The sequence below is a fragment of the Indicator indicator genome, chromosome 7 (assembly GCF_027791375.1).
Source record: "Indicator indicator isolate 239-I01 chromosome 7, UM_Iind_1.1, whole genome shotgun sequence".
Taxonomy (NCBI): Eukaryota; Metazoa; Chordata; class Aves; order Piciformes; family Indicatoridae; genus Indicator; species Indicator indicator.
Window position 1 is genome coordinate 32,400,051 of NC_072016.1, and position 135,560 is coordinate 32,535,610.

The following is a 135,560-nucleotide window of genomic DNA, read 5'->3' on the forward strand; positions in this document are numbered from 1 at the left end:
TCTGAATAATGCAAAGCATCAACCCTGCTGAGAGGCTTTTCTGTTTTGGAAGAAGAATACTGAATCACAGAATGGTGGGGGTTGGAACCTCTGTGGATGACCTAGTCTAAAGCCCCTACATCAGGTTGCATAGGAATGTGTCCAGGTGGGCTTTGAAAGTCTCCAAAGGAGACTCCACAACCTCTCTAGGCAGCCTGCTCCAGGGCTCCAGCACTCTCACAGCAAAGAAGTTTTTCCCCTCTCAGTCTTCTCCAGGCTAAACAGCCCAAGGTTTCTCAGATTTTTCTCATCAGAGATACTCCAGTTCCCTCAGCATCTTTGTGCCCCTCTGTTGGACTCTCTCCAGTAATTCCCTGTTCCTCTTGAACTGAGGAGCCCAGAACTCCAGATGTAGTCTTATTAGGGCAGAGTAAAGGGGGAGGAGAACCTTCCTCAACCTGCTGCCCAAACTCTTCTTGATGAACCCCAGAATATGATTTGCTTTCTTGTCCTTGAGGGCACATTGCTGAGTCACAGTGCACTTGTCCACCAGGAGTCCCAGGCCCTTCTTCAGAGAGCTGCTATCCAATGTGTTGGCAAACTTACATAGACTCTGTCTCTTAATGCTCCAAAATCATCTCAAAATCTCACCCCAATCAACACCTGCTGTGAAACACTGGTTTTGAGCATGTTCAAATCAGCAGCAAGGAAAGAGATGGCCCAACAAGGGAGCTGCGGAACAAATGGCAATGCCTATTGCAACAATATTAATTCTTGTCTAGTTGAATCAGTGGGAGAATGTGTCCCTCTTGAAGACAAATGGCATGGGCCAACAGCCAGAGGACCTGAACTCAAACATCATCTAAAAAGACAGAAACTTCCAGTGTTTGACAAGTGTGGGTGATCTCCAGTTAAGGCTGGGGAGTTTTCTGTGTCAAATACAATCTGATGGCAAATGTAATCTTTACTCTGAGATGCCTGAGAGTCCAAAGTGATATTATACCATTTTTTGACCCAGCTCCAAATTTCATTAAGTTGCTCCCTGCTTCTGTAGGGCAAAGCCTGTGAGGCTCATGTTTTCCTGAAGTAACATTTTCCTTTGCAGTCTACTTTCTACTACAAAGACTGGATCATAGAGCTGAAATGAACATCAGAATTGTTTGCTGGATGCATTACCAGATACCTTCTTTTCTGAAGCCCAGAAAATGAGGTTTGCAACAGAGATAATTTCTGGTTTTCTGAAGCAAAGGTTCCATATTGCATAAAACATTCCCAGACACCAATTTGCATGATACATTTTGCTCACCAGGTATACACTCAAGCTTTTTTATACAAGAAAATTTCCACCTCAGAATGCTGGATGGAGTAGGCTAGTGTGGTACCCTGTCTCCACAGATGACCAGCAGCAATGAGAGGAAACCAGGTCAGTTGAGAAGTGTCCTGCCCTAGCTCAGCATGATGATGGGGGTTCCAAGAGGCAGAAACCAGGCTGAACCATGTCATACCAAGCCTGTGATGCTCATCCCAGTTGCAAAATGTGGTTCATTTCCTCACAAAGATCTGGGTGCCATGATTCCTAAGGAGGATCACCTCCTCTCTCCGACATTCCCAGCTAGACAGTGAGAAGCATGTCAAATAGATTTACACACGTTTACACAGGCATCAAAAACTGGGCATGGAGGAGGGATATATTATGGCAGTCAAATTAAACAATCTACCTTTAGTTCTTGGGCATCCTTCAGGATATATGTCCAATTTCCATGTAGAGTACTTGTCTGGTCCCAAAGAGGAAGACTGGCGCTTCCACTCTGCCAGAGAAGCAGCAGGAAAGTTTTAGGGCTCTCCTCTCCTGGTGGCACCAGGTGTCAGTCCCACAGGAGGGGACATCCCTGACACAGGAAGTGGGTACCTTGCTGTGTGCTTCATGGATACCAAATGCCATATGTCTTGTCTCTATACCAAAACATCTTGCTGTAGCTCTAGGGTAAGACCACAACCAGGCTTAAATGTATATAGTAAAGCAGGCTTAAACGTACATTGTATTTCTCTATGGATGTGTGCAGGAAATAACACTCCCAAAGGGTACAAACTTGATGAACAAAAGCTGCATTTCTCTGAAGTCAAGAAACCAGAGACTAGGGAACCAAGGGGAAAATATGCTGGGTTCCTGCTGAAATCAAAGGGGACCTTGGCCCTGACTTCTATTGGAAATGTCTCCAGTTGTTGTAGTGAACTCTACCTGGACAAAAGCTTGCAAGATAATCCTTCAGATTCAGTGTAAGAGACTATGTGTGTGGTTGTGTTTATGGCTATAATTTATCACTCTGTGGTAGATACTGAGAAGTCCACCAGAGAGAGAAAGGCCCTCCTCATTGAGACAGGCCATGTATTTTTTCCTGGAGAGCAGCAAGAAGCATCAATGAACCCCCACAGCAGATCTACCACACAGTGGAGCTGTAAAAAGCTTGAAGGATGCTTGTTCTTGCAGTTCCTTTTTACAAATTTTTCTTAGACCCATTTGTGGTCCAACCCTGACTTAATTTTCCAGTACTGTATTACTTTCTTGGTTAAAAAGTCCCTCGGAACATTCATGGCCATTTTGGATTGGGCTCTGAGCAACCTAATCTAGCTGAAGATGTCTCTGCTTTTTGCACGGGTATTGGACTAGGTGACCTATAAAGGTCTCTTTCATCACAACCCATTTTAGGATTCCATGAAAAAGAGCTTTTCTGGGGAGAACCCTGGTAGTTTCTTTTTCTGTTTCTCACTTCACGTCCTCTTGAAACGTATTGAATTAATTGATGAGTATTTAAAAGTACCTATCCAGAATGCAGAGTTCAATCAATTGTTCAATAAATCTGTCTTCTCTGTGAGCAGAAATTAACACCATTAATCCCACTTTACAAACCAGGAAGCTGAAACACAAAGAAGCAAAGTAATCTAACAGAGAGAGTAAGAGAACAATCTGTAACCAGGTCCCTCGAGTCCAGCACAGGTCACACAGCTGGAGGCTATCGCAGTGGCCAAAGCCCAGCTCACAAACATCCCTCTTCCAAAAAACCTGACCTTACATCTGAGGCCAGATTAGAAAAATAAAGCACAGATATAAAGGACAAATTCCAGCTTCATTTAAATCAGCTCCAGTGAGTGTTTGTGCAACAGAGGTTAAGGCTTGCAATAATTTTTATGGACAATATTTTTTACCATAGGATTTGTGGCACACAAAGGCGTGACTTCTCAAGCAGCTTCAATTCTAGTGTTATATTTAACAGCACCAAATAAAACCATAGCAGTTGAATTAATATTATATTCATATTTTATTCCATAAATAAACTCCATTGGTTTGTAAGCTGGTGGTTTTTACTTCCAAAATGTACAAATAAAGATTTAAATATTTTTGGAGGCAACATTACATATGGTTTTAGTTTTGCAGTTTTGATGCAAACATATTTCTTGGCACCACGTCTTAATATGCCATTTCTATAAATACTTAATGCTTACAGAAAGTAGAGTAAAATATATATACTACAATAAAAAAAAAAACCCAAGAAAAATAGTGTTAGAATCAAATGTTTAAATATTCCTCTTTAACAGGTAAGCTTGTGATGTAGATTCCCTATATAAACAGGAATAAACTCCTTTGCAGAACTCAAATATTGGTCCCTTTTGGTATGTTAAGTAGTAATGTGAAACTGCTGCTGCTATGATTATGTAGTAATCCTATTTCAGCTGGTTTCTAAACACAACAAATAATGATATTCATTTTGCTTTACTTCAAGGATTTAACTCGCAGGAAATCAATAAGAGTATTTCAGAGAAATAAGTTTTCCACACCTTACAAACCCAGCTGTATTGCTATAAAGACTGTGTACTTTTAAACAAATAAGATAAATAATATCATTGTAATTCAGCACTTACATTTAAAAAAAAAAAAAAGTCTTCAAATTATTTCCTCTGGGTAAACTAACCAAAAGGTGATGCTCTAGAACAGTTGTTTCCCCTTTTAGACTGTCTTTGATTACTTAAAAGTTGCCTTAAAATTTCAGTTGAAATATAAATGACCTTTCTTTATATAAAGAGTCAAAGATAAGAAAAATACCTCCAGGTAAGTGAGATAACAGTAAATTTTATGGCTTATCTAGCAGTCAACAGCATTCAAGATCCAATTAGGATGATGGGCAAGAGAATCCTTTGTCACTCTGTGTTTCTTTGAAGGAGCTGGTCCAGTAATTGCTAGGGAAAAAAAAAAAAAAACAATGGAACAAACAGCCTTAAGAAACCTTTCAAGGATGTGAGGTGGATGCAAGTGCAGAAGTCTTCAGTGATACCATAGGTGAGGTAGTATTGGCATGATCAGACTTCACATCTCTTGGATACGCTGCTCAAAACAAAAAAGCACTGAAAGCTTTCCTGTCTTGGACAGGAAGTGTAAAATTAGACAGCGAAGGAGAGCTTTTAAACTAAAACCACTGCTTGTGTGTGAGGTGGAGCAGGATTATCTGGCACTGCCTCAGCTCTGCACCTGGATTAACCATGCTAATGCAGCTTTCTTCCACAACTAATTACTCACTTTTACAACAGAAAGGTCTAGACTGCTGATGCCTGTACAAGGTTTGACTGTTAATTTCAAGTTTAAAGAAGAGCCTGTCCCCAAGGACAAGCTTTAAACCCCATCCTTTGCTCTCAGGGTTCAGCCATGGTCAGCGCAGGCTCTCCAGGCAGGACCCCGTTCACAGGTAACCAAGGGTGACACCACCACACTTGACATTCAAGGTACGTCCTTACCTTTTTAAACATCTCAACACGCAGCCTGTTGCTCTGGATGATGATCCTCTTCTGTTTTTCTTCTTGTTTCTTTTTTACTTCAGGTAAATTGTCATAAATCCTGGAATGAATTTAGAAAGTTAGCCATGCCATCATCCCCACGACTCAACAATAATTTGGTTTTCCTGTAGGAGGCATTTGCCTTCAATGGAATATTTGTAATTTATAAGTAGTCAAATTAGATTTATGACATAGGAATTAGAAATTATTAACAATGATGTTTTTATAGAAAGTTTGCCTTGTTGAAAAGCACTCCTAATTTTGGCCTAAAAAGAGAGAGATGGGATCAGGTTATCTCAACGCAACACCATCATTCTAGAGTAGCTTCCAATCAGCTCAGTGGAATTGGTTTCAATTTACAGCAAAGTAATTCAAACCAGGATCTGGCCAGTACACCATTTTATATTTATGTCACAAAATTAATACCAAGAAATTGTTTGCAAGTAGTTTTCTAAATTACAAGAGAACTATCATTAAACATCTGTAGGCTGTTGATATTTTTTCATTGTCATTAGGAACTCCTTTCACCAATGAACGCATAAAAAGTGAGTTGCTCTCAAAAAGGTGACTTGGTCTGATCTTTTTGCATTGAAATCAATAACAAAATTTCTAAGGATATGAAAAGAAAGCTGGACCTTCCTTTGCAGCAGTCCTGTTCTTTGCATTCATACAAAGTCTGATAAATTCTGATTTTTCCTCGTAATACTTTGCAATATTGAGGTCTTGAAGCAGCCTGTGTTGGCTGGGGACTGTATTTTGGAGAAAAGAAATGTGACACATCTCGAGAACTCCTAAAAATGGAATATAATCTGCATGGTAGCCACATGGAGCTTTCCTTGCTGTAAACAATGACATGAAGTACACTGTAATTTAAGATCAGACACCACATTCCTAACTGCTTGCTATGATTCCCACACTATATCCCATAATCAGGTTGAAAAAAAAGAAAAAACCAACAAAGTGACTGCTTCTATTTTTGAATGTCCAATAGTAAGGTACTTGCCAGGGATCTAGTGTTCATGCCATAGGTATCCCATGCTTTGAGTGCTCAAAGGGCACAGTTGGCTCAGATGCCTCACACAGATACAGTGGAAGAAAACCTTGAGCACAGCACAAAAATGAGGCAAGCAGACTGACAGATCAACACTCCAGCATAGGAAGGTGCCTTAGGTATGAGATGGCAGCAATTCACAACAAGCTCTAAGCAGAAGCAGTTGATACCTTTTTGATCTCATATGCATCTCCTTCTCTGGAATGAATCTTTCCTTTGGTTTGAAGAGGTTATCTAGCAGAAGCAAAACAAAGTTAATGTCAGAGGAATCTACATTTACTGAAATGTTAAATGTCATATTTCATGTAATCATCATACCCCATTTCTGATTCAGTTTCTGATAAGAAGCTCAAGGAAGATGATTGTGCCCCTCTGCTCCTCCCCAGTGAGATGCCACCTGCAGTGCTGCGTCCAGCTCTGGACTCCTCAGTACAGGTGATACATGGACCTACTGGAGTGAGTCCAGCAGCCAGTAAAATGGTCAGAGGGCTGGAAACCTCCTGCTGTGAGAGTTAGGGTTGTTCAGCCTGATGATGAGAAGGCTCCAGGAAGACTTTCATGTGGCCTTTCACAGTACTTTAAGAGGAGGCTATAAGAAAGATTGGGGCATTGAAATAGATGACCTTTAAAGGTCCTTTTCAACCCAAACCAGTCTATGATTCTATAAATTTCTGATGGCTTAAGACCAGATCCAAATCTCCAGAGGTCAATGGAAAGCCTGGAGATGAATTGGTTCCAGAAGCTGTCCAACAGAAAAAGGATGGACAAGACCCATGGCAACCACCTTCCTTGCAGAGTTTGTTTACTTTAATTGCATATCAGTTCTGTCATGGCACATGCAGCTGTGTACACCCTTTATTCAGATCAAGAACCAGCAATGATCTCAGCTTTATCAAGTGACATTGCCCAGAGAGATGGTAGATGCCCCATCCCTGGAGCCATTTCAGGTCAGGTTGTTCGTAGCTCTGGCAGAAGATCTCCCTGCTGACTACAGCAGGGTTGACCTTTAAGGTTCTCTTCCAACTGAAATCATTCTATGATTCTAAGTGATTTATCTTCCCCACCTTTGTGTAGGCAACTACACCCTCGCACACTGGCCACATCCTCAGGTGGTGTGTGTTGGGAACCTGGCCTGGTATGATCATTTCTGACTCAATTTACATCTGTTTTGCAGGGCTGTGAATAATGCATCATGTTAGGAGGAAGAAAATTAAATTACCCTCTCCTGATCAAATATGAAGATCTCTAGAATAATTCCAATCAGCTTTTCCCTGGATACAGGAAAATAATTACTGATCTTAGCAGTCCATGAGTCTCAGAAATGGATGATTCTAACACCTTCCTTTCAAAAATGATCTCTGAATGGGTAGGGATGATGTTTGTACAAGGTGGGAAGTCAGAAATGATGTAAATAGAACTGATTCTTGATGAAGGAGATTGGTCAAGGGGCAACATAACAAAAAACTTCTTTGCTGTAAGGATGTCAGAGCACTGGATCAGGCTGCCCAATAGAGGTTGGAATCTCTGGAGAGATTCCAAAACCCACCTGGATGTGATCCTGAGCAACCTGCTCTGGGTGCCCCTGCTTTAGCAGAGGTACCTTCCAACCCCCCCACCATGCTGGGATTCCTTGAGGTTGTGTAAGTTTATCAGGAAGAGGATGGAGTAGAGAACTGCTGCCTGCCCAGCTGTTATTCAGATTTACACCAAGACAATGAAAGAAAAAGAGGGGAGATGGGATGCAGGATCATCCCTCTCTACAGCAGAACACATCCAGAGGTGGGGAAGGAACACCCCTGGAGTGCACAAGCTGCTACCCTAATGCACACAGGTGACATGGACAGTTTTAACTTGAACTTCTCAGTTCAGGCATACGAAAGAAAGGGGTTTACATTCTGGTCTCTGAATACGAGGAGAACCAGAGCACTGCCTATGCCTGCCCACCCAGGTCCAGCCAGTTTCCCTGGAGCACTGAGGACAGCAGCATGATGCCCTGTCCAGTTACCCGAACATCAAAGGTATTTGCCAGTACATTCACAAAACACATGCATAAGACAAATCTATGTGCAAACTTATAAACCCCTCCACTTTCCAAGTTCAGAAGACATAATATATGTCACAGCAGGCACCACGTCGACCTCTTTCTGCCACCCTACTGAAGAGACAAAACACAATAATCAAGGCAGAGAAGTAAATACAGAGAATAATTTGTTCCAGAACTGCCTAAGGCAAACTCTGGCCCTGAGCAGACCCAGTGACCATTGCCCAAGATAAGACTCTTTCAGCACCAGATCTGCTTCCCTGCAGTTTAACACAGGGAAGGCTATTTAGGGAGATGCATTCACAACCAAACAGCCCTGAGCAGCTCATGGGGCTACACCCAGAGGCAAAGTCTCATTCACATTTACTGCATTTCTCACAGAAATCCTGCATGTTCTGTAAGATCACTGCTTTATCTTGATGTAAAAACAAAAAAGGAGCTTTGCAGCCTTTTCTCCTCTGGACTGGTACAGGTTTCAAAACACAAACTGAGAAAGGAGAGGAGATCCCGAAGCCTCCTCTGTCCAAGGACTAACTTTTCTCCACTTAGTAATTGTCTACACTTAATCATGCATATTAAATCTTCAGTGCACACCAGCATCATGCCCAGTTTGCTAGGAAAACTTAATTTTACTTTTCTTTATTAGTGGGTTTATGCTCATTTACATGTTAATTAGCTTAAGAGGAATAAACACTCTGATGCTATTGCTGTCCAAATAACCATGAAAATTAAGGGGGCAGATTGTCTGTGACCCAAATGGTCCTGGCAAAGGATTTGGGTCCAAGGTCATTGATTTTCTGGGAGCAGCATGGATTCCAGCACACTTCAGAGCAGCCACATAGTCATCTCCTGCAGCTTGAGGTTGTGCTCCTCATTCTGACAGCTCAGAGCTGTAGGATGCATTCCTTCCCACAAAGCACATCCCCTAACCCCAATAGCAGCAAGGGATCAGAGTGAAATTGTATAAACCCATTACTTGGCATTCTCTGTAGCATCAAAAAAAAAAAAAAGTATAAAAAATAGGAGGACTTCAATTTGCACAGTAAATTCAAGCATCTCTTTTGTCTGTGTGGCAATATGGTTCTCAGTACGAGATCCTTGATGTCACAACCAGTTCCTTGTGTGTTCCTCTGTCCTTGGGCACAGAAGAGTAGTTGAGGGCACTACAAATAACACCACAGACACCTGCACTACCTGCACTAAGCCCTCACACAGTAAGTCAAACTGGACCTCACATGAGATGCAATACCATCAGAGAGAATGACTGGCCAGCACAGAGACCAACTTTCATATGGTTTCCTATGTACCATCAGTGACATCTGCTCAAATTCATGAACTTTTATTCCACAAATTGTCAGACATTGGATTTGTGGAACAAAGCTAGTGATCTTAGGAATCCCCTTTTTCCTAAATAAAAGCTGTTAACATTCACATTTCCAGACCCCTGTGCATAGCCACCAGAACATGGGAGGGATGAAAAACCCAGCCAAGGATCTGCAGGATCTGTCTTGCCAACAGCCTCACAAGCTAATCTGTATTTTTAATATGAGTTGCTAAGATGGGCTGGGCTCTGTGTTCAAGGGCTGGGAAGGACTGCAGCGGCCAAGAGCTGTGTGGGTTCCTCCAGAGTAATCCTCTCCTGATGGGTGAGAAAAGCCTTGAAGGGCATATCTGACCCATCACTGCCCACCAAGCAACCTGGAACTATGCATGTGCCTGTTTTGGAGGCTTTGATAAAAAAGATTAAAAAGAGACACTGGGGAAAATCCTCCAAGAAAAAAAAAAAATCTACCTTGGTCATAAAACTACCTTGTATGGAGCAGCTTGGAGTAGTAAGGGTAACACTTAGAAGTACGTATTCAAGGATAAGAAGGATCTGAACCTGCTGGAGCAGGCACAGAGAAAGCCCCAAAAATGATCTGAAAATAGAAGCCCTCTGCTGTGAGGACAGGCTGAGACAGTTGGGGTTGTACAGCTGGAAAAGAAAAGGCTCTGGGGAGATCTTCTTGTAGCCTTCCAGTAGCTAAAGAGGGCTACAAAAAGGATGGAGGCAATCTTTTTGGAAGGGCCTGTTGCAACAGGACAAGGGGTGATGGTTTTACATTAAAAGAGGGAGATTTAGATAAGAGAAGTTTTCACACGGAGGGTGGTGACACCCTGGTGTGGTGAGACACTGGCATGGGTTGGCCAGAGGAGTGCTTAGATGCTCCATCCCTGGAACTCTTCCAGGTCAGGTTGTTTGGGGGCTCTGAGCAACCTGAACTAGATGCAGATGTCCCTGCTCACTGCAGGGGAGAATGGACTAGATGACCTTTAAGGTCTTTTCCAAACTAAACCATTCCATGATTGTATGACTCATGTAGTATATTTTGTGTCACTCTCAGGTTGCTATGTACAAGATAAAAAAAACCAACACATGCAAGCATGGAGCAGAAATAAAGCTAATCCTTGGTGGATTTTAAGATCAGAATTTAAAAAAAAGGGACAATAAATAAAAGTTGGTATTAAATGAGAAAATAAAAATCATATGTGCATTTAAACATTTGTATTCCATACAGAGAAGAAAGCATATTTCAAAGCCGAAGTGCAGCAGACATACAGAGCTGTAATAACCTGCCAAACATATCATGAAGACCTGAATTAACATTCTTTCCTACCAAGAGAAGATCAGAGTAGGGCATAAAGTAGATAATTCCACAAGTTGATAGTCTTCTAAATTGCATTTCATCAACGTTCCTTACCAAATTTCATAGCATTGTATTACTTCTGGAGAAAACTATTCTGAAGGATAGAAAGGAGAAGATTTCAGAGCAGGCATTCAGCATTTCCAGCAATGCATGGCAGTTAAAAAGAAAAAAAAAAAAAAAGGTATAGACAGGTAGGTATGAAACACTTCACTGGTGCTTTATTCAGACCTTGTGAAACTACTGAGCCTCTGGTATTTGCATCAACACTGTGTGCAATTGCTGTCTGGCGTCTCCACAGTGGGAGAATGAAGCCACTTCAAGTTGTAAATGAAGGTAAATGGATCATCACTGTAACGTATTTTAACTAATGTTAAACTGCAGCTCACACAGGATGAATAACATTCCTGCTCAAGAAGTCAGTAAATGTTTAAATGGGGAACAGATAAAATGATTGTGTTGGAACCACCCCAACTTACTATTTACCACTAAAGCACTTAAAAGAGCGGCAAAACTTAACAAAGGCTAAACTCAGCCAAATATATATTTTCTCCTAATCTGAATGCAAATTCTCCTAGTTTGTTAGGAGCTAAAATGTGCCTTTGAGGATGTGTTGCCAGTGCCTGAACAACAGAGCACTTAGAGTGGCAGCTCTCCAATTAAGCTGATTTTTTCTTGAACTGAAGAAAAAGAAATAAAAAAAAATCAGCAAAAGCCCACTTGCCCAGAGAAGTCCTAAGATATAAAGGATTTTAAAAAAACAAAAAAAAATTGCCTTTGTAAAAATCAACAGTTTCCTGAAAAATAAATTAACCTTGAATCTAAGATCATGGAATCATAAAATTGTCCGGGTTGGAAGGGACCTCAAGGATCATCCAGTTCCAACCCCCCTGCCATGGGCAGGGACACCTCACACTAGATCAGGTTGCCCAGAGCCACATCCAGCCTGGCCTTAAAAACCTCCAAGGAGTGGGCTTCCACCACCACCCTGGGCAACCTGTTCCAGTGTCTCACCACCCTCATGATGAAGAGCTTCTTTCTAACATCCAATCTGAATCTACCCATTCCTATTTTTGTTTCATTCCTCCTAGTCCTATCACTACCTGACACCCTAAAAAGTCCATCACCAGCTTTCTTGTAGACCCCCTTCAGATACTGGAAGGCCACAATAAGGTCTCCTCAGACCCTTCTCTTCTCCAGACTGAGTAATCCCAACTCTCTCATAGGAGAGTCTGTCCTCATGCGAGCAGGGAGGTGATTCTCCTGCTCTGCTCCTCTGCTGGCTATGCTTCTCTTGCTGCAGCCCAGGATGTGATTTGCTTTCTGGGCTGCAAGTGCACACTGGTGGCTCATGTTGAACTTCTCATCCACCAGCACAAATATGAAGATGGCATTCAGCTTAGTGTGCCCATAGCACCCCACTGGGAATTCATCCAGAGAGCATAAACTAGTGCCTACACCCAAGGGTGCCACCCAAACATTTGCACATTGTATGTCAATGACTTCATGCAATGAATTACTCCATCTGCAGTCAACAGATGAGGTTTTGGTATTATTTATAAAAAAAAAAAAAATGCAACAACCCTTTGGTGAGAGGTTTGATGGTAAAATTGCCTGGGCTTTGTTCTCACTTCAGAGAAATGCTGAAGCTCAAAAGTAGTCCTTCACCCAAGACTATCCAGAGGAAGATGCTTCATGAATGGTTCAAGTTCTTCAGATCTGTTCTACACTGTGGCTACTGAGATTTCTAATCCTCCTAAACACTTCACTTACTATTTCACCACTCCAAGGGAGTGGTGGAGTCACAATCTCTGAAAGGATTTAAGGCATGTAGATATGGTGTTGAGGGACACAGTCTAGAGGTGACCTGGCAATGTTGGGATACCAGTCAGACTTGATGATCTCGAAGGTTTCTTCCAACCAAAATGATTCTGTGATTCAGTCTTCACAATCACAAGTACCTCTAAAAAAGCTGTTAAATTTACATATTTATGAAAACATGTTCATACTAGATTAAGTTTAAGCCTGATGCAGGACATCTCAATCTCCTTTGTTCAAGTGATACTTGAATATTTCTGGATTTCATCCAGAAAAAAGAAATATTAATTAGCATCTCACATGGCTTTCCAAATAAATTTTGATTAGATCATGAAAAGCATAACATTTATTTAGGGAAAAAAAATATAACAAAGTATGACAGATCTTGGTAAATTCATCAGAAGATTAAATTATTCTTCAATAAAATTCCCAACAGCTAATACTAATTTTTCCAGTTTCTAATCATAGGTGAAATCAGACCTTTTACTCCTGGATTAAAACATCCTTCACCAAAATTACATCTTTTGATTTGTCTTACCTCAAGACTCCAGTGAAATTATCCGCCAGCTTCTTGAGTCACCCATTATAAGGCAGATTGTTTCAACACTGCCATCATCCACACAGAAAACAATTCATATCTGAGGATTTGCCAATTCAGTGCCACCTTCTTTGCACAGAGGCTGCCTATCTCTCTCTCTGCAAGCATGACAGCAAGGAGGGGACATGCTGGTCACCCCATTCACTGCATCACTTCCTCCCCTGTCCAAGCACCAGGCTCCTGAGAGGTTGTGTCACCCATTGCCAGCAACCAGCAGGCGCTGCCATGTTTATCTGACTCAGGCACTGCTCTAATCAATGTGATGACTAATAGTATCATAAAGATAGGTCAGTCCCCTTCCTAATTCAATTACCTGACTGCAGCTTAGTCTTTATTCAGAGCTGTCAGCCTTAACCAAGAGGACATGTGCCAGCAGGAGCAGGGGCACTACTGCTTGCGCTGGGTTTTGACAGGAGAAAGGAACACACAAAATGGCACAACTTGAGCCACACACAAATAGAGACAGGCTGGTGGCTGCAAACATCAAATGCCATTGATGGCTGATGAGAAGACCACAAGGACGCATTTTAATGGCTACAGGATTTGCTGGCTGCACACCTACTGCAAATTCTCTGATTTCTATCTTCTCTTTACAGTTCAAATGAAAACCTCCCTGGCACAGAGATTGTAGAAACAAACCCCTTGAAAGCACAAATAAACAAACTGTAACCCTCACCCTCCTGGGTTTGCAGTTTCAGGAAAGCTCTTTGGAAAGGTTTAGAAGCACAACTGAGGAGGTATGAGCTTGTTTCCAAAATACTACTAAAGATACAGGATTTAGATTCAAATCCAGAGAAACACAGCAGGCACCACAGTAGGGGCCGAATGGTAAACATTCAACTTACATTGCCTTTTCCAATCAACCATCACCCTCTCAAAAGGGAGGAAAATGGAAGGTACGAAAAAACCATACGTGCCCAAGAAATCTTTTGAAACCCCTGAAAGTGCCTGTGTACAGTCAGATCACAAGGCTGTTCATTATGCAGATTTAAAGGCCCATAAACAGCTGGTAGTCCTGTCACTGAAGTAATTACATCATGGTTTTTGAGATTTAAACCCAGTTATTTGAACATTGTTTCTATTCAGTTCATCACAGTGGGATCTCTAATTTGTTCGACATAGTCAACAGCAGAGTAGTCTATCTTGGACTAATTAGTGCTCTCAAAGTGGAGCAGCACACATTACACAGCACAAAGGCCAGCATGAGGGTTGCAGGTTCTCTGCCTTCAAAGCGTTCTTGTGATGATAAAAATCTTCTGCAGGGTAAACATTTTCATTTCGCTAAGATTGCTTCCAGCATTTTGTAAAATCCTGTTTGTGAGTTGGTAAAAAGCTTGGGTTTTTTTGAGGATGAAGAGGCAAGCAGAAACTGCACAGATATTGGTATTAACATAGAAGTGATGTGGAAGAGCAATTATTTTTTTTTCTCCTACAAGAACTAGAGTTGTAACAACACTGGCAAAACACTGGAAAGCTCTACTAGCTAATAACTTGATATTAGCATAGAATGATTTGGGTTGGAAGTGACCTTTATAGGTCATCTAGTCCAATCCCACTGCAGTCAGCAGGGACATCTGCGACTAGATCTGGTTGCTCAGAGCCCCAAACAACTTATGCTGGTATGTTTCCAGGGATGAGGCATCTTCCACCTCTTTGGGCAACCTGTGATAGCGCTTCGCCACCATGTAAAAAAATCCCTTCCTTACCTCTAGTTTAAAACTCCCCTTTTAGTTCAAAACCATCACCCTTTGTCCTGTCACAACATGCCCTGCTAAGAAGTCTGCCCCCATCTTTTCATAGGCCTTTAAGTACTGAAAAAGTACAAGATGGTCTCTCTGCATCCTTCTCTTCTCCAGGCTTATCAATAAAGACACTTTAGTCTGATAGAATAATCTCAGGTGGAGAAAAATCTCTCAAGGTTTTTGCTCTTTTTTTCTTGGTGAAAATTATTTTACTGAAATAAAAGCTGAAAAATGCAGACTGAAGCCCCTGTAACAAGCTTATTTCATAGAGATAATACTGCAGGAAACTTTTCATCATCTTGGGCTGCAGTTAACCCCCATTTACACCCACACAAAAGCAGGTTGTCCCACTTGTCCCCCTCCTGTTATACCTTCCCATGCAGACACAGATGCACTCATGGGGAGCTGGACCAGGGAATGTCCTCTAGGGATGGAAAACTAAATGGATAACTCATGTTATTGGCAATGCTTGCAGCAAATATGCTGCAATGACCTGCTCTGTAAGCTCCTCCAGGGTTGCACAGAGACACTCTACTCCTGCCCAACCACAAATGCACTTATAATCCATCCTTGGGGGTCACCGGGTTGGGCTCAGTGGAAATTAAACTCATCAGCCAACCTGCTCCTACCCTCATACATTTTTCCAATGGTCTTTTTTGTATGTTGGCAATGAGCCCTATGAACCTCAGTCATAAAGACCTCTACCTCCACAAATCTCAAAGACATCAGGAGAGAGAAACAACAAGAAAGGGGGAAATCATCTTACTGAAAAAGCAACCACAAGGTCACCACCCTAAAGCCTAGAGGTGCCATCAATACAACATTGTATACCTAAGCAAGTTTCCAAGCCATCGTTTTACCCTCCTGGGTTCTTAATTTCAAATGTTGTTTCAATGTATGCTGCTGTGAAAGAGCAGCCAGATTCCCAATACCAAGAAACCCAGCAGAGATTTTTCAAGACTAGCAGGAAGAACAAGAAAAGCAGTAGGTACCAGTATCAAATAAAATACCTATGGCTATGTAGCAAAGGAACAGCCCTGCATTGTGCACAAGTGTTTGGTGCCCAGTTCCCTTGACTTCTAATGATGGCTGAACTCTAATATCTCTCTTGGCCTTTATAAGTGACTGCAACAGACACAGGCTTCCAGATGACCACAGGAACGTACATGTGATGTAGGACAGGTCTGTGCACCCCAGGCAGATGGACCACATTCTGGAAAATGTGCTTGCATCCCTACTTGGACTACAGCTGCATTTTCCTTTCATTTTCCTTCTGTTTTCTAAAACATGAGATGAAGTTCTTTGTTGCTTTAAGTGCAGATATTACGTGCTAAAATGGCTTTCTCAGATAACAGAGAATAACAATGACAATAAAAGATCTCTTCCTTTAAGCTTTGGAAGCTGGCAGAAGGAATGAGAAGCTTGTACCAACAGAGGGACAGGGATGTCATCAGCAGAGACAGCAGAAGGATACATGCACCCAGTGCCATTGGTGTGCACCAGGGGGACAGCCTTGTCTCTTCCGCAAGAAGAGTTACAGCTAGGAAACCATCTGTAGGAAACAAAGATCCTCTGCTCTGGGATTCATTAATGGTACTAATCCTTCTGTACAGTAGCATGCACCAGGAGAAGTCCTAAACCACCAATTGTCAGGACTCAGAGCAAATTAAATATGCTCAGTACACTCCTATACAACCCTCTGAACTGCAGCCTAGATGGCTGTGCTTTATCAGGCATCTAGGAGGTCCAATATTAAAGTTATGCTAAATAGCAGACATGGGATGCTTCTGTCATTATAAAAAAAATTGACATCTCACAAACAGAAAATTACATGTAGCTACAAGAAGGCAGATGAGATACAGAAACTAAAGATTCTCTAGTCAAATTCATCTTTAACACTCAGCCACTAATAGAGGAAAATAGTATTTTACTTGAATAATTAATGAATATATTTCAATATTATGCTTTTATTACTCATTAAACAAGCATAAAATTTTAATTTTTAATTATAATTTAAGGAGAACTGGGTTTAACTTCTCAATTCTGTTTCACAACATATTTGCAGATGGGTTTGGGGTGCTTTCAAAGATGATCAAACAAAGCAGAAGATCAGGAGCACTGTGACCAGCAGGGCCAGGAAAGTGATTGTGCATCCATACCCAGCACTGGTGAGGCCACACCATGAGTACTGGGTTTAATTTTGAGGCCCTCACTACACGAAGGACATTGAGGTGCTGGAATGTGTCCAGAGAAGGGCAGCAAAGTTGGTGAAAGGTCTGGAGAACAAGTCTTAAGAATTGAAGCTGAGAGAACTCAGGTTGTTCGGTCTGGAGAGAAAGGAGGGTGAGAGGAGACCTCACTCTCTACAACTACCTGAAAGGAGGTTTGAGCAAGGCAGGGGTTGGTCTCTTCTCCCAGTTAACAAGTGATAGAATGACACTAAATGGCCTCAGGTTGTACCAGAGGAGTTTTAGGTTGGCTATTAGAAGAAACTTCTTCCCTGAATGGGTTCTCAAACACTGGAACAAGCTGCCCAGGGAGGTGGTTGAATCCCTGGAGGTCTTTGAAAGACGCAGAGATGTGATGCTGAGGGGCATGGTTTAGCAGCAGACTAGGTAGAATTAGATAATGGATGGACTCAGCGATCTTAAATGCCTTTTCCAACCAAAATAATTCTGTGATTCTATGATATTTACCACTTTAACTCCTGGTCTGTGTCAGTGCCTGCAGAGAGGGTTGCTGGTGCTGGCACAGACTTCTAGAACCACAGCGCAGTACAGCTCTGAAAGATCTGAACCCAACTACATAAACTTGGGAAACTGAAGTGGGGAATGAATTTCATCAACTTTTAAACCATAATTCATGCTTTGTGATTTGTTTACTTGTGTTTATTCGAGTCTTACTATAAAACCTCATTATGTAGCTGAAGACAGACTCTGTCCTACCACAACAAACAGCACACATGTGCACATCTGTAGCTTCCAATGCAAAGCATTCCAAGAGCCTTGAGACAGGACTGCACCCAGTTTTTCCACACCCAATCACGTTCCATGGAGATCAAAAAATATTTATGTTCCCTAGTGTTGAGAACATCAAAGATTTGTTTTCCTGCTTCTTCCAGGTGACCCACTGAGTTGCTTAAACTTTTCAATTGATTTACTTTTCAGTAGAATAATGGCGCTTCAAAATGCCACTAATTAAAACCCAAAATATAAAGAGGGATGCTAGTCAATTCAATGAATCCTTTTATCAGTCAACTGATTAAGTATCATCCAGATGGCAATTTAAAAAAAAAGTAAAGAAAAAATAAACAAAAGTAATTTGTTTAACATCTTGAGTCTAGAGGTAATATTTGCAGAGGTGTTATTGGGAGGGAGTGTAGGGAGCTTCTCAGAGAATCATTTTACTCACCAGATATTGAATCTGTTTGCCACTAGAGTAATAAACCAGCCTAATCAACTTGAATTAGGAAATCACAGAGTTTAGATACATTGATTTAGCAGTCTTGTATAGAGCTGCTGGGCAGACAAGTGTTGTTTCACAGCTAGCTCAACTGCTGAGGGCTTTATGAGCCAAGCGGCAAGTCCATACCTGCAGTTGCTGAGACCACCAGACTTGGATTCCTACTCTCACATCCCATCTGTCTCTCTACCTGTCACTTTTCTCCCCAAACTGGTCTTTCTGTGAGCCATGACAGGTACGAAATGCCATTTATTTAACAGAGGGATTGAACACCATTCCTATGAGGACAAACAGAGTTGGGATTGTTCAGCCTGGAGAAGAGGCTTCAGGAAGACCTTATTGAGATGTTTCAGTACTTAAAAGAAAGATGAGGACAATACTTTTAGCAGTGCCTGTTGTGACAAGACAAGGGGTGATGGTTTTAAACTAAAAAAGGATTTAGACTACAGAGATTAAGAAAAAAAAAAAAATCAAGCCAAGTATGGTGAGATGCTGGCCCAGGTTGCCCAGACATTCCATCCCTGTAACGATTTCAGGTCAGGTTAGTTGCAGATGTCTCTGCTGACTGCAAGAGGTTGGACTAGATGACTTTTAAAAGGTCCCTTCCAACCCAAACCAGTCTACAACTTCATGATTCTATTACTGCTATCACCTCTAAAACTAGCAGCAACTTGCATCATGCTGAAGAACACAACTGCATGTGACAATGGCAAGTCCCCAAGGAAAACTCCTTCCATTGCCATAGCTACAGACCCACTGCTGGTCACAGTTCCACTTACCACTGAGGGGGTGAGGAACGGTGTACTGCTTTTTTTTGCTTGAAGTAGATGTGGAGGAAAGCTTGCGAGCAAGAAGCCCTCCTTGGTTGCTTGCAGGAGCATTGCTCTGCTGGGCTTTCCTCAGCTGGATCCTATGTTCAAGCCTCTTCAGTCTTTCTTGTGAACGAGAGATGAACTGAGGGTTATGGATTTCAAGTGCTTCCTAAATGAAACAGAGAAATCACTTTGTATTGAAAGCATTAAAAAACCCAACCATGTGATATGCATCGGATGGGGTTCAACAACAGACTATCAGTGAAAAGGATTGCTTGACAACATGGAAATCAGCAAGCTGCTTTTATATCTGTCTTTACTTCCTTTTGCTCTTAGAAAGCTGCCCTGGTGTGAAATTTCCAGGTCAGACAAAGGAGAATTTCTTAAAACAAACAAACAAACAACAACACAACACCAAAAAACAACCACCAAGCCAACAATCCAGCGACTTTCAGAAAACACATCCATATGTTTTCTGAACTACATATTTTTATAAGTTATCCAAATTCAAGTTCTTGATGTTTTGCCTACTTCCTTCTCACACCCCATCGCCGAAGCAGCTTGCCACTGACAGTTCACAAACTTTCCTGTTTATTTAGACTGTCAAGCAAATCTAGTCATGAATGATTCAGAAAGAAAATGCTTTCCAGTCAAAGGCTGCTTCAACATTTAGGAATGTCTCAGGACACAAGACAGGAGCAGAGGCTGGCCTACAACATATGCCAGGGCAGAAAGCAGGAAAGCGTATTGGCTGCTGGACCTTGGTACCAACGTGAGGTCATGTCCTCACCTATGGCTGCCACTCCTGGTATTGGATGTGGTGTACATTTGGGGAAACTGGCATTTTCAAGCTGTAAGTTCAAAAGGGTCTTTAGGAAATTTGTAAATCCACAAACTTTTACCAAGTTCCTCTGCAGGAATGTCAGGTGGGGCTTAGAACAGGGAACTTTTACAACCAGACGGCCAAGCAAGTCTCAGTAGCTGATGCAAGCTACCAAAATGTAATGGCTGGACTTATCATTTATGGTCTTTCCCATTTTTATGAAATGTTTTATGATTCTGTGATCCTAGAACTTCACTGGAATGGAAGAAAATCAAGGAAGCGCGAACTTCTGCCCCCGGTCACTTCCTAGAATGGCTTGGGTTGGAAGGAACCTATAAAGGCCACCTAGTCAGACTCCCCTGCACTGCACATCTGCAACTAAAACAGGTTGCTCAAAGGCCTGTCCAACCTGACTTAGAATGGTTCTGGGGATGGGCCTTCAACCACCTCTCAGGGCAACCAGGGCCAGTGTCTCACCACCCTGCGTAAAAAAATTCTTCCTTCTATGTACCCCTCTCAGTTTAAATTCATTCCCTCTTGTCCTGTCACAACAGGCCCTACTAAAAAGACTGTCCCCATCTTTCTTATTAGCCCCATTAAACAAATACAATGCATTAAAAAAAACAAAAAACCAATAAACAGAGGGGGAGGGAAGACAGAAGTAAAAAGAGAGAGAGAGAGAGGATTGTTAATAATAATTTTTAAAAAAATCAGTCAATCAATCCCCATATTAAACAACAAATTGATGTTTTACCCGCAGAGTGCATGGGGCTGGTGAAGTTTTCTCCAGGAGGTTTCTGGTTTGTGGCTGAATGTATGGGTCATTTTTCTCATTAGGAACATCTAGCAGATAAACTGTAGATAGTGCTACCCCACAGGCTCCGTCCCACTTGTCCTCCTCCATCTCACACTTCTGTACTTTGTCACTTGAAGCACAGAATTCGTAATCACCTTTGAGAGATTTAAAAGTTCGTTAAGAGTGCATGGTGAATTTCTTATTGGGTTCTCCACCTCATTAGACATAGAGGGCAATTCCCGAAATAAGAATGCCAAGGTATTATTAATAGGCCTCATTAAGCAAAATAGATCAAATCTAACCATAGGGGCTACTCAGTGCCCCGTGACACCCAGAACGTCTTTCGCATGAAGCCAGACGTCACATCAAAGCACAATTTAACTGCTCAGATGCTTAGCTCCGTTTGCTGGGATTTGCTTCCCAAAACCCAGAGACTTCAGTGGCACTGTTACATCATGGAAAGCAAAGAATATCACCCTCTGACTTGCAGCTTGAATTCATTTCCATTTACTGCATGTATTGTGGGAAATAGCACATTGTTACAGACCTTAATCACATATCATTTCTCCTGACCATACTGAGGCTTTCACAAACACTATACTTGTTTTTGCCTTTGCTGATAACACAGCTTGTTTTCTATCATTTCTCTCTGTTCATTAGCCAGTACAATGACTCCACAGGAAAAAACCAAAACCAAAACCCACAAAAACACCACACCTAAAGAAACCCACCCCCCAGAACCAACAAAACACAAGAGGTTAGAATCACAGAATTGTTTTGAATGGAAGAGACTTCTAAGATCACTTAGTTCAATTGTTAACCCAGCATAGCCAAGTCCACCACTACACCATGTCCCTCAGCACCATATCTACACAGCTTTGAAATCCCTCCAGGGATGAGGACTCCACCACTGCCCTGGGCAGCATGTTCCAAGGCTTGACAGCCCTTTTGGGACAGAAATTGTTCCTAATGTCCAAACCAAACCTCCCCTGGCACAACTTGAGGAAGTTTTCTCTTGTACTATTCGCTGGTTAATTGGAAAAAGACATCAGTCCCCACCTCACTCCATGTTGCATTCAGATAGTTTTAGAGAGTGAGAAGGTCTCCCCTGAGCCTTTTCTCCAGGCTGAACAACCCCAGTTCCCTCAGCCACACCTTGTAAATGGCTGCACTCCAGACTCTTCACCAGCTTGGTTGCTCTTCATTGGACATACTCCAGCATCTCAATGTCCTTCTTGCAGTGAGAGGCAAATTACATGTGAGAGGCATATTATGAAAGCTGTTGATTCTCAGAGTCCTCTATTGTGAGCAAAGAGACTTTTTTCTGAACTTACAATTTTGCTTTAATATTCTATGACTGATACTCCCTGCATGAATTACAACTAAAAGAGGCTATGTGCTCAAAATCAGAGTTGACAAGATTCTCATTTAAAGGACAGAACTAATCCAAAATAACAAAGGAACTTCGGAAGAGCTCCATATGAGCTATTTGGAAAAGTCACACTGGAGTACTCCTTCCTTGCCAAATAATTTGATTTCTAGAACTAAATATCTGGGAATAAAGCCCATTACTGTTTTATTTCAATTTTTGGTTACAATAAACTTGAAATATTTTCCTCTTTATGACATATTGTACATATTATATTGTATTTACCAAAAAAAAACCCCAATTATTAAAATGGTCTGCGTTTGGTACATTTGCCTTACAAAAGCCTGGACAGTGTCACCTCTCTAACACTGTTCTTGTTAACATTTTGGGGAAAAGAAAACACCTTGAAATCTGTGAACATGAAATTCAATTCCTTGATAAGCCACATTTACAGAGGTGTCAATTAACTCTATCTTTGGCAGGTCTCTGTAGGTGCTTCACTTCTGTAAAACAGAGTCACTTCCTGCTAGTGAAAAGGCATGATTTGACTGCAGGCACTGGAAGCAGAATGCAGGCTTCTCTCCTCCTAAACTGGTGTTTTATTCAGGAGCTTTATAGACAACCCTGAAAAAGTTTTGCCTATTAAAAAATCTGTAAGAAAAAAGGTTTCATGACCATTAGAGTATTTTTAAAGTACTATTGGAGTAAATGCCTCACAAACCCATTGACACTAAAGGTAAGTTAATTATATATATATATATATATATATATATATCATATCTCAGTTGTCTTCTGTACAAATAACTTATTCTTGTGTCATCTCCATTTTATCTTTGTGAATAAATTTATCTTTGTTGGAAGTAAGACATCCCAAACAGTGCTGAGCTGCAAGAAATTGTGGTTTATATGCTGAAAACTTGTTGATAACTTAACTCTTAAACCTCTTACTTTCTTCAGGATCATCTCTGCAAACAGGGTATTCACTCTATGCTTGTCCATCACATACTTCAGGTGGTTGTGTCAAAAAATGAGATGATGAGGGGACTAGAAAGGAAAGACTGAGAGAATTGGGTCTTTTTAGCCTGGAAAAAGAGAAGACTGAGGGGTTCCCTCATAAATGCTTATAAATACTTAAAGGGTGGGTGTCAGGAGCATGGGACCAGGTTTTTTGCCTGGAGTGTCCAGTGACAGGACAGTACACATAGGAAGTTCCACCTAAATACAAGTAGGAACTTCTTTAATTTAAGGGTAATGCAGCACTGGAACAGGCTGCCCAGAGAGGTGGTGGAGATATTCTAAACCCGCCTGGATGTGTTCCTGTGTGACCTTCTTTAGGTAAACCTGCCTTGGCAGGGGAGTTGGTCTCACTGATCTCCAGAGGTCCCCTCCAACCCCTACCACTCTGTGGTTCTGTGAAGCAAAAGGAAGCTATCAGAACATGGTTGTAAAACCAGCCACACTTCTGCTGTTTATTGGTTGGACTGGGACTGCTTGACTCTACAATTTCAATGTTTTTTCAATATTTTCTTGAATCTACTTACAAAGTAAGCCTATCTTTCTCATTTTAATCTTGTTTGCTATTAAACCATAGTAATGTATACATTTAGATTAGCTGATTGATCTCTCACCAGATGACTCATACTCAGCACTTAAAGCTGGACACAAATGGACTAACTTTCCATTATTTCACTTTTTTTCTTTTAGACTGATCTCATCTTATTATTGAAACCATATTCCTAACAACCACAGCAGGATTTGTACCTTACTTTTTAGGAGCTGGTTTTGCTTGTGGACATTTTCTTCTGAGAAGATTCTTGATGAAGCTTTTATATTGCACATATTACTGGAGACAAACGTTTTTGGTTGCAGGATGCCCTGTGCTTGGATCTCTTTGGATCTGGAGGTGCCTTTCGAGGGATCTCTCCTTTTCAATGCGCCATCAGTAGCAGCAGTGACTGACTTTCTGGATGCCGTACCTGAGAGCGAGCTAGAGGTTGTTGTGTTGCTCCTACCCATGGTGCATGGTTGCTTTTCACTTCCTGACAGCATTTGTGTTCCTGGGAAAAACAGAGGAAACAACTCTAAATTCCGTAACATGGGAAACATTTTTCTTCTCAGCCCTATAGCCCTCATCATTTTGATTTCCTGCAAATCTGTCTTCAGTTTTATATTTTTTTTTTTAAGTTGCAACCAATATAAATTTTATCACGGCTCAGTACTGTGGCCAGTTCTCTTGAATATCTTTATCAGTGATCTGGATGAGGGGATTGAGGCACCCTCAGTAAGTTTTCAAATGACACCAAATTGGGTGGGAGTATTGATGTGCTCAAAGGTAGGAAAACTCTACAGAAGGAAATGAACAGGGTGGATTGATGGGCCAAGGCTGATGGGATGAGGTTCAACACAGCCAAGTGTCAGGTGCTGCACTAGGGTCACAACACCACCATGCAATGGTACAAGCTTGATGAAGAGAGGGTGGAAAAGAACCTTGGGATGTTGGTCAACAGATGGCTAAAGCACAGCCAGGGCATGCCTAGGTGGTCAAGATGGCTGATAGCATCCCTGTCAGGAAGAGTGTGACAAGCAGGATTGTCTCCCTGCATTCAGCACTGGTGAGGCTGCACCTTGAATATTGAGTTCAGTTTTAGGCCCCTCGCTTCAGGACACCGAGTGTGTCCAGAGAAGTGCAATGAAGGTGGTGAAGGGTCTAGAGCATAACTCTTGCGATGAGCAGCTGAGGGACCTTGGGTTGCTTAGCTTGGAGAGAAGGAGGCCAAGAGGAGACCTTATCATGCTCTACAACTCCCAGAAAACTTGCAGTCAGGGGGGGTTGGTCTCTTATCCTTGGTAACAAGTGAAAGGACAAGAGGAAATGGCCTCAAGTTTCACCAGGGGAGGTTTAGGTTGGATATTCACAAAGTTTTCTTCCCTGAGAAGGTTGTCATGTCCTAGACCACACTGCCCAGGGCAGCAGTAGAGTCCCCATCTCTGAAAGGACTTAAGAGCTCTGTATATGTGCTACTGAGGGACATAGTTCAGCAGTGGACTTGCCAGTGCTGAGTTAACAAGTGGATTCCAACGATCTTAAAGGTCTCTTCCAACCAAAACAATTCTGTGATTCCATGACTGCCAAGCAGTTGCACTGCAACACTCTGTCACTGATAGAAACAATCACAGAGAATACTCTGTGTACAAGATATGCTTTCTCCTAAAATTGCTGTGATGAGAAGGATGTTACAGAGAAACTACAACTGCAGTACCCTGTCATGTAAAAAAAAAAAAAAAAAAAAAAAAAAAAAAAAAAAAAAAACCAACCTAGAGCTAATCAGGAAAGCTAAGCTCTGTGCTAAACAGACCTTGAAAAATGATTCAGGGTGAACACCACTAGCGACAGCAAAGCCCTGGAAAAATTGAGAGGGTGGAAAACGAAGACAGAAAGGTCTATGTTCCCAGGTGAACTTTAGGCAGCGATTTGAAGGGGGAATGAAATAGAATGAAGGAAAAAGGGGGGGTGGGAGGGGAAAAAAAAAGAAAAAAAATAAAGGGAAAGGGAAAAAAAAAAGATCAGGAAATTAGATCCAAAGAATTAGGGACAGCATGGAAAGGGCATCAGCATGGCAGGGAGAAAGAAGGAGTCAGCTGGAACTATTTTACATCCCTATAAACCACTACGCAGGACAAACTGGGTAGCGAGGCACCCACGCAGCATGAGTCTGCTCTTCCTCAATCAAATGCATCAGCTGCTTATTGGCAGCTCCAGCCACAGGCTGACCCAAGACCTAAGGATTTATGTAGATGGAAATGATCAATAGCTATTAAAGAAACAAACAAACAACAAACAAACAAAACAACAACAAAACCGTGAAAGAAGACAAGTGAGAAATCTGGGAGTTACCTAACCATAAACCCAAACAAAGCAGGCAGGGATCATCCCATTCTATATTGTGGCCATAGTATGAAACAACTGGTGCTTTCATGACAAAGAGTTTTAAAAGTAGGCACATTATTCTTTTCTCATGCTCTGCTGCTGACCCTCTCTGAACACTTCTTGGCAGTGTCTTGGCTGAGGACAGAAGGAAGATCAGATGTGTTTTTCTCCATGAGGAAGGGTCAGATGGCACATCATGTCAGACACTTCCTTATCTCACAGTTGTTAAGTAAATTTAGATCCTGCAGTGCCATGCGGGAAGCTTTCAGTTCACTTTCCCAATCCTTAACTCAACTTGCAATAGATGAGAAATACCCTTTGCTACAAAACGATGGTCTCCCACACACTTCTTTGATCTGAACAGCTCATGTTTCTTTTTGATTATCTTGTAATTCAGAAGAAATCAGAGGCATTAAGGTACAGTATCTCATGTTTTTCTGTCAGCATGCAGATTGGAAAGCCTTTAACACCTGAAGTCCCATTTTGCATCTGCCCATACAGGGAGAAGGAGTTAAGTTCCCAGGGCATCCTCTAGTAAGGGATCTCCTTCAGAGATCAGCATAGACAGAAAGAACCAAACCAAACAAAAAACAAAACAAAACTTTTCTCATTAAATTCATTGATATAAACCCAACCCCAAGCAATTTCATAGCCCTATAGAAAACCTGGTCATAGAAAGAATGAGCTTCCTGATTCTAGTTAGCATCCAAGCTCTCTGCTATAACTTTTCTCCTTCCTTTCTGCTTTATCTTTTATCAAAACTTATCTCTCAGATGAAAATAGTTTTGATGCAAATACTCTTCACAAACTGGATAGACACAGCTCTGTACATACACTCAGCTGAGCTCATGCATATACAGCGATTTATTCCTATATTCCCTGACTGACCTCGTACCTGCCATTACATGCTGCATTTCTACAAATTTTTTATGACATAGAGAGGGAAAAAAACACTGGGGCAGAATAATGGGGTCCTGGGCATCAAAGAGTGTTTGTGGAGGAGGTAGAAAGATGTAGCACAGCATGAGAAGATGAAGAAAGCAGTAGGTAGCATTAAGTAACTGCAGAGCAGCAGAGAAGGAAGTCCCTCCACAAAGCCAAGATACCAGAAGGATAGAATGGGGGGGTGGGGGTGGGAGGGGGAAAGGCATCTAAGCCCCAGCAAGAACTTGAATGGAAAACAGATTATCTCTTTAAATCATCTTTTAAATTAAAATAGTTTGTTGGCCAGCAGAAAGTAGAGATGAGAACCTAGAACAGAGAAAAGAGCTTCTGCTCATCCAAGGCAGTATCACAGCAGGAGATAATTTCCCTTCATATCAAGCAATGTTTTGTGCAATGAATGTGTGTGTTGTGAAGCCAAGCATCTCCTCCACTGAGATTGTCAGACTGCTCAAAGCACTGTTGTGTCCCCAAGAGAGCTATTTGCTATGGCTGGGCATCAGAATTCTGCTGAAAGGTAGCAGAATGAATAAAGCAGTGGAGACCAGAGTGAAGAAGCTGTCTCTAAGTCATATCTCCCTAGCATCTTACCACACGTCATATCTCTCTAATGTCTTAGGATGTGGATCTGAACGAAAGCAGGAAGACTTGCCTGGAGTTTTCATGCTCCATTTACTCCTAACTACCAAACTAGCTATTTGTGACTTCCAAGTGTAACCAAAGTAACCTTCAAGAACTGAGACATAAGCCCCAGAATGATCTTACATATAGTGAGAATGGAGACAGCCTTCTCTTCTGCTCTGCACCCCTTTTGCACTGAAAGAAATGCCACCAGTAGTCTTCTGCCCACAAGGTCTGGGGAATCCCAGGGAAGGGGAACAAGAAAGAGGATCCAAAATTAGAAAAAGGTGATGGATGCTTCTTAGCAGTTTATGACAACAAGAATGTCTAAGAAAGAATTTTATAAAGCCAGATTCCATAGGAAATTCAGGTGTAGCACCACTGTATTCTTTCTGCATGAAAATCATCTTCTTTAGATCTTGTACTAACATTATAATTAGCTCTTAATCCTTATTAGATTCACAATGTGGTGGGGATTTTTTGAGTATAGTTAATTAAGGCAATAAGAAAAGGTGCACCTTGTTCTTGTCTAACATCAAAGGCAATCATAATAATGACTGAGCCAATTTAGTAAATTCTTTCTTCTATCTCCCTCTTGAATTAACCTTTGAATTGAAAAGGTACATCCAGGAGCAGTCAATCCCAAAGAAAACACAGCAAAGCACAACCAGACACAGGCTCCAAAGATCAGCTCCCTCATCCTCAAAGTGGCTGTCAATCACCTTCACTAACCAATGCAGATGCAAATAATGTTTAGTAGGGGGAAAAAAAACAAATAAAAGAAAAGAGAGACAAAAACAAAAGACAAAAGTACTTAAAGGTAAGATCACAGAGTTTCACTCTGCATTCTGGATCTGAATGGGAAATTAGGGCTGTTACTCTCATTAAGACTATCTGGAATTGTATATCTAAATCCCCATGCACCAAACTGGAAATATATATGTCCCTGTGAGAAGAGCTAGAATTGAAACTGGATGACTAGCCATATGTGTTTTTTCTATTATCCCAGCTGAAGAAGGAGTTTAAAGCTAATGAACAGAGACATGCAAGTGCAATGCTTTGGGAGATACAGGAGAACAAAACGAGAAGAAACAGAAAGTTGAATGACTTCATTAATAAAATTCTGCAAATACAGAGCCTGATTGTAAAAGCTCAGCTGCTTATAGGAGAAAAAGTGAAGGAACAAAATTGTAATTACATACAGAGGAAAGTAATTTTTGCCCTATACAAGAAGTAGAGCTACAGCAGGTCATTTTTTGAATAATGGCTTACTGAAAACCATCTGATACTGGAGGAGTTAAAAATATTCTGTAAAACCAGGGGTAGGCTTTCAAAAGGTCTTTTTTCAAAAACCAAGAATCCTTACTCTCTGAGCAAAATAAGTATATTGTTTTACTGTAAAGTATCTTTTTCCACTTCCCTCCCTCTCCCTTCAGGGGGTTTTGCTAACAGGAAGTGACCCTGCATTAACACAGGTTAAACTTGCCTTTCCCTGAAACATGGACAATTCAGGCAAACATTCCCTTCTCCATTGTTAAGGCTTTTCCCCCCCTGCCTTTTCACTTTACAGCAGGATAATGCAGCTTTTCATACTTCTGCCTGACCCTCTTCCCAGCATCTCAATGTGGATTTTTGACAATTCATTACAAAGTGCTTCTTTGAAACTGGCCAAAGCTCATTTTAGCAGATCTACAGCACCACAAATCCTCCACGACCAGCAAGCAAGCCTGACAAGAGCCAGCCAAGGAAGGAGACACGCAGAGTTGATTCACTGTGTGTCATTAATGAGCTCAGACATCACCACTGTAGGTAGGCTTTACATTACAGACCTCTTGCTGGGGTTTTTGTCTTTAATTTAATAAAAGCTCCATGCCCTGGGCTGCTGAGCTCTCCCAGACCTCCGTGATGGGAGCTGACACTGCCAGTACCCCAAGCAGAGAGGAACAGTTATTAATGCTTTTTAAACGCAAGAAACTTTCATCTTCTCCAAGATTTAGACCCAAGCATATGTACGTATGGGTTGTACAGAGGCCACACATAGACCAGTTTTGGTCCCCAGTGTACAAAAAAAGATGAAGACAGGCTGGAAAGCAACCAGAGAAGAGCCACAAGAGCAATCAGAGGACTGAAGACCTGCCACATGAGGAAAGGCTAAGAGAAGTGGCTTTGTTCAGCCTTGAGAAGAGAAGGCTTAGGGGAGACCTTATTATAAATACCTAAAGGGTGGCTACCAGGACAATGGAGACTCCCTTTTTACAAGGATCCTCAGGGAAAAGAGAAGGGATAATAGGTACAAGTTACTCTGGGGAATATTCTGACTGGAACCAGAAGAAAATTTTTCACCATGAGAACAGTCAGACATTGGAATCACCTAAGAGAAGTAGTGGATTGCTCTACATCAGACAGTTTGAAAACTTAGCTTGACAAGGTGCTGAGACATCTCATTTCAACTACACTATCACCTAGAAAGCCTGGACCAGATGATCCTTGGGGTCCCTTCCAACCTGGCATTCTGTGATTCTGAGAGACTTTGAAGATGATCAAGTGAAGAGGACCCTCCCAACCCCTACCCTTCCGTGATTCTGTGATCAAGGCCAACCATTTACCCAGCACTGCCACCTCACCATGGCACCATGTCCCTCAGCATCATCTCTACATGTCTGTCAAGCCTCGAGCAAACAAGCAGCACTCCATTAGCCAAACCAAGACTCCAGCCTGCTGGTGACAAAGACTGATGGCTCAATTCCTATCATGAATCAAGCATTACCACTCCGAAGCCATACAGTCTTAGACATAAGTAAACAGACCACAACATCTCAACAGCCTCCTAACACAGAAAAATGGAAACACTGAGAGCAATGACAATATTATTAGTTATTTCAGTCTTTGTCAAAGGATGGAAGATAGCACGGATAATTTATTGTTCAGATGGCTGCCAAGGAAAAGACATCACTTTCAATCAGCCAACAAAGCTGCACTCAGCAAGGACTACCACAAAATTCTGATGTTTTTACTGAAATTTCTGCTGTCAGCAGTGAGACCTGTGTCCCTAACTGCCTTCTGATGTTTGCCAAATGACTTGTTTGCGGTGTCAGCCACTGTTCAGCATTAGAATCCGTAGAAATGGTCCGAATGGCAAAAAAATCCTGACAGGAATACAGCCCTTCCCATGCTCCCTGATCAAAATGTAATGTTCGTGAGGTCTTGGATTTGCCTCTCAATGAACACCTGACGGCTGGATCCTGAAAAACATGTTCAGGCTAGACCATAGAATGGTGGAGGTTAGAAAGGACTTCTGGGGATCATCTAGTCCAACCCCCCTGCTAAAGCAAAGTCACACACAGCAGGTTGCCCAGGATCACAATGTCCATGTGATTTGGAAACTCTACAGAGAAGTAGACTCCACAACCTCTGTGGACAATCTGCTCCAGAGCTCCAGCAGCCTCACAGCAAAGAATTTTTCCTCACGTTCAGGCAGAACCTCCTTTGTGTTCATTGCCTCTTGTGCTATCACTGGATATCACCGAAGAGTCTGGTCCCATCCTCTTGATGTCTACCCTTTACATACTGAGCAACACTGAGGAGACTCCCCTCTCAGGCTGCTCTTCTCCAGGCTAAACAGCCTCAGGTCTCTCAGCCTGTCCTCCCCACAGAGATGCTGCAGTTGCCTCAGCAAATTTGTGGCCCTCTGTTGCATTCTCTCCAGTAGTTCCCTGTCTCTCTTGAGCTGGGCAGCCCAGAACAAGACACAAAACTCCAGGTGTCCTCACCTCTGTTCCCAAAACTGTGAAGACAAAGTCAAGGCATGTTTGCAAGCTTGAACCTAGAGAATCAGTCAGACTGTTACTCCCAATGAACACATCCTTGTGCCTATCTAATGCTTCTTCAAACAGCCCTGCCTGGTGAGAATAAAGCTTAATTATCTCAGCTATATCAGTAACACCTCGAGCTAAGAGTCTAGATTAAAAAATTATCTTTAAAAAAACAGGTTGGGGTTTTATTTCCTATCTTCTGGGTTGTTTTGGTTTTTTAAGGTGATGTTGACAGCTGTGGACAGAATGAATATGCTTTGTTTTTGCAAAAGCTTTGGTAAATCATTCCAACTTTCTACAGTTAAACATCAGAAGTATTATCTAGTGTACCTAAGAACTATTATCCTTCAAAAGTATAATCAGTCCAAAGCAGGAAGAGCTTCTTGATGTCAAGAAACAGCTTGTTTACAGAAGGGTCTTGGCCAAATTAGCATAGTCCTCACTTGGCTTCAGAGCAAACAATCCCATAACACAGCTAATCAAAAGCACCTAAAGTAAGTCTGTGGTGGCTGCCAATTTATTTTCTCAAAACACTTTGCAAATAATTAATCAGTCTTATCTGTTGCTGTTAAATAAGGGAGCACCACTAATTTCAGAGAGCTAGTGTGTATCAATGTGCTGCTCAGGACAGGATGTGATACACCATTTCCATCTGTCCATGGAGACTCTTAGTAGATCAAGGATATCATCTGTAATGACTGCGTCAGCGAAAAGGAACTGTCCTTCTTGGCACCTGCAGGAGATCATCTTACACTCTGAATCATCAGAGTATATTAGTGCTGCAGAATATTTTTGTGGTCATGAAATAACCCACCCTCATGATTTGATTCAACTGCTTGCACCAGTGAGTTCCCAATACCCAGCTGGTCAACAAGAGCACTTGTATATTTTCCTAACCTTTTCCCCCTTTGCTTCCTATGTGCTGGGACAGGATAAAAGGAAAAATGTTCTCTTCTCATTAAACCTTTCATAATCTGGAGGTTGGTCAAGCACCTGGCAATTATTTTCTCATTGAAGATAATCGTTCTTAGATTTTAGACTCATATCTTGCATCATCATTGTTTTTCTTGTCATGCTATAGCAAAGCTGTGTCTTTAAAAAACTCAGCCCTCTGAAGCAACTGGTCCTTAGACTGAGAAGATCTCTGCTGATATTGAGTCAAAGTGGTTATTGAAAATACTTTGAAATTCGCTGCTGCGCTTTGAGACATAGAATCACAGAATCCCTTCAATTGCAAAAGACCTGAAAAATCGTTGAGTACTCTAACTCTACCAAGGCTGGTACTAAAACATGTCCCCCAGCATCACATCTCTACGTCTTTTAAACACCTCAAATGATGGAGAGGTGATCACCTCCCTAGGAAGCCTATTCCAGAGTTTAATAACTCTTTCAGTGAACAAGGTTCTTCTACTATCCAATCTAAATCTCCCCTTCCCTGTAACATCCACATCAGAAAAATCTCAGCGTTTTAGACACTCATGTTTGCAGTTCAAGGATGTCATGCTAGAAGCTTTCAGGCACTGTTGAGGCGACAGAAGCTAGTGGGCACTCTTGTGATTACACAAGGAGTAATCTGATGCAGTGTGACTTTTAAGAAAAAAAAAAAACAACTACGTTCAGGATGATTCAGAACATTTAAATGGTGATTTGCAAGGTAAGAAATGTATCAACCACTTGGTATTCTCATCATGTCAAAGACACCTAGTTGTTCAGCTCTTTCTGATAATTTACTGCAGCCAGACTGAGCCAAGTCCTCATTTCACAGGCTGCAGAAGAGCTGCTCCTAGTTTAAACCAAGTGTGAAGAAGGGGAAAATGAGGCCCTTCAGTCCCATGGCATAATGCAGTCACTGAATCCACACAGCCCAGCTCTTCATCATCATTATTCTAACGATTCTCATATTCAATTCTCCACTGCTTGCCCTGAGTGCTAACGTGTGACTTGCACCCACCAGAGCCTTTCACTTCAAATTGTCTCACATTCTTGCTAACTGACAGCTCAAGATAAAAATGTCCACCCTCAACAAGATGGGAAACAGTGTTAAAAAAAAAAACGAACCCTTAACGTTCACGTGCCAAAACAAGGAATGCTGAACTTGAGTTCAGATCTTCTGCAGACAATATGGTGCCATCTTGGGGAAAACAATTTACAAGTTTTACTGAAAAATCTTGTCCATTACATCATTAACAGGGCAGACATCGTTATGTGTTCTAGGGAAACAAGGATCTTTCTATCCAACAGGTTCATTGCTATGCCTCAGAGTATAAAACTGAGCCTTTAAGCTAAAAAAAAAAATCCTGAAGGAGCTCTTTCAACCCCAGTTGAAAGATCATGCCCTTAAAGAAGTGAAAAAACAAAACAAAACACAAACAACTCAAACCCTCCACCAAATAGAATATAAACAAAACAAACCCCTAAACCAGGAAAACCCAACCATCATCCATCCCCCCACCCCCTCTGCCATCCATGCTTGCTTGTGAACTAAAAGTGCAGAGAAATTGTTAAACAATAATTAACTCCATAGGAAAATGAGTACTTTGGTCACAGCCAGGGCCACTGTGGCATCACAGTACCATGGGATCACCAGTGCCATCATTGAAAACCAGCCTAGGGGCAGCTCTGGCTTATGTAGCCTTGAGCATCATCTTTTCCTCATGCTTACGTCTGTGACCTACAACCTCCAATGGTAGGTATGGATCCATATGACAAGTAAGAGACCACATCACTCCTGTAGAGTTTGTAAATGAGTAAGAAAGAAGAACATCCCACTACCCTGATCCCTTGCTTCTCCTCTTACAACCCAGTGAGTGTCATCACCCCTTCTTTCATCACATCATATAACAGGAAAACTGACAGCAGGCATTTGAAACAACGAGCAAAACTCAAGAGCTTGATAATCCATAAAAAGGTCCTCCAGAGAAGAGGAGGCATCCCCTTCTTTCTAAAATAATCTCCAAGACAAGGAGAGACAAATGTTATTGTCCATCACACAAACTGGGGTCTGCCTCAAAGGCTAGCAGCACCTTCCAAAGTCATCGGTCACTGATGACTGCCAATTCCTCACAGAGATTCCAACTGAGTCCTCCATTTCTTGGCATCTGATACAGTACATGAAGGTCACATTGCAGTGTGCCACAGACCCAATGACACAAGATGTCTAGACTAAGGAAAATTGACAGCCTGCTCCATTTTAAATTGATACCAGATGAAGTGAAACATCAAAGGAGCTCCTTTTAATGGGCTTTTTGGCATGTGGTCCTTTGTTCTTAACAAGTCAGCACCAGCTGCTATGTCCATAATGCCAAGTCAGTAACGTCCCCAGCCAGATTCTCAGCTGATGTAAATCAGTGTCACTCCTCTGAAGGCAGATCCTTCTATTGGTTGACATCAGCTGAAGATTTGGCTCCTCATGCTTAGCAGGTGCAAGCTAAAGTAAAATCTTCTGTGCCATATTTCACATTTCTCCTGTCCTCACCATCAGTACTGCTGTACATTCTCAGGCTGGAGAGTAAATTGGCATCAGCTGTAGCTACTCAGGTTTCTATACAATAAATTCCATATTGTAAGGAACAGATTTTGTCTAATTATATCTTGTTCATGTGTGTGTGTGTATATATATTTACAGACACCCCCCCATCTTGTACTCAGGGTTATTGCATGGTGACTTTCCACAAAGGGAAGATGAGGTGAGAAGCCACATTCATTCATTGCAGCATTTCAAATACTAATTAATAATTCAAAGCAAATACTATAAATAGTTTTCTGTCTTATCTTCAGGCTTAAGACTGCCTACAGTAGCCCATCCTGATTACTCTAAGTACATATTTGTTTAAAAGGGGCTTACAAAGATTTTTTTCATACAAAAACATCTCAGGCACCAAGGGCTTTTTCAGTGTGTATTTAAAGTGAAAACCTTTTTGTCTTGGCAGGTAGCAGCACACTGACATCACAGAATCATAGAACGGTTTGGGTTGGAATGGACCTTAAAGACCATCTAGTTCTAAACCCCCTGACAGGGAAAGGGACATCTTCCACTAGACCAGATTACTCAAGGTCTTGTCCAACCTGGCCTTGAACACCTCCACAAAGGGGGCATCCACAACCTCCCTGGGCAACCCATTCCAATGTCTCATCACCCTCACTGTAAAGAATTTCCTTCTGATATCCAGTCTAATATCCACAGGTCACTACCTATGATGCCAGACCACAGCACATAAAGCTAAGCCGAAACACTGCTAAAAACGATGCCAAGAAGGATGTAAGGCCACATCCTGCTCCACTGAAGGTGAAGTATAGACTCTCACAGCTAAGCATTTACATCACAGTTTCACTGAAGGTAATGAGATGGCAGACATACAAGAATCCACATCATTTAGAAAATTAGGGCTGATCCTTTAGAAAATTAGGGCTGATCCACATCTCTACATTTCCAGTTAGTCTTGCTTAATCTGCCAGGGCCTGTTGTTCTCATTTTACTCCAGTACACATATATCTATATATATATATACACACACTACATTAAAAAATTAAAATAGCTCTTGAAACACAAAGTCTACTTCTTTACCCCTTGCAAAAGATGCTGCTGTCTTCAGCCCTTGTTAATAAAACTCTAAAGAAGGAAACAAAAGCCTATAATCACCTGGAGCGATTCAACACCCCAAAAGCCCTGATCCCAGCTCAGTTTCCCAGTCTTGGGTTGCTTTAATTAAGTACATTATGCTTTCAAGTCACCTGCTGTTCTCCTTGGGAAAAACATAACCAGATACAGTACCATCTCTCTGATCTGTCTTGTTCACTGTTTTAGATATGTTCTTCCCCTTCTTCCTAGATTTTGCAGAAGAGGGCATCCCAGTAATGCAGTTCCTCCAGACACCCCCTGTGCTGATGCTGGCTCCCATGGTGGCCTGCAGTCACCATAGCGTCACAGCCACCTTTCATTGCTGACTCACACATACCTCACAATCTGATTTCCCTGTCTGGGCAGTTTACATGGGCATGGGATTCATGAGATGCCCTTTTGTCATTGCCCCCCATGCTCCTTCAGCAACCTCCACATCTTCCATACCTCAGCACAGGGCTGTGGAAACCCGCACAGCGCCTACCATCCAAACCACGTTTACATTTCTCTCCACCTCAGCTGTTCTTCTCTGCACAGCAGGTTAGTTTTATTTGGTTGTCTTTCTCCAAAGTTTAGGCATTATAAATGTTGAAGTGTTAACCAGAATTACGTGAGTTTCTAACACAGCTTTGTGAAGGTGCTTGGGCATTGAGACATCTACAATTATCTAAGCTTAAACAGATAAATGTAGAGGTTGGCATTTATAATCTTTCACAGTAAAGTCACATTGTTTAATCAAGAGCTCAAAGTGAATTTACAGGTGTTCCATTTTCTTCTTTTTTATCCCTTTTTATTAATTCAGCACAGAGCCCAGTAGGTAACAGATTGTAAAAGATGGATGGAAAAATAGATATTCATGTGGAATACATTCTTCATGAAAGGGAGGTAAGAAATTAAGATTTAGAATACTCCTGTCTTAGGCAGGAACAGGAATAATCTTTTCATTTTTAACTTACCTTATATTTATGAGACATCAGCTTCAGCCATAAAGGAAATGGAAGCATTCACTTAAAAGCAGTGTTAGCAAGTTCTGACAGCTTGTTAAAAGCCATGACCGAAGGGCAGGGTGATGCACATCGATCACCTCTGACAAGGACCTCATGGAGCTTGGCCCAGGCTTACCTTTGGTCATGTCTCTGAGGTGGGTCGTGTAGCTCTCAGTGAAGCATTTCATATGAACAGGGACACATTCCTGAAGCTGCCCAGGGAATTTAAATACTGACCACTCATTAAAAATAAACCAAATAACATGCTTCAACTCTGTCCTCCTGCAGCTCAAGGCTGACTTCACATGTACCATGGATTTTCCAGCACTTACAGACCAGTTTCTTGCCAGCTAATGGAAGCAAAATACCCAAAGCAAGGGAGACAGTAGAAGACACAATCCACAGTGGTGAAATCACAAAGATCATATTCCATCCTTGGGATGCTATAGCATGAAACATGGCTTTGAACACTGACTGAGTCTGAGAGATTTGGATTTCTTAGTATAATTACTATCTATAAGCATAGCCCAAGATTTACATTTCATTAATATTCCTAAAATATCCTTTTCACATGTGGCACATTGTGGAAATATATACCTCTGGAGATTATCTGGACCAACCTCCTGCTGAAAGCAGGGCCTTAGATTAGGTTATCCAGGTCTGGGTAAAGCCAAGTCTTGAGTACTTGGAGGATTTGAATATGAAATAGAATGAGTAATACTCTAAGTAAATCATGATTTTACTGAAGAAAAAGGACACACCAAAGGGGCAATGACTCAATCAGCCCTACAGGCAACAGCAAAATCTGGCCTCAGTACCTGTAAAGCAAAGAAGTATTTGGGTGCTCCTTTCCTTTCAGATCCTAACAAGGCAGACATCCTGGAAACGACATTCACAGATTTCATATTGAAAAGTGTAGCCTTGAAAGTAATTTTTCTATATTTTTTTTCGCCATGGTGATGTTATTACCACTTGTACGTCTGCTGGCAGGAAGCTATTGCCTACAGCTGCAAACTAATATAAACTTGAGACTTTCTGGGTCACCAGAAACGCGACGGACAAAGCGCTCCCCGCAGTTCCTTAATCCGTCAGATAACTAGGTTAAAGCATTAATGCAGTATCAAAAATGGTTTGCTGCCCCTTTGAGAGTTGTTCTCTCTTTTTAAACATTTCATTTCACAAACATTTCATTGCATAAACATACAGCAGGACAAAGCTTAATGAGAATGGATTTGAGGTAGTAAACACCGGAGAAAAAAATTACCCAAGAGAATTGGGAAGCTGTAAAGGACTTGCTGACGGGGTAGGTGTTCCGCTGCGCTTGTAAAGCAGCATCTTGAAACACAGGTCTTGTAATTTTGAGCTGTACATACAGAAATGCCACAGCAAAAGAGACCTTACTGCACCATTTAAGAATTTAAAGAGGGCCTATGAGAAGGATGGGGACAGACTGTTTAGCAGCACCTGTTGCAGGAGAAGAAGGGGTGATGGCTTTAAAATAAAAAAGGCAGATTTAGGCTAGAGAAGAGGAAGAAAATTCCTACACTTGGAGGCAGTGAAACACTGGCTGAGGATACCCAAAGAGATGGTAGATGCCCCATCCCTGGAAACATCCCAGGTCAGGTCAGACAGGGGCTCTGAGTGACATGATGTAGTTGAAGATGTCCCTGTTGACTGCAGTGAGGTTGGACTAGATAGCCTTTAGAGGTTTCTTCCCACCCACATCATTCTATGACTCTATGAAAGGCAGGAAGCCTTGTCCCATTATACCTTTCTTTAAAACTAGTCTAGGAAAAAAACATAGAGCAGGCTGTAGGACTGTACCATCTTAGCACTATTGGACTGAAGAGACCACTTCTGTCCTTCACTTCACCCATTTTTGGAATACAAGGGAAAGCCACTTTTTCATTTGCTCCCAAGTGAAAACCATACCAACTTTCTTTCCTTTTAATGAGCAGTGCAGATGTCTCACACATTTTACTTGGTTTCTTATGATTTGTCACTTTTCATGGCTGATAGGTATGCAAGAGCTCATTACTTTGGGGAGCCTAGTGAGAAAAACTGTGGTTGTGAAGCATGATTCTGGCTGTTTATAGAAATTTCACACAGGAAAGTTGTAGCAAGCTGATAAACACCTTCTTATATATTACAAAGGGTCTGATCAAGAGAAATATGTATCTTTACATTCTACATTATTGCTTGCACAAAAGGGGGAAGCAGTTAGAAAGGTGACACTTCCCATGTTTATTTACACCTGTATTCTTGTGTACACAAATGGGGGAAGTCATTTTTCAAAACCCCTGTATTTCTCAGCTGGTTACCTCACTTATTTCCTCTTTTCAGTAAAACTGTGGAGCCATGAGCAGAATCCTATTTCACTTTCTAATTACTTCTAGTAAAAGGGATTCTTTCACGATCACCACTGTATCACCAAGCCCTACAAAGGCTCAATATTATTCTCATCCTTGGTATATTACAGAGAGATGGTGTTGAACAAAGCCTTGAATATATAATACTTCCTCTGGAAACTTCAAGAGAACATTGTTATTTGAAATTAAGATGGCATGCCACAATCTTCAAAGCTTAAACAATTTGCTGATAGTGGTCAGCAAAAGGTTCTCACCAATCCTCATCCCTTTACAGTTCTCCTCCCAACTCTTTAGCACCTGTTGGCACATTCTCTCTCCTGCTCCCTGCTCTACCACCTCCCCTTCAACTTCAGACAACTCGGGTTACACTTATAAACACAAAGAAATATCTCAAGCTTTCAGCAGCAGCAGCCTGTCTGAGGGGTGCTTCACCCTACAGACTCACATGGCTTTCATTTAAGGACCTGACTCTGGAATTACTGACACCACTGCTTTCTCTGTGCAAACCCCTGGCTCTGTGGATGATTTTCTTGAAGGTTAAAGCAGGAGGCCTCTGAACCATGCAATGCCTTCTCACTGCTTGCACGTTGATAAGGGCAAGTGCACACCATGGATTTCAAGGACAGGAAGGCAAGGGCAGCAGTAACAGCAAGGTGCAAAGGGATGGTGCAGCCCAGCATTTGTACCTCATCCATCCTATGTGACAGCACAAAGCTTTTCATCTTTCTCACCATTTCCACAGCAGGAAGATGAAGGTACAAATCTTAGGAAGCAGCTGATGTTCATGCAGTGACTCTCAGATCAAAAAGGCCAAATAAGAACAGGGTAATTGCAATTAAACATAGCCCAAGGTCATAGGATACATGGGGGTAAGTTTTAACCTTAGTGCTTTTGGTAAAAACCAGACTCACTCATTGACATTCTTCCCATCCACACTCCCTTCCAGGAGAGTAAATAAACTCAGCTGTGGTTGTTCAACTGCACTGTAAAATAGCTGCTCCAGCCCAGTGCAGCAGAAGCTGTACAATTGGGTGCACAAAGCAATCCCCCTGGCACCCTTCCCTTCCCTTCCCCAGGAGCAACACTGTAAAGAAAATTTTACATTTGAGAAATGCCTGGAAAAATGTTTTAAAGCTTTGCAAACCATTTACCTGGAGTCATTAGTTATGAAAGCCTGGGCTTATTGCTGTAGCCTTCTAAATAGAAGCTGAAAGTAAGAGCATTTTTGATTGCAAGGAGCACAAACCCAAGCTCAGTATAGCCATCTCCTTCCTAATTTCATACCTGAAATTCAGGCCTTATACAAAAACAGACCTGACTATTTTCAGGAGCTAGTAACTTATGGAATCAGAACTATTTTGGTTGGAAAAGACCTCTAAGGTTATGGGAATCCAACTGTCAACCTAAGACCAACATCACCATTAAACCATGTCCTGAAATGCCACATCTACACTTTTTTTTTTTTTTTTAATACCTCTAGGGACAGTGACTCCATCACCTCCCTGGGCAGCCTGTTCCAATACCTGATCACTCTTTCAGTGAAGAATTTGTTTCCTAATATCCAACCTAAACCTCCTCTGGCACAGTGAGAGTTTTTAAAAAACTGTTACAGATATAAATGGTTAAAAAAGGGGTTTAACACAGAAAGTGCAGGTAGAGTTTTCTCTGTCTCCTGCTGAGCAGTGTGTAGCACTAGCATGGCAAACATATTCATTTAGTCCTGGAACAGAAAACATTTGAGCTGTGCTCTGACTCACTGTGCCTCTGCAGCAGCAAGGATTACTGTTATCTGCTCACAGAAAATCATCGTGGTGGGTCTGTTCCAGCCAAAACTTCTGCTCCACCAGACTGAGGTTTTATGGAAATTACTTACCTGCCTCATCACTTGAATTAGGCAGCTGGAGAGAAAATGCAACGTGATAGCTGCCAGACTGCTTAGCATCATGTCTCTTTGTTGCTATCTTTTTAGGTCTTCTGGGTATATCCACAAATGCTGGAAGTTCACAATCAAAGACACTTTGCAAAGGGTATTTAGTAGCCAAGTCGCCTTCATTTGTTTTCTTTTTATTAATTGCATTATTCCCTGTTAAGTCTGCACTCAGCTTTGATCTGAGTGAAGTCTTGTTTTCTCCTAGGAGCTTTGTTTGATGTATCTCCTCTATTGGCTCTCCATTAGCTATGCCATCTACTCCATCTGCTGTTAATCTAGATGAACTGCAGTTCATAGTGAAGGACAAGGCTGATCTATGCGTTTTTTGGCATTTAATTCGAGGTTGGTCAATACAGACATTGAGTGACTTGTCTAAATAATAGATGGTATTTGGACAGTGCTGAGAAACCTGAAAGTGGACACATGAGGTGAAGGAAGGTGGTACTTTTTCTCTGCCATCACTGCTCTGAAGACTCACACTGTTCTCCTGATTTCCAGGGACGAGAAATTGCCTTCGTGCTGCTTGTGAGTGAGATTCAGAAATCTTCAATGAAGAGTCAGGTTGGGGCGCATGGTTTCGTGGAGGACAGTGATGGAGGACAGCAGGGACCTTGCTCAAGCTGGGAGGCATGGTGTTGGGCTCTTGCACAGCCCTGGGTCCATGTGCTGGGTTGCTGGAGCCAGCAGCAACACGCCTGGCCGTAACAGTTATGAAGGCAAACCCTTGCTGCGGATTTTGACACTGTTGTTCCTCTGCAGTAGTAGAGTCCAACTGAGACATGGTGTCATCTAAAGATCCCTGAATTTCTAATCTGCTGGGATTGAATGGTCTGTTGATGTTGACTGAACCATGGCTAGCCAAAGACTGCTTTGTGTGATAAGCACTGAGCTGGGGGATCATGGGCTGCATAGGCAAAGCAGGCCAAATCGGTTCTGACTTCTGCTCATCAACCATCTGTGAAGCGACTACTGGGAAAAGGAGTGTTGTATTTTGTGATGAGAGGGATCCCTGCAAAGGAAACCATTCAAAGTATCAATATACTCTGTTGTAATGCATGGAGCTGTTTCTCTTCTCCCATCAAGCACACTAGGCAGTTTTGTTCAAGATTACTTGTAACCTTTCTATTCATACTATCTTCCTTGTCATTTAAAAGCACGCGCTCTTGAAATCAGCTCTGAATTGTCTGCGAGACTCCAGTGAAGAAACTCATCACTCTGAAAAACTTATATTCTAAACCATTTTTTTTCAGCATTCAACCCATCATTGCAGTTGGGATTTATGGCTGCTGTGTTCATTTAAAAATGTCAAAGGCAACATCCAGTTTCAGACTCTAAACCACTCTTTCACTGTGGTTTGCTGGTATTTAAAATACATTTAAATATATAATGAATCATCAGCCTGAAGGTCTACGTGTGGCATCACATTCTACAGAGGACATCTGGGCACCAGGGTCATGACTGTTCTATAATCTAACCAGTTAAAAGCACGGAAAAACTACCCCATGATCCCTTCCACAAGTGCAATAAAATTATCTAGAAGGGCTCTGGGTGCTATTTTAATTCATTAGTTCCCTCTCATTTATGATTGCTTGGCAGCACCTATCAATAATGAAAAACCACATTATGTCCAAGATTGATGGACAGTGGACCAGATTAATTTTTCCAACCATGGCAGTTAACATCTATCTTGATGGACTGTGCATTATTTCACTCGCTGTGACAAAGGAGATGCTTTTACATTAAAGCTGTCTGAAAAAGAGTAAACCTGAGTTTAAAAATATTCTGCTGTTATTATCTCCAAACAGCTGGTCACCTAAGTCACATGCAGTAAGGCATCTGGCCCATCTCATTGCTGCTGTCAGTTGACTGATTAGACTACTCCTGCCCTGTGTTCCTAGATCTCCAGATCTTAATAGGAAAATAACCCACAGAACTGGCATGCCAAATCTGAGGATTAGCTTCATAATGAAAGCTCATCCAAGCTCATTCGGGGTTTAGGTGTCATTTGCTAGCTGAACTGCTCCTGCTTGATATGAATTGGTTGGACTTGATGATCTTAGGTGTTTTTCCCAACCTTAGTGATTCTATGAATTCATCTTAGTCCTATCTAGACATCTATCATCATGTAATAGGATCACAGAATTGCTTTGATTGAAGAAGCCCCTTAAGATGATCAAGTCCAAGCACTAAACCAGTACTGACAGGTCACCATTAGAACACATCCTTCAGCACCACACCTACATGGCTTTTAAGTCCCACCAGAGATAGCAATGATATCATCTGATAATCAACACCAATACTTGACAAGTGCTCCACAAAACATAATTCTCTTTTTCCTCAAGGAAAACTATGTGAGCAACAGAGTTGTGACCAGCCAGGTGCCATGGTCATCCTTCTCAGATATTGGGTGCAGCTGTGACACTGCACTGAAGACTATGAAAAAAAAATAATTCCTGTGCTCCTGTCCTCCATTCACAGAAACAGCAAAGAAAAATGGACCCTTTGTAACTCTTGGGAAGGTCAATTTGGGAACCCAAATAGGTACAGATAGATCAAGATTAAGGAAGAGAGATGCCAAGTAAATTTTATCAACTTTTTAAACCAGCTGCCTGTGGTTTTGACAATTCAATAATTTCACAGCCCTAGGGAAAGCATTTCCTTCCTCCTTTGTTTCTTTCATGGTTTCTAACAACATTTGCCACATATTTTCTACACTACATTTATTTCTACCTACAGGTTAAGACCTTTGCATGCCTTCCCAAACTGTCCACTTCCCCAAGATTTCTACAGAGCAAAGATGAACTTGCCTTGAAATGTTTTATTTTGGATGTACCTCTCATGCTCCAGTAGTTAAATTGACATTTATTTCATTTGTTAAGGGCTGCACAGATGAAGACATCCTCCAAGAGTCCAAAGGCACATCAAAAATGTTTCTGATTAGCTTCAAACTCCTACATCAATATTTTAAATAATTTACTTCTCTTTTTGCTACTCAAGAATATATATGTTCCCTCTCCTAAACCATTGGCAAAGAAATGGATCTTTAAGTTTGATCAGCTGATCCTATGCTCACTGGGAGCTTTCAAGCTGCACTGCATCTTGTGAATAAAAAAGAACGCACTTACACAAAGTAATTGTGGTAAACTGAAAACCTCAGGCTCTTGAGAACATCTGAGACAGAGGGTACAGATATTTTGATACCACTTGTTTTAGTCTCCTGGGGTGTTTTTAACAACTTCTCCCCACCCCCCAACACATGTGATTTCCTCCTCTCTCCCCCCGACAAAGAGTGTACAGAATCACGACATTTAGCCATCATTTTATTTGGCTTTTCTGCTGCCTAAGCTAAGCCCAGCTAAACACCACCAAGCCCAGCTAAACACCACCAAGCCCAAACACACTGCTCAGCAATCAGCAATTGTTTTGTAAACCTGAAAGCATTCTGCTGACTGCTATCTAAATGCAGCTTATTTATTTTACCTTGGGAGAGCTTGATTTCCTCTCTGCAGCACTCTCCCACTGAAGGCCTGTGCGTGTCCTCTGATCATCAGTGCCCCGTAGCTTTTGGGTCACTCCTGGGAAAAAAAACACAGAGAAAATAACGTTCTTTTCAGTGTTCTGGAGGAAATGAGTTAGAAAATGTGGTTTTAAATGGAGTGTAAGCAGGAGAGAAAGAGCTACTGTAAATCATCTGATTTCCCTGGGATCTGGTTATCCAAGGGACCATCTCCTTCCATCTTCCCAGCAGAGGCATTTGGAACACTCCAGGGATACTGTTACAAAGATGTGTTTGTGGGCAGTCTCGCAATGTGTTCAGAGATCCAAAGCTTGGATATCTCTGCTTTGGATTTCCATGACTTCAGGCAGGAGGGTGGAAGAACCAGGGAGATGGGAAATCTGGTGATAAGGAAGGAGAACAGTCTAAGAACAAGGAGCAGCTGAGGAAAGTGGGGCTGTTCAGCCTGGAGAAAAAGAGGCTGAGGGGTGACCACACTGCTCTCTACAACTCCCTGAGAGAAGGTTGGAGTGATGTGGGGGTTGGTCCCTTCTCCCTAGTCTCAAGTGATAGAATGAGAGCAAAAGGCCTCAAGTTATGCCAGGGGAGGTTCAGATTGGATATTAGGAAAAATTTCTTTCCTGAAAAAGTGGTCAGGCATTGGAACAGGCTGCCTAAGTAAGTGGTGGAGGCCCTGGAGGTGTTCAAAAAACACGTAGATATGGCACTTTAGGGCATGCTTTAGTGAGGCATGGTGGAGTTGGGTTTACAGTTGGACTTCACAGAATCACATAATACATCCAGTTGGAAGAGACCTCAAAGATCATCCAGTCCAATCCTCAACCCAGCACTGAAGGGTTGACACTAAACCATATCCTTAAGTGCCAGGTCCACAAGCTGCTTAAAACACCTCCAAGGATGGTGACTCCTGGGCTACTACCCTGGAGAGACCACTCCAATGTTTGATAACCCTTTGAGTGAAGGAGTATTTCCTAATATCCAGCATGGACCTACCTGGTGCAGCTTGTCTTAAGAGTTGATGGTCTTTGAGGTCTTTTCCAACCTTAATGATTCTGAAACGTGGATTTCAACAGACATTGCTTCTGTGTAGTCTCCAAAACTAGGAGCACCAATGAGAACATTCATGGTCTGCATGTTCTGTGCTGGATTTTAGTCAAACTAAGTCACCTTCTCTTTTAAAGAATTACAGTAATTTTAAAATCATACTGACGAATTCTATTGCATCATAACTTCCCTAGCTCAGAGAGGACTCTCCCATCAGTACATCAGTCTCTGATGTTGTCATCTTTGGTCTTCCATAAGCACCAGCCTGCCTGCAGCTTTTTACACAGAGCTAAATTCCATGTAACACGGAGTCTGGGCTCTTGCAGCAATGCATTATGCCTGCTGTCAACCATTTTGCCAGAAGTGACATTATGTTCTACTTTGTCATAAGCATCCAAAATTGATTTCCAAAGATTCTCCATTTGGACTGAAATCTCTTGATGTTACTGGCTGTTGCTTTACAGCAACAAGTCACGCCACTGCCTGGACCTTTTGTCTCTTTTTTCTTTCCACTTAGGCAGCCTGCCACAGGAGTTGATAATATTTTGCTAAGCAGAATCTCAGTTTACATGTAATATTATATTAACAAGGGAATATAAATCAGCTCCACTTTAAGAAGCACTCATTACAGCATATCCACCACAGAAAGCTTCATGGCTTCTCCTTGAGTAGGAGTAGAAGGACAAGAGGGAGAAGGTATCAGGTCTACCCTCCATCAAGAGATCTCCTTGAGTTCCACTAGGGAAGAGAAACCAGAACACAAAAAGGATGTTTGATGAACCTTCTGCTTTAATAAATTATATTCAAGTATGTTTAAATCCTTGACTGGCACAGTTCCAAGATGTCAGTGTATCCACAGCTGGCACGAAAAAAAGTTGTTCTTTTGTCATTGAGCAACAGAAAGTCCTGAGCAGCATAGAAGACAGCTGGACTCATTAGCCACAGTATTGGGAAGCATGAGGGGAGGAGAGAATCCAAAACGTAGCCAGAGCAGAGCGTCCACTACACATCTTTTTGGCAAAGAAATAACACACAATTGTGGTCAGTGAAAATGCAATGAACCTGACCCAGCACTGCTGCACAGTCATTGCTGGCACAAAACAAGGGCAAGATGCCCTTGGAGCCTGCTCTTCAGCCTTCTGGTACACAGAGAGAAAGAGGTGCTGCACTTCTTGTGCAGGACAAAAATCCAGGAGCAGGGGGATAGGGGAAGCTGCTGGGTAAATCTCCTGGAAAGGTTGTTTTCACGGTGTCAGTACTCTGCTGAACTAGATGTGAATCCTTCACTGCAAATATAAGCTGCCTTATTTACTTTTGAAAACAACTAAATTGGGAATAACTTGCAGAGAAGGATAAAGCAAAAATTCTTGGATTAAGGCAAGAACTCAAACATCCAAAAGTTTGGTATAAAAAAAAAAAGTATGTAATTAAAATGACAACTCCAACTAAGTTATATATATTTTCCTCAAATGCTTTACAGTAAGAGCACCACAGATCAAGCTGGAAAGCTACAACAGGAGAACATCAACTTGTGAATGTCAATGCAAGGAAATCCAGAAGGCTGGCTGGAGATAAATCAGATCCAGACAGGCATGTGTTGCCAGATGGCCTTTCATGAATTTCATTCAAATGTATTTTCAGCACAAAAGACTGAGTACTAGGGAGTCAAATAAGAGCAAGTTGTCAAAGACCACACTGTAGATAATGTACAACATGGAAGTTACTCTTATCAAAGTGGCTTCCTGTGATAAGCAACAATTTGCAGGTAGGACCTTCCAACTTCCCAAAATCTTGGAATAGATTGGTTAATTCCTGCTTGTATAACTTTGAAAAGGATCCGGTGTGGAGCAGGAGAGACAGGAAGAAATAAGGTGGGAAGAAGAGGAGGAAGAATACTTATTTTCTGAGCTAAACCACACAGAGTGGAGTTTTGCATTGCAATTTGTACCATATCCTGTGCAATGACATTCCTTTTATTACTATGGTAATCCTATTGTTGGAAGACACTCAAACTTTTGGCAAGTCATTTAATGTAGTCGCTCGGATAGATTAAATGGCATTGGTGGCAAAAGCTCCAACGATTTTCATGGTATTATTAAATCTATTCTTGGAAGCTTCTCATTTGTTAACTCATGTCAACATAACAGACAGAAAAAACAACCACAAACCTTTAAAAAGAGCTTGAATTTGTGTTTGAAACTAAGATACTTCAAGGAGAAAAAGGGTTTAGCTGAGATGTGTCACAGAGAGGGTTTCTATACCAGTTCTCACTGCTGACAAAACACATTGCACTGCAACTCTTGCTACACAACAAAATGCAAAGTTCAGTTTTTCCCTGGTGTGAAAGCATGAAAGAAATGGCATTTCAAGTACTTTCCATCTCTGTGGGGAGCATAAGAAACTTATTTCTATCCAAGTTGAAATCCTGAGAACTAAACTTCCCCAGACCTTCCCTTCCCACCGTAACCCGCCTCCCCAGCTTACAAATGGGAGGTGCAATGAAGAATAGGGGAGCAATTGCTGGCCTATGAACTTTGTCCTAGTACATCTGTACTCTTTTTTCATTTCTTCCCCCCCCCAGCCTCACAAACACTGTTTGTTGAACCAAACGATACGCTCCTTGGCAAGGCATCTGGACATCCGGCTACAGACCAGGGTTTTCCTAATTACGGAGTGCAGCTGGAAATGATTCTCCCAGTCTCGAGTGCCTGGATGTCTGCCTCAGGCCAACTGGCAGCCGACTCAGATAATGATTCAGAAAAGATGTACTTGTAAATCAGCTTGCTAAAACACAGACAGATTGCAAAGGTGAGGGTGCTGGTGAAAAACAGTGTACCATGAGTGTTTGGCATGCATGGCACAGCCTGGTTTGTAGCCAGCTGAGGTTCTGTTCAGAACTTGAGACACGACAAACGTCCATGGATGATGGTCTTTTGTCAGTGTTTCGTGCCTTTGCTAGGCACACACAGACTGTCACACTGGGAAGGGTTGTCTGATGACACCCAGAGTGACACTGGGCAGAGCTGGAATGACTTTAGACCACTGGTCCTGGCCTCGTCTCCAGTTTTTGTCACGGAATTTGCATATTTCATTCATTTACTATTCACATGCTTTCAAATTACAAATTCCAAATGCATGTCAGCATATTTGATCTCCTCCAAGCCCTGCTTACTCCGTACTGATCAGCTCTGCCATCCCCTCTGAACCACAAGCATCACCTCAAAGTGAACTCACCTGGAGGCTCCAGGAACCTCCAGCACTTCCCTCAAAACACCAAAACCAGCAGCACAGAACAAGTACATCAGTGTGAAACAGGGAAAACTTCTCCACTTTACCAAAAATATTATCATCTTTTGTTGATGCTTAGCTCACCATCTAAGATACCTGTGTAGGGATTTGGGCTCCCTCCCAAGTCCATGGCAGTCAGGGTCCCTATAGCTCCCAGGTCAGTGCTGTTGATGACCCCAAAATGCTCAAATTCCCCACTTGGGAGCTGGGAGTTACAGAACATCAGTGGCTTGGCTGCAGGGTCAAGTATGAGAGCAGTCACTCAGCTAATACAACGTCTTGGGCACCACTTAAAGATTATTTTTAAAATCCTTTTTCTCCTTCTACACATTGTTGCTACTCTAAGTAATCAGGCAATAAACCATACCATTAAAACCAGCTTGGAGGAATTAATTTATACTTTATTCTGCTTAAAACATTAGATTTATTTAAGTTTCCTTCTAACTTTTTTTTAATTATTATTCAAATACCTGAGGAAGCCTTGAGGGGAAAAAAGTGTCATCATTAAAGATTTACCACATTCCCTCTAAGTGAGGGCTGGGAGAGATCATAATTCACTTCTTCAGATCTGAAGTGAGTCATCCAGAAAAACCATACAGACATTACAGATGTATCCAAGATGAAAGTCAAGTCAGAAGGAACACTAGACCAAATTCACATATTCTGGTCTTCTTCATGTGTCATAAAGAAAAAATATCATAAAACTGCAGAGACCATTCTCATCTAAAAAAAAAAAAAAAACTGAACAATGAAGCTAAAGTTCACAGGCCCAGTACTAAAACTAGAGACAGACAAATGCTGCAAATCCCACCACAAAGCCAAGTCCTTGCTGAGATTAAATTGATTTACAGGGAATATACTTGTGAGTGTGGTGTTTGCTTGTTAGTGGAGACAGTGATGCATCTCCAAAAAGCCTTGACACAGGCACAGTTGTGTCATCCCTCAAGGACGTTACCCTGAGCCTTCAGAAGTCAGCTTAAGTTCAAAGAATCACAGAATGGTAGCAGTTGGAAGGGACCTCTGGAGACCATCAAGTTCAAACCCCCTGCCAAGATGGGTTCACCTAGAGAAGGTCACAAAGGAACACATCCAGGCAGATTTTGAATGTCTCCAGAGATGGAAACTCCACCACCTCTCCAGGCAGAAATAGTAAAGGGTTGCATTGATGATGGTCCAAAGGCAGCATCCAAGTGAAGAGGGGGCACAGGCAAAAGGGCAGGAAGGCAGCTCCACAGGCACACATCAGTTTTACTCTTATGATCTCGGCAAAATTCACCTGACTGTCATCCCTGCAGGATTTGACATTTCGCAACCTTCCTTCATGTGAGACTAGACAGTAGTTTTCACTGAGATACTTCAGGAGCACACAATGCCATCCTGATAGCTCAAATGCAGCTAGAAGCTGCACTGTACTTACCCATCAAGAGAGGATGACAGAAGATAGAGTGCATCAGCCCTGGTAAAGCAGTTCTGCTGAACTTCTTGTAAGAAGTAGCCTGCCCCTACTTACAATAGGGGTCAAAAAGAAACACAGGTTTAAAAGGAGGAAAAAGCAGCTGCCAACTCTTTTCCTTGACATCTTTCTTGTCAGGAAAATGAAAAAAAGAAAGCCAAAAGAATGCAAACAAGCACTTTGCCACAGAAGAAGGTACTTGAACACAGTTGCACAAAGATAACAGCATTTTAAGGCAGCTTTTCCAGGAAGATTTTCTAACCAGAGTAAGCAAAACAGCCTGAAATCATTTCAGTCTGAGCAGGATTCATTATGTAAACACAATAGAGAAATATTTTTTTTAAGATGTCAAGATGGATTTTCTTCTATTACAAATAGCACCATGAGATTTGTTAACTGAATTATCTTTCCCTGCTTGCACACCTTGAAGCTGTAGCTGGCTGCCTGAGGAGATGATTACAGGATCTGCCATGGAATGGACAAATGAGTTCTGGTCTGCTATCAAAAAGCCAGAAGTCATAAATCTCTCATTATCCCTGCCACTAGAAGCAAGGTACTCATCAGGGGGCTAGAAATTATATCTTGAAATTCATGCATTAAAAAAAAAAAAAAAATACTGTTTTCATTATGCACTGCTATTATTCTTTATCTTCGCTTAATAAAATAAAATGGGGAATCACCCTCAACATATCCATCACACAGGGACAAAATTGAATATTCTTCCCTTTCTCCTTCTCCTCCAAGTCTTATTTCTTTGTTTTCCGAGTTTTAATTTTCAGTAGTGTGGGAAGAAGCACATTCCTAGGTTTCTCTAGGCAGTATAAGCTTATGTTAACAAATCTCAGTCCCTAGAAGCAGTGACTAATTCACCCAACCTGCCAAAGCCCAACCATGTGGACATAACTCAGGCCAAGGGCTCAACTGGGAGTGCATAGGAAGATTTAACTGACAGAGGTCTGATTTCTCCATGCTCAATAACACGGTCTGTCACTGGAGCTCCCTTGCTGGAGCTCTTCTAAGATCTCTATAACATATAGGAGGAGGGAAGCAGGGAAGCTCAAAACCGAGGTATTAGAGGGAGGATATCTGTAAGTTACAAAGAATAAGAGGAATAGTAGTGTTTAATAGCAAAATCATCCTCTTTCATAACTCCTCTTCAGTTGTTTCACTGCAGACATGGAAGAGGTACCACAAATGTCACAGATTCCTATTCCTGTGGCTGTGAGAGGAAGAACTGGAGACAATGAGCAAGCCACCAAACTCCCAAAAGTTGATGAGCCAAACAGAAGTCTGGAAGCTCCACCATTCCCTCCACTTGGGTGGGACTGAGATTAAACACATCTTTGTGTTGCTAAAAGCAATGCAATATTGTCCATATATCTCATCATCCTGCCAAGATGGTGATACTTCTGGATGGGAGATAGATACTTTTGTATAATTTGTACACATTTTCCTAAGAGGGCTTTGTAAAGCAGTGAGGCATTGTGCATGAGCAGCAAAATCCCAAACTCTCCTTGGAGAGGATGAGTCCCCTCTAGGTAATCCTGGCAGGCTGAATGCTGTATGAGCTGTTCTATATCCACACCAAGGTAAGGAGCAGCACAAAGATGACACTTTTGGTTTCTTGCTGAACTGCCTGTTTGGTGGTCATCTTATTCTTTTGGAAAGCTGCTCACACCAGAAAGTTATTTGGGAATTTTTAAGCAAGTCCTCCTGTGAGGTCTCAGCAGCTCTGCAAGCAGTATCTGTAGAGGAATCACCAGGACCAATTTTGTCACAGAGAGAGTGTTTGGGACCATCTGGGAAAAGATTAATGGCAACCAAAGATAGAGATGAAGGGCTGACAGGATCTGAAAGTCTGTCACTGGCATGGCACAGAAAGCAGGAGAGGAGAAACACCAGAAGCAAGTTTGTCACTGGAGGCTGTTTCATGTAAGAAATACATAGCACTGGCTCTTTGGTTAGACAAATTTCAACAAAACATTTAAATACCAACACCAGGTGCTTCAGAAGTTTGTACAGAATAGAAAGTGGAGGGAAGATAAAGAGACAAGGCCAAGCAACATCAACATTTGCACTTCTCAAGTTCTAATAATTCTTAATTTTAAGGCCTTCTCACTTGAGTTCCTGGTTCAGGTTCACAGACTCACATTACATTGCAAGATGTCCCCCAAAGGTCATCTTGTCCAAGCCCCTGCAGTGAGCAGGGACATCTTCAACTAGAGCAGGCTGTCCAGGGCCACAACTCTGATACTGAAGGTCTCTAGGGACAGAAGACCACATCCCTCAACAACCTGTTCCAGCACTGCACCACCCTCATTGTAGAGAGCTTCCTCCTAATTGCCAACCTAAATCTATCCTGCTGAGGTTTCAAACCATTGCCCCTCACCCTATCACTACAAGCCTGTCTAAACAGTCCTTTTCCCCAGACTTTCTGTAGGTCTCCTTCAGATACTGAATTGTACATATAAGGTCTCCCCAGAGCCTTCTCCTCTCCAGGCTGAACAGCCTCAATTCTTCGAGCCTGTCTTCACAGGAGGTGATCCATCCCTCTGATCATCCTTGTGGTCCTCCTCTGGACTTCCTACAGCAGGCCCATACCCACCTTGTGCTGGGGGCTGCAGATCCGCACACTAAGATTCAGCAGTACCTACTCTAACATTACTTGGCTTATTGACCACTGAGCCCCTAGTGTATCCTCAAAATGAAGATATAACTAAAAAACATTCCATACAGAAAGACATATTGGAAGGGATCCTCCACCTCTCCCAGAGCTCCCTTCACAGCCTGTTATTAAGAGATCCACATTTTAGTGACCACGTCTGTTTCTGAAAGTACAAGAATGTTTGAGATGGCCAGAAATTTCTTCTGGTGACTGTAAACATGACAAATACTGTGGATAAGCAAACAAAGAAAAAAGCAATTCTACAGCCAACAAGTACATTTATGAAGAGTTATTTTAGTGCTGTTAGGTGTATTTATGTAAGGGTTCTGACACGCACAAATGGGGTTTACAAATGAAAATTCCACCCATGGTACTCCAGACTGGTAGCAATTACACAATGTCCACAATTGCCTACAGCTGCTTAGGCATACAAAGAGCTAGAGGTAATTGTATGGCCTCAGCAATCCATTATTTCTTACATTTATCTGCTTTGGTAAGAGCACAATTTCAAGACAAGAAACTGCAAAAAAGACAAGAGGAAAACTGTGCACTGCCTGTTATCCCTGTGGTTTACGGCTGCATAGAATCTCCTGCTGCAGACATTCTGCATCATACTTTTGCTTAAAAATGGTATTTGCTTTATTGATTTATATTTTCTCCCCCTTTTCATACTCTTAACACAGTGGTGGCTGCAGAAAATGATGTGTTCTGTGGGTACAGCTGCTTTTGCCAAGACATCAAAGCAGCAGTTCCAACGCACATCTATATTAAACCAACTTTGTTTCCAAAACAAAGGAACAGGATGTTCACATGAGCCAAATTTGTCACTACAGGATTTCTACCATGGAGTTAAACTCCATGGAGCACCAGACACACCAGATTTAATACAGACTTTTCACGTTGCTATTGAATAACAAAAGCATTCATTTTTGTGTGGTACTTGGAATGTTAATTCTTTCTGGAAAGTCTTTCATGTTAACGGCTGTCACTGTGAGCAGCAGGTCAAGGGAAGGGATTCTGCCCCTCTTCTCTGCTCTGCTGAGACCCTACCTGCAGTGCTGGGTCCAGCTCTGGAGTCCTCAACACAAGGAGAGGGAACTGTTGGAGTGGGGCCAAAGGAGGCGACAACAACGATGGGAGGGCTGGAAAACCTCTGCTGTAAGGCCAGACAGAGAGCTGGAGCTGTTCTGCCTGGAGAAGACTTTGGAGAGACTTTACTGTGGCCTTTCAGTACTTAAAGAAGTACTTAAAGAAGAAAACTGGGGACAGACATTTTAGCAGGACCTGTTGTGACAGAACAAGAGGTGATGGCTTTAAAATAAAAAAAGGAAGATAAAGACTAGAGAGAAATGTTTTACCCTGAGGGTGGTGAGACACTGACCCAAGTTGCCCAGAGAGGTGATAGAAGCCTCATCCCTGGAATCATTGCAGGTCAGGTTGCTTGGGGCTCGAGCAGCCTGCTTTAGTTGCAGACGTCCCTGCTCATCGCAGGGGTGTTGGACTAGATGACCTTAAAGACCCCTTTTCACCCGGACTGATTCTGTGTTTCTCTGATTCCAGGTATCAGAAACCAATGGATAATAAGGATTGCAAAGGCTAAACCCAAGATTAAAAACATCAGTGCTCACAGGATAAAAGCACAATAGCTAAGATTTAAGTAAGTACAAAGCCTAGAAAGTTAAGTTTCTAGTTTGATCATGAAGTAAATACTTTATTTTGCATAATTTCAGAACACCATGAAGCTCCCACTAATTTCAGCTGCCACTGACTTGCCTTGACTCTAAATCTAACAACTTTTTATGGAGCTGAACTCAGTAATTCTACTACATAAAACACTTCAGTTGGTTAAATATTACCTACTTTTGCCTTTTGAAGGGAAAACGAAAGGCAAACTTCTATTCAGAGCACGTTTTTACTATGCGGCCATGATTTGTTTGATCTCGGAATTAGCCCTTTTGAATTCCATTGCAACAGGTTTAGAAACACAGATCATGATAGAGATTAAAACAAAAGAAAAAAAAGCAGTAATACCAACATAAAAGAGGGCATGGTGGATTTTGGTTTTATCACGAGATTCAACAAAAGATAATTGATAATTGCCTTTTTCTTTTTAATCTCTCAGGCTTTCAATCCAGAAATAGAGGGTGCAGAAAAGCTTGGAATTGATGATTAAATGTTTAAGCCCTCAAAACCTTAACTTCTGGATCTTCCAAATACTGTTTGGCAAAGAATGAAATTTGGAGGTCTCAAGCTCTCTTTTGGCTGCGGACACCACCCGAATGAGGAAGAGGAGGGCTGGGAGCTGTCGTCCCTCACCCAGCCCCACCATCCGAGCAGCTCAGCCGGACCAGGCAGCCGTGGCTACTTTTCAAAGAAGCAATAACTTGCTGCCTAGCAACAACCCAAACCTCATGATTGTTTGTCTATTCCATTTCTTGTGCAAAACTAAAAGCTCAAATCCCAAATTACTGCATTCAGCAATATCAGAGCTGCAACAGCTGGATAAGAAAACATATTTTCTTTTACTCACTGCAAGACTTCCTCACTCTACAGTGTGGCATTCATAAAAGATAGACAAACCCACAACACATTTTGATCCAAGTGTTTCAATATGTAAAAATATTTCAATATGTAAAGTTCTCTCAACAGCTGTCCCCTAGGAGCTACTTCTATGCATAAAATCATTCTCATGCCTATACATTTTAATGATGAGGTCGCTAAAGCTCATTTAGGCCCAAACCCAAAGGGTCACCTTCTCTTAGGTACAAGTATGCTGGACAGCACAACACAACTATGCTTGCAGGAAAGTTCTCCCTGTGTTTTAGAAGTCCTGGGGTTTTCCTAATTGTTACTTACCGCATGTGAAACAATTAAAGAAAAAAAAAACCACAACCTTTTGGCTCTCTGTTTGGATCAAATCTTCAGTTTTATTTCCAGAAGAAACTTCATTTATGCCCTATGCTTCTGTCTGTCCAACCTGAGGCTTTTTAGTTTATGGGCTGTTTCAAACAATGTGACAAAAGGGTCAAGAGCTGATCTCTGACCAGCTACCTGCACAAATGAGAGGCTGCCACAGAGAGAACTTCACCAGATCTCTCCTGTTTGATCCATACACATGCTTACCAACTGGGCACAATGTCCATAGTGGCACATCACCCAAGGAGGATAATAATGCCCCTTGTCCGGGAATCACTGAAGAACATGGGACACATTCTAGAGATGATAGGCAAGAAGATGTGAGGAGGAGGAAGGGCTAGCAGGACAGTACTTGGGGCTCAGGGTACCATCTCTGCTACTCGTGAAACGACCTCTTTCTTGTTAGTCTGCATTTTCAATTTCATCTCTTAGTTTTCACTCTAAAAGAACATGGAAATCTCATGCTAAGATTACAGAAATTGAGAGGCTTAAAGAAAAGCACTGCAGGCCAATCTAATGATGACCCCAATATTGCTGTATCTTAGACACAATCATGTGCAGCATCTGTCCTGTTTCAAGTCACACAGCAAACTATCACTCTCCTAAATGTGTCTACTATGATAGACACAACATTGAATACTCAGGTTTTACTACAGAGAAAGAATATCTGAAGTAATGTGAAGTAGTAACTGAAGAGCTCAGTATAACAACATGCTGAAATAACTATCAAAGGCAAGATAAATTGTTACAGATGATTATCACCACTTCTTATTGTTCTCAGGGACATCATCTGATCTAAGGCCAACGCACAAGCCATTTAATAATTTAGCTGCACTCTTCACCCCACACACCTTCACCAGCCCAATTCTGGGCATTCTACATTTCAGCCTTTCCACTGGATGCTTTGGGACAAGGACCAAAGGTCTCTTTGGGTCCACCAGTTACAGAAGATAGACTTTGCTAAATATGCTTTCAAAAACCTCTTTGGTTACTACCGATATTCTCTCTAACACTAACTACCATTAACTCCTCCACCTAGAAGCTGCAGAATACAGCGAGGGGTATGCTATGAGCTCACAACCCTGCACTTGCAACATCAGTGCTCTGGGACCTGACCAGGTAATGATCTGTGTGAAGCAAAAAGCAAAGAACTTTGCATTGGGAGCAGTGAAGATTCATACTTGTGCAGAAAGCCAGTGCAAGTTTGGATGTTTCAGCAAAAACAAAGTTCAGCTGGAAATTTCCTTCAAGAAAGTCTAGACATAAAACTCTGCAAATTATCTACAAATTCCCTCACTACAGGAAGGACACTGAGGTACTGGAGCATGTTGAAAGAGCAGCAACAAACCTGATGAAGGGTCTAGAGAATAAATCTTATGAGGTGTAGCTAAAGTTAACTGGAATTGTTTAGCCTGGAGAAAAGGAGGCTCAGGGGAGACCTCCTTGCTCTCTAAAAATACCCAAAAGGAGGATGCAGCCAGGTGGGGGTCAGTCTCTTCTCCCAAGGAACAGGGGAGAAGACAAGAGGAATAGTCTGAGGTTTCACCAGGGGAGGTTTAGGTTGGACATTAGGAAAAATATATTGCCCCCAAGTGTTGTCAAGCCCTGCAACAGGCAGCCCAGAGCAGTGGTGAAGTCCCTGTCCCTGGAGTGATATAAAAACCATGTAAATGTGGTGCTGAGGGATACGGCTTAGTGGTGACCTGGCAGTGCTGGGTTAATGGTCAGACCTTACAATCTGAAAGGCCTCTTCCAACCAAAACAATTCTATGATTCTATGCTATGACCTTGTGCAAGCTGTATTTTGATGTCTCCACTCTTTTTTTTGGACTGGTTCCCAATTGAACCTTTCATGATGCAACAAGACATTTCCCTCTCACCCTCTCCAACTCAAAAGTACCAAAGAAAACTTCTTTGGAAATAGTTAGCATTTTATGGAATAAGCTGTAATTATTAACCTGACCTTGCAATGGACTTGCACATACACTGGGGGTAGGTTACTCACTGCCAGCTGCATTAGTTGACTTCAGTTAACATGTGTATCCACAAAACAGTACTGAGTTCTTCCTTCTGAATCCTTGTGAAAATAGAGCTGCCACCCTTTTTCACCCCACTCCCATACTCCTGGGATAACCTCAGTTAACTCATGCCATACTAAGCACACACTCTTCTCTGTTGTTCTATTGCTCATCCTACACTTGCAAAATTTCCAGCCAAAAATTCAGTGGGAGAGGTCAGTGAAATACTTTGTTTCCACCAACTATGCTGTCTCCCCTTCCAGAAAAAGAAATGTCAATTCCCCTCTGAGTAGTATGTACCTTCCTTTCTCCTTTCTCATAATAAACCAATTTTATCCTAATTTTCATGGACAAATAAGCTCAAATAGATGTCATCATTGGATTACTTGAAGTTACTTTGGTTAACTTCCAGTGTTTTTTAGGATGGGATGGAAGTTTGACGGCGCTGCTCTCTGCTTTTTGGTTTCTAATGGACATTTCTTACATCCATCAAAAAAAAAAAAAGTTACCTTTGTTGTCCAGAGGTGTAGTGGAGAAGAGCTTGGTCTTTGCTGAGGCACTTTCAAATGCATGCTGAGAACACTCCAAAAACTGCCCCACCATGAAGAGGCAGACAGGGTCACAAGCCAAAGTAAAGCTTTATTTAAAACAGTGGACATGTATTCATCTATGAATTAGAGGGCTGGAAACCCCTCTGCTGTGAAGCCTGGCTGAGAGAGTTGGGGTTGTTCAACCTGGAGAAGAGAAGGCTCCAGAGAGACTTTCTGGTGACCTTTCAGTACTTAAAGGGGTCAATAAGAAAGCTGGGGATAGGTATTTTAGCAGGCCCCATTGAGATAGGACAAGGCATGATGGCTTTAAAATAAGAGGGAGATTTAGACTAGAGAGGAGGAAGAAATTGTTTACACCGGGGGGTGCAAAACATTGGCCCAGGTTGCCCAGAGAGGTGGTAGATGCTTCATCTCTGGAAACATTCCAAATCAGGCTGGACAGGACTCTGAGCAACCTGCTCTAGTAGCAGATGTCCATGTTCAGTGCTGGGGGTGTTGGACTAGATGACCTTTAAAGGTCCCTTCCAGCCCAAACTGTTCTACGATTCCATTCTCTTGTTGGAGCTTAGAAATTCCATCTTTTGTTTCCCATGATACAGAAACACAATCTGGTTAGTGAGAGTGATAAACAGATGTGTCTACACAGGTATTGAATCTATAGAGAGCTGCATTATTCAAGAGCTGAGACTAAAAGGTCGGTTTTCACAACAGAAGTGTTTACTGTAAATTAAATTCCTATCAACTGGAGCCAACTTGAGAGGATTAGCACAAGATTCATGTGCTGCTTTAAAAAACTGAAAAGCTCAAATAATGGTGAGAAAGAAAAAGCAAATTCAAGGCTACTCCTTTGTACATTGATTAAAATATTCTGATAATCCCAATCCTAGAGAACATACTGATGTGACAGATGGACACACACTGCACGTTTCATCTCTGCACTCATTTGGGTTAAGATTATGGGTTGATCAAAACCCAGGATATCAGGATAGTGTTTTTGAAGATGAAATAATTGAAACACGCAGGCATGTTCTTTGGACATTTAGAGGGACAGAAGTCATCTATGAGGTAAAAACAAATTTCAGCAAGTCATTCATCTTATTTTAAATAAAAGAGTACAAATATTTCTCAGTCCTTAAACTAAAAGCATTAATTTGGAAGATCAATCTAGTCTATGCCATAGTGATTTTAGGACCAACTTATTACTCTAAATGTTTTATTAGGATTAATATCTTGGCCAGAATGTCAGTTCTAATACGTATATAAATGCAGGTTTATATACTTCATTCAACATTTAAGGAAAGTTTATTCATCCAGAATTAGGTGGGGGGGTTCTGCTTTCAAAAAAAAAAAAAGTATTGAAATAGTTCACAACTATTTCTTTACCTTGGGTATAAGTCAGTGTTCCTGGCTGCAGTAGCCATAGTGATAAAACCAGGAACTTCCCATGATTTTCAGTGTTCAGAGATTGCAGGGTTTGTTGTCATTTGGAGCTTTGTTTGTATTTTGTATTGGTCTTTTTATTCCCCAGACAGTACTGCTATCTTAGTACCCTGGTGCCCTTAAGTAATATCTAAATCCAGAAGGTGCTATTGACTTCCCTGAAACTAACCAAGGGTAAAAGTCCCCCCTCCAAAATCTATTCTTCCAAACCCATTTTTATATCAAAGCTTTGAGTTGACAGTTACTTATTTTCAGAACTGGATTAAGTCTGGACTACATGAAACAAAAATTATTTTTTCTTCATGCTCAGTTTCCTACAACCACCTCCTCCTTTGGGGAGCCAACCCCATGGTTAGCCCATGGAACTCAGAATCATTTAGGCTGGAAAAGACCTTTAAGATCATCAAGTTCAACCATTAATTCAACACGAAACCATGTCCCTCAGCATCATATCTACACATCTTTTAAATACCTAGTGCCACCAGGCTGGATTGGATTCAATGATCTTAGAGGTCTTTTTCCAACCAAAACAGTTCTATGAAAATTAACAGAGAAAGAAGCAGGGAAGAAAGACTATATGGTATGAAGTAATGCTGTAATAAAATACAGTATTTCCTTGAATGGTTTCCAATACCATTGCCTCCTCCAGCAAGCTATGATAACAGCCACTGCTTTGTATGAAGAAATAAACAGCTTTATGCTACTGACCTCTATCACACAGAGCCATGAAATCAGAGTGCAATTGTGGTATTTGCCACCTTTCAGATATTCATTTCTCATCCCCAGTACTTAAGAGGGCTGGCTGAAGGCAGTTTATACTAGATTAGGCTTCCAACACCTTCATGCATTATAGACTTCCAAATACATCTTCCCCCCCCCCCCCTTCTCTGAAGGTGAAAGTGTCGAGTCATTTCTTTTACCGATCTGATGGAGGTTATTGCTCATAAAAGGAAAAAGCCAGCGGTTCAAGGCAGGGCTAAGTGGAACCCAGCCAGCTGCAGCCCTGCAGAGCAGCTCCCAAGCATCCCCAGGATTCAGGCTCCCCTGCATCATTCTGCTCACCCTTTTCTGGCTTAAATCAACCAGGCACCAGCAGCTTATCCGAGATCATAACACGGATTAACAAAGGCTCATCGGATGGAACCGTGTGCCAGAAATAATTACGGCTTAAAAAGCAAGATCCTGGCAGGAAGGAATTATCATTTGTGAGGCCAGTCCATTTAAATGGAGAAATAACCCACATATTACAGCAGAGGATAATTTGGCAGTTACAGTTTCAGTGGCTCAGAGACATAAAATACAGTCTCATCAATGTGTAAGATTAGAAGTAATTAGCCCCTATATGGTAAAGTCATCAGTTAGAAGCTAGACTCCATCTGGGGACTTTTCGTAATGATGCCTCAGAGACAAGTAAGATGGGACCTTTGACTTACATGATTTGGAAAGGACTGATACATAATTAAATCTGCAAAGATGCAGTAACTGCAGGAAAGGGGATTTTTAAATTTGAAACATATTCCCTTTTTCTAAATAAACCAGGTATATTACACTCTGAAACAGGGAGAGAAGTAATCAAAAGACAGTAAGAAAATAGCTGCTGTGCAGCTGCCAAACAGAAGATGACACAGGATTACACAGAATTGGAGAACATTTAATAAGAATTGAAGAATTCTTAATAATTCTCTTCTGGTTTAAAGAATAAAGTTTTATTTAATTGCAGTGAAAAACAGACAACTCCCATCATAAATCAAAGGGAGCATCCTTTTTTTAAGCCTATTTCTACAAACACCTAAGTTATACTAAACACTGATTGCCTTAAATAAATAAAAGCTATAATTCTCTTGCAGAAATAAAACACAATTTCCTTTCTCACTCGTTACAAAGAATCTGACTAGCAGATTTTCCAAAAAGGATATATAGAGCTATTATATTTTTGCTACTGCATGCCATTAAACACTTACCATCTTCCATTTTCTTAAGAAAGCTTAGAACTTTGTACTGGAGAAACCAAAAAATCTAATGTTGGCTTCTCGGCAATGATTGGTTCATTTACATGATCTATCTTCTTCCAATTAACAAACAAACAAGACTCTATGATATTAGCTTTTTCTACTGTAACTCTGCATTCTGTCACTACAAAGCTGGATCATTAAAGCCTGGAAGCTAAATGGAAAAATATTTTAAGGCCATGAACTAAGAGGAGAGCAACAGAAATATAATGATCTCACAGAAAAGAGTACAAAATAGTACATGTAAGCTTATATGTCTCATCATGCAGCTGAAAAAAAAACAAACAAAAAACTACTGCTCTGACATAGGGAGATCTCATCTGGAGTACTTGGTCCCCTTGGCTTCCCAGTCCAAGAGAGACAGGGAACTACTGAAAAAAGTCCAGTGGAGGGGACAAAGATGCTGAGGGGACTGGAGCATCTCTGTGAGGAGGAAAGGCTGTGAGACCTGGGGTAGTTCAGCCAGGAGCAGAGCAGCTGATCAACAGCTAAAGCATGGGAGGCAAGAGAACGGGGCCAGACATGTTCCTATGGTGCCCAGTGACAGAGCAAAGGACAAGAGACACAACGCAGAACATGGAAAGTTCCATCTGAACATAAGGAAAAACTTATTTCCTATGAGGGTGCTGAAGCAGGCTGCCCAGAGAGGTGCTGGAGAAATTCTAAAGCCACCTGGACATTGTGCTCCTGAGCAGCCTACTCAGGGCGACCCTGCTTTAGCAGGGCATTTGGACAGGGCATTTGGTGATCTCCAGAGGTCCCTACTGACTCTTATCATGCAGTGACTAATCAACCTCACATGGAGGTGGGTCGATGCTGAAAGAAGTTAACATCTAGCCAGAAATTCCCATATTTATTTCCCTCCATTTACAAAAAATGTTTTAGAAGCAAGTTGGTCTTTGCACATATAATGGTGAAGGGGGTTAGATTTAAAGTTCACTTATTTGATAACAGAATCCTCTTCAGCCATTCCTGAGTCAGTTCAGCATTTTTATCTACCGTCAAACATCTGCAAAATTGGACACTATTTGGAATTGCCTGTAGACCTGGGAACTGAATAATCCTTATTTCAGCCAGACTTGGTGAAAGGATATCAAACCAAGCCTCCAGCTACAAATACATTATCCCATATAATACATTCACAGTCAAATGTACAACTACAAAATGCCTTATTAGCATGATGACCAGGACCATTCAATTAAAGTACCCCATATAAACGAGCCACCAACAACAGACAAGACACCACGGCACGAGGGTGGCAAGACACCTGCCCAGGTTGCCCAGAGATGGTAGATGCCCCATCCCTGGCAACATTCTAGGTCAAGTTGGAGAGGGTTGTGAGCAATCTGCTCAAGTTGAAGATGTCCATGCTGATTGCAGGGAATTGGACTAGATGATCTTTAAAGGTCCCTGCCAACCTGAACCATTCTATGGTTCTAGGTATGGAGCAGGGCTCTACATTATTTGTCCAACCCCTATTGTCATTCTTGTGGAATTCATGTCATGTGTTCATACCCACCCATGCACAACAGTTTCACCAGCAGTTACAGCTAAGAAGGTCAGTGGACTTTTTCTCTACAAGAAAATGTAACCACTTACTGGTTTTGGTCGAAGAGCATGATGGGCTTGATGGCTACTCAATCACCATGAGAAAAATCAACAATAATCTAAATACTCAAGTATTTCAAACCTTCAGGTGACCTTTTAAGGGGATTTCAGTTTGAAAATACAATATGAGGAAAAGCTATGGATTTTGGAATTCATCTTCTATCCAAAGCCTTTGCTAAATGTCTCTTCTAGGTTGCCAGAAATGTAAAATAAACAGCAGTGGAGATCAAAGCTAAGGGGAAAAAAGAATTAACGGAGGCTGGTGTCCAGCCAGTGATCTGAGTCAAGCAACATATATAACTATTTGTCTTTGATTACATATGCTAAAAATACCACTCAGCTTTCAGGAGTGCTGTCTCTCTTCAGGTAGTCTAACTGGGAATGACAGAGATGGACACAAGAAAAGAAATCCTCATAGGAAAAAAAACCAAAACAAAACAACAAACCAAACCACAAAAAAATAAAAGAGTGTCTAACAGAGCAGTACCTATGCAGGAAAATGCAATGGAGAGCAGGAAAGAAGAAAGCTTTACTAGGAAAACCCTGGGGACTAAGGAAGACTGCAAAGAAAGCCTGTCTCCATCTACACCATAATAGAACAGCACATTTAATGCTTTTAAAGTGGAGAGCGTTTTCTTGGTTGTTTTGTTTTTTTCCTTTTTGGTGTTTTTCTTTTTGGGGGGGGTGGTGGTGTTATTTTCTTCTTTCTTTTTTTTTCCTCCCTGCCTCCAACTAAAAGCTGAAGAAAAGTTGTTATAAAAGCCTCTGTATCTTTGGAGAGAGTGGAGAGGGAGAGTTTCAGGTTAAAGAAAATAATAATTCCAAAGAACAGCCTAGACAAAGAAGACTGCATTTGCACATGGTGCATAAAAATAGCAACCAAAGCAACACTAACTTTGTGAGTTTGAATAAAAATACATAGCGTGGAGGGGCTGAGTAATGCAGAATGCCTGCTTATTGAAAACAAACAAAAGATTCTGGTATCATAGGCATCTCAACAATACGATGGGATTAAGGTAAATCAGTGGGGACTATGAAAAAAAACCCAATAAATTCTATAAATTATATAGAAATGACAGACTGACAAAGGAACACAGCCAACAACCAAAGAAAATTAACACTAAACAAAGTAAATAAGTATACACATGGCAGCACCTCAAAAATCTCCTTAAAATCAATTTCCATCCTAAACCAGCAGAAATATACTAAGAAGCAATATTTTCCCAGCATGGCCTAGAAAGGTGGACCACTACTGCAAAATACTGACACTAAATAAATCAGGACTTGTCAGCAGAAGTCAAAAGAGGAGCAGTATGGCAGAGATCTACAGAAATCACAAACAGCTCTCAAAAGATGCACAGGAAGAGGTATGAGTGGACATGAAATTGCTGAGTAGATAAGACATGTTAAAAGATATTTTTTCTGCATGACAAGTAATTGAATTGTGAACCTAAATGATCAGAATCAGGACAGTGATGCAATTGGGTCCATGCTCAGCCCCAGTGCTGCTGTTATGGTCCCATCATAAGGCTTCTCTGCGAGACTCTGTATTGAGAAGTATTTAGGAAAATAACTTAAAAAGTAATGCAAAGGTGGTTTGGGGATGGGTTTTGTTGTTCTGGAGGGTTGGGATGGGATTTTATGAGGATTTTTGATATGTGGGGGGTTGGGGATTTTTTAGGGCATGGGGTGTTATTGGTTTTGGCTTTTTGTTGTTTTGGGTTGGTTTTTTCGTTTCGGTTGGGTGGTTTTGCAGGGGTCTTGGCTTGGTCTTTTTTGCAGCTTGTTTATTCAGTAGGTTTGTTTCATGGGGTTTTCTGGGATTTGTTTGGGGGTTGTTTGAAGGGTTTGTAGAGGTTTTGGTGGGTTTTTTGTGTGGCAGGTTGGTTATTTCAGTTGGATTTCGGTGGGGAGAGGTTGGCTGGCTTGGGGAGGGTTGCTGTTATTGAGATTTTCTTGTCGGTTTTGGTGGTCTGTTTGGGGGGTTTTGTTTGTTTTTCTGGTTGATTTGTGGTTTGCTTGGTTTGGGGTTTGGGGTTTTTTTGTTGGTTTTGGTTGGGTTCTTTTGATGGTTTTGTTGATTTGGGTTTTTCTTTTGTGGGGGTATTTTTTGTTTGGTTTTTTTACATACCACTTTTTTTTTTTCTGATATTCAAATCTATAATGACAGTAAACTCCTCTGCACAGTTAAATGCCATTCACAAGTGTGATCAACTGCAGTGTTTTACTGTGCAATGACATATCTAGGAGATTAACCCACCTTTCCCTTCAAAAACAACCTGCAAGAAAATTCTACCCTTTCCAAGGAGTGAATTGGTCAAATAACTCCACCACACAATTATTTTAGCATGTATAAATTACCCAAACTACAACAAACAGAGTTCATAGTGGCTGCTCTCTTTGATGTATATTTACAGAGGAATTCAATAAATTAAGAAAACAGAAGTTCAGAGGTTCCACTTCAAACTTGTTTGTGCCAACACACCGTGTGCTGGGCTGAAGAAGAAACCTCTGTTGTAAAATAAAAACTAAGCTGTTTATTGAAAAACTGAAGAGCACTTTCAAAGCTTTTGCCCATCCCATATTATGAGAGGATACTCTGGAGAAGAAGGTCATACATTTCACAGCTTGGATTGCTGTCAGGAAGCACTGACAAACTTATTGTAAAGATTCGTCAGCTCTAGCAGCGAGGTCACCGTGCCCCAACACACAGAAAATGTTCATCTACCTATAAACCCTATTGAAGTTGCAGGCTTAATAAAACATGTATTTACCTCATAAAGCTGCAATTCCCTATCAGCTTCCACCCAATTGGAGGTTTACTGCCATTAATTTAGATAATATATATTCATCTTACCAAAATAGCTTCTAGAAGCTTCTTCGATTTAACCTTGCTTTTAGCCTTCTTTTTTTTCCACTGTCACACAACCAGCAATTCAGTTGCTCACAAGTGACCTCCTGTGCCCCAATCACACCATAACAATCAATGGTAGAAAAATTCATAAAACAGATTAAATTCTACAGTGTTTGCTTTGATGAATTAGTGGAATTTGTTCCCTTTAGCTTGCTCAGAGTTAATCTTTGATTTTTAGCTGAGTGCACTGCTTCAGAAAGAGCAAACTAGGGACAGATTGGATTTTTGTTACTTACATGGGTGTAGTGGAAATAAAACCACAGAATCCATTGCATTAAAGCTGAGTTTTAAAGATTTTTGCTGTTTAATCTCTGCCATCTTTCTACTTCCAACAACACACAAGGAGGAATTTCCCATGACAAAGCATTTCTGAATAAAATTTGAGATTATTACATTGTACTATAACCATTGTCCCTTCCTACCTGGTATCACAGCATTCCAGAATGATGCAGAGCTGAGGATCATCTTCCCATAAAGCTTTAAAAGTGGCAAATGATCACAGAATGAAAAACAAAACAACTCCATCACTGCAAATCATAATGTGTTTTGTTCAACGTGAAATTATTATTCACCGTTTATATTAAGGATTGCAAAGCAAATTCATTCTGAGCGTTTTCCATTCCCCTCATACACACAATTTGGCTAATGAACCAAGAAACCAATTAGCAAAACATCTCAATTTATAGCAGGTTGAGGTAATTTTTAGCCAGGGCACAGTTAAAACTCCTGCACTGTGAAAAGAAGACTTTTCATCTTCAGAAACAGCACTGTAGAATTAATGAGGCCTCTCAATACATAGCATCAGTGATGGCACTATTTGCCCAGAGACAAACACTTCACCTCTTCCCATCAGCACCTACCAGGAAGCAACAGAATCTGGTTGAAATCTCTGTAAAAACAAAGCATTTCCTTTTTATTGACATTTTATGGACTTAGGCATATTTTGGCACATGGATGTGCAGCCCATGGTGGCACACAGCAAAAGCTGGATGTCTGTGTGGTGCTATGGGTTTGGAGAAGCTTCATTTTCATGTAACAGTTGTCCTCTTGCAGAAGACAGTCCCCCTCTATCACCATGCTTCAGTTTTCCATCCAAGCCATCATGCTTAAGACTTTCTCCCAGTTTTCAGCCCTACTCACTGGGTAGAACTGATCTGGCTGAACCTGAGCTTTGTGAATAGCCAAAGCTCGTGACGTGACTATCATAGAGGACACTTCCCAGCTTCAACATCAAGCCAGTGCTGTTCTCTGATATACCTTAGTCCCATAAATTAATGCAAACAGTCTCATACTTTAGAAACAGGGAAAACAGCAAGTCTGAGAATTCAGAGATGTGAGGAAGGCAGTGCTAGTGACGAAGTTATGCCTCAAATCCCACCTTCTTCCCAGAAACTGGGATCCACAGCTCAAACCAACTCTATGTCTCAGCTAGCTTCTGTAGTTGTAAGCAAATGACTCATTAAAGGACAACAACAAGAAAAAAAAACCCAAAGCCTACCACTGCCCAGGAGATGGACTCTAGACCTGAAATTCAGAAGTGCATTCTCCCAGTTCCCAGAACAAACCCATTAGCCAGGCTGGAGGGTAGGCCAGAAAAAAGAATGTGCTAAACAATGCTTTTTCATGGGATAAAAGGGAGGCAATCTGCTGCTAAAAGGAATTCTTTGCTCAGGGCCTGCTCATACATTTTGCACAACTAAAAGTACTTTAATAAAGTACATTAAAAAATAAAACCCAAGAACTGCAGGCCCAACCTTCCCTTCTATTGCTGCACAACCAGCATGGGTGGCACTAAGCTTTGGAAGACAGAACAGCCCTTTGTTTCCTAAACTATGTTTCTTCCATGAGGTTTCTATCCTACTACCTCCAACCCCCCCTGAACATTGTCATTCTGTGCAACCTGCTCTGTGTGATCCTGCTGTGTCTCCAGCTGTCCCTTCCAATCCCCATCATGCTGGGATTCTGCATGAAGTGGCTGATTTCTAGCATCAAATTCAGCCCAGGCCTCAGAGGAACTCTTGGTTGAACTGGAATTAAATATATCTTCCAACAAAGCCGTGGTTATTGATGCCCTGAATTCACAAAACAAAGCATCCCATATTTATTGACCATTCCCAAATCCTGACTATAAAAGAACCTAGTACATAAATACGAAAAGTAACAGATAAACCTAAACAACTTAAGCCCCCTTAGAATTTTACAGACAGGAATCAATAATAGGCAGAGTACTTTAGTGTACCACTAGATGATGTTTAGTGCTGCCATTCTGTGCCTTAGGCAGCCTAATGTTTTCCTTTTTGCCTATTCTTGCATGTTGAAAACCTGTTTACATTAAGCTGTTCCTGACTCTTGGTCATTTTCCTAAGCAATTAGCTGATTGCAGCTCAATAATATTTGAGTGATTCAAATTGTTTCTTGCACTTCATGTTTGTAGAGACCCGAGCTCTGGCAGGGGGGTTGGACCTGATGATCTCTTGAGGTCCCTTCCAACCTCTGATATGCTGTGATACTGTCAGTCTGTCTAGATAAAACTTCTGACTTGTGTCCAATGCTGGGCTCATTAAATGTGTGTATGTGTGTCAAGCAGGCTCCACTTCCAGTCTAAGTGCCTTCCTTCTCTTACTGCTTTTCCAGCTGGGGTTTCACAGGCTGATTGCAAGGAAGAGTATTAGCAGAGCACCATCTCTGCAAGTGCTCTCTTGCTGAAGTTACTCTAAACCTAGAACTCCCAGTCTGAACTGCACATCATAGTGCTGTGAATATAATGCATGGGTTCCTCCCAAATGCCCTTGTAGAGGTCCTTAACCCAGCTGCATGAGATAAATGCCTCCATACCAAGGCAGTACCTTGGAAAAAAAAATAAAATTAAAATCATCCCTAGCTTGTAGAGGTCACAGAATGGTAAAGGGTGGAAGAAACCTCTGCAGATCATCTAGTTCAATCATCTAGGTCACCTAGAGTAAAATACCCAGGTGGATTTTCAATGCCTCAGAGATGGAGACTCCACATCATCTCTGGGCAGCCTGCTCCAGGGCTCCAGCTCCCTGACACCAAAGTTTTTCCTTAAGGTCACACAAAACCTCCTGTGTTCTAGTTTGTACCTGTTGTTCTTGTCTCATCACTTCCCACCACTGAGAAGAGCCCAGCATCATCCTCATGACCCCATCCTTTAGCTATTGACCTGTATGGATAATACCCCTCTCAGTCTTCTCCCGGCTAAACAGCCCCAGGTCTCTCAGTGTTTCCTCATCAGAGAGATGCTCTGGTCCCCTCAGCATCACTTCACACACACACACACAACCCCCTGCCCTTATAATAGTGAAGAAAAAGAAGAATCAACCTATCAACCTGACTTTATTTACAGAAAAGGTAACATTATAAGAATCATGACCTTGATAATTGAGTCAGCAGTAGAATGGAAGTCTCCTGTGACAGCCTGTAATTGTCAGATCACAGAATCAGTAAGGTTGGAAAAGACCTCAAGAATCATCAAGTCCAACCTGTCAGCCAAGACCTCATGACTACTAAACCATGGCACCTTGTGCCACGTCCAATCCCCTCTTGAACACCTCCAGGGATGGTGACTCCACCACCCCTGGGCAGCCCATTCCAATGGCCAACCACTCTCTCTGTGAAGAACTTTCTCCTCACCTCCAGCCTAAACCTCCCCTGGCGCAGCTTGAGACTGTGTCCTCTTGTTCTGGTGCTGGTTGCCTGGGAGAAGAGACCAAACCCCTCCTGGCTACAACCTCCCTTCAGGTAGTTGTAGACAGCAATGAGGTCTCCCCTGAGCCGCCTCCTCCTCTCCAGGCTAAATTTCCAGTTAAATTCAGCAGACACAGATTCAAGTAATATTTTGAGTGTCTGGATGGTACCAGTATCAAACCTGTACTCTGGACCTCTAGAGATTTGCTTCTCACTGCATTTTGGTCTGTCTATTTTAACACAGCAAATATTAACCAGGGAGTAATGGGTAATTCTCCACTCCAGGATAAAAATATTTCATGTATCAATGCATAAACCAAAATTCTACCTCCTAGCAACTATGAGATTTCTGCTGGAAAAGGTGATTGGGGGAAAAAAAAGAAAAAAAAAAAAAGACAGGACTCCAGGAACATTAGAGCCAAACAAGGGTTCTGTGGGTGGGAAATTGTTGGCAATTACATCTGATCACTTGCTGCAGATGTTTTTTGTAAGTGTGGTCAGGAATTGGTCTGAAGTATTACCAAATTGGGGGAGCCCTGATTAAAATAAACTCTGTTCAAGATACACATACTGTGGAGAGACCAGGGAGTCCAGGGAAAAAGTGTCAGCCACCAGCACAACAACAAATTAAAGGAAGGAATCATCTCAGGAAATATTAATGCTGGTTTCTGAAAACAAGCTCAAAAGCAGTTGCTACCTGAGGAGCACAAGAGGAAAGAGAAGCACCACTAACAGTAATAAAGCAGAGTCAAGATGTAAGAGGCAGAGCAGCTCACTGAAGATCCAGACAGCAAATGAGCAGAGATGATTAAAATGAAGTCATTACACAGCAACCTGCCAGGGTAATCTATCATCTGGAAGGGTTGGAAAGGCAGTCCCAGCACATGGGAAACCCCTCCTTTGCTCTCCGTTTCCTAAGTTGCTTCTCACAGACCAGGAACATGACTTCATTTAGCAGCCTGTGAAATGCAGACAGTAGCAGAAGTTTCCTTGCAGCTCACTGAGCTATTCCTCAGGGTTCTCCTCCCTGGCTTTTTCAGACTTCTTTGCTCCCTGAGCTGGACAAGCTCCTGGAAGCTCTTTAACTCCTCACAAGCTGATCAGCCCCACATTCAGCCCCATTTTGGGCCACAAACGTGATTTGAGAGCTGGAACCCCTCTGCTGTGAGGACAGGCTGAGAGAGTTGGGGTTTTTCAGCCTGGAGAGACCTTATTGTGGTCTTTCAGTACTTAGAGACTATCACAAAGCTAGGAACAGACCTTTTAGCAGTGCCTGTTGTGATGGGACAAGAGGTGATGGTTTAAACTTGAAGAAGGGAAAAGTATTTCACAGTGAGGGTGGTGAAACACTGACCCAAGTTGCCCAGAGAGATGGCAGAAGCCCCATCCCTGGAAATACTCCAGGTCAGATTGTTGGGGCTCTGAGCAACCTACTCTAGCTGCAGATGTCTCTGCTGACTGCAAGGGCTTTAACTAGGTAACTTTTAAAGGTCCTTCCCGACCTAAATTACTCTGTGATTCTGCAGTTCCCTTGGATCCTGCCCATAAGCATTCCTTGTGCAGTCCCCCTCGTTCAGAGAGATGTTTGCCAGACATGACACAATTTCAGAGCTACAGACTTGTCTCAAGCAGGTGCTGCAGGATCTGTGGTCCTGCCTCTTTGTACCCTCTGTCAGCCTCATGGAGTGAAAGCAGCAGAGGCCATGCAAGAGGAGACCCTTCTCACAGACCCCTGATAAGCCCTGAGCAAGAAAGGACCCTCTCATTTTATGGAAAAGAGTTCAGAGACCCATTTACAAGGCTTTTTATCCTTCCACCTGCAAGAGAGAAGGTACCTGCAATGGTGTTTGGCTTGTGTTCCACATTCTCGTCCCACGTACACTAACCAAGTCAGCCCGCATTTCCCGTGGGAGAGGAGCACATGAAAGCCATTGCTACCAGCTCAGCTGCTGGAGGAAGGCTCCATGTGCTGTCAGGGGAGGTTTGGGCTTTGGGCAGCATGGTGGTGTAGGAATTACCACCAACCAAACAAGGATGAATCAAGAGATCAGATATCTGCAGGACAGCAGACATCACACTTGGTCTTCTCCCTCCACAGAGGATGCAAAAAGAAGGTGAAGTCTAATTCAATTATGTCAGGTTGCCATGTGAGTGTGGGTATCAAGTGTGGTTGTATTGGGGATGAGTCCCTGAGCTACATTTGAATTTTGCAGTTCAGCCAAGGCTCCAGCCCTTTGGCTGAGGAACAGAAAGGTCTTCTTCGCAAACACAGAAGTACCTAGAACACAGAAGCATCTTTCTGCTGTCTTACTCAATCTTTAGATTAATTTACTGTTCTAAAATGTTTGCAGATGATACCAGGACTGTTTCCTTTCAGGGAGATTTATTTTACAGCTAGATTGTTGGTTTGTACTCTGAAAAATCAGCTATGAGATTCCACAGATTTTGAGAGGTATTTGGGATTAACCTACTAGATTTCCTCTCAGCCTGTACTATCTGCTTGTTATTTTTTCAGTCATCCTGCTACAAGGCATTTCTCCAAGAAGCTGATTTTCCCTCCTGCTCACTGTATTTTGATTAGAAAAACATTTTAATAACCTGAATACAGTTATATTACACAAATATCAGTAATAAAGTCAGGCAGTAGCATTCTGATCTGCTGTGAGAACAAGTTGCAGTATCCTTCTTATCTGTAATATATCACTGTGATAACAATTTGATGCAGCTGTGCTTTGGATTCTTTGCTTGGCAGTGGCAAAGGTCTGATAAGTCATTTTTAAGAAAGAGGATCCTAACATGATGAAGACAATGATCTCCCTCCACACACTTTCCAAGGATGATGCAAAGCCCAGGGAGCCACAGCCCAGGCAGCATCTCAGCTCCCAGACCTAGCTTTTATCACCCACAGCACCTAACTCAAACATGCCCACATGCTGCTCTTCCCTGGGTTTCTCCCCCCAAAATTTCCATGTTTCCATTGCTTTCCAGTGTGTCCTCAAGCTCTCTGCTTCTCCTTTGGCTCTCCAGAGTAATACTGGACTCTCCTTTTCCTCATTCTACATCGAGTGGTATAATATAAAGACAAGCACTGCTCACATGTGCCCTTGTTTTGGGTAGGACATGCACGTATGCACACCAGAAACTGCTGTTTTTCTCTCCACTTTGCAGTTTCCTTAATATGTACAATTAAATTTCTATGCTGATTGAGTACAAGTGTATCCCAGCATTCTCAGATCTAACCTAAACCAGCTTACGTTTTTTACACATGCTTTTCCACCCCTCCCTCCCCCCTACAAAGCATCCCAGTGCTTTTCAGAAGCTGCAATCGCAAAATGATTAAAATTAAGCCCTTTCTAGAGCAGCCAGTAGAAAGCACATTGATAACTTGCCTTCACTACCCATTTCAGTAGAGCAAAAGAGGGAAATCAGAGCTAAGTAACACAGCTAAATATCAGCTGACAGAGGACTATGTGGAATGCTCAAAATGCAATACATCTAGGCAGTCATGAGTCACAGAACTGTTGAGGTTGGAAGAGACCTTTGATCATCAAGACCAACCACTTGCCTAGAGCTCACAATCCCACCACTACTGCTAAACTACTACCACTAAAAAACATCCATAAGCTCCATATCCACGTGTCTTTTAAATACCTCCAGGGATGCTGACTCAATCACCTCTGGGTAGCCTGTTCCTATGCCTGAGAACCCTTTCTTCATGGCCCACTAATGTCCAAAAATTACCAAAGTCACCAAAAAAGGCCACCAAAAGAAGCAAGTAATATTAAGTATCTACAAGTAGATATGAGCTCCTAAAAATTAGTAGTACTCAAGGTTCACTTGGGCACTGGAGGATGCCAGTACAAGGCTCACATTATCACCATTAATATTTTAAGTTCAAGCTTAAAGATCAGTAAAACAAACTCAGCTGCAAGAGAAAAATATACATTAGCATTTAGATTAATCATTATTATCTCCATTTCCCATCACCAGACAACACTGAAATACGTGATGATGGTTTAAGATTTTTTTTTTTTTAATCCAAAAGGTTAAGGGCTCCCTGAATTCAAAGGGCTGGGAAACACTGGTCTGAAAGATAAATGGCACTGATCCTGACATGCGCAGCATATCCTCAATACATCTGGACTCCAGCTGGAATTAAAATTCATATTGCAGCAGCAATTAAAAGACAGAACTAGGTCATGAGCTGTTGTTCAAGGCAATATGCAGGCAAGGAAAGGAGGGGGGGAGGGGAAAAAAAAAAAAAAAAAAAAAGGTGGAAGCAAGCAGCATTTGCCCTAAAAATTTCAGCATTGAGAACTTCAGAAATATGAGATAGCAAAATTCAAGGGCAAGTGTAGGGTTCTGCACCTGGGGAGGAACAATCCCCTGTACCAGTAGAGGTTAGGGGTTGCTCTGCTGGAAAGCAGCTCTGTGGAGAAGGATGCAGAGCAGTGGTGGAGAGCAAGTTCACTGCGAGCCACCTATGTGCCATCACCACCAACATTCTCCTGGGGTGCATTAAGAGTGTGATCAGCAGATCAAGGGAGGTTTTCCTCCCCCTCTGCTCTGCCCTTTTGAAGTCACATCTGGAGTGTTGTATCCAGGCCTGAGCTCCCCAGTTCAAGAGAGACAGGGAGCTACTAGAGAGAGCCCAGTGGAGGCTACAGAGATGCTGAGGAGACTGGAACATCTCTCTGATGAAAAAAGGCTGAAAGACCTGGGGCTGTTTAGGTTCATGAAGAGCAGACTGAAAGGAGATCTTCTCAATGCTCAGCAACAGCTAAAGGGTGGGGTCCAAGAGGATGGGGCTAGATTCTTTTCAGCCATGCCCAGTAATAGGACAAGTAAACGGGCACAAATGGGAACCCAGGAGGTTTCATCTGAACAGGACGAAAACTTCTTTGCTGTGAAAGTGCCAGAGCCCTGGAGCAGGCTGCCCAGAGAGGCTGTGGAGTCTCCTTCTCCAGAGGAATTCCAAACACTCCTGGACAATGTGACCCTGGGCAACCTGCTGTGGCTCACCCTGCTTTGACAGGGAGGTTGGACTAGATGATATCCAGAGGTCCTTTCAAACCTCTTCATTCAGAGGTTCTGTGAAAATAAGGAGCATACAGTAGGAAAACAACATCTTGTGTGACTTAGCAACATGCTCACCAGTTCCGCAAGCAAGGCTGTCACCATTCGGCAGCTCGCGGTTCTCCTCATTCTGACAATGGGACTGGTTGAACTGTGATGTTCAGCACCTGCTGAGCACTGGCTGGTGTCCTTGGTCCTGCACACATGGGCTGGTGCTGCATGTGAGACGCACTTCCTTACACCTACACACAGCATCGTTTGCAGGAGTCATTTCTGTGCCTGGGAGGTTTTATTAAAAGAAACCATAGCAATCCTCCTAAATCTGTGGCCATGCTGGTGGACAGCTTCTTCCTTCCTCCTGTTAAGTTCTGCATCCCCTTCCAACTCTTTTATTCTATATGGGAAAGACTGTATGAATGATAAATCTACCACATGCGCTACAGCATACCATACTCCATGTGACAATGCACAGGGTACATCCACATCCAACTCTAGATGTGGAAAGCGACTATGAAAGCACATTGCTCCAATTCCTTCCATAAAATAGCACTGAGAAGTTCTCTGCTGATGTCTAAGGGTTAGCATGGAGCCCAAGACATCTTTTTGGTTGTTATATACAGGACCCAACTACTACACCATCAACAAGGCAAGGTACAACATTCAGCGAGTGGTTGTTCATACTTTGCAAAGAGTGGAGGCAAGATCATGCATGTTCAGAATAGATTGTGATCATCACCATATGTCCATATGCTGTATTTTCCCAGTGCTGGTGGACTCAGGTATGCAATGTTACACCATCAGACAACCATGATTAATGCATGTTGCACATACAACCATAGAATTATTTTGGTTGGAAAAGACCTCTAAGATCCTCAAGTCCAGCCACCAACCTAAGGCCCCATGGTGATTAAACCATGTCCTCAAGTGCCATGTCCACACGTTTCTTGAACCCGTCCAGGGATGGTGACTCCATCATCTCCCTGCTGGAGTCACCACCCCTGGAGTCACCAATAGAAGTCACGTCATGAATTGGAGTCACCCTGGAGTCACCACTGGAAATCTAAGACCAGTTTCAACCTGGGACCAGACACATCAGTTTGAGTGTGACTGTCCTCTGCTCACCTCTCCCTCTCTGGATCCAGAGAGACAGAAATGTCACATGAGACAAGAGCAATGTTGCATGAAAAAAAAAAAAAAACACAAAAAAAAACCAACCCTTGAAACATGCTCTGGGAAGTTATCAGCTTGGGTTGGGCTGGACCACAAAGAGAGTAAGCGTGGCTGCTCCACCAGGCCTGGCTGATCTGAGACACAGACCAGAACCTGCAGCAATGGAACACGTGAAGAACAAGTACAAACCTTTATTTTAAAAGGCTCACAAGCACTTCAGTTTTATCTGTGCTGCTGTCATACTTACTATGTATAGTCATACCAGCTCAGCCTTTCCACTTGGACGCCACCAGGCAGCTACTAAGCAGCATATAATTAAGGCAGCTCTATTGCTTTATATTTTTGTTAAGGTTGAAGACCAAACTGAATCCTTCACAATGGAGGTTCCTTTCTGCTAGAGACTTCATAGAGTCATAGAGCATAGAGCAGTCCAGTTTGGAAGAGACCTCAGAAGGTCATCTGGTCCAACCTTTTGTGGGTAGATACCATCCAGCACCCTGCCCAATTAGATGTTGGAAACCTCTACTGGTGGGAATGCTACCACCGCCCTGAGGAGGCTGTTTCAGTGAATGATTGTTCTCACTGTAACTCTCCTGATATTGAGACCATCAGAAAAACATCAGAATCACCAGTGGCTAGGAAGGTTTTACTCTGAAAAACTAAAAGATAAAAGCCCAATGAGAACCTCAGTGATGAAAGGGATTAAGAGAGAACAGAGACATGCATGAGTCATGCACATGGCACTGCCATCCCCTAGGCCCTACACACAAGAAATGTGGCAAGTCCCATCAAAAGGATATGCACAGTGGATGATGGGTCCATGCAGGCTCTGCTCCACAGCCAGTGACCACATAATGCTACATCATCTGGTTTGCTATGTGCTATGGAATTGGTAAAATGGTTGATGTTCAGCCAGTGCTTGGCTTTCCCAGGGCCACACTCCCAAATCCTGCTCAATCCACACACGTGCAGGCTGTACACTGGTTTTTCCAGTCTTTCCAGTCTCTCTGCCACAACCTCCCAGACAGCTACAAAGCAACAATTAGAAAATTTCCACTACCTGTACTTTCAAACTTGCCTTTTGTTCTGTGTACTACTTGGGCATAGAACTGGAGGTTGGTATTGTCTCAAATATTTTAACCCAGTCTAAATTCCATTTCTACAAGCTTTGCAATGGAAGCCCCAGGTAGGAAACATCAGCATGCCTCCACATTGATGCAGCAAAGTCAATCAACCATAGCAACACCCACAGCAATCAGAACAGCCACAATATCCTGCCTTCATGTTACCATCCGCAAAGAGCAGCAAAATACATCCGAGGCAAAGGTGGAATTGCTCCCAAACCATGAAGAATCTGGTCTCGCCATCACTCACAGCATGCACATCCACAGCTTTGCTCTCACAGAGCTTCTAACATGGGGAAACAGCAGAGGCTATGTACCTCCCTGCCCTCTGCCTTGGGTGGAAGGCAAGGAGACATGGGCATCCTCTGGTGAAGAGACATAAGAATGACATGCCAGTGATCACAGAAAACACCTTCTACTGTATATAGTTTGTTTGTACAAAGAAAAAAGACTTGTCCAAATCTCCCACACAGTTTTATTTCATACAGAACGAGCTGAATCATTTTGGAGGACTTTTTTTGGCCAACTTTTAAAGACACTTCAACAAATGTGCATGAGGAGCCACCTCCAAAATTCACAGAAGGTAAAAAAATATTAAGATAGGCAGCTGACTTCTACCCACTACCAGAAGATCCTTAAACAAAAACAACTGCATGTGAATTTCTTCTATAATTCAACAAAGGAGAGCAAAGGTACCAAAATGGATCCTCAAAACTGTAGTTGTAAAGTTTAAGTCAAGGTGCAGTCAGTGCTTTTGAGGTTCTCCAAGGTTTAGGAACTGACCTTATGGGCAGAAATCAGGGAACACAACAGGACACACCTGGGGAGGCTTCATGCTCTTCCTGGAACCCCACAGGGAGTAAGAGAAGAAACTGCTGCCAAGGGCAACTCTCCTGACAACTGCTCTTCAAGCCTCTTGGCACTGGACATTTGATTGCCACCAGCACTCCACCGTCAATAAAAGCCACATAGTCTCAGGACTCAACTCCTTCTATATAGTATCTCTATGCAAACAGATACCAATAATACAGCACAGCTCACCCACAAATGCAAAACACCAAAATCTTAGCCATGTGATAAAGCTGATCAAAGAACAACCAGTTCAGCCTTGATATCTCAATACGACCAACAGAAAACCAACAGGTACTTAGTGACAGCTTCACACAGGTGTCAGTTTTATACACCATCTGGAACCACTATCCACTGCATTCTTTCTTCATCTCTATTTTGGCCCCTTCAGGGTGCACACAAGAGTATTTCCACAGAAACATCATCTTCACACAGCAGTGACTGCAATAGTTGTAGGCTAATGTTCACTCCCACACTACCACTGCTGGCATTCAGCACAAACACAGAGTGAAGGCTTGCAGAGCATTAGTTCATGACTATTTATACTTTTCAACCCCATGGCTCCAAAAGCTTTTAAGTAATTGATTTTCCCTCATTAACAGAGGCACTTGCAGGGGAAGGGCACACAGGTGCTCCCCAAGATGCTCCTGAATTACAGGGCAGCTCTATGTGGTTTTTGGGGTGGGAAGCTCAGAAGTGCCAAGCTGAGCTGATCAGGAGGTCAACACAACCACAACAGTTACACAAATTCTTAAGGCAGAGCTGCAGGTGTTATTTTGGCAAGATCAGAGAACATAACAGCAATAAAAATGATCACAGGACATCACCACAAGCCCCATGTATTTCCATCAGAAAGATAAGCAGTATTTATCAACACCACTTCTCTGGAGACCCAAAGGTACTATATAAGACATCAGGTATCAGGGTGATTTTTTGCTAAAGCTGCATCCTTCCCTAAAAGGAGCAAAGCTTATATACCTCATGTACCAAAAACTAATCAACAAACACAGTCCAGAGGGTGAATAGTGGTATTCCATTGCAAGCACAACTCACATTAAATATGTGGGTTTGTACCTTCTGACACATCCAACACACAATTCCATTTTTCTCTTTTATACCTTTAGAAGCAAAGGAGACATTTGGCAAAGTATAATTTAATATTATTGCTAATGCATTCAAACCCGTCAGTAAAAACTATGCTGCTAAAATTACATTGCAGAAAAACACCTCACCAAAACTAGGTAAACCAGACACTGTTATCTGCTTGAAAAAATATGGGCCTTATGCTCCAGCACCTACTGATGTGAGCCTATGGAAACCAATAGGATTACTTAACATGAATAAGGATTACTCCCACGATTAAGGGGTGTAGGATTACATCCATTGTTAGCATATCTCCTGTTATTTACATATCCCTATTTTCACCTCTTGTTTTTATTCCTCTTAAAACAGAGCATTTAATTACTGTTAGCACTACATATCATTATGCTGTACTTATATCCCTTCAAATTTTGGCTGTCTTACAGATGTCAAATAAAATGCTTTTATGCACAAAACAAAGAAAATAAAGTAGAAGCAGCAGACTTGGGCAATGCAATTAAAAACAAATAGATAAAAAAAGAGGGAAAGCTTGTTATCCACACTCAAAACAGGATTCATTTCACATTCACACTCCTATCCATGGCTTCCACTCTGGAAGGTTTATTATTTATATCAAATTTTTAACTGTGCCAAGTAGTGAATTACTCAAGAGTTTCTCAGGCAAAGCTGATAGTATCACTACAGGAAAATAACAAAACTCAGACAAACAATTGAAACAACTGTTACAGGTGGGCATGCCGATAACAAATAATAAAGCAAAACATTTGGATACTTTTCACCTTAGAAGGAATAAATTCATGCCATAGCTCATCACTGCCATATGTTTTATATACAAAACATAGTTCGTCCATATCCTTGGAAAAAATTAATTCAACTATTTTATGATACAACAGAAGAGTTCATGAATGTTAAGAATGTTGAACAGGTCCCAATTCCAACCCAGAGAGAAAAATATTTTTAGCTGAATAAAGAGCAACAACACAAGTTACAACAGGAATAAAAGCACGGCATAGTATATACCAGGGACAATAGCAACACACATTCTTTCAGATTCTCCAGTTTGACACTAAAGGACATCAATCTCAGATGTGGTTACAAGAAATCAGACCTGGGTTGCAAATATATTATGGTTTAGTAACGTGCTACAGGTACTTGGAAATATAAGTAATACAAATTAATGTAAGGAGGCGTGAACTTGAGTGTGAGTTTTGTAGATACTGTTTACATCTTCTTCAAAACTTAGAAATAAAGATATTGCCTGCCTTATTTAGGCTTCTTTCAGTCATTTTAAGAGCAAAAAGAAAGCAGACTGGTTTTAAGGCTAATGAAACACTGCACCTCGTAGTTACTGCAAACGGAAAGCAACTCAGGATTTAGAAAGCAGCAAAAAGTTGCACAAACTTACCAAAGCAACCTGTTTTCTTCCAGGAAGAGTAGTTTATGGTCAAGTACATCTGAGTCACAAAAGACTGTGTTTCCTGGGTCCATTTTGCATGAGGCTTAACCTGAAAATCCACCCGGCTGTGTCGGGCGTAGGGGAGGCAGGCAGGCTGTCCCTCTCCAGCAGGCATTTCGAAGCTCGCTGGGGACATGCGAGGAGACGTTTGACGGCCTGAGCACAGCCGGGCCAGCCACCACTTGTTGCAATGGTAACAGGGAAAGCCAGGATCTGCCAGCTCAGAGTTGCAAGGGCATGAATAATTCATGCCTTCCACCTCCCCGCATTAGCATGCCGCTCAGGCAGCGCCAATGAAGCAATTCATTTTGTCCTTTGTCTTCAGGAAAAGCTTGCTGGATTAATGAGGGGGATCTGTGATGATAAAACCTGGGTTTGCGGCTTTCTTTTGCCTGATTGGTTGGAGTTTAGGTCCCTAACTGAAGGTTCTACAGCCAGCAATATAAATTCGGTGCATCCAGCACATTAGGCAGGTGTGGGTCAATAGCAGCAGCACATGAATGTTTCATTTTTCTTTGTTTTTGAGGGCTTCTTGGGTAAAGTTAAAAGGAAATCTCCAAGTACATTGCTTGCATTTTTGTAGTGACCTCTTGAGCTACTCGATAACTAACACCTGGCTGCCAAAATGTTTGTGTTACAAATACAATCTATGGGGGAAAAAAATAACACAACAGGAAAAGAACACCAATCTTATAATTTGTTTTTTTAAAAAGTATACATTGCAGAGTTATTTTTTAAAAGAAGGCTTTGAAGGTGATTTTTTTTTTTCAAGGTGTTGGGTTAGTTTTTATTTAAAGCTGTTTAAATCAGTAACAGTAGCATCACTATTTTCCTCAGTTGTTGCTATCTAGAAATCTACAGCTGAAAATAATGATAAAATAATCACAATTCTGATTAATTGATCACAAAACTACTAATTGAACATGAAGAAGGATTTTTTAAAAATCAGTTAAGTATGTAGGTATATAATGCATTATTGGGATTGTATAAATACAGTTTTTTAATCATTTTAATTGATACTGCACTGGAATATTAATTTTGGCCTTAATGTGGTCAAAAGAGGATACTGGCAAATAAGAGAGTGTAGAAATTCACTGCAGAAATTATTTGAACTCACTATGAAAAAGGTCTTAAAAAGATGTGATTCATGCTGTCAAAAAGGATATTGAGAGTCAACAAGACCGCAGCGTACAAAGGGCTTTACAAGGAGAAAATACCTCAGACAGAAGTACGTTTCAGGTACATATTTCTACTGGAGAAGGTGATTACCTACTACAAAAATCTACTGAGTACACTGGTGACTTCTAATTTCCCAGATACCTTTCTAGAAGATAGGCTTTTGCCAAACAACAAAAGGTTTTGGACTCAGAACACGTTTAAGGACTTAAAATGTGGAATACAAAAGAACAAATTCCTTTAAATCCTCTTAGAATTGCATTGTGCTCATGTGCTTTGTTGATGTAAACGTACATACCTTCCTATCAGTTGTGTAGAGTGATTTTGGGTGACCTTTGAGTCAAAGAACTTTGCAATGATCTCAAGATTACATCCATGGAACTGTTACATTGTAATGCAAATTATACTGATGAACATTTCATGGCAAGCTTCATAGTGTTTGCTGTTGAGCCTTTCTGGATCAACCCAGGTGGATGCACTTTTCCTCCCACCATTTTCTCATTATTCCACTTAGGAAAGAAAAACAACTCAAAACACAGGGATACAAAATAATTTGGTTTGCCTGAGAGCTTATAAGTAAAGCTTATTTCTGCCTCTAACATTCTTATTCTAAACTGAGAAAAGCACAATTTTATTCAGTGTTTGATGTAGATGGGATTGAATGACTTTTAAGGCTTTGATCACCAGCTTAAAAATGCATCAGGGACCAATGATTTTATGATAATCATCTGCTAGACTTTGGCACATAGCAGAACTTGCTGTTTCTCCCAGATTGCAGGTGCAGTAGGGTTTCAAGGTGATGATTACAGAGATCACTGCTGAGGTCACCCCCCTCCTATGGTGGACTTCTAACAATGGCCAAAAAATAAGTTTTCATCTGAAACAACACTATTTCTTTACCTGTACTGAATGTTGAAAATGTCCTTTAGGGTATGTGTGACATGAAAGGAAATGTTAGGCAGAAAAGGAGAAGATATCCAGACAGATACTTGCCAGCTCGGTCCTGGGAAACATTTCCCCATGGGATGGGCTGAGACCAAATTTGCTCTTCCTTCTGGGTATACAATGATATCTCTTGCTGCAGCTGTGGAAGGGATTATGCAGGTCGATAATCAGCTTCAGCATGGAAGTTGCCGTGTCTTGCAAGTTCTCTAGAGATCTCCAAGTAGATGGTGAGCAGGAATGAGTGCAAGAGGTACAGAGAAGGGAAAGGGAATAGCTCTCTATTGATGCTCTGTGAGTTTTGCCTGAAAAATTGATTGACAGAGTTGTAACTCAGACTCTATCTATTCAGCCACTGTCATGTATGCAAGTCAGTGACAAATTATGGTTGACTGTGCTTGAAAGCTACAGAAACGTTGAGTAGCATGAGCAGGAAGATGGGGTTCCTATCCATTGCCATCAAAATATCATCTTATAGTGCTGTTGACAGTTTAATAGCTACTTCTGTATGTTGGAGAGCATTGTGAAGTACTGCCACTATATTATTAACCTAGGCTGGAACTTGCCTGCAAATGCAGAGGAAAAAACCAGACAAATGGAGCTTCTGAAACAGTTTAAGATTGAAAGTGTGACATTCATGACATGAATAGTATCTCTCTAATTGCATTTCAGGAGGAGCCAGTAACATTTTAACCCCCAATTCCATTATAATTTATTTTTCCAGATCAAATTGATTCCATGTTGTTTTAAACATCCTGATTTAGTCCAAATGGAGAAGTTTTTATAAGGGCCTGTAGTGATAGGGCAAGCAGCAATGGCTTTAAACTAGAGCAGGGTAGATTTAGATTAGACATTAGGAAGAAGTTACTATGAGGTTGGTGAGACACTGGAACAGGTTGACCAAAAGAGTTGTGGACATTTCATTCCTGGAAGTATTTAAGATTAGGCTGGATGGGGCCTTAAGCAACCTGGTCTAGTGGCAGGTGTTCCTGGCCATGGCAGGAAGGTTGGAACTTGATGATCTTTAAGGTCCCTTCCAACTCAAGCCATTCTATGATTTTTAAATCCATCTGTTTCCTCTAGACAGCTGAGATGGGAGATGGATGGGGGAGCCACTCAGCTTCCCTGTGAAATACAGTGCATCGTGCTCCGGTGGTGACCATCAGAGCTACACTCCTTTAGCAAATCTCTACTGCTCAAAAAAAAAAAAAAAGAAAAAAAAAGCCTTTGTGCAAAGTTGCATCCATGTATTTAATTACTTGAAACCACTCCTAGAATATACCAAATTACATCACACCTTCGAAATGGCCCCAATCTGTGACAGTTCAAAGATGATATACTACATGGATTAAACATACTGCGTGGCTGGGGAGGGACAGGGTGAACGCGTGGCCATGGAAAAGCTTTGGGAATCAGGAGATAGGAGTGTGAGTGCCTATTGATACGTTTAAATTAGCTATCACTGTAGTATCTGGTTTCTGTCAAGGTATTGCAGAAAATCAGTGAGATGCATCAGGGAGGTTAGTGAATCAATTCTCTGCTCTGCCCGTGGGCTGACCCTTCCCTGTTGGCTGTCTTTCAGTGTGTCACCTCAATTATTTGGCTTTTTTGTTGTTGTTGTTCCTTGGCACCATTTGCAGGCCACATGTTTCCTGCTGAGAGGCATGTCTACGGCTGCCACCTATCCAAGGTGGCACCTATCCAAGGTGGCCACACTGACTTTGGGATGAGACACCAAGTGGTGGATTGTCTGGCACATGGCATCAGGAGGGTAATGCTCCAGGACGACCAAGGACAACACTATTAACCAGCCCTGGAGAGCAGTGGTAATGGGGTGGCAGCCTTGCCAAAGTCAGGGTCATGTGTTCTGCTGTGACATTATTCTCCATCTGTTTTTTGGGGGGTTTTGTGGTAGGGGTTTTTTTTGGTGGTTTTTTGGTTTGTTTTTGGATTTTTTGTTTTGGTTTTTTTTGAAGTACCAGAAAAACAAACCATTACAAAAATGTCAAGCTGTGAAAAGAAAAGTCAGAGCCAGAAAATTCAAAATTAATGCTGATTCTTTAACTCAAGTCATTAACTCAGAGGCATGCCTGAAGTCTGGGCAGCAGCCTTAGCTGAACTCTTGCTGGTTTGTGTAACTGGCTGAGGACTTGCACATCTGAGAGGACATGAATTTATATCTGAATATAGGAGGAGAGCAGAGACTGGCTGAGTTAAGAGGCTGCATGCCTCTGGTACAGGGGAAAAGAGGGGCAATCAAGGGAAAAATTTCTTGAGAAATTAGTTACAGGAAGGGAGATGAGAGAAGAGATAAGCTCAACCCAGAGACTGGCAGAAAAAGAAAGATTAAGGACGCTGACAAATGAGAAAAGCAAGAGAGGAGATATGAGTTAAAAGGTGGCCAGGGAAAGAAAGACATTCAGACAGGAAGAACAGGGGGAAACGTAAAATCAAAAATACAGAGAGTGACTTGGATAGGGATCTGGTATTGATCTGGCACAAAGATGAGGTCTGGAAGGAAAATGAAGGAAGGACAAGGATCTCTCAGAGGGGAAGAAATGTAATTAAGATTGTATGAGACTGAAGAGGAAAAATCAAGAGAAAAATAAAGGTGATGTTTGGTGGCAGAGGACAGAAAATTCCGAGGATATTAGATTGTTCTTCTTTGGAAGCTGGGGTGGAACAGGATTCAAGTCTCCATTCCTCTCTCTGCCTGGGACTCTTTACATGTTGATCCAAGTCCTGTGTTTAAATTCTGCTTACTATTTCAAAAATTCAAATTACACGCAAGAAACAGAGGCTAAAACAACCTTTCAGACTGCATATGAAACAACTCAAAGAAAGGCAATTGTAAGAAAACTCAGGAGGGAAGGTTTTTGCAAACCCTGTGATACAAATATATATATATATATACATATATATATATATATATATATATTGGTCTTCTGTTCAAGATCTTAGAGCATTTTGGCTCTTTGAACGTACACACAGCTGGATACTAACATTTCATTAAATAGTTTTTAGGATAATGACTACAGCAGCTTCAGCATAATTCACAATTAAAAGCAATCAAACCCCAAATTCAACACTGCTCTTATTCAAATATCTAGCATCAGTAATAGGCTATCTAGCTCTCAGTGGAGTGGGAATCATAAAGCTACACTCCAGAGGTTACAGTTGTAATAAGCACAGATTTATGGTGAATAAGGAGGTATCATGGCACCTTCTTGTGCCTGTCGGTTATTAGGATAAAGCTGAGACACTCCTCAAAAATGTCATCAATCAGTTTAAGTTCTTAATTTAATAAAACAAGCAGTTGAAACAAACAAGAACTGCTATTCTCCAGCCACTGCATACATGAAACAACCATTATCTCTAGCAAGATTAATAAAGTCACAGGTGATTTTATAACTATCCCAATTAAAGCAGAATTTAAACCTAAAAGCAAAGATTGGTTTGCATCAGCACCGAGTCAAGGGAAAGAAAATATTACCTGTTAATAAGAACCATAATACTGCTTTTGTATCATAACTCTATGTTCATCATACACATAAAGACACTTTAGAAAGCTGCCTTGCTTAGAAAGACATGCAATAAAAGTACTTGTGTCATTTTTCCCTTGGATAAACAAGAACATACTTTCAGTTCCATCGTGTAATCCATGCGTTAAGAAAGAAAAATGCATTGATGAGAAAGTAATTGAAGTTAGAAAGTCAGGGGAAAAAGTACTGAGAAGTGGACCAAGGGGATAGTTTGCTGGCTCACATTTCAGATGCGTTACATAAGGTGGCTAAATAGTGTATGGAATGTAATAAACTTTTTTGTTGTTGTTCCCTGTAGTAGAACATGGTATTAGAAAACATGGAGCACATTCAACTACACTGCAATCAGTGGGAAACAAAGAGATTCAGCATTTTTCTCAATACAAGCCAGAGCCCTTTTGGCTGCAAACCAGAACTGGATCTCTTGTAAGCCTCTGTCATGAGAGGCAGACTCAAGAAGTTTTCAAGAGATGAATGTGGGCTCAGAATTCCCATTAGGGGACCCAACTGGAGAGCTTGAATTCCCACTGAGTTTTGTAGCCATCTCATGAGATGAGGTTTCTTTAGCCTATCAATAGGCAGTGCAAAAACTGGATGGATGTTAAAAGAAGCAGGGAGTGATGGTGTAATTCTGCAAAATCACCAAAGAAATGTGGATAGTAAACATTTCCCTGATAGACATTCACATAGAAAAACCAAGTTGAACTGTGCAGTATTTGTCCTTTGTAATTCTGGAGCAAATGTTCCTGCAATGGTTTCTTCCCATCACTATTCATCAAGTTATTTTTCTAAATTTCATTTAGATATCATTATGTCAATAAAGAATCCCAGAATTCCAGCATGCCACAGGTTGAAAGAGACCTCCAGTACAACCCCCTTGCTAAAGCAGGGTCACCCACAGCAGGTTCCCCAGCATCACAATGTCTAGGCAGGTTTGGAGTCTCTCCAGAGAAGGAGACTCCACAACCTCTCTGGGCAGCTTGCCTCAGGGCTCCAGTACCCTCAAAGTAAAGAATTTTCCTTATGTTAAGGTGGAACTTCCTGAGTACTCTTATTTTAAGAATATAAATAGTAATCGGCAACTTCAAATACCTTTTGCATAGACTTTAAAATTCTAAACATTGATGAAGTATTACATTGCAGTTACTTCCCGAAAGGTCTACTGCAATGCAGGTGAAATCTTGGCTTTTTCAGAGGCAACAGCAGATCTTCTCACAGCTTGGTAGATGACCAGGCTGTACCAGAAGCCTTACTTGCCCCATCCTTTCAGTGCCATCCACTCATTTCTTAGACATAGGGGACGTCTTTCTGTTACAGATTTCCACATTGCCTGTCCCTACGGGCTCTCATTCCTTGTTTAATCCTTATTGAATAAATCACCAATCACCACCACCTCAGCTAAAGAACTTCAGAGCTGGTGGTAGCTAAAAAAACAAGAGAAGTTGCTGTTGCCTCCAGCTGCAGAAGCAGGACCTCAAGATTAGCAGCATGGGAGAGACACACACCCAATGCCTTGTCTGATCCGTCACCAGAGACCCTGATCACAAAATGGAATCACAGAATCACAGATTGGCAGGGGTTGGAAGGGGCCTCTGGAGATCATCTAGTCAAAACCCTGTGCTAACAAGCTCCCCGCTATGTCTAGATCAGGTAGCACAGGGATGCATACAGGTGGGCTGGGAATCTCTCCAGAGGAGACGACTCCACAACCTCTGTGAGCAGCCTACTCCACAGCTCTAGCACCTCACAGCAAAGAAGCTTTTTCTTAACTTTAAATGAAACTTCAGTTTGTGCCTATTGCCCCTTGTCCTATCACTGGCCACCACTGAAAAGAGCCTGGCCTCATCCTCATGATTTCCACCCTCTGGGTATTGTTCAGCACTGATAAGATCACCTCTCAGTCTTCTCTTCTCCAGCCCCAGGTCACACTGGTGGCCAAGGAAGACCCACTGAAAATGCTGGAGTGAGACAAGGCATAATGGAGGGTTTCTGACATTAAATATAGTGTGAATTGTGCTGAAGGATGAAACTGACAGATATGGAAGAGGGAAACAAGAGGCTCTGTTTACAAGAGTCCTTCAAACCTGGAGTGAAAGCTCCTTTCCTTTTTCTTTTTAAAAAACAATGTGCCTAAATTCTTCATTTTCTATTTCTGTGTTACTGCAGCAGAGACTATAATGAAGAACTGTCTGTATGGCACAGCCTGCACTGTAGAAATCAGCTGCACAGAGCAGCTCTTCTGTACAAGAGGCAGAACCTACTGCTTAATGATTCGCTTCATGGGCAATTTGTACAGAGAGGAAACATTTGCTTTTTTTGACTCATTTTAGCATCTCACAATAAATAGAGTAACAAATTGAGGTGCCAAGTATCTAAACTGAGGAAGTGCCGGCATCAGCCTCTATTTCCACAAATATTCATCACCCAAACATTTTAAGAAGTTAAACATACACTACTTAATTGGTAATAAAGCATTCGATATTAATTGTTCAAACAGGGAGATAGAAATGTACTGAGAATGCCTGTGCCATTCGTGGGTCCTGGTTAGCAGTACTGCTGGACTTGGATTTTATGTTCATCATTGGGTCACCACCAGCTTTACAGAATCCTAAACACTGAGAATAAAGAGAGGGAGATGATATTACATTACCGTACATAGATGCAACCATTTGATACGGCTTTTGCTTCCCAGAAGCAGCCAGTATTATCCAGGTTTCTTAAGGGTCACCATTAGATCATATAATTTAGAATTTTTCCATTGGAAAAAGCCTCTTGGATCATTGAGCGCAACCATCAACCTACCACCATGGCCATTAAACCATGTCCTGAAGTGCCATGTCTACACATTTCTTGAACACCTCCAGGGATGATGAGTCAACCACATCCCTCGGCAGCCTGTTTGAGTGCCTGACCACTCTTTCAGTCAAGAATTTTTTCCTAATATCCAACCTAAACCTCCCTGGCGCAATTTCAGGCCATTTCCTCTCATTCTATCACCTTATACTAGGTAGAAGAGACTGGCCTCCATCTGACCTTCATCCAGTACCTGAAAGCAGCCTACAAGAAAGCCAGGAAAGGAATTTTCACAAGGGCTTTTAATGATAGGACAAGAGGGAATGGCCTGCAGCTTGAGGAGGGTAGAATTAGACTGGGTATTAGCAAGAAATTCTTTACAGTGAGACAATGGAACAGGTTTCTCCCAGAAACTGGATGCCCCCTCTCTGAAGGTGTTCAAAATAAGGTTGGATGAGGCCTTGAGCGATCTGTTCTTGTAGAGTGTCCCTGCCAATGCCAGGTGGTTGGAACTAAATGATCTTCAAGGTCCCTTCCATCCTGAACCATTTTATGAATCTATGAATATCACTTCATCCTCCTTTCAGGTAGTTGTAGAGAGTAAGAAGGTCTCTCTTCAGCTTCCTCTTCTCCAAACTAAACAATCTCAGTTGCCTCAGACACTCCTCATAAGACCTATTCTATAGACCCTTCACCAGCTTTGTTGCTTTTCTCTGACCATGCTCCAGCAACTCAATGACTTTCATGTAGTGAGTGGCCCAAAACTGAAGACAATATTTGAGGTACAGCCTCCCCAGTGCTGATTACAGGGACTCGATCACTTCCCATCAGTTTGATGTGAGCTCTACTGGAGTTAGTCAACTTCTGTGATTTTTCCTGCACCACATTGATAAGGTCTTTCTTAGACAGCAAATGTAAGAAGCTTGCTTTTTAACCTCACATTGCAAAGTGCTCATATTGGTCTTGATTAACCTCTGTCTTGGATGATTAGAAATATCTCTCTGACCCTGACAAATCCTGAACCACCTTGCTTAGAGCTATCCTTCTTTGCAGATAATATTTCCAGCTCATTGCTTCAGCCAAATGACTCCTCTGCTCTCAGCCCTCCACTAGCTGCTCTTCCCTCTTGCTTCAAGCACAAGCTATTACAGAGCTGTTGGTCCCTGCCTCTGCTCTGGTTCTGACACAGGCTTGGCTGCTGCTGTGTCATACCTCTCAGCTCTGAATTGCATTTCAAGCCACTCTTAATGGACTGAAAGAATTCTCCTCTCAAAATCTAAAAAGGAGACCTGATTTTCCTCTTTCAAACCCTCCCTCAGTAGCTCCTCACAAGGCTTGTGCTCCAGACCCTTCGCCAGCTTTGTTGCTGTTCTTTGGACTAACTTTAGCACCTCAATGAGCCCCCCAAAACTGAACCCAGTATTAGAGGTGTGGCTCCACCAGTGCACTTTTCCCAGGTTTTTTGGTGAGAGCCACCCATATTTTCTCAGCTTGTCCTTCATCAGTAAATTCTCTGGCACTTTTACCCGGTTTCAGTCCCTGTTAGTGCTGATCCCAAGGAGCTGAGGCGCCTGGCCAGCTCTGCGGTACAGATGGGACCGTGATTCTTAGTTTGGCAATCACACTGCAATAAATAGATCATTTCAGACCACATCAATTTAATGCTTTCCCTTTCATATTTTCATGGGTCCAGTCAGGGCTCCCAAGGGAGGTCAGCAGAAAAAAAAAAAAAGAAAAGAAAAGAAAAGAAAAAAAAAAAAGAAAAAAGTGGTGCCTGAATCATTGATTGGTTGGGGTTGGAAGGGAACTTTAAAGGTCATCCAGTCCAATCCCTCTGCAGTAAGGAAGGATCCCTGGATAATCCCCATGGGAGGGGGTTCAGGAACGCTCATGTCTAGCCTGTGCCCCAGGCAGGATCATCACTGTGGTCAGATACAGCTGCTCAGGGTTTTCAGTACCCCAGCAGGTATTGAAATCTCTGAGGATGGGGATGGCACAGACTCCACAGGGAGCCCAGCCTGATGCCCTTCTGCCCTCAGCCATGATAAATCCAAAAATCTAGCTGATTTGCTCAGAAACTTGCAGATTAGAAGCCTAAGAGGCTGCACAGATCTACATGATTTAAAAAGGCAGAAGGGATAAAAAGTCCTGTTTGCCCACCATAGCTTTGGCACTGCTCAGTGCTATAGCGTTAGATCACAACTCTAGTGTTACCTGTGCCGTTCAGGTCCCTCACTGTAGTTTTAAACCAAAAATGATTCTTTCAAATCGCAGAATTCTGGGATTGTGGAGGTTGGAAAGGACCTCTGGAGATCATCTAGTCCAAACCCTTTGCTAAAGCAGGATCATCCAGAGCAGGATGCCCAGGATCACAATGTCCAGGCAGGTTTGAAATCTCTCCAGAGAAAGAGATTCCACAGCCTCCCTGGGCAGCCTGCTACAGGGCTCCAGCACCCTCAAAGCAAAATTTTGCCTTATGGAAATGCACTTGCCACCAAGAAGCATCAGAGCAAGCCCACACTGATCTACTGGTCACCATTTCATAGAATCACAGACTCATTTCAGTTGGAAAAGACTTTTAAGATTGAGTCCAACCATTCTCTAACTCTACCAAGGCTGGTGCTAAAACCTGTCCCTCAGCACCACATCTCTGCATCTTCTAAACACCTCCAGGAATGGCTCTCCCTGGAGAGCCTGTTCTAGTGTTTGATAACTCTTTCAGTGAATAAGTTTCTTCTCACATCCAATCTAAGCCTCCTCTTTTAGTCAGAAGCTCTTCAAAGCAATCCTGGGTGAAATCTCACTAGAGCAGATGGAAAATTTCCTATCAGCTGCTACAAGGCACAAATCCTGCATCATCTTTGCTTTGCCATGTAAATTACTAAGGCTCCCCAAGGTTTTGATTACTTTGTCCTCTGCAGCAGCTGGGTCACACGTAAAAGAAATTTAGAGTCAGGGTGACCTACTTGACCTGAAACAAGGAGCAACAAGAAGTAATTTCATTGCACAGTGTGAGGGGTTTCACATTTTCCTGTTGACCATAGTGCCACCTCCCAGGTCAGGTAAGTAAATTAATTCCATATACAAACTTAAAAAGGGCTTTCTGCACTTTGCAGTGTCTTGTTGCCTTATTTTCTAAGAAATTCATGACCTTTCTAAATAATTCAAAAGAGAAGAGTGAACCAGGAGATGATAGAAGTTTATCTGGCTGCAACTGTTGCTAGGAAGGATGTTGTTTCTCAAGAGGTCACATTCATGGCAGGCCTCTAGTCAATTAAAACTTAAACAGGTCAGTGAGCGTGGTGGCTATGATTATGGACTGGAACTCAGGAAAACACAACAGTGATTAAGGATAACACAAATATTATTCCCAACTCTAGGTCCTAGGTGACTGCAGTTTTGTTTCTTTTCCCTCATGATGAGACTGAAGCATGTGAAAATATCTTTACAGAAATTAAAGGGAAAGGAATCTCTTAGCTTAAGAAACTATGCTGGGATTCCAGCTTAAAGTTTTGTTACACTTAAAATTATTAAATATCAGGCAAGGAAGGAGTCTATATTTCACAGGTGGTCTGCAGAGTGTGTCCACTCAGACCAATATAGAATCATAGAATCTTAGAACGGTTTGGGTTGGAAGGGACCTCTAAAGGTCATCTAGTCCAACCACCCTGCAGTCAGCAGGGTCATCTGCCACTAGAGATCCAAACAACCTGACCTGGAATGGTTCCAGGGATGGGGCATCTACTGCCTCTCTGGGTAACCTGGTCCAGTGTTTCACCACCTTCACTGCAAAACATTTCTTCCTTCTATCATATCTGAATCTGCCTTCTTTTAGTTTAAAACCATCATCTCTTGTTCTCTCACAACAGGCCCTCTAAAAAGTCTGTCCCAAACCTTCTTATTGACCCCTTTAACTACTGAAAGGGCACCAGGTGGTCTCCCTGGATCCTTCTCTTCTCCAGGCTGAACAACCCTAACTCTCTCAGCCTGGCCTCACAGCAGAGGGATTCCAGCCCTCACATCATTGCTGTGACCTCCTCTGATCCTCCTCCAACAGGTCCACATCTCTCCTGTGCTGAGGACTCCAGAACTGGACTAGGACTGCAGGTGGGGTCTCAGCAGAGGAGAGCAGCAGAATCATCTCCTTTAATGGAAAGACACCATTGTCTTAGAGGTCTGCCATCTCATCCTCATAGGTATGGACATTTTTAATGTCATATCTGGGACAGAGTTCAAGACAACCTATCACGTGGAAAGCTGATAGACCCCTCAAGAGTGAAATATATATTAACAGGTTGAAATGTGAGATTTATAGATGTATTTAACATAGAATTTCTGAAAACTTCAGATTAATTAAATACTATAATTTAATTATATACTGAGAAAATATCTTCCAGCACTGGAAAAAAGAGAGCTGCAAACTTCTGTCTGCAGGATGTGGATACACACAGAGAATTAGAAAGCTCAAGTGGGATCAGATCTGAGATCTGTGACACAGCGGAGTGTCTTCCCTGGAATCATGGAGGGAAATGTATCAGTGTAGAAAATTTTCATTTCCTTATTGCTCTTTAAAACTTTATCTCCATTTCTTACAGAAACTTTACATGCTTCCATTGTCTGCTCTGGTAGCAGTTATTTAATTAAGTGCTTCTCCTTAATGCACTGTTTCAGTTGTTGCTGGTATTGAGCAGGTTCTTCCATGAAGTGCTAGATGGTTTTACTCAGCTGTAGCAATTCTAAGCTGATTTAAGCAGTCTGTCAAAGTTGAGGGAAATTAATTAACTCACTGGAGAGATTTGCTGCCTTCAAACTTCAGTAAGGCGTGATGCAAACTAGCAGTAATCAGACCCACGTTTTTTTGCAGGCAAAGGGATATAAATTATTTTCATAATGCTGGAAAAAACCCACACCACTTTTTCTTTGGTTTGTTGTTGTTTTTTTACTACAGAGGGTCATGTCACTGAGGATAGAATCCCTCTCTCCTGCAAAAATCCAAAGAACAACCTCACTCCTGTTGGAGGCCATAGTGAGGTGGGTGTTGGTCTCTTCTCCCTGGTGTGAAGTGGTAGAACAAGAATAAATGGCCTCAAATTGCACCAGGGGAGGTTTATATTGGGTATTAAGAAAAATTTCTTTACTGAAAGAGCAGTCAGGCATTGGAAGAGGCTGCCTGGGGAGGTGGTGGAGCCACCATCCCTGGAGGTGTTTAAGGAAACGTGTAGGCATGGCACTTCAGGACATAGTTTAATGGCCATGGTGGCACAGGGTTGGCAGTTGAACTCCATCTTAGAGATCTTTTCTAACCAAAACAGTTCTATGATCCTATCACACCGGAAAACATTTCCTCCTCAGTGGTGGATTCTGCATTTTTGAGTGTTTGGTTACTCCATGTAGACTCCATTTAACAGCTAAAAGTGTTATAGGACTGTGAAAGGCATTGCAAATACAGAATAAAAAAAGGATAGTAGCTGGATTACATCCATGTCCAACTGTCAGAGATGCTGAAGTGGACAATTGCCTTCTGGCTCTTACTAATGGTTTTTCAGTTTTTAAGTGCTTCCCTGACAGCTTGGGACACAATTATAGGTGGATTAGAGAGAGTGGTAATAGGGTAATTTTGGCCTAATCTTCTCTCAATTGTTAATATTAATTAAAGGCCTCTCTTTATTATGCAATAAACATGAACCACTTCTTCAAAACAAGCATTTTAGCTAACTTGCTACTTACTGTTGCTTTTCATTTTTTTTCCTTGGCAATTTCTTATTTCTTTTTTGTTCAGAGAACCATGCTGAATACAGGAGACCTGTGAGAACAACCCCAGCAGAAACCATGATAGGAGCACAGCACGTATTCCAGCAGTTGAGGATGACCTCATTGTTGACCTCATTGCATTCAACACCTATCTCCTCGAGCTGCTTTGCTCTTAATACAACTGTCAAACTCGTAGAGCACAAAAACTACAAAGTAATCAAGTCCTTTCAGCCAGAAACTGGGAAGAAGTGAGATACACAGTTATTTTTCTGTCTGAATACCTGAGGAGGTTTTCAATATCTCTGATAGAGCACAGATTCTTGTAAAGTGTGGTCCTACAGCCATGCCAGAGCAGATTTGTCTGGGAGGTGTGAGCAGCTGGCCATTCTTTTTGTAACCATGCAGCACTTCACTGCAATCACTGTGTTGTTCATATTTGTATTATCCTTAGAATTATGGAATTGTTTAGGTTGCAAAAAGACCTTGAAGATCATCAAGTGCCACTGCTAATCCAGCACTGCCCACTCCACCAATAAATCGTGTCCATCAGAACCACATCTACACAGCTTTTAAATCCCTCCATTGGTGGGGACTCCACCATTTCCCTGGGTTTAAACATACCCCTGATGTGAATTATGAGCATTTACCATGGACTGGATGGCTTTAATAGATGGTTGCAGAGGTCAGTTTGCAACCTTTTACTGCAACCTAAACACTAGGCTGACATTTATTAGGTACCCTGCCATGATTTGCAAGAGGGATTTTCCACTTTGCTTGGACAATATCCTACAATACAAGCTAGCTTTCAGAAGACATTTGGTTTTGGCTACTCAGATTGACAGCTGAGAAACTAGAAACAAAGAAAGAAGTAGTAAAACCCTACCTGTAACAAGAGGCAATGGTAGCCAGCTCTAGTCAGGTGTCAAATCAGGCAGATTGTGCTTGTAGCACAAAATCCCAGCATGGTAGGGGTTGAAAGGGACCTCTGGAAATCAGCTAGTCCAATACCCCTGCTAAAACAGGTTCACCCAGAGCAGGTTGCCCAGGATTATGTCCAGATAGGTTTGGAATCTCTCCAGGGAAGGAGACTCCACAATCTCTCTGGGCAGCCTCTTCCAGTGCTTGATCAGCCTTGAAATAAAGAAATGTTTCCTTAAGTCAGACTTTGTATGCTGTAATTTGTACCTGTTGTCCCTTGTCCTCTCACTGGCCACCACTGAAAAGAGCCCAGCCCCATCTCCTTGAGCTCCACTCTAAGTGTTTGTGTGCATTTATCACATCCCCTGGTTGGATTAACTCTGGTTTCACTCAGTAGGTGACTAGCTCCCCCCTCCCCATCTTTTAGGGAATCATTCACACTGTATGTTCTCTCCATAATGCAGGGAAGCTGGAAAGATGTAGGAACAACAGCAGCCACCATGCAAATCGTCACTGTGTGCCAAGCAGGTGCAAAGATTTCTGAGGTGGCTCTGGGATGTTTTGTGCACTGCAGGGAGGGACAGAAAGCAAAAAAAAAAAAAAAAAAAAAAAAAAAAAAAAAAAAAAAAGAGAAACAGCAATAAAAAGCATCAGCAAGGGGGCATCACCCAGCACCACTGAAGAGCTATGGAGCTGCCCAAAGAAAAAGGCAAGAAAACATCACTGGCATTGAACATGCAGCAGAGAGGAATTGGTGTGGTGAGTGAGAAAATGGTCTCCTACAGCTCAAGCTCTGCTGCACTCAGGGAAGCAGGAGTGTGAACATGCCCTGCAACAAACAGTGCCTCATCAAAGGACCACACGACTCCATCATCACTTTCTCTTCCTAATGAAAACAACCTGCAGGACACCAAATATTGGCTCAGTGCTGGGAACAGAAGGGGTAACAGGTATTCAGCAGAGCTATACCTGTAACTCACGGAGTGCATTATCTGTGATTGCTTCTCAGAGAATAACTTTTTTGGTTTCCCATGCCCTAGGTAAGGGGGGAAAAAATGAATGTTATTACAGATTAGAAAATAGCTGGGGTCACTATATACATGAGAAAAGAAAGGGAAAACAAAGCATAAACATATGAAAAGCAACAAAGGCTGAAATGGTAGGGCAGAGCTACCAAAGTATGGGTGATAGTAGAATAATTGATATTTATAAAGTCATATCTATATCTAAGCTACCTATCTATGAATACACACATATAAACTACCTACAGAATAGATTAATATAAATAAAATATATAACACAATAAAAACATTCTTGAAAAGACCTTTGCAAACAGTTTGTGCTTTGGTTCCCAAATAAAGGGGGAAAAAAACGAAGCATTGTGAGCAGAAGGTTGAAGGAGGTTCTTCTCTGCCTCTACTCTGCCCTGGTGAGGCCACATATAGAGTACTGTGTCCAGTTATGGGCTCCCCAGTTCAAGGGAGACAGGGAACTGCTTGAGAGAGTCTGACAAAGCAACACAGGGATGATGAGGGGACTGGAGCATCTCTCTTATGAAGAGAAGCTGAGAGACCTGGGACTGTTTAGCCTGGAGAAGAGTAGCCTGAGAGGGGATCTTCTCAATGCTGATCAACACCTAAAGGGTGGTCATGAGGATGGGGCTGGGCTCTTTTCAGTGGTGGCCAGTAATAGGACAAGGGGCAACAGGTGCAAACTAGAGGCTGCCTAGAGATGTTGTGGAGTCTCTAGAGAGATTCCAAGCCCATCTGGACATTGTGATCCTGGGCAGCCTGCTCTGGGTGACCCTACTTTAGCAGAGGGGCTGGACTTGATGATCAATGGACATCTCCACTAAACCCCACCATGCTGAGATTCTATGATTCTATGGTAAGTGCTTCAAAGGAAATCAGAACAAACTCACTCCATTCCTGCCCTGAATTCAGCTCCAGCTCACCTCACCCAACTTCTGTTTTTCAGAGAAAAACTGTTAATCCCCCAAATTGCCTGGCTTTAGACATAAATCACAATGAAAATCATACACTGAGCATCAGACTGTGTTGACTCCTGGAAGACCCAGCACAGTGCAGCTGCAGATCAAAATCTGAACGTGCTCGGCATCGGCTTACCCAGGTGGGATGCTGTTACAGGAGTTGTGTCAGAGCTCCAGTTTGCTTTTATCTAGTGCTGTATTTCAAGCTCCTTCTCCTGATAACAGTATCTCAAGGATTTGGACTATTAAAGTTATCTGAAAGTGATAATGGTTTTCTCTACAGGGAGTACGTGGTATACTTTCCTTCTCTTCTCTCCTACCATTTACCTCTTTGTTGATACCTCTCCATCTACCTCTGCAGTTTCATGCCATCTCTACCTCCCATAATCTCTTCCTGAACATCTTAATTTTTAAAGGCACCCATCTTTGTCCATTAGTTTGCCTCTATCTGCAGCATGACCTCATTTCACTGTAGGATTGCCATAAAATCATCTCCTATTGTCTGCTTGCTGTCCAAACACCTGCTGTGTGTTCCTAACCCAGTGAATCTGCATTTTTGGTTTGTTTCTCTGCTTCTGTCCCAAGCCTGCTTTCTGTCCTGACAGTTTCTTCCTAATTATTTTATTACTGCATGTACCTTTTCCACTTGGTGCTCTCCTCTTTAACAGTATCTCCATCATAGGTCCACCACTTCCAACTTCACTTTAAATACATTGGTTGGACTTGATGATCTGAAAGGTCTTTTCTGACCAAACTGATTCTATATACAAGATGACTATGAATTTTTGCCTGGTTTCAGATGTAAATAAGTTGGCAGGGTGTGTTACCCAACTCATGTAGGGTGAAGAAGATGAAACCTTTTAAATCCAGTATTACTAATATGAAAGAGACAACTGGTGCAATTACATAGAATCATAGAATGGCTTGATTTGGAAGGGACCTTAAAGATCATCAAGTTCTAAGCCCCCTGCCATGGGCAAGGACACCTCCCACTAGAGCAGGTTGCCCAAAGCCTCATCCAGCCTGGCTTTAAATACTTTCAGAGATAAAGCATCCACAACTTCTCTGGACAACCTGTTCCAATGTCTCACCACCGTCATAGTAAAGAACTTCTTCCTAATATCTAATCTACATCTGCCCTACTCTAGTTTAAAACCATTTCTTCTTGTCCTATCATTACAAGCCCTTGTAAAAAGTCCCTCCCCAGCTTTCCTGTAAGCCCCCTTCAGGTACTGGATGGCTTCTATAAGGTCTCCCTGGAGCCTTCTCTTCTCCAGCCTAAACAGACTCAACTTGCTCAGCCTGTCCTCATAGGAGAGGCACTCCAATCCTTTGATCATCTTTGTGGCCTCCTCTGAACCCTCTCCAACAGATCCATGTCTTTCTTGAGCTGGGGACTCCAGAGCTGGAGACCTGTCAGTTTTGAAAGACACTGAGAAATTAATTGATCCAGAATTATCTGTGCTCATGCTTTGCCATGTGAGGGTGCTGTAGTAGTCAGCTGAGAAGTCTCCAGGTTCAATACTGGACACCTCTGACCAGTCTTTGCTTCTGGTCAGCATCTCTGCTCCCATGACACAGCGTGAAATTAGACTGGTCACAATAGTACTCTGCAGTTCTCAAAGAAAATAACATCTGACACAACAGACATTAAAATCCCCAACCCATCATGTTCTGTCTCACCATGCATATTACAGCCCATTTCTCCTTGCAGGCTGGGGGTCTACATCCATGTTCATTATGGTCCGCAGAAAGCTGAAATCCGTTACAGATCTGCCTCAGTACTGACAGAACATCTCTGCTGGAGAGCAGAGATGCTAACCCTGGGCTTCCCCCTCTACCAGAAGGCTCTTGTAAAGGCCCTGATAAGTAAACTGCTGATGAATTAGCAGGGAATTAATCCTGCAGCAGGTCCCAAGCATGCTGATTCCAGGTGTCCCTCTGTGTCAGGCACAGGTGAAGGGCAGCTCAGTGGGAACTAGGAGAACATGTTCTTGCCATAAGACTGTGTGGCTGGAATGCAGTAGAAAAGTCACTGGAGAAGTATGTGCCTTGAATGTAATTCCAAACTGAGGACTTTCAGCCTTGGTTTATCCGCAGGCCACTCTGATTTAATTAGGCCAGGGAGCCTCACTTCACCTTTCCACCAGCTGCAGGACAGAGGTTGCTGATGTTGCAACACCAGGGTCTGATGCCTGGAACATCTGGTCCCTCACATTTGCAGTACTTGCCTTCACTTAGTCAGGACTTCAGGGCAAATTCTGCACTTCTCCAGTGAAATCCTTTAATTGTGACTTGCAGCCATATGTTTGCTCTCTCTAGATCAAACTCTCCTGCCAGCCCACCTGGGTGTGCTGCTTCTCTCTCTTGCAACCCAGAAGAAGCAAGAGTAGTTGTGGTTTCTTCTGTCCTTGTACCTCTTGAGTGGGAGATAAAATGTCTGAAATTTCCTAAACTCTTTTCCAGACACAAGTCCTCTCTTCATTCTTCAGGTTCATGACTGAGTTTCCTCTGCCCATGTAAAGGAGAAGGCTGTCTGCAAGGCACAAGATCTCTTCTCCAGAGGGAAGCAAGCCTACAGCAGACCTTGGAAGAGTTCTTGGGATTAGAGGATGGTGAGAAACCCAAGGGAGGTGTGAGACAACTGGGAGATAATGTATCACTCCAAACAGCCTTGAGTGCATTGTCTTGATGTGTGTAGAATACCTGAAAAAAAATCTTTCCCCTCCACCTCTCTTCATGGCTCCCATACAGGCTTCCTCCATAGGATGGCTTCAGTAGCCACAGAACAACCTCCACATGGAGTCTGAAAGCCTTAATAGCGGAAGGGACAAACCTCTGAGCAAAAAAACCAAAACCCTAACTCCTACACAGACAGCAACTCAATATATTGAGAAGCTGCTACCTCAGCTCTCCAATTACACCTCTCCACAGAGGTCAATAACCACCAGCTGAACTCTGAGGCCTTTTTCCCCTTTTTTTTTTTTATGTGTTGGCGGATGGGAAGAAAGAGAGTTTATAAAGCAAAAAAGAGAAGGATTGAGAAGAGATAGTTCAGAGGGGCTTAGGTCTTGCATGGCTGATAATGTGTCTTCTCTCTGGGTTACTCTTGGATGTCAAAACAAAGCTCTGAGCCCGAGCTTCATAATTTCCCTTGGAGCACATTTGTCCTGCAGAGATGGTTTGCATACCACCAGCTGCTGTCAAGGGAAAGGCAAGGGAAGAAAACCACTTTGTTTATTGGGTTGGTTGCTGGAGCTCAGCATCACTGGCTGCTTCTTTCAGGTCAGTTCCTGGAATTAGTAGCTCTCCCTTTAGATCTGCGAGCTGGAGTCTCTCTGCTTTTATAACACACTTTTGTCCTGGCTTCAAATACAGCTTCTAACCTGAGAAAGGATTACTCCATCTTTGATACCACAATTAAAATGGATCAGGAGGGGGGAGTAACGATTGATCCTTCAGCCATTGTGCTGATCTGCTGAAAGTGCTGGCTTATGCCCACGAGCAAAAACATTGAATCATGGGGATCAATAAACAGAGCTGTAGCACTGCAACTGCTGTGGCTGCACTGTTAGACTTGTCCTAGCAGTTACCGAAGCTGGGATGGCTTTACAACTTCGACAGATGCTCTAAACCTCTGATTCTTCCCATGCACAAAAAAACCCTAAACCCTTAACTAACTCTCCTTTGAATTACCAAAATCCTTGCCATCCCAAGCACAACTACAGGCTGGGCAGGGAGTGGCTCGAGAGCAGTCTCAAGGAGAAGGATTCAAGAGTGTCAGTTGATGAAAAACTCAACATGAGCCAGCAATGTGCACTTGCATCCCAGAAGGCATCCATGTCCTGGGCTGCATCAACAGAAATCTGACCAGCAGGGCGAGTGAGGTGATTCTCCCCTTCTACTCTGCTCTTCTGAGATACCACCCAGAGTACTGCACTCAGCTCTGGTGTCCCCAGGATAAGAAGGATGTTGAACTGCTGAAGAGGGTCCAGAAGAAGCCACAAAGATGATCAGAGGGTTGGAGCATCTCCCCTATGGGGATAGGGTGGGAAAGTTGGGGCTGTTCAGACTGGGGAAAAGAAGGCTGTGGGAAGACCTTATAGTGGCCTTCCAGTACCTGAAGGGGGCCTGCAAGAAAGCTGAGGAGGGATCATTGGACTTGATGACCCCAGAGGTCCCTTCCAGCCCCTAATATCCTGTGATCCTGTGTGACCTTTTACAAAGGCTGGTAGTGACAGGATGAGGGGGAATGGACTGAAGCTTAAGCAGGGTAGATTTAGGCTGAATAGTAGAAAAAAATTCTTTACAATGAGTATGCCAAGACACTGGGACAGGCTGCACAGGAAAGTTTGGGATGCCCCCTCCCTGGACATGTTCAATACAGGTTGGATGAGGCCTTGAGCAATCTGGTCTAGTGGAAGGTGTCCCTGCACATGGGAGTGGAGTTGGAACTAGATGGTCTTTAAGGTCCCTTCCAACCCAAACCATTCTGTAAACCCATGTGCTCCTTTATGCCTTCTTAAAGCAACAAATACCTGGGTTGTTTGCTAATGCTTATAGCTCCTTGCTATATTCATTTTAAACTGGAATATATTAAGATAGCTGGCCTGAAATCTAGAAAGTTGGATATGCTGTGGAGAGAAGGTTTGTAAAGGAATAAATGGTTCAACTTTTTGCTTTCCAGTGCTGCAGGCAGGCAATTAAATGGGATTAAACTTCATAGGTTAGTAGTTTGAAGGTTCTTAATATAGATGGTCACAACTACAAAATACTTGATGAATTTTAAAAGAGGCCAAGGGACAGATGGCTATAGATTTTATGTCTCTAATGGCACTTAAAAAATGCCTGCAGGAGAAGATACTGTGATCTTAGCTGTGACCTAACTGAAAGGGATCATAAGACTAAAGGATAAAGGCAGGTAAAGGAGGGTCTGTGTTACAGTTTGGGTATGTCATACTCTGGAGAGTGAACACATCCTCAGACTTACTTGGTCGTTGAATATGAGATCAGGGTACATCAAATCACAGAGAAGAATATCTGTTAATCTGATAACCCTCCCCTACTTTGGTTTGATTTGGCTTTTTTCCATTTTTTTTCATCTTTTATTCATCTTGCAAATAGGTTTCATTCATTTACCCAACAAATATTGCCATGACAGATTTCACCCCCAAAACTTAAGAGAACTGTTGGATTTTCTTCCCTATAAACTTCCACTACATAAAGCTCATGGAAATGGATCCTATTGTTTGTTCCCACGGCAGGAGATCATGGGGTCTGAATGGAGTATTAGCATTAAATGCCATTTAAAACCTCTTTCAAATTGGTATTGACTGTGTTGAAATGGGATGATGTAGATATCTCTGTGATGGGAAATAGGAGTGGATATTGGATTTTCGTCAGGGTGGAATTTTAGGACTGAAACAGAAAACATTATCCATACAAAGGAGCTAAAGAATGGATTAGTTGCTGTATTAACAACAACAACAACAACAACAAAAATGGCTTCTCAGTAATTATCAGCTATCACCACGTGCTGAAATTCCATTTTGTTTCATAGCTGCTCCAATCAATACACCTATTTGTTTTCAAATAAGCATGCACTAAGGATCATTTGGACATCTATCCCATAAATACACATTACTTCATTATCGACTCTTTCTGTCTGTGGCTGCATTATTAACATCTCACTAAAATAAGAAATCAAGCAGGAAACAATGGGAATTGATGGGAACAAGCAATCATAACGATTCTTATACAGTAATTTTTAGCTGAGAGAACTGGGGTTGTTTAACCTGGACAAAAGGAGGCTGAGGGGAGAACCTCATTGCTCTCTACAACTGCCTGAAAGGAGGTTGGAGTGAGGTAGGACTTAGTCTCTTCTCCCAGGTAACAAGCATTAGGACAAGAAGAAAAGGCCTGAAGTTGTGCCAAGTGAGGTTTAGGTTGGCTATTAGGAAAATTTTCTTTGCTGCAAGAGTGGTCAGGCATTGGAACAGGCTGCTCAGGGAGGTGGTAGAGTCACCATCCCTGGAGGTGTTCAAACAATGTGTAGATGTGGCACTTTGGGACGTGGTTTAGTGGGCATGGTGGCATTGGGTTGAGGCTTGGACTTGACGATCTTAGATGTCATGGAATCAGAGAATCATTAAGGTTGCATAAGATCTCTAAGGTCTCTTCCAATGTTTGTGATCCTATGACCCCCAAAATTTTTCTAGGGATGACCAATTATTATGGGGTTGATGACCTCAGGATTTCTTTTTCTCCATGATGTTCTTTACAGACAGGTAAATGCAACCAGTAAGCCAGTGAAGTTGGAAGAAACACAGTATTTGCAATGAGCTGTACCAGGGAATGTACACAAGACAGTTAAATTTCACTTTTTATCCAAGGATCCAGTCACACATACATGAGACTGCTGAATTTCAGCTCAAAAACCACCCTCTATTGTTTTAATCCTGTAAATCAACTTTCTGCTGTTACTCAGCAGCCTAGAAAAGCAACCAGACCCTGGGAGCAAGATTGTTTCCTCTCTTGACTTCTGGTAGAGGACTGGGGGCTGTTCTCTGCCAAATCTTCAATGCCATCTTTATATACCTCATGCAGGGAAATTATCCTCCTCCAGTGTTGTGGGATGACTGATGTCTTTCTCGTAAAAGATGATCTACTCAAGGGGCAATAGCAAAGGCTGCAGTGGCAAATTTCCAAGAGCTTGAGGGCTGTACCTAATTTGCATGCAAATTTACTTTCAGTTTTCAAGCCATAAAGAAGTGCAGCAATAGGACTTGAATGTTTCTTGATAGGTTTAAAAGTATGTTGTGTGATCACCAGCAATAGAAACCTGAATGTGAACCAGTTTTATCACTTTCCACACTGAGTTCTGGGCTGTGTCTTGAACCCTCTGATCTTGGTGGCAAATGTTCAGAATCCCTCCAGGACCCTGAGCTGTAAAACAAGCTGATAGGACAAGGGGCAACAGGCAAAACTGGAACCCAGGTGGTTCCATCTGAACAGGAGGAGAAATTTCTTCGAGGGAGATGGAGCCATGGAACAGGCTGCCCAAAGAGGTGATGGAGTCTTTTTCTCTGGAGAGATTCCAAACCCACCAGGACATTGTGATCCTGGGCAACCTGCTGTGGGTGGCCCTGCTTCAGTAGGCAGTTTTGACTAGATGATCTCCAGAGGTCCCTTCCAACCCTCACCATGCTGGGATTCTGTGAAACCTCTTCTCCCACCATCTTCATTTTAGAGGTGTTAAAGAGCATTTTGCTGTCCCATCATAAAGCCAGAAGTGACACTCTACTGCAGACCTGCTGATGTCCATGCTCAGAGAGGGACTGAGTGGAGCACCAGCTGCTGCACACACCCACCCCTTGCATTTTCCTTCATCTGGGCTCTCCTCTTCCTCCTCCTCAAGGTGTGCTAAGCCCAAAACAGCCACACTGCCATGATAGTAAGAAAATTACATAGGTATAGAGACTCTATTGAGCTGCTGAGTTTACACAATGCAGTCCCATGCATATCATCTCTAGAAGCTAGGAACATCACAAGCATGGATCTGCATTCTTTCCTTGTAGGCACTAGCACAGGGATGTGGCTCTGGGAGGATTAAGTCCATTTGGCATAAACCAACTAAAAATTGCAACAATTTAGGGGAGCATGTGGACAGAGGTGCTCAGTGGAAAATTACTAAGGGAGGGAAAAACAGATGGAATCAGGAGGATGAGTTCACAGAATCCCATCATGGTAAGGGTTGGAAGGGACCTCTGGAGATCATCCAGTTCAACACCCCCTGCTATAGCAGAGCCACCCACAGCAGATTGCCCAGGATCACAATGTCCAGGTGGGTTTGGAACCTTTCTGGAGAAGGAGACTTCACAGCTTCTCTGGGCAGCGTGCTCCAGGGCTCTGGCACCATCACAGCACAGAAGTTTCTCCTCATATTCAGATGGAACCTCCTGGGTTCCAATTTGTGCCCATTGCCCCTTGTCCTATTAGCTTGTTTCACAGCTCAGGGTCCTGAGTTCAAGTAATTGAATTTTAAATCCGGTTGAGGAAGGGGATAATGCAGAAGATTCCTGGAAGCCACTGGCTGCTTGAGGCGAGAATGGACATCTAACCATGGGAGCTGCAGTCAAGGGAATCTGACTAGCTGCTGTATTCACTTTATTTCCAAGCCGTTCATTCATGCTCCTTCTGTCAATAAAAATCCCTGCGTGAAGAGATAAGCTGAAGCCCAGTGTCTCATTAAGTACCAGAATTCAACCCTCTGCTTCAAGCTCTGTCCTCCTACGCTACCTTATATCATTAAGGAATATTGCCCAAGCTGATCCACTAAATCCTTGCATTAGCCAATTCAATTAAATGTAATATGGAAGGAAAAATGGGAGTTAGTGGGACTTCTCAGTGGTGTGAGTTCCATCTCGGGAGCTAAGCAGCAGTTAAGTGATGCAAAATGGCCAGTTACCTTGCCAGGGTCCTAAACTGTGAAACTGGATGGGTGAAGCTTCTGAGAAACACATCTGCACAGCACAATCCTGATGAATTTTGTTAGATGAGGTAAATGAGAAAGGTGTCAGTGAACCCAGCAATATCAGAATTTCAACATGCAACAGAATTCCATCCTGGTGGAGGCTGGAAGACGCCTCTAGAGATCATCTAGTCTAACCCTCCTTCTAAAGCAGGGTCACCCACAAGTTGCACAGGATCACAGTGTCCAGGTGGGTTTGGAACTTCCTCAGAGGAGATGCCAAAACTTCTCTGGGTAGCCTGCTCCAGGGTTCCAGCACCCTCACAACAAAAAATTTTTTCATTATATTCAGATGGAACCTCCTAGATACCACTTTGTGCCCATTGCCCCTTGTCTTGTCACTGGGCACCACTGAAAAGGGTCTGGCCCCATCCTCTTACGCCTGACCTTTAGATATTGATAAACATTGGTAAGATCCCCATATACATAATGGAATCATAGAATCACAAAATCATTAAGGTTGGAAAAGACCTCTAAGATCATCAAGCCAAATTGTCAAGGCAACAGCACCATGCCAGCTAAACGATGCCCCAACGTGCCATGAAACTGAAAAGTGCACAAGCAACGAGTTAGAAATGGATCTATTTACACCCCCTAAATTGCTCTGCTTGGAATCGCTCAACTTTCTCAAAGTGAAGTTGTGGAATACCATGAAGTGAAAACATAAACCCCAACACTGTCATTCTTTTTCTTCAAGGACTTATTAAATAAAGCCTCCAAGCTAAAAAGCCAGGCTGTCGTGCTTCCAGGATTTTGCTTCTCTGTCAGATGTAAACTTCACGTCTCCTGAGTTTCAAAACATGTCACCCACTAGCAGTGATACTTAATGAGATGCACAGATAACCCCATAACAGAATATGTAGTGATTAAGTTAATTTAAATGATTCATCTTCGCTGCAGCCTGTTAGACTTGTACATAACAGCCATTTGCATAGCAATAAAAATCTCCATCTATCCACTCTGGACAGTTTTATAAAGATATTTCCAACCTTAATGAGGTCTGCTCTCATTTGTTTGCTTGGAAGTTTCTTGTGACTCCTGCTTTTTGCCAGGTGCTTATCCTGATAAACTAAAGAGAAGATCTCACAGGGAAGTATCCACTTCTGCAGTGCCACAAATGAGTCACTTATCACTGGGCGTGACAAGCCTGGCTGTGAAGCACTATTCCAGCTGAGGCTTCAGGCTGAATTTTACTTATGTGGCATCACTGAAATTGGGACGTGGCCAAGGTATTAACATTAGCGCTCCAGTTTCACACATGCATGCACACAGACACACATGGAAGAACCACAGAAACTCTAATGAGCCCAATTCCAACTACTGTCAGTCTGCATTAACCCAAGATTTAAGCTCCAGTCTTGCCTCCAATCAAATAAATTGCCAAAGTCACTCCAGTTCTAAAAGGTGCAAGATCAGATCCTTACATCTGAAATAAATCAAAGAGAAAAGCTCTGCCAAGCAAGTTGTTGGCAAGTTTGTGTTTTCTGGAAGATCTTATTCCCTGCTGCACGGAGCCGCTGGGCCAAGCTGGTGGTGTCAGGAGGTGATACTGCAGGATTGTGTAACATCCAAACCCCCTGCTCCCTCTAGCCCCAACTATTCATGACCAATGGAAATTACTTCTCCTGAACTGACCTAGAGTCATAAGGATTAAAACAGCTCTCTGAACGCTAATTGCACAATATAATTTCCCCAATTATTTTAAAAACTGGATTCTGTACCAGGAGATGGGATCTTTGAAGCAGCCATTAAAGAGCAAATCAGGCAGAACAACTTGTTTGTTATGTAGGTGATGGAACAAAGCAAGGTTGTAGGCGTCGTGGCATGTCCAAACAAACAGATTCTGAGAGTAGTACCAAGCTGTAAATTAGGTAGCTTCAACAGCTATGGTAAAGCAAGTGAATGTTTTAGAGGATTTTAACAGCTGCTTCCCTCACTGGAATATCTCCAGGAGGGCAGCCATCAGTTCCACCCAAGACATATATGCACTTGTATAGAATGAGGTTTCTAGAATACTTGCTTCAAAGCTTCAGCTTTAAGTCTACAATTGGAAAATAACGCTCATTTCTCAAGAAAAGAGAATGTACAATTCAAGCTGGGCTTAGCTTTAAGCTTTTCTTTTTCTGAGTGCCATTCCTGAAAGAGAAATTCTGAGTACATTTTTTTCCCCCCTTCTCTTTAAAGGACATAGTAAAAAAAAGACTTTCAAAAACTCTGGATAATTGTACTCTCTGGGCTGATAAAGCTGGTGAGGTGTGCATCATTCTTTCCTCATTCACAAGTCTCTTCACCATTTTCAAGCTCTATATTACCCATAATTTTTTAAAAATCTCTTGTAATTACTGAAATAATTATTGTCTGATGTAACAATTCTGTTAGAACTTTGAAACTTAAGTTACATTTATCTTCTGATATTTGAATGAGGCACAGTTAAGCTCAATGAAAAAAAAATAAAAATAATCCAGTGTTTTTCTTCACTCTAAACTCTAAAGAACATATTCTGTTATTTGCTCTCTTCAAAGTATTTTCATTGTTTTCAGTGGAGTGCAACAACAAAGGGAATTCTTATTTGTTTGGTTTTTCGTGTTAAACCTGAGGTACAAAGTTCAGTTTCCTCCTGATTAAATCCTGACCCCACTGATAGAGCAAAAGGAAAGTCAAAGAGCTTTCTGCCATTAACTTCAGTGGCCAAGATTTGACCTACAACATGCATTTCTTTCATCACCTTTTCTCCTGGTGCTCTGGTTATCCAGCTGAGTGCCCAGGAATACATCCAGAAAGCAGCATCACTTCACCAGGTTTCATCCTGAGCTTATGCAGTGAAATCTTTCACTTGGCACCCATAGCACAGAAGGCTGCAGTGACCCACAGAGAAAACTCGTGAGCAAAACCAGAGCCCTTTGTAATTCAGTGATTCCATTTCCAAACAGCTAAACCTGGCTGGCATGGGCAGTGAGAGCTCTGAGACAAGCAGTGCTTGGAAAGGCTGACAGGTTTATTGCTTCCTATCACCCACCCAGCTGCTGAGACAGCTCAGCTCCTCCTCACTCCCTCCCAGGCTGCTATACCAATGTGCCATGTCAGAGCTGATGCAGCCAGGGCAGCCACCATGGCTACTGATGCTGGTGCTACTTTTCCCAATAGAATTTTGTCTGATCTTAATACTATTCTGGAGGTGCAGCAGCAGATCCAGTCACTTATCAAGCTGGTGAGATTCCTTTGACTCTAGGGCAAGGCAATGTGTGTGCCTGGTAGTGATGGTTGCCCTTGAGACTGGGTTTTCATAGAATGGTTTGGGTGGGATGGAACCTTAAAGACTATCTAGTTTCAAGCCCCCTGCCATGGGCAGGGACACCTTCCACTAGACCAGGTTGCTAAAGGCTCTGTCCAACCTGGCCTTGAACACTTCCAGGAAGTGTCCCTAGGGTTCCTTCCTATCCAAAGCATTCTATGAGTCTATGACCTTATATCAGCCTTCCAGTACTTAAAGGGGGATACAGGAGAGCTGGTGAGGGACTTTTTACAAGGAGGAATGGCTTTCAGTTGGAAGAAAGGAGATTTATACTGGATATTAGGAAAAGATTCTTTTCAGTGAGACACTGGAACAGATTGCCCAAAGAAGTTGTGGAAGCCCTACTCTTAAAAATGTTCAAATACAGGTTGGACAGAGCTTTGTGCAAGCTTATCTGGTAGGAGGTCCCCATCCATGGCAGGGGGGTTGGAACTAGATGATGTTTAAGGTCTCTTCCAAACAAAAGCATTCTATGATTCAGTTCAGGGTTTAGAAGTTTGATTTTTTTTTTCCCCCCTTGGCTGCCTTCTGCATTAAAAAATGAACAGTAGTGAAGAAGTTGTTAAATTATTGTGCAGATGCTTTTCCATCTCTTTTATTCACAGGAACTGTGGAGGACTGTATACAGGAAGATCACACTAAAGAAAGTATGAGTCTTCTCTTGCTTGTACCTGCATGAAAGGATTGACATGGAGTCATCTTTCAGTTTTATTAAAGGATGACACCCAGATGCTTCAGGATTAGAAATTTCACTCAAGCATCACCAATGTTAGCTGGTGTTTAGACAATCAGTTCAAGTGCTGTCTGGGAGAGACCTGCAAGAGGTATTGCCCTGGCACATCCCCACCACCCATACGTTTTCCCACAGGAGATTTAGTCTTACCCATTCTGGTGGCTTTCATGTAGCTCATTCCTGAGGAGCTCTTTGAGAAACAGGAGATAAGAAGGCAACATAACATTAGCTTCAGTGAAATGATTTTGCACCCACTTATAGAAGACTGCCTCCATCTCTGATTATTTTTCCCCTCCATCATTTACTCTAGTGTTCCCCCTCTGTATTTCTTGTTTACATTTAGAATTATATCCTAAATAATCATGTATGAAATCCCTACCAATTTTTTTTTTATACATTTTTCCTTCTAGCTAACATAACATTGGTTTACTTGCCTATCTAGTAGAACTTAAATAATTCCACTGTTTGGGGCACATTCACAGCTCTTAAGACTCTTAAGAAGGGAAAAAAACCCAACCAAACAAAAAAAACCCCAAACTTGCAGAAAGCCTCCTGCTACCTGCAGTTCCTTCCCTGCACGCTACCTCTCTGCTCCTAATCTGCTCACTCTTCTGCCTATTGAATCAGAACTTGGCAAAATCTGACTGAGGAGACCTGAAGGTGTGGGAGCATAGGCCCTACAAAAGCACCAGCTCCCTGGTCAACATCAGGGTAGAGATTTTTCTTCTGACAAGAAGTTATGTAACTCTCATCTGCTGTGCGTATTTTTCCATGTTCATTAGAGGTTTAGGTAGAGCATGGCAAGGGAGATGTCATGCAGAGAACAGGATAGATTAGTTTCAGAGAGTAACAAGTATTGCCTGCAACAACAATCTTTCTGTCCCACCAGGGAAGTCATTTTCTGTCATTTGGACCTCTTGAAATCTTCTCAAATCTTCAAGAGTTTGAGATGACTAACTCAGAGAAAATAATATGTGAGGTGTCCCTGCCCATGGCAGGGGGGTTAGAACTAGATGATCCTTGTGGTCCCTTCCAACCCTGACTGATTCTATGATTCTATGATTCTATAATATGAGTCCTGTCTGCCTTACTACAGAATCCTAATGTGGTAGGAATTAGAAGGGACCTCTGGAGATCATCTAGTCTAACCCTCCTGCTAAAGCAGGGTCACCCACAGCAGATGGTCTGGGATCACAATGTCCAGGTGGGTTTGGAATCTTTCCAGAGAAGAAGACTCCACAACTTCTCCAGGCAGCTGGCTCCAGCACTATCACAGCAAAGTTTCTCTTCATGTTCAGATGGAATCTCCTGTGCTCCAGTTTGTGCCCATTGCCCCTTGTTCTGTTGCTGGCCACCAGTGAAAAGAGTCTGGCCCCATCCCCTTGCCTCTGCCCTTTAGATACTGATTAGGACTGACAAGATCCCCTCTCAGAGGGGATTGTTCATTAACCACAATCTGCCTCTGAGCTGAAACTTTCCTTTAACCTAATAGCAAAGTGTGACCATGCATTGGAGAGCTTGACATACGCAGACAACACTGCTCCCATTAAAGGAATGGAGCTAGATTTTGCTGGCACAGGGTATGGAAATTGCTAGTCACGGAATCACAGAATCTCAGCATGGTGGGGGTTGGAAGGGACCTCTGAAGATCAACTAGTCCAGCCTCCCTGACACACTAGGATCACCGGTGATAAATCACCCAGGAACACATTCAAGCAGGTTTGGAATCTCTTCAAAGAAAGAGACTGCATAGCATCTCTGGGCAGCCTGCTCCAGGGCTCTGCCAACCTCAAAGTCAAGAACTTTGTCCTTATGTTTACATGGAAACTCCTGTGTTCCAATTTGTCTCCATTGCCCCTTGTCCTGTCACTGGACACCATAGCCATATAACTCCCACTTGTGTCACTGGATTTCAGTGATGCTAGTTTGCTGCTATAGTTTTGGGGTTTTTTTTAAGTGGTTTGTAAGAAAAGATGGTCATCAATGTTTAAAATCCACATTTTCATGAAGGTTTAATTCCGTGCTCTGGTGATTTTAATCTAACCTAGTCAGCCATCTTCTGATAGTTGCCAAAGTCAGCAGCGGTTCCCTAAGTGACCAACATTCCTTTTTCACATTGTTTTGCTTGTAGCTGCAACATTTAAAAGTGTTTTCTCTAGAAATCCAGATTTACCCTGTGCCTTGTCACTGCTGTTACTTTGTGCTCTTTATGTGTAAACAGAGTGTACTTCAAAGAGCATATATCATTATTAATAGTTAATAACAGAAATGGAAATAAAAGCTCCACGGGCTGGTCTTGCAGCTAGGAAGCAATTCAGCAGACTTTATGGGAAAGGATTTTGCTTCTGGTAGCTGCCTTTCTAAGCTGAGATGATTCTCTGGCAGGGACATAAAAACAACCCCCTATTTTTGCGCTTACTGGATATGTAATCTTCAAATAATGAGCATAAGGATGAAAATTAGTCAAAGTATCCTGGAATATTTTCACTCTGTTACACTAAGGACAGCAGTTTTCCTTGTTAAGGGTCACACTCCCAACAAGCAGCTAGCTGCGGAATTGAATGCGTGATTCATTCCTTCCCCCTCTCCCCTGAGATAACTTGGCCATAAAAATGAAAATGGGATATTGAGAACTTCAAAGACACTGCAAAAACTAAGTAACAAGCCTTGATCACAGAAGCCCAGCATGGTGGAGGTTGGAAGGAACATTTGGAGATCTGCTAGTTCAACCTCACTGCTAAAGCAGGGTCAGCCACAGCAGGTTGCCCAGGATGGGTTTGGAATCACTCCAGAGAGGGAGACTCTGTAGCCTCTCTGGGCAGCCTGCTCCAGGGCTCTGGCACTCTTGCAGCAAAGAAATTTTTCCCCATGTTCAGATGGAATCTCCTGGGTTCCAGTTTGTGCCCATTGCCCCTTGTTCTGTCACTAGGTACCACTGAAAAGAGTCTGGTCCCATCCTCTTGCCTCCCACCATTTAGGTATGGATCAGGATTGAGAAAATTCTCTCTCAGTCTGCTCTTCTCCAGGCTAAACAGCCCCAGGACTCTCAACCTTTGTTCCTCACAGAGATGCTCCAGGCCCCTCAGCATCTTTGAAGCCTCCACTGGACTCTCTCTAGTAGCTCCCTGTCTTTTTTGAACTGGGGAGCTCAGAATTAGACCCAGTACTCCAGATGTGACCTCACTAGAGCAGAGTAGAGGGGGAGTAGAAGCTCCCTTGACCTACTTGTCACACTCTTCTTAATGCAGTTGTTGAACCAGTATACCTTAATACACTATGGCAGCGAACACCTGTTTGAGGGAGTGGAATGATTCTGAGTCCATGATATTCTTCCAAACAGGGTAATGGATGTAGCAGGGTTGTCCACCCACCATATGCAATGAAGCAGCATGGGAGAGGTGAAAGGCTTTTTATTCACATTCCTGCTAATACAGTTAATAGCTCAGCAGGAGCTATTAATTTACATTCCAGTTTATCTTGGGTGGTGCTTACAGGCAAATGGATTACCATGAATTACAGCATCTCCTTGACATCCCACTGGGACTCATAGAATTGTTTTGCTTGGAAAAGACCTCTAAAATCATGAAGTCCAACCATCAATGGGTATCCTTGCTGGGCAGTATGAAAAAAAAAAAAGTATAAATCTCATTATTTTTGAGGCTGAATTTTGCAGTGCCCTGCATTAACACACTCACCACTATTCAGCAAATGAAGAAGCTGTCTGTTGTCTGGTTGGGATTCAAGCAGAAGTCCTTGATCAAAGAACAAATACCTTTATATTTAGTGATTCCCTAATCATTCTCTTGAAAAGTTTTAACATCAGAGGGTGTCTTCAATGATGGGGTATTTATTTAGCTATCTATATTACACTCTTCACATTAATGACGTGCTGGTTTTCCTTCTACTTAATTAAGACTGCCTTCAAAGAGACCCTTTTATAAACAAATTAGGGTTATCTGGCTAAGAATTTAAAATGGAGCACTGTTTGATCAATACAATTGATTGAAGAGATCTAAACCCATCTGTGGGATACTTTATTTCTGTCTTGGAAACTTCCAAATTACTTGCTTAAGCAGAGATTGAAGGATGGGGACTGTTAAGCCGTGGAACAGGCTGCCCAGAATGGTGGAGTCCCTATTCCTGGAGGGATTTAAATGCTTTGTAGATGTGGTGTTGACAGGACATGGTTTAGTGGTGACCTGGCAGTGCTGAATTAAGGGTTGGACTTGATGATCTTAAAGGTTTTTTCCAACCAAAATAATTCTATGACTCTCAGAGTCTACAAGACAGTGTCAGAGCATCCTACACCACTAGCTGGGCACTTTCAGATTGGGTTCAAATACCACTAAAAACCCCTTCAAATAAAGTCCCTACCTTTAAATAAAAGTGTGGGAAACAGACGTGGTGAACCTGTCATGCTTTTAGAAAGATTAGGGATCATGGAGAAGATGATGATGATCACAAGACACCTGTTCATGCATTTTTAGCTTCCACGAGATGCCATTTGGCAGATAAGGGAAAGAAAGTCCAGAACCCTTCATCCACCCACCCATTAACTCATTCATCCATCCACTCATCCACCCATTCATCCACCTACTCATTCATCTATCCATCCACCCATCCATCTATCCATCCACCTACCTTGTTACCAATCTGTTCACTGACTGAACTTGAACTCTCTCTTATGAGGAGAGACTGAGAGTTGGAGCTGTTCAGTCTGGAGTAGAGAAGGCTCTGAGGTGACCTTCTTGTGGCCTTCCAGTCTCTGAAGGGGGCTACAAGAAAGCTGGGGAGGGACTTTTTAGGCTATCAGGGAGTGACAGGACTAGGAGGAATGGAACAAAGCTGGAAGTGGGGAGGTTCAGGCTGGACATAAGGAAGAAGTTCTTCACCATGAGAGTGGTGAGAGCCTGGAATGGGTTGTCCAGGGAGGTGGTTGAGGCCCCATCCCTGGAGGTGTTTAAGGCCAGACTGGATGAGGCTCTAGCCAGCCTGATGTAGTGTGAGGTGTCCCTGCCCATGGCAGGGGGGTTGGAACTGGATGATCCTTGTGGTCCCTTCCAACCCTGACTGATTCTTGGCGAGACAAATGGAAATTCAGAGCAAGCATGTTAAGATGCGAAGGTGCAATGCATTAGGTGCACTATTAATTTGTATCTTTCAAGTAGAATGCACCCTTGGAGTCTTGAATCTCATGTGGAATGCTTTGATATAGGACTTTCCAGGTTTGTTCTCATCACAGATAATGTTGATATTGCAGGAAGTTAATGCATTTAGAGAAACTGTGAGTATGTCCTCCAGGACAACTTTTCACTTTGTTGTATACCTGAACACTTTACCTGTATCTGTGAATTTCCTAACCAGAGAAGCTGCACTTCTGCATATATCTCTTAGGTTCACTTCATGATACAGATAACATTGCACTGTATAGACATCTAACAAAATCAGGGAATTATAGAATGGTTGGAAGGGACCTTAAAGCTCAGCTAGTCCAAAACAAAGTGCCTAATTTCACTGCAGCCCTACAAAAAGGTGAAGTTAGCCTAAAGGAGAAACAGGAAAATTGGCAAAAAGAAGAGTTACAAAATGCAAGGAAACTAAAGCTTTTTCTCACTAATTCAATATTTCCACAGAATTCTTGACATTAAGTAACAATTTCATAGTTTCACAGGATGGTTTGGGTTGGAAAAGACCCTTCAAGATCATCTAGTCAAACTACCCTGCAGTCAGCAGGAACATTTTCATTCAGATCAGGTTGCTCAGAGCCCTGTCCAACATGACCTGGAAAGGTTCTAGCGATTGGGTATTCATCTCTAGGCATCCTGGGCCAATATCTTACCAGCCTCAGTATAATTTGTCCTTCTATACAGGTTAAATATCCCTCTTTTAGTTTCAAAACCTTCACCCCTTGTCCTGTCATGATAGGCCCTGTTAAAAAACCTGTCCCCAGCTTTCCCATCAGCCGCCTCAAATACTGAAAGATCACAATAAGGTCTCCCTGGAGCCTTCTCTTCTGCATGCTGAACAACCCCATCTCTCAATGTCTGGTCTCACAGCAGGGCAGTTCCAGTCCTTTGATCATTGTTGTGGTCTCTTCTGGCCCTCCTCCAACAGGTCCATGTCTCTCCTGTTCTGAGAACTCCAGAGCTGGACCCAGCACTGCAGGCTGGGTCTCAGCAGAGCAATAGTCAATCACCAGCTTACCAGTAAATTCTCTTATTATGGAAAATAAAATAGTCATGACTGCTCCTGAATAGGCTTAGAAAAATATTATCAGGCCTGTACCCCACTAGTCTCTTGCTTCTCCTTTATTTCAGTACAAGAAGCACATTTTGCAAAGGCAAAATTACTTTATGGATGTAGTTCCTGTATCTCCAACATGTGGGTGTAACAGAGGATTCTGTGCTCAGACTGAGCCAAGATCCATTCCTGCTCTGTGACAGTAATCATTTCAATCTGATATTGATAACATACATTTTTGGATGGCTAATGTAGTTCAGATTTATCTGTGCCAAGATATCAAGCTGATAATTGATCTCCAGCTTTGTTCTGCAGCATTAATTGAGTTTGGGAAAAGCTTACAACTCAATTTATTTTAGTTAATGCAAATCTGCACCTATGACAATACGAGTCAGATATTTATCACTCTGCTGTGCTTCTCTTTTCATCCTTCAGCAATCTCTGTTTACATCTACTTTTAGTTTTTCTAATCTAAAATAAATCAGCATGAAAAAGCATTTGATTTCTCATTTAGATTCTCAATTGCCATTTATTACACAGATAATATCCTTTGTCTGATTTTAAATGGCAGAATTGTTAGGGTAAAAATATTGAAAAAAAATGTTGCCAGTCCATAGCTTTTGCAACCAACCTAAGTTTTATTTGCCTTTTTAAAAAAAGTAAAAGAAAATTTGAGTCCTTCTTTACAGACAAGATAATTTAAATAAAGCATAGGCTTTGCTTATAAATTCAGCTTTAAGCATTCACTTACAACTGTAATATTTAGATGGTCTTTATTTTAACTTGTGAGGACCAAACTGAAAATCAGTATTGAGAAAGCTGCTGATTCTCTACTGGAAAATGGCCTCAAGTTGCACCAGGGGAGGTATAGGCTGGACATTAGGAGAAACTTCTTCCCTGAAAAGGTTCTCAAAACACTGGAACAGGCTCCCCAGGAAGGTGGTTGAATCCCCATTTCTGGAGGTGCTTAAGAGTCAGAGATGTGGTGCTGAGGGACACAGTTTAGCACCAGCCTTGGTAGAGTTAGAGAATGGTTGGACTCAATGATCTCAAAGGTCTTCTCCAACCAAAACAATTCTGTGATTCCATGGTCTCTTTACAGGCAAAACTCTCCTGCAAACACCACATACCAAAGCTACACATGTGGGTTTGAACTGCACAGAGTTTTGGACACAGCCTCTGTCCTGGCTTGTGTTTCACCCAGCCTGGCTATGGCCATGATTAATTTCTTTGCTCAGTAAAGACATTTAAAAGTTGATGTGAAAAGCTCCTCAACATCAGGACCTGACCTGAATTTATCTTGCACAGGCCTTGAGGTGTGGATAGAGAACAAACCAGCTTGGGGCAAATAAAAGCTGTCACAGCAGCATCAGGCTTGTAATGTTTTTGTTAAAATGCAAGAGATGCCTGTGTTGAGGTAGGTGTAGATAAACCATATGGATCCCTGTCCTACAGAGTGCTTTGGTTATATTTTTGAGATTAAAGAGTCTCCAGTGTCCAGGTTTGGCAGTAAATCTCACCAGCTAGAGCTCCACCTGTCTTCTGTGTTCTTTTTCTGTAAAGATGCTGAGGGGACTGGAATATATCTGTGAGATCTGGGGCTGTTTAGCCTGGAGAAGAGCAGACTGAGAGGGCATCTTCTCAATGCTCAACAAGAACTAAAGGGTGGAGGGCAAGAGGATGGGGCCAGACTCTTTTCAGTGGTGCCCACCAACGGGACAAGGGGCAATGGGCACAAACTGGTACCTGTGAAGTTCCATCTGAACATGAAGAAAAAATTCTTAGCTGTGATGGTGCTAACCCTGGAGCAGGCTGCCCAGAGAGGTTTTGGAGCCTCCTTCTCTGGAGAGATTCCAAACCTGCCTGGCCATTGTGATCCTTGCCAACCTGCTGTGGGTGACCCTGCTTTAGCAGGAGTATTGGACTAGGTGATGTCCAGAAGTTCCTTCCCACCCTCACCATGCTGCAATTTTGTAACTAGCACCCATGGTGGCTTTGCATGCATGTAGTAAATGCTCCATGTAGTGGATGTGGTAGTGCTGGCTTAATGGTTGGACTTTGATGATCTTAAAGGTCTTTTGCAGTCTTAATTATTCTATGTACATGTGGAGTTTGTTCAAGGCAACTGCTGCTGTCTCATGGCATGTAACACAGCACTTCTTTCCCTGCAAAATATTTTGTTGCCCTAAAGAGTCATGACTACACAATGTTCCTTGATTTTCCCACAACCTCCTTTGCAGAGTCACCATTTTCACCATTTTGTTTCAGCGCTTTTAAACACATCTAAAACTAAGCTGGTCACAATGAGATTTCAGCACTGTGTGCAAAAACTCAGACTCAACACTTTTCCCTCTAACCCCCATTTTTACCTAACATTGCACATTTCACAAGCACTCATTTAAATACTTTGCAGCATTTCGCTGATACCAGACCTGTAGTATGGGGCAGAAACTATTTGCCTATCTCAAAATTTTTGCTGTAGGCAACATGGATTTTCCTCAACCTGCATCTGTTATAATTTGATACCTAGCATTACAGAAGGGAGGAAAAAAATCAATTTGTAAAACCTGAGCTCTCTTTATTTTTCATTAGAGATTTTTATCTACATTGTGTGATACCAACGAGGTGTGATTTGTCACATAGTTAATGAGGCAGGATGCTACTAATTAACCAGATGAGATACAAGCCAATAGATCCACCTTTATCAGGGGCAGAGCAAATGGCTGGAAAATTTTTCCCAAAGTATTAAATTCTGGGGTTTGCAGAATGTGATACAACTCTGCCAAGCACTTGCTGTGGAAGTGCAGCCTTAGCCAATTCTGGAGTCACAAAAACGGTTAAAGGGTGTTTTCTAAAGAAATTGGTGAGGTATAGCCATGTGGGTCTTGCCTTTGTCTTTCTTAATTTGACCTTTTCTGAATATTTCAGTGGTCTTTTCTTACAGCCCACTCATCCAAACCCCCATGCAGATTCTGCACCGTATTGATTTTGCTCATTGCAGAAAATGCTGACTGAAGAAATGGAATAAAAGCGTACTCCTCTTAGCTTTTTACAACTTCCATGGGTGCATGGAGGTCAGAGGAAAATGCCATACCCCACCTTCCAAATGAATGGTAATGAGTGGTTGCTTGGGAACTGAAGAATGATTTTCAGATTGTTACATACATCATGAGCTTCTGTTCAAACAGCTCCAGGGTTCTAAAGACTGGTGAGATCAACAAATTCAGACTTTGGTCACTGATTCCCTTTTCCCTGCTCCCTGTGATAATTGTAGTTGGGATATCAGAGGTGTATCTTACGTGGATCTCTTCACTTCTCCCTCTGCTTATTTGTGCAGATCAACTAGCAACAAGAAGTCTGGGGCTGTTTAGTCTTGAAAAGAGAAGACTGAGAGGGGATCTGATCAATGTCTATAAATATCTGAGGGGTGGGTGTCAAGTGGAGGGGGTCAAGCTCTTTTCAGTGGTGTGCACTGATAAGACAAGAAACACCAGGTTCAAGCTTGAACAGAGAAGATTTCACCGCAACATGAGGAGAAACTTCTTTACAGTGAGAGTGATGGAGCTCTGGAACAGGCTGCCCAGAGAGATTGTGGAGTCTCCTTCTCTGGAGACTTTCAAAACCCAGCTGGATGCATCCCTATGCAGACTACCCTAAGTGATCCTGCTTTGGTCAGGGGGTTGGACCTGATGATCTCTTGAGGCCCCCTCTAACGTACTGTGGTACTGCGATTCTAGAACATGCAGAGCACCTTAATTAACGAGTCCTTTATTGTGCAGTAAATTTGTGGAGTGGGGGAGAAAATAGGTGCATAATACAGCACTTGGTTTAATCTTCAAGTGTCAAGCCACAACTGGAATTCGGGTTGCGTATTTTTCTTCTTATATTATCTCAGCCATAATGATAGCATGATTCCCATTCTTATCTTTGATTTTTTATTTTAGTATGCAGTTTTAAAACTGGGAACAAGATAACTAAAAGCAAAAATTTCACTCTAGCTTCCTCTGGCTATAAACTGTAAGGAAGAGGACCCTCTTTGAACCAATAAATTGTCTCAGCACAGTGTGAAAGACATGATGTGTCAAGGGATACCCTCTACTCCTCCTCAGCTACTCCCAAAATACAGGATGGAAGCAAGGAAGAGCCCAAGCTACTCTGTCTTGAGCAAGCTTGACATGAAAGGACATGTTACCCCAAAAGAAGCAGTAAAGAAACAATCCTTGCCTTTTCCTCCTCCTAGACTTCTCTTTCCTTCTTATTTGAAATCCAAAATATTCTTGGATGCTTTTTGCATGGAAGGCTATAAAATATTGTTCTATTCTTTAGCTTCTGTTGACAATTTTATCCCTCTGGAAAAAAGGCTTAATATATTTTTCTTCCCATTAACACACATTTTTTACAGTCACTGGGAAAATAGGCACCACAGCATTAATTTTTTTTTAGTCTGCTTTTCTCAATTATTGCCACACAAAATCAGCTATTTCAGAAATGTCTTTCAAAGTAGGTCAGGACAGAGTATACAAGCAAGTAGTCTGTGAGCATCTTTCCAAAAATAAGTGATATATAGCCTGATTTGAGGGAGGTTCTGGCTTTCTGAAGACCTCATTGGCTACCACTGCATACAGAGGGATGTTAATTAGAAGTGTAAAACTAATTACCTTCAACTGCCTGCTCTGGAGCTGACAGCAGGGCCCTGACAGATGGGCAGTGATATAGCAGCAGCCGTGATAGTAAAGGTGATAAAGTGTAGACTCTTTTGTTCTCTGTTTCTGATTTGCCTCTTTTGGAGATGTTTTGGATTCTCTGGAGAGATTCCAAAACTGCATGGATGTGATCTTGGGCAACCTGCTGAGGGTAACCCTGCTTTAGCAGGGGGGATTTGTCTAGATGGTCTCCAGAGGTTCATCTCAACCCCCACCATCCGTGACTCTGTAGTCTGGTTAGATATTCTGGGGAGATGTGCCAAGTTTGACTTTTAGGGGAGCTTCATCTCCTTCCTTGCCTATGGCAGTCTGTTCCTGAAGCTACAGTGGGAAGATTTCAATTAGATATTGGATGAAGGGCAATAAAGTTGGTGAAAGGTCTGGAGAACAGCTCTGGTGAGGAGCAGCTGACAAAACTGGGCTTGTTTAGCCTGGAGAAAAGGAAGCTGAGTGGCGACCTTCTTGCTTGCTACAACTCCCTGAAAACAGGTTGGAGTGAGATGAGGTCTGGTCCTTCTCTCAAGTAATTAGTGATGGGACAAGAGGAAGTGGCCTCAAGTTTTGCCAGGGGAGGTGTAGATTGGATATTAGGAAATATTTCTTTACTGAAAGAGTGGTTGAGTATTGGGACAAGATGCCCATGAAGGTGGTGGAGTCACTGTCCCTGGAGGTGTTCAAACAATGTGTAGACGTTGCACTTTGGGGTATGGTTTAGTGGGCATGGTGGTATTGGGTTGATGGTTTGGTTTGATGACCTTAGAGGTCTATTCCAAGTTTAATGACTTTATGATTCTATGAATTTGGGGGCATCGGGGTTGGTAGTTTTCCTTTTAAACTTCAGACTGTCACTGGCAATTTTAAGATCTCCACAGATCTGAGTCTTGGTTTCTCTCTGCTTCAGTTCCCTGTCTGTAAAATAGATTAATCACATTTACTCATCTCACAGGAGCATTGTGGAAATGCATACATAAAAAGATTGTCAGATGTTCGTATATCATTTAACAGGGAAATATTGGTACCTAAAATAAACATCTGAAAGCCTTCCTGTCCGGTGCAGAGAAATACAAAGAACAATTTCCATGCTAGCAGCCAGCAAGTAATTCAGAGAGCAATTCCTCCCTTCAGAGACAAGCACCAAAGATATCCATTGAGCGGCGGATTGAACTGAAAATGTGTAGTTATCAAATGTTCTACCAAGTCAAGGGACCTATAGGGTGATCATGCTCATTAATCCAGAATTTGGCATAAAAGGGATCAGAAAGTAGCATATTTTTTAAATTGTTTTTTTACTTTGATTCCTTTCAAGTTTTGCTTTTAACAACTGGAAATGAATCCCCTTAATAATGTGAGTTTCTGGCAGTACCCTGCTGTTGCCAAGTGTCACCATTGCAGATGTTTCCAATAGTTGTGCTTCTAAAGGTGAGTGACTGTGCTCTGTCCATTGCTTTCCTTTTCTTCTGTTTCTTTTGTGTGTGTGTTTTTGTTTTAGGATGAAAGACTGTCCCAAGCCCCGACAGTGTATTTTTTTTTTCAGTAAGTGCATCCTACTGTTCAAACCCAGAAAGTAATTAATACAGCATCATTAATTATCCATCCATATACTTGTAACTATCTTAATCCCAGGATTTTTTAGCCAATGACCTTTTTGTTGTCCTGATCATGATGCTAATGGGATTACTGTTTTCACCCCATATATTGGCTTTACTGCAAATGGAGGAAAGAAGAGGAATTCACTCTGCATCATCATGCAGAGCCCAGTATATCGGCTGAAATCTCGATAATTCTGCAAACTAAAATGGGGAATTTTGTGTGGCTAACAATTTATAGAGGTTTTTTGCTAAATGCTTCAGAAGTTTTTTGTGTTAAAGCAGTTCAAAGGTCTTTAAAGTCCTGGAAATCTGAATGAGACTTCATTAGGCTGAGAAGCTCTTTGGTGGAGTTGCTCCCATGTCTGTGTGAGGACTAAGCCACTCACACCCTGATAGTACTGTGGCTTTTAAGAGGCCCCTTTACTATAAAGCAGGGCTACCTAACTCATTTGGAGGTTTCCCCAAGGTCTAGCTTATTCTTAACATCTTTGGTTTGTTATCAGCAGCAATAGATTGATTTTTCAATGTGGAAAAAGCCATTTACTCTTTCACTCCCTTCCCAACTCCTCAATTCCTTTTCAATCCCTCCTGGCCAGAATGAAACCAGGAATCAAGAGAAGAGGTCTAGGTTTAGGAATGTTTTATAGTAAAATCCTTCACTACCTTGTCCAGTGAAATATTCATTGCATTGCCAACCAAATTATATCTACTTTTTCAGTCTTCCAGACATCTTATTTAGCAGAAGACTGTGTCAGGTGACTTACAGGATGCCTGAGGAGGTTGTAGAGTCACCATCCCTGGAAGTGCTTGAAAGACATAGAGATGTGGTGTTGAGTGACACTGTTTAGTTGTGATCTGGCAGTGCTGGGTTAATGGTTGAACCTGAGATTTTTAAGGTCCTCTTCCAACCAAAATGATTCTCTGATTCCGATTCTGTCTTTGGAGGTACTCAGAATCAACCTGGACACAATCCTGTGTAACCTGATCTAGGTGAAACTGCTTTATCGGGGGGGGGGGGGGGGGTTGGACTAGATTATCCCTGGAGGCCCCTTTCAAACCCCACCGTGCTATGTTTCAGAGAACTCCCACTCTCCTTGCATCTACCAACCCACACACAGAGGACAGGCTAAAGCCAAGAAAATCATAGAATAGAACAATGGAATGGTTTGGGCTGGAAGGGACCTTTAAAGGTCATCTAGTCCATCCCTCCTGCAATTAGCAGGATCAACTAGAGCAGGAATTTCTCAGAGAAATCAGTTTACCATTGTTAGTCCCTTTTACTGCTGATATTATCACACCAGCACTTCCTCTGCTCCTCAAATATAGCCATCAATTCAGCAAAGCAATAAGCTCAGCCACAGGTAAGGACATGTACCCACCAACCAGCCTACCCCCAGGCCAAGGAGCCTGCAAGCAGGTTGTGCCATCCCCCCACCAGCAGCACCTCCCCAGACAAGGTTATTGAAGCTCGCAGTCGGAGGTGCAGACAAATGGAGCTTTCAGTGTGAGCTGAAAGTGTGCTGCACTGCCCTTCAGGACAGCAGGTGGGCTGAGGCTGAGAAAGAGCTGTGACCCAATAATTAACCCAAGCAAGGAACAGAACATGCCACAAAATGCTTCTGCTTTGGTGGGGGATTTTTGTTTGGGGTTTTTTTTCCCTTCACCAAAAGATCTTTTTCTGGCCTTGACTTTAAATAAAAATATAAATGCTAAGCCTCTAGATTTTCTTAGGATTTTGTTTCTTTCAAACTAAAAATCTCAAACCCCTCACCTTTAGAGTTCAGGGTCTTTTTTGTTGTTGTTGTCAAATAGGAAAAAAGAGGGGGTTTTGCACAAAAAGAACATATTCATCACTTCGATTCCATTTATCAGCAAATGTTCTGTAGCAAGAACAATTGGACTCAGTAATCTTAAAGGTCTTTTCTAACCTAAATGATTCTATGATTCCATTCCAAGACATGCTTGTAGTGCTTTGTACTCCTATCAGCCAAGGCACACAGAGGTGTGTGTGAGAAGCTTCCAGCAGCCCTCTCTGCCAGCTTTTCACAAGTGGGGTTTGTCCCACTCCATGCATGGAGTGCCAAATGGAGATACTTAAAGTGTCCTTCCCTTTCTGCAAAATAGCCTCACTGGGTGCCTGAAATGGAAATAAGCACCCCAGGTCATTTACCTTCAAAGAGTTTAGCCATTCAATGTGAATTTCTATCATTCAGCACAAGTAGGATAGTTGTAGTGAGGTGGGGCTTGGCCACTTTTCCTAGTGTCAGGTGATAGAACAAGAAGGAATGGCCTGAAATTGTGCCAGAGGAGGTTTATATTTGATGTTAGGAAAAACTGTCCTGCAAGAGTGGTCAGGCTTTGGAACAAACTGCCCAGGGAGTTGGCAGGGTCTCCATCCCTGGACGTGTTTAAAAAATGTGTAGACATTGCACTTCAGGACATGGTTTAATGACCATGGTGGTGTTAGGGCAATGGTTGGATTCAATGATCTTAGAGTTCTTTTCCAACTGAAACAATTCTATGATTGTAAGTAATTCCTGGGGCTGGTGAACTAGAACTGAGTTGCTGAACGCTGTGCTAACAACAGGTCTTCTATCCTGACCACTCGATACCGCAATTAAAATGACACTAAACCTTTAATTCTTTGACATTGAGAAGAAAATTTATGACAAGAGTGAAGTCTAAAGGAAGTTCATTTGCACGATACTGAGCACTTTCCTTCCCAGCAAGAGGGCTTGCTTCCTTTCAAAGAGACACGGAAAGGTCTTTGAACGCCTGTCATCTTTCAGAATAACAGCATCAATATGCACGAAGGTTAATGTCTCACAAAGGAGTAGGAATCTGCATATTACATTTATCAAAAGATGTGTAAATGAGCCATATAGGAGTCTGCTACAATGCCCTGCATAATTTATTCCATGTACAATAAAAAGCTGATCAGATTTCACGCATGTTTACTTTCTGAAAGATAACTGCCGGAGTGTTTGAACCAGCTATGGAATACAAATAGGGTTCAAAGTAATGTGTTTATCTCCCTGACATTTTAATCTTGAAAACTTTCTTATTCTCATTGTTTTGACAAAGCGACTCTCTTTTGTGAGGATAATCTCTCCCAAACATGAGAGGACTCGCTTTGTTTGAGACATACAATATATCTGAAAGTTCATGAGATATGCAGAAGTGAAACAAAAGACCCACCGTAACAGCAGCTATATTCCTGATACTATTTATTTCCTTTCTAGAACTTTAAAGGGTAGGAAAATTGATTAAATCCAAAGTGACACATTGAAGTTTTGGCAATAGAGAAATCATAAAGTGACAATGTGCAGAGGCTCAGGCTGCAATCCCTTGCTGTTGGCGCAAGGTCCTTGACAAGTAACACACTGTAGAGTTGGGCCCTTGTACATCTATTTCCTTCTCCATGGTGGTAAAGAGTTCTAATGCAAATTATATCACATTCGTCATCCTAATCTAAATATTACCTAAAAGGAAAATGGAATTTAAACTCTCCATAATTCAAGATTTCACCTTGCTGTGATGCCAGAGTGAAGATTCTACTAGTACCTAAACACTTCTAACTTCAACAGATGGACATTTCCCCCCTTAATTATGAATTTATCCTTATCTTCACCTTTGACTTGCTATGTCTTTATGCTCCAGAGCATGGCAGGTGCAGACAAAACTCTTTTTTTAGTTCTTCTTTTTCAGTTATTTTCCACAAAGTTGGTCCTCACCTTCAGATTCTGTATGAGAGGATCGTATGCAGTGTTTCTAGACTACACATTCAGCATCACTTGAAGACTCTTCCTGCTATGGATGCAGCTGAGTTTCCCAAATCCTTCATGCTAGAGGGAATGCTGTTGCTGTGAGGAAGTGCACCAGGAGAACAGACCCTTCTTTGTTTTTGGTTCAGGTGCTGAAAGCTTTTTGGAGCTGCTGTTAAACTCGCCCAGATAACCTCCCCACCCAATTGCTTTCAAACCATGAGATAAAGTTTTCAAGCCTGCTGTAGCTAAAGCTCCAGAGCGATATTTTGGAAGACAAAAGCCTCATGCCTGGCACTGCACTGCCCTACCAAGTCCTTGAGAGCATTGCCCAGCCTGTGTTTCACCCCTCATTTGTGGTACTACTCCATTGTCCCATGGTTATCAGGTATCTCCCACTGCTCTGGTTGCAAAGGCATGACCTGATTTCTCACTAAGTAAGTTACCCTGAAATGAAGTATCTAATTGCAAATCAAGGAGCTGTATTTTTCAGCTTCAAAACTCTGGGTTTAAATAATTCCTAAAACGTCTTTTAGAAAGTCTCCAGAGTGCTGGAGTTTTGCGGAACTCTACAGAACCTTTTTTCCTTCACATGACTGATAAGTGAGTGTGCATATAATAGATGCAGTGTCCTTACCATTGGAGAAGATAAGATATACACTTGAGTAAGAAATAACTTCCCACACAGAGTAGTTTTGCAAAATTATTCTCTAATAAAAGAGCTTCACGTGTAACAAAGCTGCAATGACAAATTCTGTACAGTCCTGTGTGCTTGCAGGCCAGCTGAATTCTTATGACTTCATAGAACATAGATACTATTTCTAAAGTATTTTTATTTACAGCACCAACAAAACCTCTTTTCTTAATTTACTTTATCACTGATAGTTCATCACCTTCAAGAGGTGACGTCTTTTTGCTAGCGGTGCACCAAAACAAGAAACTTCTGGTCCCTTGCAGCCCTCCAGTACCTGAAGGGGACCTACAGGAAAGATGGAGGGAGACTGTGTACAAAGGCCTGCGGTGACAGGACAAGGGCAATGGCTTCAAACTAGAGAAGGGCAGATTTAGATTGGATATCAGGAAGAAGTTCTTCTCTCTGAGGGTGGTGGAGCACTGGAATAGGTTGCCCAAGAAGGTGGTTGAGGACCCTTCCTGGAGATATTCAAGGTGAGGCTCGTGAGGCTCTGGGCAGCCTGGTCGAGTTGAGGACATCCCTTCTGACTGCCGGGAGGTCAGGCTGGATGGCCTTTGGAGGGCCCTTCTGGCTGGGACAATTCCACAATTCTGTGATTCTATGATTCTATGATTCTGTGATTCTATGATTCTATGATTCCATGATTCTGTGATTCTATGGTTCTGTGATTCTATGATTCTATGATTCTGTGATTCTATGGTTCTATGATTCTATGGTTCTATGATCCTATGATTCTGTGATTCTGTGATTCTATGATTCTATGGTGCTGTGATTCTATGATTCTGTGATTCTATGATTCTATGAATCTATGATTCTGTGATTCTATGATCCTGATTCTGTGATTCTATGATTCTGTGATTCTATGATTCTATGATTCTGTGATTCTATGATTCTATGATTCTATGATTCTGTGATTCTGTGATTCTATGATTCTATGATTCTATGATTCTGTGATTCTATGGTTCTATGATTCTATGATTCTATGATTCTATGGTTCTATGATTCTGTGATTCTATGATTCTATAATTCTATGATTCTGTGATTCTATGATTCTGTGATTCTATGATTCTGTAATTCTATGGTTCTATGATTCTATGGTTCTATGATTCTATGGTTCTATGATTCTATGATTCTGTGATTCTATGGTTCTGTGATTCTATGATTCTGTGATTCTATGATTCTATGATTCTGTGATTCTATGATTCTGTGATTCTGTGATTCTATGGTTCTGTGATTCTATGATTCTATGATTCTGTGATTCTATGGTTCTGTGATTCTATGATTCTATGATTCTATGATTCTGTGATTCTGTGATTCTATGATTCTGTGATTCTATGATTCTGTGATTCTGTGATTCTATGATTCTGTGATTCTATGATTCTGTGATTCTGTGATTCTATGATTCTGTGATTCTGTGATTCTATGATTCTATGATTCTATGATTCTGTGATTCTATGGTTCTGTGATTCTATGATTCTGTGATTCTATGATTCTATGATTCTGTGATTCTATGGTTCTATGATTCTATGGTTCTATGATCCTATGATTCTGTGATTCTATGATTCTATGATTCTATGGTGCTGTGATTCTATGATTCTGTGATTCTATGATTCTATTATTCTGTGATTCTATGGTTCTATGATTCTATGGTTCTATGGTTCTATGATTCTGTGATTCTATGATTCTATTATTCTATGATTCTATGATTCTATGATTCTATGATTCTATGATTCTGTGATTCTATGATTCTATGATTCTATGATTCTGTGATTCTATGGTTCTATGATTCTATGATTCTGTGATTCTATGATTCTATTATTCTGTGATTCTATGATTCTATGATTCTATGATTCTGTGATTCTATGATTCTATGATTCTATGTTTCTATGATTCAGCTTCAACAAGCCTAGAGCACCAAGCCCAAACAGATTGTACAGGGAAAGAAAGGGTCCCAGAAAAAAAAAGACAAATGAAACCTTGGTTAATACTCTGTGCTGATGGAGTTGGTTACTGAAATTCATTCACCTAGAGGAATCAGGATTTTGCTGACTGCTGTAGGACATAAACTCTCTCTCACCATGTAGAAGTGTTGCTGCGGCTGAATTCCAGGAAGGATGGTCCAAGGCTTGCAGCCATTTGGTCTGCAGTGGAGAATTCAGGGCCAAATCCAGGCAGATTCACTTAAACAGGTAAAACAAAACCAAACAGACATCATTTAAAGTGCCTGGCAACCCCCTCAACCTTAAATCTCACAAACAAGAAGCTAATCCTTTCATTGCAGCAGCTCTAGTGAAAGTCAGGGTTTGCCTGTTGCTGGTGTTCCATTAGGTGGAAGGTTTTCTTCCACACCAGCCAGCACCTCCTTTCTGTTGCTCATCTCATTCTCCTGTTGTGAGTCTTACAACACTTTTTTTTTTCAGGAGACGTGGGCAGAAGGGTACAAATAGCATTTCTTCATCAGCTCACAAATGCTCCCAATTCAAATGTGTCCACTCACATAGCTTGAAAAATATCAATCACTCATGTCAAATACTTTTATGCTAGGATATCAATGTCAGTAGTAATTCATTTTCAGGAATTCTTTTTTTTTTTTTTTCCCAGAGGCAGACTTCATGAGGAGGAGTAGAATGACCTTAACTAGCAACCATAGAAACCATACAGAGATAATGCTGTCTCAGGAGACAGATTTATTGCTCATCCAAATTTAGATGGCCTATTAAGGTTTGTGGCTTCCTCCTCCACACTGCTTCAGTGGGAGACCATGCTTGCCAGTTCATAGACAAACAGAGCTTCCAGAGAATGTGTGTGAGGTTACACTGAGCACATATTATATACATTAAAAAACAAAATCCTGTTGCAGCAGGATCCCTGAAACACTTGCCTTTTATGTGAGAAAACTGCTACAACAGGGTTTTATTCTGGGAGACCAGTTGCCTCTCTGTGAGTCATCAGAGGAGTTGAAGTCAGCGAAAACATTTGTGATAATACAATGAAGCAGCAGAACCAGTTTTCCCACAATGAATGTATTCAAAAAAGGCCTCTATACTTACACACAGCACACTCCAGCTATGCTCACAGTGTGCTGCAAGATTTGATCCTGGTGTATGTCTTGTTTTGGGATAGATATTGGGCTATTCCAGACTATTTGTGATAGAAGTTGGGCTATTTCAGGCTGTTTGAGATGGAAGTTGGGCTATTTCAGACTGTCTGAGATAGAAGCTGGGCTATTTCAGGCTTTTTGAGATAGAGGTTGGGCTATTTCAGGCTATTGAAGTTGGAAGTTGGGCTATATTGGGCTGTTTGAGACAAATATTAGGCTGTTTGAGACAAATATTAGGCTGTTTGACATAGATTTTGGGCTATTTCAGGCTACTCAAGATAGATTTGGGGCTATTTCAGGCTGTTTGAGATAGAAGTTTGACTATTTTAGGCTAATCAAGATAGAAGTTGGGCTATTTCAGGGTGTTAGAGATGGAAGCTGGGCTGTTTCAGACTGAGATCCATGTTAAAACAGAAAATGGCTTAGGTAAACCAAAAATAAAAAATGACAAATACAACTTTAAAGCAGCAAGTCATAAGCATGAAGAAATAGACTAATGCTAGTACAGAAAATTCCTGACTTGGTGGTACCAAGCCCCCAGGATTACTATGGTGGAACTATTCATAGGGGCAGAAAGAGCTGCCCAGTGTGCAGAGAAGGAGAGGTCTTCTGGTGTGCAATGAATTTCGGGGACTGTAGCTTTCGTATAACTGAGGAAATCTTCTCTTTCTGTCAAAAATATGAATTTATAAATTAAATTTCTGTAATGGCCTTGTGCTTGTGTCTGTTAGGAAGGATACAGCCTGTTCCTGAGCCTGCCCTTGGATTGCTGTTGGCATGCATATTTATTCCAAAAGGGTGTCCAGGGAAAGGGAAGAGTTTTCCTGCCCCTCAAGATCTGATCATACTCTTGCCCATTGTGATTTTTACACACTGAATTAGCAGGGCTGGCTATGGGATGCAAAATGTTCCCCTCCATGCTGATGGAAAGGCTTTCCCTGCAAGCTGTGAAATGCAGCATTTTGTTCTGCTCTAATTATGTCCTGGATCTTGGGCAGTGTTTCCGGGCTACGTCCTTGTGTTCCTGCTGTCTGAGGAAGCCAGCCAAGTGCTAACATTGGACAAAGAGCAGGGAAAAGACATCAAATCTATCATTTGTTTTGCTTGTTAAATGAAGAGACATATTGCTCTGCTAAAGCACAGCCGTGTGCGAGGGGGCGATGACACTGCAACAGCAGCTTCAGGGGAAAAGAGAAGCTTTGTTTGTAGCAATCATCATATATCTCTCAGAGATAAATAAGCTTTGGGTAGGGTACAGAGAAAGATAGCATCACTTTTTCCTTTACATTTCTGCCTGGGGAAATCCATGGTCTGACTGCATCAGCATCTGAGGGTGATGGAGCATTGGAGCAGGCTGCCAGAGAGGTTGAGGAGTCTCCCCTGCAGAGATTCCAAACCCACCTGGACATTTTGATCCTGGGCAAGCTACTGTTAGTGACCCTGCTTTAACAGGGAGGTTGGACTAGATGAACTGCAACCCCCACTACACTGGGATTCTGTGATCAGCAGCCTGGTGCTGCCCAGTGATGTATGGTGTGTCCAAATGTGGATAGTCAGGGATGGCCAAGGGGCACAGCTTTATTTTCTAGTCCTACACCTGGAAGTGTTGTCTTCCAACCTAGTCCCTAGTTCACCTTGTGAAAGAATAACATAATCACAAATTTATGTCTCAGTGTACAATCAATGTATATAAACTCCAGTTACTGGGGACTGATCTCCTCTTTTTCTCATGCAATGGAACTTCTAATATTTAATATGCATTTAAGCATTTAAATAACAAATTATTTTAGAAAAGACAAAGTAACTGCAGGTGCTCTATGCCAGATATTTCTGCCTCTGAATTCTGAATCTGTTTTCTAAAGAGATTAACATTCAGAGCTATGAAAGATCTTTCAGTGCAGGTTATGCAGCATTTCTGTGTTTATCTGCAGGGGGCCATGCAGATCCAATAAAGCATTAAGCAGCAGGAAAATAGATCACTGAATTCATGAAGTGGTAACTTTTGGTTTATTTGAAATGCTGATGACATGCCATTTTTTCACTTCTAGGTACTCCATGGGCATAGTCAGAGATGTTGCTTCATCCAATTTGTCCCCTTCTCAAAAGCAGAGTCCCTTGGGCAGAAAATGCAACTAGGAATGGGCACTTTTTATGATGCCAAGGTCTCCTTCAACTGCAGTTATTTAATTACTGCATCAGCCAAAAGTCTTTTCAAGCCTCCTGAAATCCACCCGGGAAACAATGGTTTCTTGTTTGTCTCCAAGAATCACAAAGAGAATGGGCACCTCCTGATCCCACTGTGCTTGAGGTGAGTATTGTTACCAAAACAGAGAGACAGAGAGAAGGGGTGGGTAATGAGTTCCTTGAGAAAGTATGAGGGAGATAACTCTGCTCATGATTGAAACCCTGGTACATCACTAAGGAAAAGCAATGGCTCCTTGTCATCGAAGTCCTGGAGCAGGTCCAGAGGAGGCCACCAGGATGATCAGAGAGCTGGGGTACCTCTCTTATGGGGACAGGCTGAGAGAGTTGGGGCTCTTCAGACTGGAGGAGAAAAGGCTCCAGGGAGACCTTATAGTGACTTTCCAGTACCTGAAGGGGGCCTACAAGAAAGCCAGGAAGGGACTTTTTGCAAGGGATGAGGGGAAATGGATTGAAGCTGGAAGAGGGGAGATTTAGACTGGATATTAGAAAGAAATTCTTTATAGTGAAGGTCGTGAGACACTGGGACAGGATGCCAAGAGAAGTTGTGGATGCCCCTTCACTGGAGCCCTACTGGTTCAGGGCCAGGTTGGATGAGACCTTGAGCAACCTGGTCTAGTTAAGGTGTCCCTGCCTGTGGCAGGAAGGTTGCAACTGGATGATCTTTAAGGTCCCTTCCAACCCAAACTTTTCTATGAATTTATGAATACCTTGTGAACACTTCCACTGTATATGGCTGTCATAAAACGGGAGTCACTTCCATGTTTTCCTGCTTGTGTTTGCCTTTTAAAGGACAGAAATCCTATAAAACCTCTAGCACTTTTAGCATTTTTAATAGAAAATGTGGAGATTTTTATCCTCTAGAGAGGATCAGCCATAAAGACTAAAACTACCAAGCACTCTAAAACAAAGAGATAAGAAGAGCTTCAATCTTGCTGCTCTCATATGAAGGTTCAAGTGAATTCAGCCAGCCATTATTGTATTTAAGGTTTTCTGTCAAACTTTTTTTTTTTGCCTGAAAATACTTGTCTTTCATATCTCTAACAAGCATTTTCCTTGAAGGCTTTGCAAATCACTTAAGGTCACTGAAAAAAAAATTAGAAGTCTCCTGTTTAGAATCTCTTGAAGAAGTTTACCCTTTCTGAAAGAATTCACAACATATTACAAATCCCAGCAGGATGAAATGACTCTGTGTTTTCCCCTAGAGAATAAAGGCAGCTCTGTCACTGACAAATGGATGAGCTGTGCAGATGGGGTGGCAGAGAACTACTGTTCCTGCACAGAAAGTAGGATTGGTCTCACAGATCACGTTGTTTGGCTCCTGGTCCATGACAAAAAAAAAACTGCAGAGGTTCAGATACAGCTGCTCTCAGTTGCTTTTGTTTGTAGTGAATTAATATTATGTTTTAGAAGATTTGGATTTGGGGGTCAATTTAATGGAACAGGAGGATCAAGGTTAGATATTTGAGATGCACATTCTCAAAACTATCTTATTCCATCACCTGAGTTGTTCCATAGAATCATAGAATTGACTGGGTTGAAAGGGATCTCTGGAGATCATCTAATCCAACCCCCTGCTAAAGCAGGGTCACCCACAGCAGATTGCCCAGGACCACAATGTCTGGGTGGGTTTGGAATCTCTCCAGAAAAGGAGGCTCCATAACCTCCCTGGGTAGGTACTCTGCACCCTCACAGCAAAGAATATTCTCCTGGATTCTAGTTTGTGCCCACTGCCACTTGTCCTGTCACTGGGCACCAATGAAAATAGTCTGCTCCCCATCATTTTGATACCTGCCCTTTAGCTATTGATGAGCACTGAGGAGACCCCTTCTCAGTCTGCTCTTCTCCAGGATAAGCAGCTCCAGATCTCTAAGCCTCTCGTCCTCAGAAAGAATGAAGCCAAAGATGTAAAATAAGAAATGCAGCTGTGATTTACTCAGCAAATTAGAAATGCATGCACTTGAAATCCATCTCATTGAAATAAATAAATAAATACCCATATGAACATTTCCATCACCTGTAAACAGAATCTCTCCTGATGTCCTTCAAGCTTTATGCCCAGGCTCTTCCTCCTCCCTGCGTATCGCACCTTGGCCAGTGCCAGTAACTTCAGTGACCTTTCAATTGGTATGTCATTTAACTGAGAATTAATTTGGTATTGTGTGTAGTGACATTTTGTAGTGACAATTACTTTATTTTGAAACAGGATAGAGTGATTAAATTTCTTTCATTTCACTGTAATTTAAAAATGAAATGAAGGACCAACGTTCAGAACTGTCAGGCTTTGGAATAGGTTGCCCATGGAGGTGGAGTCACCATACCTAGAAATGTTTAAGGAATGTGTGGGACATGGTTTAATGGCCACAGCAGTGTTGTATTGGCAGTTGGACTCAATGATCTTAGAGGTCTTTTCCAACCAACACAATTCTATGATTCTATAGTTTTATTTATAGTATTGGATGTTATATTATGTTGTGAAGTTATACATCACA

General features: G+C 42.0%; 1 protein-coding gene across 1 annotated transcript; it reads right to left on the reverse strand.

Moving 5' to 3' along the window:
- Nucleotides 1–4,173: 4,173 nt before the first annotated feature.
- C7H10orf90 (chromosome 7 C10orf90 homolog) lies at nt 4,174–81,359 on the reverse strand. The gene is made up of 10 exons (XM_054382720.1): nt 81,059–81,359; nt 49,139–49,288; nt 44,686–44,780; nt 41,149–42,214; nt 23,766–24,056; nt 20,589–20,785; nt 18,979–19,180; nt 6,025–6,088; nt 4,765–4,864; nt 4,174–4,212 (listed from the first exon to the last, which is right to left on the reverse strand). Exons 1-10 carry the CDS (start codon nt 81,357–81,359, stop codon nt 4,174–4,176), a joined length of 2,505 nt encoding a protein of 834 aa, XP_054238695.1.
- Nucleotides 81,360–135,560: the final 54,201 nt, after the last annotated feature.

Excerpts from the sequence above, each read along its gene's own strand:
- C7H10orf90 (XM_054382720.1), bottom strand. The coding sequence starts at position 81,359 with ATGAATTATTCATGCCCTTGCAACTCTGAGCTGGCAGATCCTGGCTTT. Across the intron at positions 49,289-81,058 it reads GAAGAAAACAGGTTGCTTTG|CCAAGCCACTGATGTTCTGT; the intron begins GTAAGTTTGTGC and ends TTGACCCTGCAG. Across the intron at positions 4,865-6,024 it reads ATGCATATGAGATCAAAAAG|GATTTATGACAATTTACCTG; the intron begins GTATCAACTGCT and ends AATTCATTCCAG.